This window comes from Procambarus clarkii, chromosome 27, assembly GCF_040958095.1.
Source record: "Procambarus clarkii isolate CNS0578487 chromosome 27, FALCON_Pclarkii_2.0, whole genome shotgun sequence".
In the NCBI taxonomy this organism is placed as follows: Eukaryota; Metazoa; Arthropoda; class Malacostraca; order Decapoda; family Cambaridae; genus Procambarus; species Procambarus clarkii.
Window position 1 is genome coordinate 10370659 of NC_091176.1, and position 144179 is coordinate 10514837.

At 42.1% G+C, this 144179-nt stretch overlaps 3 protein-coding genes across 8 annotated transcripts in view; 2 read left to right on the forward strand and 1 right to left on the reverse strand.

Moving 5' to 3' along the window:
- chn (zinc finger transcriptional factor charlatan) overlaps window positions 1-11747 on the forward strand; it is a 21222-nt gene extending 9475 nt beyond the window's left edge. The window contains exons 1-3 of one of the 2 annotated variants that reach the window (XM_069332323.1): window positions 3144-3515; window positions 5877-7512; window positions 7739-11747. In XM_069332323.1, the coding sequence (XP_069188424.1) occupies window positions 5894-7512; window positions 7739-8690 (2571 nt within the window). In that variant the 5' untranslated portion in view covers window positions 3144-3515; window positions 5877-5893 and the 3' untranslated portion in view covers window positions 8691-11747. Of the gene's footprint in view, window positions 1-3143; window positions 3516-5876; window positions 7513-7738 lie in introns of those variants that run through there. The other variant, XM_045749290.2, reaches the window with a different exon arrangement.
- A 10791-nt stretch (window positions 11748-22538) lies between these two features.
- fab1 (fab1 kinase) lies at window positions 22539-107055 on the reverse strand. 5 transcript variants are annotated; one of them, XM_045749287.2, is made up of 36 exons: window positions 106952-107055; window positions 103989-104173; window positions 102093-102238; window positions 101155-101307; window positions 99603-99792; window positions 97565-97832; window positions 96080-96319; window positions 95312-95535; window positions 92119-92278; window positions 91399-91576; window positions 88941-89047; window positions 85892-86053; window positions 84783-84984; window positions 82810-82914; window positions 77312-78542; window positions 76677-76884; window positions 72315-72561; window positions 71310-71485; window positions 69287-69401; window positions 67195-67341; window positions 66194-66349; window positions 64047-64206; window positions 62591-62732; window positions 60088-60170; window positions 57029-57070; window positions 54135-54260; window positions 46715-46855; window positions 45941-46149; window positions 43307-43488; window positions 40950-41127; window positions 33097-33238; window positions 30637-30768; window positions 29087-29244; window positions 26016-26217; window positions 23240-23410; window positions 22539-22671 (listed from the first exon to the last, which is right to left on the reverse strand). In XM_045749287.2, exons 2-36 carry the CDS (start codon window positions 104104-104106, stop codon window positions 22664-22666), a joined length of 6609 nt encoding a protein of 2202 aa, XP_045605243.2. In that variant the 5' UTR covers window positions 104107-104173; window positions 106952-107055; the 3' UTR covers window positions 22539-22663. The 5 variants fall into 5 exon arrangements, with proteins under 5 accessions (XP_045605243.2, XP_045605240.2, XP_045605242.2 ...); XM_045749284.2 differs by lacking the exon at window positions 22539-22671 and having other exon boundaries at window positions 23066-23410; XM_045749286.2 differs by lacking the exon at window positions 22539-22671 and having other exon boundaries at window positions 23066-23410; window positions 91399-91573; window positions 106952-107040.
- A 9803-nt stretch (window positions 107056-116858) lies between these two features.
- LOC123762650 (uncharacterized) overlaps window positions 116859-144179 on the forward strand; it is a 90336-nt gene continuing 63015 nt past the window's right edge. Inside the window, exon 1 of the mRNA XM_069332326.1 lies at window positions 116859-118345. Within this exon, the coding sequence (XP_069188427.1) occupies window positions 118318-118345 (28 nt within the window). The 5' untranslated portion in view covers window positions 116859-118317. The remainder of the gene's footprint in view (window positions 118346-144179) is intronic.

Here is a 144179-nt window from a genome sequence, read left to right on the forward strand (position 1 = left end):
CTTTCCCTTTCTACAGCCTCCATTTTCGCTATACAGTAGAGGTGACCATTGTACGAAAGTGTATGCAGGTGTACTCTTCAAATAAATGTATCTTTGATGCCTAGGAATGATGTGTGGGTTGGGTATGCGATTCTGGTAAGGATAAATGTTTTGCCATTATGGTTACCAAGATGGCTGCCAGGCCCAGTTCTACTTCAATTTAGTCTAGTTAATTTATTATACACCCTATACCCATCTTATGGGTGACAGTAGAAAAGGTTAGAGATGCAGATAATGGACTCTTGAACTGAACCCTAAAATTAATTTAGCTAAGCAAGTTTGTCTTGATAAGGTACTAACACAGTTTAATGAATTATTATATCAAGAATGTGTTCTAGAACGAATGGTTCTATAGTCTGGAAGTTAAACCACTTACATACGCGGTGAGTTGATGTCATAAATTGATATACTTATCATGCACACCAACCCTCCTTCCCCTCCCACCTTCCGTCACCCACATTTACTACCTACAGTACAGTTCGCAAACTGGATATTTGGTTAAACTTTCTGCTAGATAATTTTGAATAAAATATTTAAACCTTTCTTCAACATTTGTTATAAAGTTCTCTGAATTCATGTATCTTTTCGCACTCCACACAGTAATGGAATTCGTGTGTATAATTGTGTTGACAGTTTACATTTGGTAAACATCAACATTGGATCAACATCAGCAGGTAATGAAAATTCCCAGAGATACTTATAACCGAGTCAAAGTCGAGCAGTAGTAACATCTAGGAGTCTGCTGATTTTATGGGATGTTCCATAGATGTGTGTGGCGCTCCTCTTACATGATAGTATGGGGTATAGATGGAATTGCTAGTGTATATTTTACTTTGCCTGAGACCTACAAGATTTTGTTGAAGTTCTTGGTGTATTATTACTTTCAGATTGCTTATTGACAATAAAAGATAATAGTTAACGCCTTCTCTGAAGGCAGATTCTTAGAGCCGATGAGTTAGCCAGTCATGCATTCGGAGGCCGTCATGATATTCACATAATTATCTTGAGATGATTTCGGGGCTTAGCGTCCCCGCGGCCCGGTCCTTGACCAGGTCTCCTTTTTTGTTACACCCCCCCCCAGGAAGCAGCCCGTAGCAGCTAACTCCCAGGTACCTATTTACTGCAAGGTTAACAGGGGCATCAGGGTGAATGAAACTCAGCCCATTTGTTTCCGCCTCCACCGGGGATCGAACCCGGAACCTCAGGACTACGAATCCTGAGCGCTGTCCACTCGGCTGTCAGGCCCATGAAATGGACTCTGTTACCATCATTAATAATGTTGTATCTGTGTCTAGCTTCAGAACGAGCATGTTACAACAGAGTTGAACGCAATTATGGATAATAATCTTTTGCAATGAATGTGGCAAGTTTGGACACTTGCACACATTTGAGTGCAAGACGGACAGAGGCCCAGTTATGTTTATATGGACTCCCCATTCGAAATATAAGCTATCGCCCAATGTCAGGACAAGTGCACTTCCAGCTGCACCCGTGGGGCGGTGTAGGAAACCATCAGTGTGTGTGTGTGTGGTCTGAGACAGTGCTCTGTGGACTGGGTATCATTATGGCTTGAGTTGAAAGGGAAATTAAAAATTGAAATGGGGTAATTTTCCTACGGTGCAGGAAGGGGCCGTTGTTGTCTCATGGTACAGATTCTAAATCCTGTACATTCAGAGTTCAGTTGCAGTTTTAGTAATCCATTCTGAACAATATTGACTTACAATAAGCAAGGTTTGGAGGGGTTTTGTTCAAGGGTTAGGATTAGCTTGCCTAAACATTTGTATATATATATATATATATACATTAATTTTTATTTATACATATATTTATATCGGAAAATTAATTTCAGTAACATGAGGGAACTGGGCTGGTGGATGAGGGAGGTGAGGGGAGTAGGGTGGTGGATGAGGGAGATGAGTGTGGGCTGGTGGATGAGGAGAGTGTGGGCTGATGGATGAGAGAGATGAGGAGAGTGAGCTGATGGACGAGGGGAGTTGGCTGGTGGATGAGGGAGGCGAGGGGAGTGACCTGGTGGATGAGGGAGGTGAGGGCTGGTGGATGAGGTGAGAGGGAGTGGGTTGGCGAAGGCTGGTGGTGGTGTACTTGAGAGCTACAAGTGTTGTTGGCTTTACAAAAATCTCATTAAATACCAACATTGTGGTATGATCCATTGTTACTTTCCTGTAAATGGAATAATAATACAAAAAGATTGAAGGAATCATTACTGTTTCTCCTCCTAGTTAATGGCTTGATCAGCGTTGAATTTTTGGTGCTTGCAGCGTTGACTTCGATATTGGCACCACAGCCAGGTTAATCAGGAGGACTTTTATGTGTGTTTTATCATGCTCTCTCTTGAATACAATTATTGAGCTTTCGGTGATTTGCCTTTTTAAATTAAAAGGAAGAGCGCTGAAAACTTAGGGCCCATTTGTTTAGTTATACATTAGTGTACTTATTGCAACCATTCTAGTCAGTGGGACTAATATGTACAGTGCCATATCTCCCAGTGATTTGGATGGCTAGGTTGATGACTCGTAGAATAGTGAAAGGGCAGGGCTGACGACTAGTTGATGGGTGGTGTTAAGGGCTGTTGGATATGTTATTTCAAAGTAGTCAAACATCATGGCCGTCACCGGATGCGAGATAGTCTCTTCCTGTGTCCATGTTGAACCTTGGTTAACACCCAAGACCCATAGCACAGACTGCTCCTCACACTCCATAGCTTTAGCACCCATTTCGAGTAACATTCTCCCCTCATCCCCAAAATATTAATTAACCATAACTTCCCAAAGCACTAGCTCCTTCCCTTCACGTTCTACTAATTCTTCCAAGTTGAACCGGAACAGCTACCTGATATGAGAGGGAGTTGATCCCAATTGAAATTATTATAATAGTTACAAAGAAAGAAGTATCGAGTTGATGAAATATCAGCCGTGATACCTGACAATCTTACCAGGAGTTCTACTAAAGCTGCTAAAGTATTGTACTAGCCACTTTCAGTCATCTCCAATGCATCACTAGAAATGGGTGGAATAATATAGCTGGGAGAAAGTACGTGTACATTTCCCTTCTTTTTTATTAATATAAGAACCACCAAATTTCAGACCAATGTCCTTAACAAGCATACCATGCAAAGTGCCAAAGAGAATAATTAGACAGAAATTAAGAGAAATGCTGTCTAACAAACCTACTGGAATTCTACGATGGAATGACACAGATCAGACAAGAAAGGAAAGGATGGGCAAAATGAATATAACTTGACTGTCGGAAAGCAGTTTTGTCTTATGAATCCATATGTCCAGTGGTGGTGCTGATCATGATTGATGCTGCTGGTGCCTGATGTAGTTAGTGGTGGTACTACTGATCAAAAATGATTTTGGGAATGTGTAATGTTACATCATGATGTACTGTACAAGGATTCATCAGAGTTAAAGGCAGCTCAAATTTATGACTTGCATCACTCCAGAAATTTTAAGGTAATTTAGTTTTGCTTATAAATCCTAAAATTACTGTACCAAGATTTAATATCTCTGGCTATTGTTGCTTAATAAAATTATGAATCATTATTATACATAAAAATTAAAAGAATTTTAGACCATGTGGTTCTATAGTGTTAATTAATATATATTTTTCAAAATGATTTTTGTCAGGGACAGAAAGCATGTGCATATTTAGGCTTGTAATGATTCCCCTTCCCCCCTGCTTTGGCCTGGGTTCGTATCCTGGCCGGGGAGGATTGACCGGGTCCCAATCCTTAACTGTAGCCTCTGTTCACCCAGCAGTGAATGGGTACCTGGTTAAATGAACAAATCCAGTGTAGTGTAGTATAGTGTAGTGTAAGGGTACCTGGTTGTTAAATGATTTGGTGGGTTATATTCCGGGGAAAATTAGAATCTAGGATCTGCCCGAAACGCTATGCGTGCTAGTGGCTGTACAAGAATGTAAGAACTGTTGTATATATAAAAAAAATAAACTTGGTGAAAAGGAAACACCCCCCCCCCCAATCATTTCTGTCCTGCCCCTGGAATCAAACCTAGGATCTCTGATGACAAGCTAAGAATGAAACCAACTGTATTAAGAGACCTTTAAAAATATAAAGTTTAAGACCATTTTTTTTTCTTCATTGACCCATTTACTTAGTTTTTGTTGAATCATAGCATTAAAATGTTAATTTTATATTTATCAAAATTTCAAGGACTGATATCAGTATCAAAATTTAATTTAAATTGTGTATTAGAATTCCTGTAATTTTTTTTAACAACTTGGCTTAGTGGTGATACAAGGCATAAAGAATTTTACCCCTTTTAAGGATCATTAAGCTTTAACCCCAGCACTGCGCACTTTTTAAAATGACATTCCTGCTGTGCGCCGAAAATAAATAGTTCCAAAATTATTACTTTTTCTTTTGATATTGTTAAGTAGCACACGAAGCACAAAAATCCAAGTAAAACATCCTACCTCTTGTAGCTTAGCTGTCGTGGCCGGGAGAAGTTGCATTGTTTTGGTAAAAATGAGGAGAGTTGCTGCATAGGAATTACTTTGTTGATTTATTTTCAATGTGTCTCACTTTTAAACAGTATTTTAGTTTTTTTGCTCTAACAAGTTGTATCTTTGTCAAAGATGGTGTTCACTATGTATAACTTTTAAGATGTACATATATACAGATGTATGTACAACTATATGCACTCCATATATTTATACATACTAATATTATATATGTGTACAGTATATATGTTTTATAATTGGACTTGGCACACATTTTGCCTGAATATATATATATATATATATATATATATATATATATATATATATATATATATATATATATATATATATATATATATATATATATATATAATATCTACCCGAAACGCTTTGCGTAATAGTGGTTTTAGGCATTGTATGTACTAGCTCTATCTATAAAGCCAACAAACTTTGTAAAATCTCTTTATGTATGTACCTTACCTAAATAAAAATTATTATTATTATTATATATATATATGTCGTACCTAATAGCCAGAACGCACTTCTCGGCCTACTATGCAAGGCCCGATTTGCCTAATAAGCCAAGTTTTCCCGAATTAATATATTTTCTAAATTTTTTGGTTATGAAATGATAAAGCTACCCATTTCATTATGTATGAGGTCATTTTTTTTTTTATTGGAGTTAAAATTAACATAGATATATGACCGAACCTAACAAACCCTACCTAACCTAACCTATCTTTATAGGTTAGGTTCGGTTAGGTAGCCGAAAAAGTTAGGTTAGGTAGGTTAGGTAGTCGAAAAACAATTAATTCATGAAAACTTGGCTTATTAGGCAAATCGGGCCTTGCATAATAGGCTGAGAAGTGCGTTCTGGCTACTAGGTACGACATATATATATAATATCTATATATATAATGGTAATCAATCACTTGCTGTCATTAAAATTTGTGGCTCATAGTATGGCTGCCCTGCACGTTCCTAAGGCCATGGCTTTAGGAACATTACATAAACCTTAGCAACATATGCCTCGTTACTTAGGCCATGGAGGGGGAAAGTGAGGGACAGGATTTTTTTTTCAAGATGGGGGATGGTTACTGGAAGCCTGAGGATGTAAATGTGAGCCCCTTGTATGCATGAGAATTTCGAATCTGTTGATATACTAATATCATGTGTCAGCTGACACACTACTACACTCCAGAACTGTTCCAGCCAGCATTATTAAGAAGTTAATGTACAGAACAATTCACTTATGGATATTTCATATGCCATCCATTTCCTATACTGTGTTAAATATTAAAGTTTGGTGTTGCTCCTAACAATATTAGTGCTGATTAGAGATTTTCTTGCAGACAATGAAGCAGTAAAGATGCGGACAAACGACGTGATGAACCAGGCGGCTGCAGCAGCTACTGCAGGTATAGGTACAAGCCTTCTGGCTCTTGGGGGTGCCATCTCTGCTGCTAATGCTAAAGGATCACCTTTGGCAGGAGTCTCGCCTGCCTTAGCTTTTGACCTTACGGCATATACGCAATTACTTCAGCAAATGGCTTCCAAAATTTATCCATATGACCCAGCATCAATGGCAGTCTCTTTAGCAGCCCTTAGTCCAGGTTCCCACCTGCCTCTAGCACTCACAGCACCCCTCTCTCTTACTGCCAGAAAAACTGTATCAAATGCTGATAAGACTACCATGACATCTGCTTGCTCAGTACCTGATAATGATATCAAAATGATCTGGCAGCCAAGTGATAAGCCTGATATAAAAAAAGAAGAAGGTGAAGCTGCCTTAGACCTAACAACTCAAGGTTTAAAGTCTCTCTATTCCTCTTACCGCCGAGCAACACTAGATGATATCAAGCCAAAGGTGGTTGAAGATATCTGGATTGAGAATGATTTGAGACTCTCTTGGACAGATTCTCGAGTAGCTGCATATAATCCCGCTCAGAAACTCTTTATGTGTGTGGACTGCGAGTGTGTGGGTTTTTTGTCACGTGTGGCCGAGCATTGGCTTGGAGCCCATGCCAATCTAAGGGTGTTTGCTTGTCCTCGATGCCCTTACACATCAGCCTGGTCTCGTTGTGTCAAAATGCACTTGACAAGACAACACAATGAACAGTTTGCTGACACTAATATGTGGAAAGAAAATTCAACCTTAATGGAAGTGACACGTCTCATGCAAGAATTACGAAATAAAGTAGAGAATAGGATCGACTCCAGTAATACATTAGCAGATAAACGATTCTATTGTCCTCATTGTCCATATGCCACTGATCGCCGTGATCTATACACACGACATGAAAACATCCACAAGGACGATAAACCTTTCCACTGCTACCTTTGCTTTAAACAATTCAACAGAGCAGACCATGTAAAAAAACATTTTGTCCGAATGCATCCTGAAACAGAATACGATATTTCTAAAATACGAAAGCAACCAAGTAGTGGACGTGGCGGTGGTCATTCTCCACCATCACCACCTGCACCATTACCTCCAGAGATTCCACAACCACCACCACCACCACCACGTGTAATGACACCAGTTGTCTCGCCCCCAGTTGTGATCCCTCCAGTGCCATCTTCACCCACTGCCACTCCTGCAGCGACTGATGCAGACTTGGCTCCCTTAAGTGCCCCGTCCACACCTGGTGAGTGCAGTCCACCATCTCCTGGAGCTATCACAAGCATGGGCATGGGAATGAACATGTCGGGGGTGGAGAGTCCAGAACCCGGACGCAGTCGAAGACGAGGGGAACGAGCATACACTTGTCCTTATTGCCACTGGTCTGGTAGTGATAATTGGTGTCTCAAACGGCATATGAACACCCATATAAAGCCTTTTGCCTGTGTTATGTGCGATTACAAAGCTGCCCGAGCTGAACGCCTGTCAACCCATGTGTGGAAGGTCCATAACAAGAGGATCTGTAACAAGTGCAACTACCTGGCTGAGACACAGGAGCGCCTATTGGAGCACACACGTGAAGAACAGTGAGTATTAAAAGCAGTTTGTTTTCTGATAAAGAAATTTGCTTTGAACTAGACATAGCATTCAAACCTATGAGATAATTAAATTGCCTGCAACATATTTTTTATATAATGTACAGTAGTTTAATAATTAGCATTTTCATACAAGCAATATAAAGTATTAATTCATGCAACCAACAATGTACAAATACTATGTACTGTAACTTATTGGTACAATGGTCTTTCTCAGTCACAACAACCCATATTCAAGACGGTACATCTGTTCATCATGTGGTCTCACCTTTGACACTCGACCAGCTCTGGAGACTCATCAGCATCTCAGTCATCCTCACCTAGCAAGCCCCACAACTACTACTGCTGCTCTTCTTCCAGCTGTTCAGGATGTTGCACATGATTTGTCAATAAGAAGTGAATTAAATTCGAATGCTTCTCAAGTTTCATCCCCTCTTGTATGTCCTGTGGAAGGCTGTGGGCACACAGTGAGCAGTGGTGGAGCTCTTGCAGAGCATGTGCGTGGTGAACATGGAGGTGCAGGTGGGTCTTGTTGTCCGCACTGCGGTTATCAACTAACCCATGATGAACTGTCTAGGGACCACTGGCTAACTCATCACAATGAAGTTTGTGCTGCATGTGTTCATGTTTTTACTGCTGTATATGGACCACAATTATGGAAGAAAGTACATGTCCGCCCTGCCTCACTTGAAAGTCCTTTAGATGCTATTGTAACGGGCCTCAATCGTAAACGCACCGCTACTGATGTTTTACCAAATGTGCCATCAGTGATTACTCCCCTTGCACTTGTAGTAGCATCTTCTCTCCCACAAAGAGATACCCCTTCTCCAGACTCTGACCAGCAGGATACAGACAGTGAACGTTTTAACAAGCGATCAAGGAAGCAGAGTTGTCCAAAAAAAGTTATTACAGTGGCAGAGTCAGGATCAAAGACTGGTTCTATTTCAAATTCAGTGCGCAGGCGCTCACTTAGAAAAAGATATAGAGCAATGCTCAATCGCCCAAGGTTTTTGAGCCACCCTTGCCACAGATGTTCTCATCGTCCAGTCTTTGCTTCTCGTGCTCGCCTACAGTTACATGTAAAGTGGAGTCATGGCCGTCATAGTGCTGGACGTCGATGCCAACTCCACAGGGGCCACTCCTTGCCTGTACCCACCAAAGTCCATTAGTGAACAACTTCCTCATAATCTAAACAACGGGTAACCAACAACGTGTATCTTTTGCAGTTTTGGTAGCATTGCACCCATAATCTGTCTGTATATAATATAGACAGTTTTTAAAGTTGCATACAAAATATCGCTCATTATCTGCTCAGTGGTGCAGAGAAACCGAGTCTGCTGTATTATTATTATTTATGTACTCTGTGTTTGGTTAACAGAATGTAGTACATACTAATCCACTTTGCATGTGTTTTGGAAAGTTACAGCGACTCAATTTATTACGGTAATTCCTATATCCCTTCGATACCTATCCAAGTGGTTGTATTAATCTTACCTCTATCCCTCCATTTACAATTCCATTTTCATGCCCAAAAATGGCATTTCCACCAAGCATGCCCCAGAGTGACTAGTTTGGAACTTGTAAGTACAATTACCTCAACTTTAGTCTTAAATTAATTATAAAACAAAATTTATGAATAAAAAGTAACTGCTGTTGAGGTGTATTTGGGGAAACACTTCAAGCTCACTTTAACTAGTATATAAAATGTGTGAATGGAGTGTGCTTGGCAGATGTCCATGGGTTGATTTAATCAGAGATTTGTTTGAGATTGAATGTACACGAGAAATTTGTAAATTAAAATTTTGTGATTGAGTGAATCTTGAGACCTGGTTGTGAAATAGTAAAGTAACTCTTGCAATGGTTGTGAACAGCTAATGGCTGCCCCAAATTGATTTTTTTTTTTTTTTTTTTAAAGAATTGAGATATTTCCAATGATTGTATGGCATCCCTGGTATCACATAGTTGGAATCTCACCAAAATTAATGCTTGCTTCTATTAATATTATCTGTATAATATACTGTACTTAGATAGTAAGAAAAACTGCAGAGCATTTACATTTCTTATAAGAAATTAGTCTTTTACAGTTATACAAAGCATAATAAACATTTTTACTCTAATTTGTTAATAAAATAAAAAACTACTTGATGAAACATAAGTTGATGCCAGGGCATTGTATGGGAGTGTGACAGGGGTAGGGGGAGGGGGAGGGAGGGGAAAGGGAAAATTATACAGTTCTCATTGTTGGACTTCGAACTCCAAGTCATGTTTACAAGTCCATTTCAAACCAAAGATTTTGTTGATTTATTCTAGAGTTATGACTTTGTTGTATGTCATTGTTATGTTGCAACCTAATGGATTTCTGTGATTATTGTTACAAATGGAATGTCTACTGATTTGACCTTGTCTTGTGGGTCAAGTTCAACTATGGTCTGTCTGAGTGTACTTAACCTGCCTTCTACAATTATTTCTTGGACCATTATTCCAAGAAAAGTGTGCTTTATTTATTTTTTTGTTTTCTTTTTAACAGTTGTAGACTTGGCCTTCTAGTCAGACTGTTGCCAAAGTATAAATATTTACCAATTCAATGAGCTATGGTATGCCCAGCCACAATGTAATGAATACTGACCAAATGTCTGGTGCTAACAAGCATTTTTGTCCATAGTAGTAATTTATTTAATACAACCTTCATCCTTCAATTTACACAGTATCTCCAGTGATTATGAACATTTAGATTTGATTAAGTATTTTTTGAAGTAAATTGTATTTCTCTATGACTTGTTAAGATTTAAAGTGTTTGTCAGAACAGCACGTCGGGTTTCAAGTAACTCGGTGGAAAAAAAAAAATGTGCTCAAACCAACATGTAATGTGCCTAAAGCAGTTTATCAGCCTTGTACATAACATTTTATGACTGTCGAGTAATATTATTCTTTCTAAACACAGCTCAGGACTGTAGTTGTGAATAATTTTTAATTACCTAAGCAATGCCAACTACATGAGAGGATAAAGCTTGAAAACCATTTTCTAAAATGTTCTTCGAGTTGAAAAGTAATGCGTCAGTTAAGGCCAACAATTTAATACCAAGCATCCTCTTCTGTCATGCTGGGAATATTAAGCACATTGCAGTTTTTCATTATGAATACAAAACTCAGTGATGCAGAAATGGTACCTGGAGTCACCTTGTAGCCTATATAGAGAGGTGGACCAAGTTCACGTTGTAATGATGTGAAAGTTATATCAAAATATTTTTAAATTACTGTACTGTAATATGATCTTAAATATTAATGGTTATGCTGTATTCATGTACATTAAATAGCCCTTCTGATGTGGCTATTCATTCTGTAAATTAGATAAAAAATACCCAAGACAAAATAAAAATTTTGTATGCATTTTCTCATGTGAACTTGGTCCATGTAGCAGGGTATTCTGATAACTTATACGACTTAATGCTCACCCTTGTGTGGGATGTAACATCGAAGTTTCAACTGTAATCCTGTACTCAAGTAAGTCATATTCTGTAACCCATTTTGTATTATAAGAAGTCATGATTTCTCCCTTCCATTATTTATAGTTGACATAGAATAAACTAAGTGAATGACAAGTGCCATGTCGGTATGTCATTTTTCTGAGAAAAGTTGCTCCACTTAACATACAATATACACATCTTTTATGGATTTAAATTAGTACAGTATAAAAATATTTTTAATTTGATATATGCTGTTAACCATATTTGTAGAAAGAAAAAGAACATAAAGAGCAAATCTTATTTTTTAATTACGTATTTAAATTTATAAAAGATGTGCATAACGTAGGTCGCTGGACATATAACTTGGATTTTTATTCAGTTTCCATCTTTATTCAAGTGATCCTGAATTCAACAGGGCCACTTCTAGAAAGGAATTGTTGAGAAATCCTTCTGTTCTATGGAATATTATTCCTATTTGTTACAAAATGCTTTATCTGGTATAATGAGAAGTAAAGATCAGTTTTATTTCTCATTTATGAATAATCAAATATATTAAGCAATTGGTATCTTTACAACCAAAATTTTCACATCTGTTGATATCCAAAATTGTGTAGATTTTTTTTTAACCCAAGCGAGATAAAGCTTAATAAATACCTTGTAACCTGCGTCTGTGTTAACATGTTTACACCAACCATTCCCTTAATGCCTTGGATTACCTCTTATTATGTACTTTTTCATACAAATAAAATATATTAAAATTTATTATTCTAATTTATTAAAAAGGATGGATTAACTAGTAAAGAGTACAATGTATTGTATGTTTGTGTTATATAATCTCTTAATAAAATAATTATTATAGCAAAAGGCACTCTAATGCAAAGAAAAACTTTGGTATTGCCTATCACAGTGAAGAGAGTGCCACTACCATCACAGTGGGGGGGGGGGGGCCCCCCTGGCACCAGTCACAGGGGGCCCCCCTCCCCTTGGCACCAGTCACAGAGGGGGCACCACAGTCACAGTGGGGGGGGCCCCCCCCTGGCACCAGTCACAGAGGGGGGGCACCACAGTCACAGTGGGGTCCCCCCCACCCCCTGTTACCACAGTCACAGTGGGGCCCATGTTACATGGTTAATGGAAAATATTTCTTGCGACAGTGTGTGTGTGTGTGTGTGTGTGTGTGTGTGCGCATGAAAATTAAACTAATGAATATATATTGTCAACCATGACAATACTAGCATATCAAAACATGGTGAAGTGTATAGTGCTTGTTTAAGCAGAAACAAATGAGGTCCCAAAATTATATTTATAATAAATTATGAAACTTTTTACACCAAAATATCATCAATAAAGATCATTTGCGGATCAGTATTCATCCAGTATGGATGAACATAAATAGTAAGTTAAAGAACAAAGTAATAATAATAATTTATACAAAGTTATAAAACACAGTATCACCATTTTCTATGATAAAGGAACAAAAGTATTAAGCAAAATATCTTGCACCTCTAAATATTTTACTGAGTAAGAGAAACACTCACAGTGAATGGTAATAAACAGTATTGATATTAGGCAAGTTTTATTAGTTTAAATAATATATGATAAAATATTGCCACATATCACTTACTAAATTCTCTCTGAACTTACTTTTAAATTAAAGCCATGGATTAATATCCTTATCCTCACTGTTAGAATGTCTTACACAGCTAACATGGGATTTTTGTACATGTAATAACCTGCTCTAGAAATAATTAAAATAGTTTATACATACATTTTAAATAATGTCGGTAGTCTGAAAATACAAAATAGCTCATTAATATATTAGTTTTCAAAATCTTGCAAGTTTACATAAATAAAAATTGCATTCAACGAAGAATGTATACGATTCACAAACCTTACAATCGTTGAAATAAGAGACTTGTACAGCTTAACTCTCTTAATAAGACACTTAACACTGACATTTCACACACACAATGAAATTCAAAGCAAAACCATTCATTAAAATCAACATGTATATTACCTAGCAATATAGCTCATAGCAGACAAGTCAACAGCTGGAATACTACAGGAAATAAGATTGTCATCAGTACTGAAATAAAAGTAGTAGGTAATTATCAAAAGAAGGTGCCAGTGAAACTATGTAGCACCATTGAATTAAAAGAAAGGTAGATACACTCATTAATGTTATGATTTTTTAACTATGCAACATATTATCTCCAATTATCTAATATGCTGCTTCTGTAATTTTTAATGCAAGATTATTTCCCGAGAATTGTCTATAAACAATAGGTCAGTGATTCTTAACCTTTCTTGAGCCCTGGATCCCTTTGAAAATCTGGCAAAAACTATTGACCCCCTCCCTAGAAAAACTACACACAAACACAACTTTTCATGTGATGAATTTACTGTACTGTTTTCTCTTGAAAACTGACGCCTCAGTTTTTTTGACTTTCGTGGATCCCCTGAAGCCCATCTATGGACCCTTTGGGGGTCTATGGACACCAGGTTAAGAACCCCCTGATTTAGGTTATTAAACAACTCATTAGTATTTTCAAATGAAAAATGACGAGTAAAACTTTGCCTTTGCTCACATGTTCAATTTCAGGCTCATGTTCACACTAAGAAAAGATGCTGCCATACATGTATTACAGCGCCTGGTAATGTCACATGAATACACACAGAAATCACAATAGCATGATATATCAAATGAACAAATCCACAAGGGCTATGATGAGGGTAGTGTGGTGTAGTGTCACATGCAATTACTGTAGTTTGGATACGTGAAGAGCTTTCAGAGATGCTAGTTATTATAAAATATGGCAATGAGAAAAATGGAGATAAACGTAGAAAAATAATTTGCAGTGTGGCTAAAATAATCTAGCAGTGAGAAAAGCATTAAAAAGGAGGTACAGAAATTTTTGTTTAAAATTTTCCATCACTTAAAAGATGCCAAGACTTCTCTACTTCATGCACCCTTACCCTATGGAACTCAGCTCAGAATCTAAAGCTGTTTAAATTTTTAACGTCATTTCATCATCAACTCTACAATACAAACATCAACACCAATGTGGATTCCTGGTCTCATTAAACAAAATGAAACGGGAGAAAGTTCAGAAGTATGACATTAAACTAGATACATAACTTGGAGGACTGAGTTTTAGTTAAAGACTAAGTGACTTTAACCTTTTGCCACTGGAAGAGAAGAGAGAAGACATATTCATCACATATAAAAATTTCCAGAGGAATATAGAAGGTAAACATGGACAGACTATTCAGATTGGGTATTATGCAAACAAGAGGCTACAGGTGAAATCTAAGATCCCAAATGAGCCAATAAACAACAAGAATAATTTTTTTCAATGTAAGCATAGTGAACAAATAGAATGCATTAAGAAGTGGCGTGGTAAAGGCAAACTCGACACAATTTCAAAAGTAGATCTGAGAGGTGACAAAAGACTGGACCATTAGTCAACCGGAATATAGGTTAGAGGCAGAACCCAAGAGTCATAGCTCATCCTTGCAAGTACAATTAGGTGTTCTGCATGATCACTTTCTTTCCCCCAAAAATCATAGGTCTATTAATAATTTCATTAAGTCTTTTGTTATTTCCAGTGTTAACTAGTTATTATTCATAATATTAAGAAAAAGTATTGTTATAGTTATGAGAGTAATGGCTTGACAGTTTGTGATTAATTGTACAGTAAGGAGGTGAAGAATGCAATACTGGGTATAATGCAGAATATATAAAAATTTGGGTTAAATATTCTTATTTCCAGACGTTTTCAGTGACTTGCCTCTCACCATATACTTTGCAGTTCCCATTGCCATAGGTATGAAGCCTGCTAGACTTATCAAGGTCCCAAAAGACAAATGACTGACCTTTCCCAGGATAAACCCCCACAGTACCTATTTACTATGAGGTGAACAGAGGCATCAGGTGAAAGGAAATGTGCCCAAAAGCCTCTGTTCTGCCGTGGGAATCAAGCCTAGGGAACTTTTACGTGAGAAGAATACACATACACACGAAAGAAAAAATCATTAAAATATACACACAAATTATTAATTTGCAGCAACAGATGTCCTAACAGGAAAACAAAATACACACAAACACACACACACACACACACGTACACAACGTGCAACGACATGCCACTAAGTGGCTCCCAGAACTGAAGAACAAGAGCTACGAGGAGAGGTTAGAGGCATTAAATATGCAAAAACTAGAAGATAGAAGAAAAAGAGGCGATATGGTCACTACGTTCAAAATAGTAACAGAAATCTATAAAATTGATAGGAAAGAATTCCTGAGACCCGGAACTTCAAGAACATGAGGTCATAGATTTAAACTAACGAAACAAAGCTGCCAGAGAAATATACGAAAATTCACTTTTGTAAATAGAGTGGTAGACAGTTGGAACAAGCTAAGTGAGGTGGTGGTGGAGGCCAAAACCGTCAGTAATTTCAAAGCGTTACATGACAAAGAGTGCTGGGGAGACGGGACACCACAAGCGTAGCTCTCATCCTGTAATTACACTTAGGTAATTACTAAAGATGGATGGGTGGATGAATATAGTGTAACCTCAACTTCGCAAACTATATGGGACCAACCCATATTCCTTGGAGTGAGATTCAACGCAACCGTAGATGCCTTTAGGAGGCTCTTGAGTTTTTTTTCTGTAAGGCCAAGAAAAATATATTGCTATGCCTGTTTCTCCAATTTTTAATTTATCTATGAAAATTATTATTAAATGTGATTTGAGCCATAAGTGTGATACCATTCATTCCCTATGGGTAGCTTTATAGGCTAATTTCATCAAGCAAAGCAAAATGTTAATTCCAAAACCATTTTTTCAAAGATAACAGGGGTCCAATGTTAGGTGAATAAAAACCACAAACTCAAAATGTAAATGAACCATAGAATTTAGTTATAATTATGTTCAATGGGTTTTCCAAGATTCCAACTTTTTTTTTCTAATGTTGCATCCATCTATGAAAATCATTTAAAATGTGATTGGAGCCTTATTGAGAGTTATCATTCCCACCCTAATATTTACCATATTCTATGTTATAATTTCACAAATGAAATTTTAATTTCAACCTATCATATGATGGAAAACTTTCCCAAAGGTCTGTAACTCTGGGTCCCTACCGCCTAAGCAAATCTGACATTCTCTGCTTCACTGAACACTTGTTTGGTGAAGCAGGTTGGTAAATCCAACCTGAAATGTGTGTTGCAACTGGACATTCGCAGAAATGAGGCTCGCTAAATCGAGGTGACACTATATATATATATATATAAATATAGGTGTTAATACTGTATTTACAGATGTTTTATCTACATGGATCACTCATATCCACATGCTTTACAGTGTATTTCTCTTTTCACATACAGTATTGTGATTAGACATTCCCACATACACATTGTATGAATAGCTACATACAAAGGTCAACCCTCAGGTTCCAGTGAACTTCAGCACCTCACCAGCAGCAATTTTTTCCACTTTTATTACTATACCTCTTGTTAGAATGGACATCATCATCCCATTAGAGTAAATAAAAACACATATATACATATGCTGTATATGCAAGAAAAACCACAGAGCAATGGAAACATAATCTTAATACCGGTGTTCCACAAAGAGCCTCTTCAGAGATTAAGGCACAGGAGGCTAGCATCAAAAATGCAAAAACACGCACCATGTATTTATGCAAAATCAACAAACTTCTAAATAAGACACACAAATTCACTTCTCAGGACATGCAAAGATGACCCCCCACAATGAGACATAGGAACCACAAGACTATTTATCATTCAATGGTTTTGCATAAATACATGGATCATGTTTTCACATTTGTTGGCGTTTCAGATTGTATTTTAATTATAGTACCTTATACAAAGTAGTTGTTTTTAATTTTTAGTATTATTGGATATAGTACCACACTATGCGATTTCTCATGACTGCTACCCACTGTGCCTTATTCTCTGATGAGGCTCCTTGCAGAGTAAAAGTACTTGTACTAAGATTGTCCTTCCACCTCATTGTAATTTTTTCTTGTATATTAAATATATGCATGTATGCATGCCTTTCGAGTTGCATCCTTTGTCAGAGATAATTGGGCACTGAATGGTAGTTATGAGAGGAAGACAGTTTCAAGAAGGTGGAAGATGATCATGAAGATGATTCAACAAGGGAGAGAGAGAGATGGCAGTTGGCACAAAAAGAGGATTTATTGACAGCAAGTGCGGTATGAAATGTAGACAAATATGCAAACTGAAATTGGAATTAGGGAACAAGCAACATATGGCAAGAAATATAGAGCAAAATTATTACTAAGAAAATGTCTGGACAAAATGTGAATATTAGGTACAGTATAAGAAACATTTTCTTATTACTGTAGTAATTTACTCTATTTCTTACTATATGCTTCTTGTTCCCTAATTCCCATTTATGTTTACATGTTTATCCATGTTTCATACTGCACTTACTATCATCAAACCCCTTTGTTCTGTGCCAACTACAATCTCTCTCCTGCAGGCGATGAGTCACAATAACGTGGCTAAAGTATGTTGACCAGACCACACACTAGAAGGCGAAGGGACGATGACGTTTCAGTCTGTCCTGGACCATTCTCAAGTCGATTGAGAATGGTCCAGGACGGACCGAAATGTCGTCGTCCCTTCACCTTCTAGTGTGTGGTCTGGTCAACCTCTCTCCTGGCTGACTCATCTTTATGATCGTCTTCTGCCTTCTTGAGACTGTCTTCCTATCTTGTAACTGTTATTTAGTGCCCATTAGTCTCGGATAAAGTGATGTGGTGAGGCTGAAAGCATGCTTAAATAAAACCTTTCCATTCAATATGGTCTATCATTAGATTTTATTTATTAACTATATAATATATATTTATATACATACACACACACACATACATATACATACATACACACATCACATATACAAAAAATTCCTACCAGCAATGTACAGTATATATATTCACAAAACTCAGTTATGCATTTGCTCTTGGGCCAAATCCCTGAGGATATGGTATAAATGGCAGTGCATATGTGTGTATGTGAGTGTAAGAGTAAACAGGAATATACAGGACATAGAGACTGTTAGCAACATATCACATACACACTTATATGAACATGTTTGCTGATGATGCTAAGATAATAGGAAGGATAATAAACTTTTATGATTGTCATGCCCTTCAAGAAGACCTGGACAAAATAAGTACATGGAGCGCCACTTGGCAAATGGAATTTAATGTTAATAAATGCCATGTTATGAAATGTGGAATAGGAGAACATAGACCCCACACAACCTATATATTATGTGAGAAATCTTTAAAGAATTCTGATAAAGAAAGAGATCTAGGAATGGTTCTAGATAGAAAACTATCACCTGAGGACCACATAAAGAATATTGTGCAAGGAGCCTATGCCACGCTTTCTAACTTCAGAATTGCTTTTAAATACACGGATGGCGATATACTAAAGAAATTGTTCACGACTTTTGTTAGGCCAAAGCTAGAATATGCAGCAGTTGTGTGGTGCCCATATCTTAAGAAGCACATCAACAAACTGGAAAAGGTGCAAAGACATGCTACTAAGTGGCTCCCAGAACTGAAGGGCTGAGGAGAGGTTAGAGGCATTAAATATGCCAAAACTAGAAGACAGAAGAAAAAGGTGATGTGATCACTACATACAAAATAGTAACAGGAATTAATAAAATTGATAGGGAAGATTTCCTGAGACCTGGAACTTTAAGAACAAGAGGTCATAGATATAAACTAGCTAAACACAGATGCCGAAGAAATATAAGAAAATTCACTTTCGCAAACAGAGTGGTAGACGGTTGGAACAAGTTAGGGGAGAAGGTGGTGGAGGCCAAGACCGTCAGTAGTTTCAAAGCGTTATATGACAAAGAGTGCTGGGAAGATGGGACACCACGAGCGTAGCTCTCATCCTGTAACTACACTTAGGTAATTACACATTAAGACAAGATATACAGATTTGATGTACTTATAGCACTTGTTTTCCATAGAATATGCTTCTTCATTCACGATGATGCAAATGGTGCATGGCAACCCGTGTGCCAGGCTGCCATATACAGTGGCACCTCGACTTACGATTGCCCCTACTTATGATAATTTCGAGTTACGATGTAAATTTCATCGAAAAATGCAACTCGACATCATATGGTGTCGTCAACTTACGATATTTGTTGGTACACGTTCGGGTCGACCGAGCGCGCGGTTCCCGGTCACGCGGCCGACCTGCCTCAGTTTACTACAGTTGCCCGCTTAGTGACGATCGCGCCTATAAGAAATTTCGCTTTTGTGGTGATTTTTTGCATTTTGAATATTAAAGTAATTATTATATATCACGCCATGAGTCCCAGGAAAGTCAGTGTTAAGGCTCAACATATGAGATCCATGTCAGGATGACCATAGAGCAGAAACAAGAGATCATTCGTAAATATGAAGATGGTGTGCGGGTTGTTGGACTGGCTAGGAAGTACAACAAATCTCAGTCAATGATATCCACCATACTGGCTAAGAAAAAGGACATTATGGGTGCTAAAGTGTTGCATCATTACAGACAAATGTTAAAACGAAGGGAAAAACAAATGTCTCTTGACAAATTTGTAGTGAGACAAACAAGCACTGAACCACAACCAGGTCCTAGTTGTATTCAGGCAAAATGTAGGAGAGAGAATATCCCAGAAAAAACATCACTGCCTGATGTGATAATGGAAGGGGACTCCCCTTCCAAACAGTAACAACTCTCCTCCTCCCCTCTCATCCCTCATCACCATCTTCCATATGCCATCAAGAGCCCTCCATAAAGGTAAGATAAACTTAGGTACTGTATTGTAGTTAGAAAAAACATTGTATTCAGTATAAAATGTATTTTTATGTTAATATTTTGGAGGGTGGGGAACGGATTAATTCAAATCCCTTTATTTCTTATGGGAAAAATCACTTCGACTTACGATCCGTCTCTGGGAACGGATTAGCATTTTAAGTCGAGGCCCCATTGTATCATATAGAATGTGTGGAGCTTGTTCAAAGCCATCACATATTATGAAGAGCTATAACGTTATATATAAAGAATATCACGAGCGGTACCTCTGACCTAGCATCACTTCACACCGTGCAGTGACACGTGTCAGAGTTGCAACCCAATGGTTTCACCATCACACTGGATACATCTCATGTTAAGGAGTGCAAGTGCTGGAGGTTGCAGCAGTTGACATACCATTCCAGGATATATTATAGTCAGCATCAACACCCGACTCCCCATGCAATCTCAACACCTAACAATTGAAGTTCATGATTTAATCTATGAATCTTATAACATAGTTTAAGTTATAAATCATTTAGTAGACTTTAATTTAGACTAAACAAAATTGTTCACACTTATGTTAAATTTCAATTTACCACATGTAACATATATTTTTATTATATATATATATATTTACATAAATTTTTATTAAAAAATTCCAGCCAAGTTATTTCTTCCTTTTCCTACAGTACATATAAAAACTTGTGTAGTACTTTACAGACCATCATCGTATCTGTATTTGGGTATGATTATTTTGTTTTTTTGCATCAAGAGATTAATCTATCATCTTAAAATCTAAATTTGCAATACAATTAATAATATATGAATGACCAAAAGTTGTATAATCCTCAAACTTCTAACCACATACTTGGTGCAGAAATAATGAACAAATAATAACATGTACATAATAAGGGGGTACAGCTAATAATGTTAACACAGGCACAATTTGACACATGGAAATTATTAATTTTCTCTCAAATTGCCCTTCTCAGTTCTCCCTATTTTCCTTCACATTCTTCCATTGCATGTGCTACTTTCTCTCTCTCCCTTGCCATGCACTAACATTAACTAAAACTCACACACACACACACACACACACAACCTACACATTATGTGAAAAGGCTTAACAAATTCAGATAAATAAGATTTAAGGGTTGTTCTACATAGAAAACTGTCACCCGAGGACCACATAAAGAACATTGTGTGAGGAGCCTATCTTGAGGTTATCTTGAGATGATTTCGGGGCTTTTAGTGTCCCCGCGGCCCGGTCCTCGACCAGGCCTCCACCCCCAGGAAGCAGCCCGTGACAGCTGACTAACACCCAGGTACCTATTTTACTGCTAGGTAACAGGAGCATAGGGTGAAAGAAACTCTGCCCATTGTTTCTTGCCGGCGCCTGGAATCGAACCCAGGACCACAGGATCACAAGGCCAGCGTGCTGTCCGCTCGGCCGACCGGCCGCCTATGCTATGCTTTCCAATTTCAGAATTCCTTTAAAATACTTGGATGGTGAGATACTAAGGAAATTGTTTGTGACCTTTGTGAGATCAAAATTGGAATATGCAGCAGTTTATGGTACCCATACCTTAAGAAGTATATCATTAAACTGGAAAAGGTGTAATGACATGAAACTAAATGGCTTCTGGAACTGAAAGACAAGAGCTATGAGGAGAGGTTAGAATCATTAAATATACCAAAGTTAAAAGAAAGAAAAAGATTTAATATGATCACTACATACAAAATAGTAACAAATTGACACAACTGATATGGAAGAATTCTTGAGACATGGGATTTCAAGAGCAAGAGGTCATAGATTTAAGCTCACTAAACAAAGCTGCAGAAGAAATATAAGAAAATTCACTTTCGCAAACAAAGTGGTAGATGGTTGGAACAAGTTAAGTGAGAATGTTGAGGAGGCCAAATCCATCAGTAGTTTCAAAGTGTTATATGACAAAGAGTACTGAGACACACTAAAACACCAGATTGGTTTTCAAGATGCCAAATCCTGCCTCACAAACTTGATAAAGTTCTATGAATAGGTGACCGAGATCAGACAAGATAGAGAAGGATAGGCAGATTGTATAATTTTGAGGTATGAGAAAGCCTTCAATACAGTACCCCACAGAAGACTAGTGCACAAAATAGAGAAACAGGCAAGTGTGGCAGGGAAGGTACTCCAGTGGATAAAGGAGTACCTCTACAACAAAGACAGAGTCACAGTGGGAGGAGAGACATCAGTGGCGAGATGTAACCAGTGGTGTAACACGAGGGTCAGTACTGGGGCCAATCCTAATCCTCATCAATGTAAATGACCTACCAAAGGGCATACATTCTTTTCTCTAAATGTTCGCTGATGATGATAAAAAATTATGAGTAGGATAAATATGATGGAAAACTGCAAGAATCTACAGGATGAGTTGAACACAATGAAAGTATGATCCCTCTACTAGAGTTCAACTCAACCAGGTGCAAAGTAATAAAGCTGGGTAAGGGAAAAGATGAGGCCAGACACAAAGTATCACATAGAAGAGGAAATCCTCCTGGAATCAGACTGAGATGTCTCGAGAGTTGATATTATGACAAACCCATCACCAGAAGTCCACACTGAAAGAATAACTTCAGCTATATATGGAATGTTGGCTAATAAGAACTGCCTCTAGGAATCTGAATAAAGATGTGCAGGGTTCTGAATAGCATTTATGACAGACCAACTGTGTAATGGAGCCCTAATCTTGTTAAAACACATGCAGCTGGAGAAAGTGTAGATGTTTGCCACCAGACTAGTCCCAGGGTTGAGAGGCATGAGTTACAAGGAATCAAAAGGAGTTGAACCTCACATCACTGTAAGAGAGAAGAAACATAGGAGACATGATTACCACATACAAAATACAAAGACATTATTTAGCGTGGGTAGTACAAAAGACACGGATGGAAATTATATACCCAAATGAGCCATAGAAACATTCGAAAAATTATTTTCAATGTCAGAATAGTGAACAAGTGGAATGCATTAAGAAGTGGCAGAAGTCAGCTCCATACACAACTTTAAATGTAGATGTGACTAAGCCCAATAGGCTCTGGAACCTACACACCAGTCAATTAAAGAATTAACAGATAAAACCAAAAAATCCATGGCTCATACCCTGCAAATACAACTAGACGAGTACATTTGGGCGAATTCTCACACTCTCAGTCACTAACACACTCACTCTACTACTCACTAACACATGTCACACACTTATTCACATTTGTGTGCATTTAGGTACACATATGCACAAAGTCACAAAAACTTGTCAATAATTATTGAACTGCAAACATTTTACCGAGAGCAATATTGTATAGAAATTTAACGAGATGGAAATGTTGCACTAAGGCTCAATACACTAAGGATCAATACCCAGTCCCAGACCTGTCCACCTATCTGGAGTGAGAAGGAAATAGCGATCCATGGCGTGGCAAAAGCGTGTGCGGTACACTTCTGGTGAAACTACTGTAGGCAGTCGTCCTGCTCCTCCTCCGAGCACACTTCCTTTGATTATTGTCTCCAATTTTTTGTCCCAGGTGAAGGTTCGAATGTAATCTGCACAAAAACATACACAAAACTTAATATGTATAGACATAATACACTCAAAATATATTAGCCCACCTAGGTAATATTACTGAAAATACACAAACAGTAATATTTTTATGTCCAGTTGCCTTTCAGAAGATGGAATGAGTTGATCATACATGACAACAAATAATAAAGACATTTTCTATATACAATTCTGAGAGGAAATATGAAATGAAGATTTGCCACTTAATTACTTTAATTAACATTTACTTTGCTTATCAAACTGATGAATCTGTTATATTCCCATCAACATTCACTCTTACTATCTTCAATTATCTGTATATGCTATGGACATATTCCTGACATATCTAAGACTTCCAGAACTTAACAATTCCAGCTTTTGACATGGTGCCTTTTCAGTGTGAACTACTTCCCCTAATATTTTCATAATGAATTTTAAATTGGTATATACTGTACCTGTACATATTTTGAAATACACACTTCATATTTCCTGAAGTCCTTTGCATTCTAGGTCTATGAATGTTGGAATAATTTATACAATGCTTTAACCCTTAATTAAACTGTGCAACACATCAATAGCTGGGGTGAGTAACTGTCGCAGAATTGTGCACCACAGATATTGATGTGTTGACATACCATGCAAGATTTAAAAGTCCTGTGGCCACACTGGGTTCACATCAGCTTCCTCGGGGCTCTTGTAAACAGATGCCATTTTCTTTTAAATCGTGGGCAACATTCCTAGGTGTGAGCGCCTCAATACTGAGTGAGCCACCAAGGCTGGTACATGCAGCATGAGCTAACAGCACTGCTGTTCAGCTTGTGACTACAGCATCGCCTAAAAATGTCAAAATAATATATGTAACTGGTAATATTTCGCACAGATAGTATTACATTAGACCCCTGTGATAAAAAAAGACCAGGATTCTGATAATAGCAGGATTGTTGTGACAACTAGAGCTGTGTGTAGTATGGTGGGAGGAATAATGCTGAGGGAGGTAGCAACTGCTGACTGACTGTGGACACCTGTTATTGTCTGCACTCACCGTATCAGCTTAGTAGTTTGCTATGATGAACATAAATGTAGATACTTATATATGTGTATATAGTGAAATAACAGCAAAAGGATTATGTTGGGAGGAGCAATTTAGGTGACAGAGGTGTCTGCTGGCTGGTGTGTCTCGTGTCATGCAATTTTGCTGTGGCCACTACGTTGTTTAGACACCATACAAGCTTAGTTGTACAGTTATGGTTAACATGTAGATATATATATATATATACTGTGTATATAGTGTAAAAACAGCACAAACAGTATAGAGGGAGTAGGAATGTTGGCGAGGGAGGGAGGGAGCATCAGCTGACTGTGTGGCGACCTCAATTATTGTCTTGATTAACCATACCAGCTTAGTTGTATAGAGAGAACATAGAAACTGAACTGGAGGGGGACCTAAACATCCTTTCTAATGCATTGTGTGTGCTTTCCTCCGAGGCTAATGGTGCCCCTCTTCCAGCCATGTACAGTTGGTTCACACATTTTATTATATAAATATATCACACTATCACTATTGTATCACTATTGAATAATGTATCACTATTGAATAATATTACTGCAAAACAACAAAGAAAAAATCAATCAATAGACACTGAAATAATTAGGTAATATCATCTTTGTGGTAACTCCCGCCTGACAGTTCGGGCAGAGCAGACCTACTCCGACGCTTGCTCTGTCAACGCCTCTTTTTTGCCAGACTTTCCCGCCCTATTGTGGCCAAAATATGCACCTGTGATTTTTTGCCTAATAAGCCAAGTTTTCATGAATTAATGTTTTTTTGTCTACCTAACCTACCTAACCTAACCTAGCTTTTTTTGGCTACCTAACCTAACCTTACCTATAAAGATAGGTTAGATTAGGTTAGGTAGGGTTGGTTAGGTTCGGTCATATATCTACGTTAATTTTAACTCCAATAAAAAAAAATTGACCTCATACATAATGAAATGGGAAGCTTTATCATTTCATAAGAAAAAAATTATATAAAATATATTAATTCAGGAAAACTTGGCTTATTAGGCAAATCGGGCCTTGCATAGTAGGCTGAGAAGTGCGTTCTGGCTACTAGGTACGACATATATATACATATATATATATACATATATACATATATATATATATACATATATATATATATATATATACATATATATATATATATATATATATATATATATATATATATATATATATATATATATATATATATATATAAATAAAAATAAGGGAGCCGGTCGGCCGAGTGAACAGCACGCTGGACTTGTGATCCTGTGGTCCCGGGTTCGATCCCGGGCGCCGGCGAGAAACAATGGGCAGAGTTTCTTTCACCCTATGCCCCTGTTACCTAGCAGTAAAATAGGTACCTGGGTGTTAGTCAGCTGTCACGGGCTTCTTCCTGGGGGTGGAGGCCTGGTCGAGGACCGGGCCGCGGGGACACTAAAACCCCGAAATCATCTCAAGATAACCTCAAGAAGATGTGTCATTTATACAGCCTCTGCCAGCCATGTGAAATCAGCAAAGAACAAATGAATAATAAACAAATTTAAAAGTATATTTGTTACAAACCTATTATTCCAATAATGAGCTCATTAGCTGTACTGTCAATGCCAACAAGAAGGGAGTAGTCCATGATGAGTTGCTGTGAGAGAAATGCCGTGTCTGCAGCAATGGCTCGATTTAGCACTGTCTTGCTGTGAGGTCTTACATACAGTGGGGAAGAACATGCCATCCTCAGCAAATTTTCATCGAGCAGCACCAATTCAGATTCCTAAAATATAAGAGATGTTGAAATATTGTTTCTTTAGCAAACAATATCACATACAGCTTTTAAATATCAGCAAACGGGAAACATTTAGGAGTGAATTTATGGCTGTAAGTGCTTGAATTAAACAAAGTGTGAAGGATGTAAAAAATTAAGGGTGGCTTCTTAAGACGTCCCTGAAGAATTTGAAAAACTGTAGTGTCACAAGAGAGTACAAATTCAGGAATAAAACCAATTTAAAAAAATAAAAACAAAGCTAGCGTTAAATGTAATGAAATACCTCTTTCTGGGGGAGGAGGGGGGTAGAGGGGTGGGGTTGCCTTAGCGGTTACCTGTAGCTAACTGCACTGAGAACTTCATACTTACTCAGTGAAGTAACTTACTGTGTTAAACATCACATTAGTCCTTGTAAGTTCTTAAAGGCCTACCAGAGACCAAAGTCCAAAACCTGGCCCCACTTACAGAGACACAGGGAGCAGAAGATACATGATTACCCTCACCAAAGAAACAAACTTCCAGAAAGGAGTTTCTGGTGGGTGTAATAATCTTGTAACCAGTTATCAGTTCAGCCTAGCTCTGCATGTTTTGCCAGAAACTGCAACTGTATGCAATGAATCTATTAAATTTTCTTCGAATGTATTATGTATTACAATTTTTTTTGTAAGTGCAATGATTAACTGGGCTGACAATATTGTCATTTGTATCTCATAATTGTAGATCATAGATATGCACACATATATTTGTATCACTAATATGTGAACAATATTATATTCTTTGAATAATAAAATTACACATGTATATCAATCAACATATTCATGTACTGTTTGGAACTACTAAGCAGACCTGGTGGAAGTGACCATCTCAAAACCATGCTCCAAGGTCAGCCTAGCACCATACACCTTGCACAATGTTGTAAGAGTACGTGTTGTACATATTATATTTTCTTCGTATTTAAATCGATATTGCTTTGTTTTCCCAATTGCAATGATGAATTGGGGGGTGTCAATGTTATTTGTATTACAGCACTTGCAGAACATGGGCCCCACACAGATGTGTGTGTCACTAATATGTGCATAATATTATATTCTTTGAGCAATAAAACATACAGTTCTTGCTCATATTACACTATATATACACATCATATATACCTATCTACATTTTTACTCTCCTGAATTTACCCGAGGGTCACTAACACTAGTGGTGTCGACAAGGACAGGAAGCCAATAGCTTATCAAAGGTCCTCCCATGTGCCTTGATAATTTTTTCCAACTGGATTTTAAGTTAGGAATTTTGGCAATTACAGCTTTGGCAGGTAGGCAGTTCCATGGGTTTATAACCCTGTGGGTGAAAAGGCATCTCCTATTATCAGTCCTGCATTGTGGCTTTTTGACCTTGAAACTGGTGCTCCTTGTTTGTGTTACACCAGACCTTTTAAAGAAATTTTCTGGATCAACATCCCCCAAAAGTAAAATTGTTCAGCATTTTAAAGGTTTCAATGAGATCCACAGTGTCATGCTTCGTTTACAGTGTTGTTAGCCCTGAGGCCCTTAACCATTCCTGGTACGATAGTTGACTTAGTTCTAGAATGTTTTTGTCGCCCGGTGATGAACTTTCTCCAAAGCAGCTATGTCCTCCTTTATGCACCATAACAAACTACTAAGCTGTTCTGGTGGGTGTGGAATAAAATCCAAGCACAGTATAATAACACAGGCTATCAGCAGACAATCCAAACAGATAACAGCACCTGATGCAGCAAAATGCATCCAATGTAATAGGCACATCACTAACATTAACCACAACAATGCTATTATCATCAGATTCCTGTTGCTAAATCATCAATGTGAATCATTTTCCAAAAGTTTATTTTGTAAAGGAACATTGGGTCACCTTTCATAATGAGTAGATGCACAAAACCACAGCTGTATGCTGTAAATGTCTGCCTCCTGCTGTGAACATCATAACCAGCTTTGTGTTCACTGATATCTGAACCTTATAGATAGTCTTTATCACAGTCAGGATCTTCAATGACTATCAATGCAAAATAATCGCAGTTACAGTATTTACTTATTATTGATGAAATAAATAATGCTATGGGTACAAGCTGCACAGTGGTGCTGTGACCTGCAGCAGCATGCAATACCCGTGGTCGCCCTCTCAATAATGAAGCCTTCCCCTCACCGTTTACCCACACGTGATGAATACGAATTCATGAGGATTACCTCCAGATTTGGGATACTAGAATTCAGATTACCAAACTCTTACAGTATTCATTCTTACTTTGGCTGAAAGGAATGACATGAAGAAACAGACTAAGATGTGTGCATAGACATCTCGGACACAGACACAGATGCTCTTGGACGCAGGTTCGAATCCTCGTCACGGCCCTTGTGAATTTGTTCATGTGTGCATAGAGTTCAGGCAGGTGTAATTACCCATTACAAAATACAATACCTATCAAATTAATACAAAGGAATTAAACAATAGGGAAGTACAGTAAACAGAAATTATTAATGATATAGAAAACAACTAGGCAAGGTGTGGAGACCAGTTTACGGAGTAGTTTAGGAGCAATACCCGGTTGATGATTTGGCCATGCAGAGAGAATAATGATTGTTCCAACTTGGGACAGGTGTGAAGCAGCAAGAGTTAAGGCTGTATGAAGGCAACCAACATCTTTACAGCGGAAAATGGATTAGTATAGGATGGGAAGATCACATGGGAAGGTCTTATTTATACAAGAAAGCACAGAAGATCTTCTGTTTTGGACATTCACCTTGGGGACCAAGGGTCTGTATAGATTGATAGACAGATACGAATAGCATTACCATAAAATATATCATACACAGCACAGAAAAACTTTCAAAAAAAGTCTTACCTCTTTCCCAGAAGTATTCACAAGTCTGTTTCTGATTGATCCTTTAAGGTCAAATTTGTGAGTGATGTTGCGCTGATAGAACAAATTCTCCATCACTAACACATCCATACGCTGGGCCTTATTAGTGGTTGTGTTCTTGTAACCAATTCGATAAACACCTATTGAAAATAATATTTCAATGCCTGAGATAATGAACATCCTTTAAAAGTGCAAAATATTGCCTTTAAATATTTAATACTGTATTATTTTATGAAAAAATATGGAGCTTTATTTTACAACAATGTACAGTAGTACTACAATAACTTTACTTAAATGACTTGCAACTTTTTTAAGATAGGTTATACAACAAATGGTTATAATTTAATTTTGAGTTGTTGTATTTTTTGTATAATGCAACTCAGAGAATTAGTATATTTATTGGAGTACAATGTAGTGTTGTTGAGGGGAATTCCTATGAAAGTGAACATGTGAAGAAGCTTGTGAAATCACACAAACTTGCAGCCACTAAAAGAAACTGTAGTCCTATCCATACAAACAAAAAAAATACTGTACCAAGTGTTGCATTTCTTGGAACAAATGGTGAGGGGGGAGGGGGGGGGGAGGGAGAGTTGTGGGAGGCATCTCTAAATAATCTAGGGCTCAAAGAGAGGACATCACCTCACCTTTAGATGCAGCCAAGTCTTTTAGCAGACCACTTAATCAGTGGCTAGCCCTAGTTCAGACTAAATGTTAAGCAACCCCATTCCTGTAAATCTCTTGCTTTTAGGACTTTCGATTCTAAGGAGAGAATGATCCAATGGATGGGCCAAGTCACCAATTAAAACATCCTCAGTTTTGTTATCACATCAGCATTACATGTCTCATCATCTTTGCAGTGCTTTCTTGGGCAAGTCCCCCTTTCACTTTGTGTTAAATTCCATAGTTTTATGCACCACTGGGAGCTGACTGAGATAGCAACTGAAGGGGTCATGCTCAGAAATACTGCAGTGAGTGGAATGAAGCACTCCTTTCTGAGCAATTAATTTGCTGTTCCCACCCTTTAATTCACATCTTCCCCCCGAGTGCATTTGGATGGACTAGCCCTGAAGGTGGGGGGTCTTTCACCTCCTGGTGGCATCCAGTGCAGTAAGTAGTTTGCCTATGAGAATTTTGCTAGTTATATAACTTCAGAACTATAAGTAGCTATCCTTGCAGTACCAATGCTGATTATTAGGTAGTGTGGAATGGACTGAGCTGTTGATATGAATATTGCATCAGTATATTGATACAATATACTGATACAATAGTCTTAGCAATGTGTCTCTTGGGTGTCTTAGCAATCAGTCTCTTGGTGGTGAATTGGAGGTACAGTATGCTCAAAATGCTTTCAGTGCTCCTAAGATATGTGACAAGACCATTTAAATTCTTTGTCATGGTGGTGTTCCAAGTTGACTAGAGACTGGGCGGACCTATGGTCCTCGCTAAGGTAGCAACCAATGGACCACTGAGAAAGGACTTTCATTCTATTTAATGCTCTATTCATATTTTGTATTTTGTGCATGATAACTTACCTACAATCCTTGTTAAGATGGTTGGCTGCTGTTCCTTCTCACAATTCACAATATACTGTACATATGCAGGCCCAAAGTCAAGAAATGAGCTCATCTCAAAGCGTGACATTTCTTTCAAAATAAAACGATCATCTGAAAAAATAAAAACATGGCTAGTATTGTATACTAATTTTCATAACCTAAATTATTTCCTTGCTATTTGTTTATAAGCCTCCTCCTAATCTGACTCTTGCTATTTTTGTATCAGATAAACAAAGTCCTTTGTACAGAGCAATTTTCACAGCATATTCTTACAAAACATTTTTAAGAAACATCTCTGGAAATTGCATAAAAACAAATGTGAATATGTTACAGAATTCCATAAGCCGGCTAATTAATTATAAACATATGATTACACATCGTCTGGGACAAGAAGTCTGTACTTAGGCCAACTACTGACCTTTTCCAGGATGCAACTCACTACAATGCTGCAACTCCTGGTTACCTATTTACTGCTAAGTGAACAGGAACATTAAGTGAAAGGAAATGTTCCTAACCATTTCTGACCTGCCTGGAGATTTAACCAAAGACCCTTGGTTGTAATAAATTTCAAAAGGCAATTTCTGGCCAGATTCACAGCTGCCTTCTTGAGCTTAAGTACTGGAACCACTAAGCCTTCTGGATGTACTAGGCCTCTGAGACTAAGATCTACTGGGAAGCAGGACTAGACTCTAGTTCTCTCAACAAGACACAGGGAGAATAGGGAATCAGAGAACAATGCCAAAAATTTAGGAAAACTAACCAGAAAGGCTAGGCAAACCAAAACAAACTGATGATTAAAAGAAAAAAGAGGCGAAAGAAAAAAAGACCAATGCAAATGATAGTTTTCAACGAGTGAACAACCCTTGTTCCAACTTGCTTGGCCACCTCTGGTTGGCAGCCTAAGCTACCTGGGGTCCTAATGCACTAACCACCTCACTCACAGGACTACTGGTAACGAGCAAACCTTTGTAACAAGCAAACTTCTGGACACCTGCTCCACCTAGGGGCTGCTGGTTCATGTTCAGTTATGCAATTTTACCAATAGTGTTATGATATTGTTGTCTAGCATTCCTATTCAGTGGTCCAGATTGTTACAATGCCTGGTACACATATTGCCTGGGGTCACAGGAAAGTTGATGGATTTTGAACATGTTCCGGCTGGTCCTTCAGGCAAAGAGACGGTGTCCGGCCCTGGCTTGGCCGAGAGGAACAGGGAGACTCTTGGTGGGTTTCCAGTGTGCCCTCAGACATGGTGGGGGCTGGATTCTGCTCTGCCAAAGGGCACTGAATGACTTTTTTCAATTTAAGAATGCCATTGTTTTTACTTTGGCTACCCAGTGTTGTGTGGGGTAGGAGCCAGTGCTTCCCTCCCTGAGGGACTCTTGGAGGGCAAGATGACCCCCAATCATCTGACCATCAGTGTTTATTCTCCACAAGGCACATTTGTTTCCATTGACGGGCGATGTTTATTTAACCATACGGCTTTGTGATTTACCCTTCAGAGGTACGCCCAGGCACCTACTGCACCTTTGCCACTACAGCCCCCAAACCAACAAGGACACCTCACTTGCATGGCTGGTACCATGAAGTTGATGCTGGGACTTCTTTGTATTTCAAAGGCAAGTTGTGTTGGTGTTACCTGGAGCAATTATTCCATGCAGGTCTACTGCTTTGTGCTTATTTTATATTTACACGTCAGGTTTATGATTTTGCCACTCACTCTGCATGTTCCTTGACAGTTTCATTACATTCACTGCTTTTTTTTTGTGGCAAAGTTGTCTTTCTCTCTGAGGTGTCATTGTGAGTGAGCTCTGAGGAGCTACTTAAGTGGCCTGATCAGGAATCGAACACTGAATGTAATGAATTGTCCCTTTCTAGTCAGCTCTCAATAGCATCCCATTCCTACCCTATCATTTCTTTCTCCTTGTTAGGTTTTGGGGTTTGGTACTGGCAGCTGCCATATGAGGCAGTTAATGTTTTGGGACATCACAAGGCCTTGCCTGCCATCTTGTGGAAAACTATCCACATTATTTTCCTTCTTTCATTTTTTCTTTCAAACATAGGATAGTTTTGATACACAAATTTTGATCCTGAATCCAGTAGACCTGTATAGATCTCAAGAAGGCAGGTACAATCTGAAGACTTCCTAGCAAGCTAAGCCCCACAGGATAAGAAAATAATTACATACACAAAATTGAACATTAACTTGAGACAGGACTATCTTACATCTAAAATTTACTCATTCCATTATACTAATTACTCCATATCATATTTATACGTTATATTCACAATAATGACATGTCTGTGAGATTTCTATTTCAAATGGCTACAATTTTAACAATTTCCCAAGATATCATGCATTATAATAAAATATTTAAAGATAAAAATTAAGGCAATATTTTATAACTGAAAGACTCCAAAACAAATATTTTGACATACCATGTGATTTGCAGAAGACCGATCCAGATTTACCACCCCGTGCTTCCCAGAGGATACAGCGGGAAAGAGAACGTATATAAAATTCTTCTCCAAAAGGAAATACCATCTTACGGAGTTGTCGAAAGTGCTCGGCAAAGAACATCTTAAAAGAAAAAAAATTACTAATGAATTACTATGTAGCTTAGCTGACTCAGAATACAATACCAGTACAGTGTACTGTACTTTGAAAGACTGCCCAAACCAATAATATACTGCTGTCAACACACCAACGTCTAGTAAATCTAATCCAAAAGCGCTTGTATGGTGGAAGCAATGGGCTAGATGGAGACAGAGGCCCAAAAAGGAATATGAAACACAGAAAAACTTATCTACACATGTTAACTGTTAGGTTAATAGAATCACAGCTGGTAAACAAGATTTCAAAACAAGTCTTAAAAAGATCAACATGACTCTAAAATTCCATTACATTACATTTAACAGTTAGCTTAAAGACCTGCTAGACATGCTATGCATGTTAGTGGCTTTGCAAGAATGAAATGTTCAAACACCAATGTTATGTACTCTCACAACCCAATGTACCTTCTTGTAAATAAATAAAAATTGGCTGCTCCCTCGAGTAAAATTCCATTGTCATTTTGGACAAAGTGGTCTTCAACCTACTTCCTGTATGGGTCAGCCCTTTTCTTGTTCTTAACTGCTCTTTTAACTGTGTGTTTTCTTTCAGCAGAGTCGTTCTCCTCTATGAGGTTACCCCCTTGTGAGTAGGCACTTGAAGAGTTCAAAGGGCCAGCATAGAAATATAGTGTTCAGTGTAATAAACTGCCAATTTTTTGGTGGCCCTCATTAGCTTCTCATCCCACCCTGTTGTTACTTCTTTGTAGGAAAGGGGACCTTTGTAATGGGCTTATCAGTGTACTTTTCAAAACTCCTGCTAACTCAGTAGATACCTATGCACATGCACATTAGTGTATTTTCTTCCTTTCATGGAATTTAACTTCTGGGGTTTGGGTCCCTGTTGGGGTTGGGGGTTTGTTACCCCACTCTGGCTTACAAACTTCCCCTCCTGTTTTTTTTTTGGGGGGGGGAGAGGGGTGGGGGGAGGAAGAATGTGCAAAGATCTTTTCTGCTAGAATCCACTCAATAAAGCATCTAAATTATTGAGACCACTTAAAATATTTAAATCTGCATTCTCTACAGTGCAGGTGGGAGCAATACATAATTATTTACAATTGGAAATTATTCAGAGGGACTCGTTCCAAATCTACACACAGAAATAACACACAAGACCAGGAAGTGTACAATATCCTCGCTGAAAAGCAGAGGCGCAATAGGTATGTTGCGAACGAACTACAGGTATCAATATCAAAGGCCCAAGATTTTCCAACACTCTCTAAACATAAGGGACATAATTGCCTGTGTTCAAAAGAAAACTTAATAAACACCTCCAAGTGATACCTGATCAATGGGGCTGTGATTCAAATGTCGGCTTGGTTACTTTTGTTCGTGTCTGCTCCCCTTTTTCCCTAATTGTCTTTTCAGGGGGTGGCTACATTTTCATACTTTTTGGTGGCAGTTGTGTCATTTGTGGTTTCTTTGCTATGATTTCTGTTGTTGGGGTCTGTTCCTGCTGGGAAATGGTGGGGGGAATGGTCTGTTGCTGTACATGGGTCTGCTGGTGGTTATTTTTGTCGCAGCAGCATTTTTTTTTTTTTTTTATATGTTCATTTCTCCTGCCCTTTGTTTCTCTTAGTTTCACGTTCTTTTGTTGGGTTCTGTATTTCTTCCTTTGGCCCTGGTAGATGCTTGCTTGCTTGCTGCTGCCTTTTTTCCATTTTTTTTCTGGTTCTGTTGAGTCAGCTGCTTCTATTGGTAGAGTTTGGTTCTGGGGGTTCCCTTGTTTGTGGTTCCATTTTTTTCTAGTCCTTTGTTCCTGGGATTGGACATCTTGGTTCTTCCACGAGTTCTTTTGTTTGACCAGCAGCAGGCTTTAATCTGCCCGATATTGTTCAGGTGTTTGCAGCAGTTTCTGTTGGATTTTCAGGGTTTTTCCTGGCTTCTGCTCTTTTCCACCCCTGCTGTGTTCCCCTTTTATTTTTGCTTTCTGTGGTGAGATAGCAACAGAGAGCCACTGTGGAGCCTTCTTAGAAAAACCAGTATGTAATGAAACGCACCTGTCTGGTTGGGCTTCGGTGGCTCCTTGGATGCTCCCTTCACCCTCAGCTGTGTTGGTTTTTTCTTTTGGTTGGCTGTTTAGTAGGTTCGGGGATAGCATCTCTGCTGAAGATTTTTTTTTTTCTTTTTTTTTTTTCTTTTTTCTTTTTTATTTTTTTTTTTTTTTAGTCAGACAATGAATGGTTCAGGTTTACCCTTGCTCTCAGTGAATTCCAGTTCTGTTCCCTTCTCTGTGTGGGTCTCTCCTGCCCTAAGGTAAATTTTTCTCTTCTTGGATGGCATCCCTTTTTTTCTCAGGTTTCTCCCTTAACCTTCCGACCTTTCTCTTTGTCATGCAAGAAGCCTCTTGGTTTCCCTTTTCCTGGCCCTGTGGTTCTTCCTTTTGATGCAGGCATGATTCTCCTTTTTGGTGGATGCTGTTCTGCATCTGGCCAACTTCGATGACACTCTGGTTTGGGCTTTCAGCCAGTCTGCGTATCTGCAAGCTGTGGGTCTTGGTGGTGGTTCTGATGCTTCTCACCTAGACTGTTTGTGCCTCCTCCCTCCTCCTGGGGCATTTCCTATTTGATGCATGTACTTTGTTAGCTTTGCTTTCTAGACAGATGGATATGATGGGGGATTTACTTCCTCATTCTTGCTATATTATATTTCTCTTTACTTGTTTCCTTGTCTTCTTTCATTTTTGTCCTTCTCTGGACCCTTGTGTGGGTACTCCTCAGTTTCTTTGCATTCTGGAGTCTTATTTGGTGTGTTCGTGGATTTTCTCCATTGCAGAGTGCGAGGGTCTGGTTTTTTCCCCGCTGACCTGGATTACATTTCTGGTCACTTGGGGAGAGGCTCTGGATGATTCCGTCATGGATGCGTGCCTGGCTGGTTTTTGATTGAGGCCTTCAGTCAAGTTCCTTGTCCTGTTTTACAAGGAAACAGGTTCTGGTTCAGCTTGCGTTCCCAGATATTGTCTGATGCTGGGTCCAGCTATGCTGTTTTTGTGGCTAAGAGGCTTTTGCGTATGTGTTTTTGTTGTCTTGTCCTTCTTTCCTTGTGATCAGTTCATCCTGTGGTGGTGTCTGTTGTAGATGTTGTATTTGCAGTACCCGTGGTGTAGTGGTTAAATACGCTCGCCTGGCGTTTCGTGAGCGCTTTGTCCTAGGTTTGTATCCTGGCCGGGAAGGATTTACTGGGCACAAATCCTTAACTGTAGCCTCTGTTTAACTCAACAATAAAATAGGTACTTGGTTGTTAAAACGATCTTTCGCAGGGTCGTATTCCTGGGAACATAGGATTAAGGACTTGCCCAAAACGCTATGCATACTAGTGGCTGTACAAGAATGTAAGAACTCTTGTATATATAAATAAATAAATAAATAATTATGCATGCTGTTTTGTGTAGTTTGCTGTACTCCTGCACATTCTTGAGTTCTTGGGACCTTGGATGGTGCTCATCAGCTGTATGGGGAATTGGGGGTCTTGGCCTTTTTGGTTTTCTTCTGGGTTGTGTTTTAGCTTAGGGTTTTCCTGATCTTCTGTTTTGACCTTTCAGCCCTGTGGGGTCTGTTGCAGGGCTCCATTGACTCTTTGCTGGCTACCCGCCAAACACACACTGAAACTACGATGTTGGTACAACGTTCGAACAAGGTTTAATACTTCCTAACCAGTTATAACAACCAATATAGCAAGTTGTAACAACGTTCTAATACGTCATAAACACGTTAAGCCAAGATATAACAACTTTATTACAAGTTGTAACAAGCGGAAAATAGAGATAGTTTCGGTTTGTGTTTCCAGGGTATTGGCCTTCCACTGAACTCATTCTTTTCCCTTTCACTTTGGAGTGGGGTGTTTGTACACTACGTTCTTTGGGCTTCTCCAAGTGGTTGCTTGGTTTCTCTGTCAGGTGCTCAGTGGTTTCATTAGGCTGCTGATTACTCCATTATATTGTGATCAATATAACAAGGCTAGTGTATATATGCTATGATTAACCCTTTAACTGCGCAACGCGCCTGCAGGCCCTGGCTTCAGGTGCGCAACACGCCTCCGGGTATTTGTATTTTTCACGTTCCATTCAAAACTCCCGCGGCTACATGGGGTTCACATCAGCTTCCTCAGGGCTCTTGTAAACAGACGCCATCTTTAAAAAAAATCGTGGTCCACATTCCCGGGTGTGGGAGCCTCAGTAGTGAGTGAGCAACCAAGGCTGGCGCTTGCAGCATGAGCGCACAGCACTGCTGTTCAGCGTGTGACCACAGCATCGCCTAATAATGTCATAATATATATACAGTATATAACTTGTATTATTTAGCCATGATAGTATTATAGAAGAGCCTGAGTGTGATAATGACTGGGTACAATGTTCAAATATCAGTGATTCAATGCTGTTTACAATGTTCACAGTGCTAGCCACAGCACCACAGCATTATTTCGTCCATCTAGGATTCTTCAAACGACTTTTTAGGTTCCTTTTCAAAATAAACTTGTGGTCAATTATTCATTTACAGGAATTAGTGATCAGGATTAGATTATAATTAGCGTTGAGCGTAGTATTGTGGAAGGAGGAATTGTGGTGAGGGAGGAAGAGAATTGAGGTACCCTCACTGTGTGGCAGCCACTCTTGTTTTGCTCACCATACTAGCTTCGTGGTTCGCTATGGGGAACACACATGTACATGGGTATATACAGTGTGTGTATGTATATAGTGTAATAACAGCAACAGGAGTATGTTGAGAGGAGCTAAGAACATAAGAACAAAGGTAACTGCAGAAGGCCTATTGGCCCATACGAGGCAGCTGCTATTGGCCCATACGAGGCAGCTGCTATTGGCCCATACTATGCAGCTGCTATTGGCCCATACGAGGCAGCTGCTATTGGCCCATACGAGGCAGCTGCTATTGGCCCATACGAGGCAGCTGCTATTGACCCATTCGAGGCAGCTCCTATTGGCCCATACGAGGCAGCTGCTATTGGCCCATAGGAGGCAGCTGCTACGCGATGTTCTGAATGTGTTGATGGTAAATGTATATAGTGTATGACAGTGTATAGTGTGTACATATGTTGTAAATATACATAAATGAACATGAAACATTGGTGTGAATAACTGTATGATGGGAGGGGCAAAGTTGGCAAATACAATGTTGGAGAAGTGAGGGAGGGAGGGCTGACTGGGTGTGACAGCTCTCACTCGCAGTGTTCTGAATGTGTTGATGGTGAATGTATATAGTGTGTGACAGTGTATAGTCTGTAAATAGATTGTATATATACATAAATTAGCATGATACATGGTAAATATGTGCAACATGTGTGTGCACAAGTGTCATGCACGTAACACAGTGTCCTTGGACAGTACGGATGTTTTACTGCCATAATATAGTGTATGTGTTCATTATATATATTATATGTTCATTATAGGATTAGCGCATAAAAACAAATAAAATGTATTTGGAACTGTGCGCAAAAAAATGAACAAATATATATTCACGGCAACTCGCACGCACCGCCCCAGGCGCCCCACTGGCCCCGGGAGCTTACTGCACAGGCGCACAGGGAATGATGACGTCACACGCCACCTTATGGACCCCATAGCAGCCAAAGTAAGTACAATTTCGAAATTCTGTTGCTATACCCATATACAGGGAGGGGTTTTTGACACTTTCAGAACTAAAAAGAATTTTTTCCCAAGAATTTATTTCTTGCGCACTGGGGGGTGTCATATTTATAGGCCGCGCAGTTAACCCTTACACTGCTCAGGGGTCCTTGGGACATTTACACCCCTGTGCGCAAGAAAAAAAAAATTCAAAAAAATTTTTTCGTCTTCTAAACATGTTAATTTGTGTCCCCTGAGCACGGAAAAAAAAAAAAAAATCGTAGGTGACATATTTTGGGCGCAATTGACCGAGGAAGTCTGGCAAAAAGTGGGCGTTGACAGAGCGTTCGTCAGACCCGGTCAGCGTCACCCGCGTTGACAGATGGGAGTTGCCACAAAGATATTATTACCTAATTGTTTCACTGTCTCCGATTGATTTTTAATTAGTTTTTTTGCAGTAATATTATTCAATAGTGTGTATTGTAATATATTTATATAATAAAAGTGGTTAATAATCGCTATACTCAAAAGTATGATGTGTATATTAGTGATTCAATTATTATGTTTATAAAACTATAAACAAATAGTTTTGCTGCTATTACACTCTATACACAGGTTATATATAAGTATTGGCATGTTTTGGTCACCATAACGAACCACTAAGTTGGTATTGAGAGTCGAAAAGCAACGAAGAGTTGCCGCCACACACCAGCCAGCCACTCGCTGCCACTCCCTCAACACATGCACTAAACTTTCTCCCCCAACAATACCAGTTGTGGTGTTATTACACTATATACAGACGTTATATATAAGTATGTGTATATTTTGTTCACCACAACTGTACAGCTAAGCTGATATAGTTAGCTCAGGCACTAAGAGTCGTCGCTATACACAGATGGCGGCTGGCGGCTCCCTCACTCATTCAAGGTCACACGCACTAAACTTTCTCCCCCAACAATACCTTTTGCAGTGTTATTACCCTATATACACATATTATATATAAATATCTACATGTTTTATGCACCGTAACTGTACACCTAAGCTTGTAGTGCGCCCAAAGAGCATAGTGGCCACCCTCTAAACAGCTAGACAAATCGTGCAGACGACGTCACCTCCGTCACCCATATGGCTCCTCCCAGCATAATCCTTTTGCTGTTATTACACTAATACACACATTATATATAAGTATCTACATTTGTGTTCACCATAGAGAACCACTGACCTGGTATGGTGAATGCAAACAATAACAGGTGGCCACACAGTCAGTAAACGATGCTGTCTCCCTCCGTCTCTCAGCATCACTCCTCCCACAGCGCTAATTATTACAACAATCCTGCTATTATCACAACCCTGGTTATTTATATCGCAGTCATTGGTCATCTGTAATATTGTCATCGCTAAATAATAACAATTATATATTTATTTTGACATTTTTCGGCGATGCTATGGTCACAAGCTGAACATCAATGCTGTTCGCTCATGCTGCGTGCGCCGGCCTTGGTTGCTCCAACAGTACTGTGCCTCTCACACCTGAGAATATTGCCCACGATTTTTTTTTTAAATGGCATCTGTTTACAAGAGCCCTGAGGAAGCTACTGTGAACCCCGTGTAGCCGCGGGCCATTTGAATCAGGCCTGGCACCCTATGGCGTATATATACGCCATGCGCACCATGGGACATGTTACTCAGGGCGTATATATACGCCATGCGCAGTTTAAGGGTTAAAGGGTTAAAAGGTATACTGAATTCAGTTCCATTTCCCCATGAATGTTAAGCATTAGTTCCACTATCCTTTTGGTGAAAAAATATGTATGAAAATGGAGATGAAGACTGAATTAACTGGGCAATATAGATTGGAACAAGGAGAAAATAAAATGAATATATAAGTAATACTGATAACAAAAAAAACTTTCCAGATAGAAACATAATAGGGCAGGGCCCAAGAGAATAAGAAGTAGCTATTGAAGTATCGAAACACCAAGTAGAGTCATAACACATGGCGAGCTGTTATTCAGGACACAAGCTGCCTAGCACCAGGAAGATAAACCAATTATATAAAGTAATAATCAAAGAGCTAAATATGTGAAATAAGATAAATGCTGACCTTACAGTAAAACTTTGCATGCTGGTCATTCCACTGCAGTTCTATGTGTAAGTCCTTGGCCAACTTATTTTTCTCTGAATCGGTAGCAGCAGCAGTAGAGATGCAGAACTCGGAATCTTCAACACTGGAGATTTCGGTTATCCCATCTACTTGAGGCAGCAACTCTTTTTCTCCTGACCTGACAATTGTGAAACATTACATTAATATTACAGTACTTTGTTAACCCAGGAAAGTTACTTATAGATTCTATTAAATAAGGAAGGAAAAGATATCTATAAGATAGAATTTCTGTCTGTCTCTCCAAAGTTGGAGGCCAGACATTTGGGGCCAGCCTCACCCAAATTTGCAGGGGGAATGGTCTGGGTTATGGGATGGGCAAAGGCTGGTAGGAGCAGGCCTAAGTTAAATGCTTTTAAAAATACTAGCATTATAAACACTTCCATATGATTTTCATGGAGTCAAGTGTGAAACATATGGTGTGATTACCCTAAAGTTTGGAAGGGTGGGGAAGGTGGGAGGAAGGGACAAAGGGGAGGAGGAGGAGGGAAGGGACAAAGGGGATATGGAGGAGGTAAGGGACAAAGGGAGAAGGAGAAGGAAAGGGACAGAGGTAAAGGAGGAGGTAAGAGACAAAGGAAGGGAAGGAAAAGGTAAGGGATGAAAGGTAGGGCAGTGTACACTAATGAAGAGTGTGGAGAAGCATGAAGGGTAGGGGGAGGATGAGGGGAGGGATGAAGGGGGTGGGGTGAGGGGATGGACCATGGGTGGGTGAGGACAAGGGAAGGGATGAACAGGGGACCAAGGAGATGGGGATGAGGGGGAGATGGGGTGAAGAGGGGAAAGAGGATGGCGGGAAGAGGCCTGGGTACAACATAGAAAAATTGAGAACTAATCTAAATAAATGTTTTGAAGAGACTGAAGTCAAAACATGTGAGGTAGGATGTTAGTGAACTTTAAAGGATACAAAAAATATAATGATCTAAGAAGCAGTAATAGCAAGCGAAGACAAAATATATGCCTAAAGAGTAACAATAAAAGCTTTGAAATGCTTTATATGTAACTGAACAAGAGGTATCTTCAGGTTGACATATCCTAGGAAACTAAAACAAGCTTCAAGTGCACTGTACTGTACATGAAAATTGTATTTTTGGGCACTTAATTGATTTTCCCCCTAAAGTAATACTGTATTCTGCTGTCTAGGGGGGGGGGGAGGGGGCAAACTCGTACACTCAGACTTGGTAACACTCAGGGTATTGGCACCATAGGATACTTTTCAAACATCTCTGCAGGGCCAAACTAATAATAAGGAGCCATGGAGGAGAGCATTTAGCTCAAGTGAGAGTTAAAGCTCAAATCATGCACACATCAAGCCTTGACAATCTCCTTAGAAACATTGAGATTGACATAGAATATAGAATATGCAAACCCTCTACTGGCTAGGTCATTCAGATGCCTACCCCCAGTTTTATTTTATCAGTGACTGCAAGTCAGGGTACGAGTTCTGGTGCCATCCATCATTCTGGCCGGTGTGGTTCCACCTTCTCTCCCCTTGTCTCTGTTGCCATGTCATTCTCAGGTGTGGAAGTTGACAGGGTTTGTACCATTAGCCCTTCCATGATAGGCCCCAGTGGTGGCCTGGCTAGGGGGCATCAAATTGCCTTACAGCAAAGCTTGATCCTGGGATACTTGGGCTTAATGTGTACTTTTTCTAAGGTCTTCAGTGGACTTAGTCCTAACCCCCCCCCCCAAACCTGGCTTCATGGCCGGCTTCTCTGTTGGCCAAGGATCTGGTATTTTCTCAGTTGGCCTGCATTTTTTTACTGTTGCTTCCAGTGATTTCCTAGTATATTGTGCACCCCATACTCACCCTATTTGCAGTTATTTATTATAAACCTCATTCTCATCCTGTGAGCAATAGCACAAAAGGATTACAGAGAGTATAACAGATCTCAACAGATATTTTACGTTAGATTTTACTGTTTATCTGACATCATATAATTAATTATAATGATCGCTAATAACAAACTTCTGGCACTGAAACTTTAGGTTGTAATGAGGTTATCTCCAACAATGCCACTGCTTATTTTACGACCTAGTAGGAACTGATTATAACGTTCTCTGCAGTGTTGTAGAGAATGCTATCTGCCTTACTTTCATAATCCTTGTCCAGAAAACACAGTGGACAACCAAATGTGAATATTTCAGAAAACAACATTTGACTGAATAAATACATGAAAATGTATGGCTAGTAACAAAACTGACATTATTACCCGACTTGCCTTATAGAGATGAATCTAGAGTAAAGGTTTTTTATATTTATTAGTAGTAAAATGTTAATAAGAAATTATTTATTTTACCTAAGTACTATTACTTCTTTTTGCATTTCTTTAAGTCTCTTCTTGAGTGCTGTTAGTTGTTTATCATATTCCTGAGAAGCCAGTGCATGAGCAATAATGGAAGAAGGTTCATCTCCATATACAACTATTGGGATCTTTACTTCTGGCATTAGTAGGTAGTGTTCATTAGCACCAAATGGAGACTGTTGGAAGAAATAATTATATTGATAAGGTCAACACTATTTACAGCATTATACGAACCACAATACTGTATATATATAAATTATACTACATAAATAATTAAAATAATAAAACTCAAAAGTACACACCCTAACACAATTATAGACCTATACTGCTGATAAGCATGGTAATCAAAATACTACAAAAACAATTAAAAATAAATGGTTAGAACACCTGGAGAGAAATTATTTAATAACACAGACAGTATGGTTTTTTGAACAGAAAGATCTTGTGTAACAATCTACTGTACTTAGTTTCTATGAAAAAGCCACAGATTTTACAGTAAATAGATTGTGTTGACTGCACTTATCTGGACCTAAAAAAGTAGCGGAGTTCTTATTGGCCAACTTAGGACCACGAGCCAGAACCTGGCCTCCCCTCAGAAAGGTCAAGGGAACAGTAGCACTGAAATTTTGTTATGCAAGGTTATTCATGTTTGCCATCATCATGGGAAGGCACCCAGAAAGTCAGTGAAATAAATCAGACCACTGCTTGGTTAAAAATCAGACCACTGCTTGGTTAAAAATCAGACCACTGCTTGGTTAAAAATCAGACTACTGCTTGGTTAAAAATCAGACCACTGCTTGGTTAGAAATCAGACCACAGCCTCAAAACAGCCAAAAGAACTCTCCAACAATGTAAACGAGCAATCAAAAATTTGTGAAATTGGCCCCACCTCCCAAGCCTGCTGCTTAACTATCAGTTCCTATACTGATGTATTCATGCCTGATCACCCGTTCAGTTCTCTTGCCTCCAGTCTCCTGTCGTTAGTTAATGATGTCCCACCTGTGGTCTTCCTCCTGGCAACAATATGGTTATCTTGAGATGATTTCGGGGCTTAGCGTCCTCGCGGCCCGGTCCTCGACCAGGCCTCCTTTTTATTACACACCCCTCAAGAAGCTGCCCATAGCAGCTGTCTAACTCCCAGGTACCTATTTACTGCTAGGTAACAGGGGCATCAGGGTGAAAAACATTTTGCCTAATTTGTCTCCGCCTCCACCAGGGATCTAACCTGGAACCTCAGGACTATGAATCCGAAGTGCTGTCCACCCAGCTGTCAAGCGCCTTGGTGCCCATATCTCAAGAAGCACATCAGTAAACTGGAATAGGTGCAGACATGCAACTAAATTGCTTACAGAACCGAAAAACAAGAGCAGAGAGGTCAGAGGTGTTAAATACACCAACGTGAGAAGACAGAATAAAATGAGGTGATATGATCACTATGTACAAAACAGTAACAGAATTGTTACTGGCAACTAACAAAAAAACTGACAATTTTTGAAAACTGTAACTTAGAACAAGAGGACATAGGTTCAAACTAAGAAAACAAAGCTGCCAAAAAAACACTAGAAATTTCACTTTTACAGAGTGGTAGACGTGTAGATCAAGTTAAGTGAGAAGGTGGCAGACACCAAAACTGTCACTAGTTTCAAAGCTTCATATGACAGAGTACCGGTAAGACCAAACACTACAAGTGTAGCTTTCATCCTGTAGATAAACTTGGGTAATTACACTTAGGTAATTGCACCCTCGCTCTCATCTTATGAAATGTAGGAGGGTAAATTTGACAGTGTCGAATTTGTACCACTTCAGTCTTGTTCCGAAATTAATATGGATAGGAAAACAGTTTTTTATGTAAAGAAAATGGGAGTTCCAACTACAGTATATGCATTTAGGCAGTAGGCCTACACCTAGACAACAATATAAAATGAATAATCAAATACAAAACACACACTATCTAAAACTGAAGGCCCACAATAAAACACCTGGCATCATGTCCCTCATGCTGAACCATTACACAAGAGAGTATTACTTATCTACCTGCCCGTAACTTTCACTCAGGCTCATTATTACTCGATATAAATACAATGAATTATACTTGACCCTCGAAGTGCAGCTATCATCAAAATGGTCACCCAAAATATGGAAAATAAAGTGAAATATTTCTTGTTTTTTTCTTATGGTCATACAGGTACACCTGTATTCAAACGTATGGAAAATACAAACAATAAATCATTCCTTCTGGTATTTGTCAGCATTAAATTATGATGAGAGCCAAATAAAATAAGTTTTTGTTTACTTTTTATATGAAATAGATTTAAAAGTAAAAAATTTGTATGCAAAAGTAAAAAATAAATGTATACAGTGAAGATCTTCATGTAGGCCTAGGTAAGTGCTATGATTATAACATGACGAGAGCACAAGAGCTGAAGTCCGACTCCAAATTATCTTCTGCTCTATCATGCCTGCTAGGAAATCCCATTGAGCTATGTAGATAAAATTTGAATTCAAACACTGATACAAAATGAAAATTGACATTTGATGATGACTTCACTGCACTAGACAATCAATAAATGATGATGCCTGCAGTTGGAGAGTTAAAAGCAAATTTTTTTTTATATAAAAATACAGTACCTCAACCATTAAGTTGGCAGAGGCAGTCCAAAAAGTTGAAATTATATTTTTAACTGTTGTGGCAGCAAGTCTTCTCTCTGCAGTGCGGTCTCCAGTATCTCGAGGTAAGCCAGTCTGACCTCCGTCAGACAATGATCTTTCATGACCTCGGCCGGGTGATCCAGATGTAGATGAATATCCACCAATCAGCCCTTCACACGAATCTGATGCTGTGGACAGAGAGAGAGAGAGAATGAATACAAGAGATTTATTTGTAAGCTCTCATTTCCAAAATATATTCACTGAAAACCTAAAAATTACTAAAAATATCTGAAATTTAAATAACACACTGAATACTTTCAAACTTTCCAGCCTTTAATCTGATCAAACAGTAGCTGTTTCTAAGTGACAAAGACAAAGTTTATTAAATTATTTTATTAGAGAATATTAATTATTTGTTGCCCTATGATTTGGGTTTAAAAGCAAAAGCTAAGTTTTGTTTACACATTTAAAATTCAGTTTTTCTAGTGATTGATATGACTAACCTATAAACTATAATGTACATTTTTTTACAAGTAATCAGTTCAACATAAATCATATCCAATTACCATTATTGTGTTAGTATTTAAGTCCAGAGCCTAGTGTTGCAACCCAAAGGTCATTCAGGCAAACAATAACCAATTTAATAAATACAATGTTTGGAGAGTGCTAAAATGCAGCATTATTTATACGATACATTATACCAATAAATTTGAATTTGTAGTCTTAGAACACAGTGGTAATATGGATGATAACCTTGTCTGCGGTGCAGCACTGAAGAAGCGTCTGTCACCTGATGAGGGAGAATAGCTTGCAATCCTCCACTGACGTCACTTTCATTCTCCCAGCTATTAAGTATTTCACTAGATGCTGAAGACAATGATAGGACACTGTTGCCTGTGAATTATAAATGCTTATACTTGCTGAATGTATCTTTAAAGACACACACACACAGCACAATGACAGTCATCAAATACTACTTTTTGTGAAATGCAAGTTCATTTGCACTAAATTACACAGATAAATGTCAACAGTAGATCAGACAGGTTGGGTCATTCATCAAAGTACGTACTACTTGCAAGGTAATCCCTAATACACATTTTCCTTTTTAACACTGAATTTCTGGTCACCATTATATTGACCCATTCATTGCATATTTAGCCTCAATTCCAAGCTTAGATAATCTTTAACAACTGGTACTACATACTACTAGTATTTATTTAAAACATGTTTTTTCTCTTTTCCTAATATAAGTTAAAGCTATCCAGAATCCTTTAGTATACTGTGTGTAGGTAATTATCTAAGTGTAGTTACAGGATGAGAGCTGTGCTCGTGGTGTTTCAGTATTCTGTCCTATAACACTTTTAAACTGCTGATGGTTTTAGCCTACACTACCACCACTTCATATAATGTTACATCCATCCACCAAAAGTGCTCACAAAAGTGAACTTTCTAATGTCTTATTGTCAGCTTTGTTTCCTTAGTTGGAACCTATGTTCTCTTGTTCTTGAAGTCTACAGAACTTACTGGGGATCTTGATCGCAGAACCTACCGCTATCTGCAGTGAGAAAATCCACAGGAGCCGTGATGAGGATTTGTACCTTTGCACTTGGCATTTCCAGACGCAAATTCTAAACAACTAGGCCACGACATGGTAAAAGAATTGCAACCTGGGGTACTACTGCACCCTCAAGGATTCCTGGGGCTTGCAACAAAGCCAAACCAGAGTTTCACACAAATTTCCCCTTAAAAAGCACTTGTCCAGTCCTTTATTAACCTCCACTATTTGAGCTGTGTATGAAGTTCCTCTTAGTTTCTTAGGAACTCTGATGTTTCTTCTCCTTGCCTAACTCCATGTTTGCCTTATCCTGTAGTGTTACTTTGAGTTGTTCACCATATGAGTATTTTCCTGTTAATTTCTTCAAATTCACCTTCACTTTCCATATCACATTTTCTTTTACCAGTTCCTTGATTTGTGCCTCCTGTCTCATCATCTTATCAGTCAAGCTAGTAATTTCCTTACCTTGCTGGAAAATACTGCCTTTTAAATGACAAAACTCATTTTTGAGACATTATTTTTCTTATACACTGAAATCACATTAACATGATATACCCAACGAACAAATCCACAAGGGCTGTGATGAGGGTTCGAACCTATGCACGGAATGTTCCCTGATGCGTCTTAGTCGACTATACCACGACATGGTAGATCCTGTGCGTAGGTTCGAACCCTCATCACGGTCCTTGTGGATTTGTTCATTAATTTTTTTGTTCTAATTTAATTACTTTTTCTTCATAATGCTTCAAGTCCTTAATAATCACTAACCTGCCAAGAAAATCACCTATCATTATATCTTGTGCCAAGAATCCTATGAAACATTCACCTGTTGGTGTGTTGTCCTTCCCTGTGAGGGCAGCCATCTTTGTTGTTGACATGCTTCTGTTTTGTAATATCAACTGTAACTATTCAAATTTTTCACTCACTTTTGCTCATTTCTTATATTTCATTTACTTTTCAAATACCGTACACTTTCACGTGTCACAGGACACCAGTCACGGTCCTCAACCTGTTCTACATTACTGTACTTAGGCAACTGGATTTTCCTAGAGCCTGGTGCAGTGGCTCCTGCCTTCTGGTGTAATTACCCAAGTGTAATTACACTTAGGTAATATGTGTGTGTGAGAGACAAAATGAATAAAGAAGTGGCGAGTACAGTGCTGTACCAGTATTGTATGAGTATAATTGTGATTCACCTAAAAGGCACTGTTGCTGCTCCTCTTCCAGCAGAACCAAGGCAGAATACAGGTAGCCAGCCAGACACATCAGCAAGTAGGCATGCAAGCAGGTTAGAAGTTAGGCATGCAAACAAGTTTACATGCAAGCAGGTAAGAAGGCAGAGCAATCCCTTGGCAATAAATGGGACAATGGCTATCACACGTTTTCAACCTATTCAATTTCAACCCCCCCACCCTATCTCCAACTGTCAATTGCGAGTGTGTATCAGCTGCCACAGCATGATATAACATCACTCAACTTCCGTCTCTTCTTTGACCTCGGTTCCAAAATTGTATTTTGTGACTTTCTGAGACTATCATTTTCATACCAAAAGTGTTGCCAAACCCAATAAATTTTGTTGTCAATTTACAATGAATAAATAAATCAATAAAATATATACAAATAATGAGGACCACCATTTATAATTAAGAGGCACTAGTAAGCACAGCCCATCCCATCTCACAAACTCACTTCCTTCTTTCCATTTCCAGACTCTACCATCCCACCCTTCTCCTCTCCTCCCATCTACCCAAACCTGATTGGAGAAAAAAAATTACACATACCAATCCTTCTAGCATCTCATAAGTAAAACTATTTCTCATATTAGTAAGCAGGTAGTTATAAAATGTGTAAATTATAATAATGTAGCACAATGTACTTGCCACATGAAAAACCAAAGTTCTTGAAGGGGCTTGTCATTAATATTGCATTTCTTGGAGAAAATGTTAGGTATGCCAACATGGGGCATTAGTGGCATCATCATCTTGTGAATCTTGTGGCTCTGATACTAACACCACTTGTGGTTGATGCTGGAGAGATTGTAGCCCCAGATGTAGGCTCTTATGAATGGAGTCAAGAAATACTGTACTTGTATTCTAGCGAAGCTTGCCTCTATTTTTAAAGGTACAGCTCATTGTAACATGAAATCTACTCATGAATCCAATGATTCACTGCAGCATAAAAAATTTTGGGTAGTATCTTTCTGAGAATATATGGCAAATCCGACTTTGATACGTTTCCTAGCTTTGCTAAGTTTCACAGTTGGGTTAGGTGTCCATTCATTAAAAGCATCAATCATTTTCACTGAAATTTGTTCAATCTTAAGATGACACAAATCCTCATTTGATAGGTCTTCATCACATGACTACAACATTTCCACACATCACCTTCACCCATTTAATTATATCCTGATTCACTGGCAAGTCTGGTGCAATAATGTTATCAATGGCACATTTATGATGCTAAATAAACTTTGGAATTCTCATATTGTTTACATATCCTAATTGGTTTTGTATATAATTTACTGCATCATTTGATGTAAGAAGCAACCACTACCAATAGGTAGTGGCACTGTCATACAAATTAGTTAGGTATAAGATTGTTTATTTTTATGTCCGAGTGGCGGCTGGCAATTGTGTGCAGTTCTCTGTCTTTTATGTAGACTGTGATAAACTTATGTTTTGGTATTCTGGATCAAGTGGTTTGTTAAATGTTGTTTATCCACAATGTGTAATTTCCAGTGTAAGGTAGAGATAACCATGGACTAGAACCAAGTAAGAACACTCTTCAAGTGTACCACATTAAAGTATAAATAAGTGGAGTTTTAGAGTTTACTTTTTTGTTGATTAAGGCCAAGTTTTGTGGGACTATTAATCATTGGTAATGCCCTTGTTCAATAGTGCTTACAGCCATGCCCCAGATGCATTTTGTACCTCTAAGCTTAAGTCCACAGAAATAAACCCCTGTGTGATTTAAGAAGCTATTATTTTAAAAGGTGTTTTTACCCTATACAGTGTACTAATAACTTATGGTATGAGGTAAGAGCTCTGTACAAGACATGTCCTGAAAACCTGGCATAACATTGTATTGCAGTCCTCTGAAGAGGGCTTACTTATTCCTATAGAGATTGTTATATTTACCCCCCATTTTTAGTAGGGACGAGTAGAAACAAGCTCGTGCCCTTACATTTATTCCTAATGGGTTCTGATCCTCTCTGATCCTACCTCTAAAGTTGAGGCATTTCAGGCAGCTGCTGCATAATGAGCTAGGTTTTCTCAGTTTCAACATTCTTGGCTGCAACTAGAAGAAAGCACCAATAGGAAAACTGCCATAGAAAAAAAATTCTCGGACTGAAGGGAGACACTGGAAAATTGAAAAGAAAAAAACCAAGGACATCATCCAAGGACCAAAAGTGTTCAGGCAGTGCATAAGCAGGCTGGAGGTAAAACAGTGCATGAAACCGCTTCCAAAACAGCACCGAGGAAATACAGTACTGATGCCGAACACAATCAGCATTGGTTCTACCAGAACTGCACGATAAAAAGCGACAGTATTCGGCATGAGATGCCAGTCAAAAAACGCTCAAGGACAAAAGGACCATATGAGTGGAAACAGAAGGGGAATGACGAAGAGAGAGGAAGTGACAAGAAGAGGAGAAATGGAAAAAAGGTGCCAAGAAAACTCAATACCAGTAACAAAATGAATGCAGGTAGGACACCAATTCATCCACCCACTTCCCATAGAGAAAATAATAAAGACACATTAGAAGATCAGACACAAATAGCCAGGGAGAAAGTTGAACCTGCAAGGTACATCACTGGGCCAATCCTTTGAAAGAGGTGGAGCCATAGAACAATGCCCAGTAACAGAAACCGAGCAGTGCCTGAAATAAATTATTGGCTTATTGATTGATTATTGGCTCCTTATTGGCTGAGCCAGCCAATAAGGAGCCAGAAGTAGCACCTATACCTAGTAGGACTCAAACCTGGCCAAAAACTGGATAAACAGGTGGACCAGGAGAAAGAGATAGAGAAACCCCCCACAGTAACCAGTCCACCCGAAAGGCATCCACAATGAAGGCCAAACGATTGGGGAATGGAGCTACATAAAAAGGCACCGATTCCAAGCTGGCAAAGAGATCCACGTTAGGGCACCTGAACTTCTCGCAGTCACTGGAAGGAGGTTGCATCAATGGTCCAACAGATTCACAGAGGAGAAAAATGTGTGAACAAACAGAACAGTTAACAAACAAGTTAAAAAGCAAAATTAAAGTGTGTTTGTGAAAAATCAAGTTTTCAAAGAACCAGACATAATATAAATTTAAGAAAATAACGGTACATAGAGGTGTCTTGAGATGAAGTGAAAAAATGCTCAAGGAACTAAGTAGAAACAAAGTAGTTGCCCAGATGGAGCATTACCTTAGGTTCTGGGGGGAAGGCATATCTTAGTTGAGCACTCCACTTCAATTGATTTTTCAGGCATCTTTGTGTACAAGAGTCTAGGCAGATATAAGGAAAAGGCAAACATGGTTCCAATTTACAAAAATGGTAACAGAGCAGACCCTTTTAATTATAGACCTGTATCACTGATAGTCAAAACACTAGAAAAAATAACAAACATATGAGTAAAACACTTGGAGAAAAATGATATAATAACAGACAGATGGTATGGTTATAGAACAGCAAGATTCTATGTAACAAATCTAATTAGATTCTATGATAGAGCCACAGACATTTTACAGGAGACAGATAGTTGGGTTGACTATTTATCTGGACCTAAAAAAAACAGCATTGAATGTAATGAAACCCCTTTTTCTAGGCAAGCCCCAGAGGCTCCCTGGAGCTATCGGACTGATATTAGCTATATTAGTCTGGGGCTTCAGTCACATGGAGTTCTACCTACCAGGAACCACGAGCCAGAACCTGATTCCCTCAGAGCAGTGCAAGGAGTAATGGCCTACATAAACTCCACTCTTCGAGAGTATATTCATGTCTGCCATCGACCGGAGTTAGACACCCAGAAAGGTAGGCACCCCAAATCAGTCCCCCAACTGGCAGAAAATTACAAACCAAGACAGAACAGAGCCCAAGAACTTTCCTCCAAAAAACAAGTTAACAAACAAATAGTTATCAAATCGACGCACTGGTCCCCCCCCTTCAGTCCTTCGGCGGGAGGGGGGGATGTCTTGGATTGCAATTTTCTACCAAATGGGGTCTGTTTTGGGGTGCTTACCTATCTGGGTGCCTAACCCCAGTCGATGGCAGACACGAATATACTCTCAAAGTTGACCAGACCACACACTAGAAGGTGAAGGGACGACGACGTTTCGGTCCGTCCTGGACCATTCTCAAGTCGATAAGAAAGTCTCAAAACTCCACTCGAAGAATGGAGTTTTCGTAGGTATTTTCTGCGCCGCTCTGAGGGAACTAAGTTCTGAGAAAGAAATAGGTGTGCCCCAGGGTAGAAAAAACTGTCACCTGATGACTACATAAAGAACAGTGTGAAAGAAGCCTATGCTATGTTTTCCATCTTCAGAATTGCTTTTAAATACATGGATGGCAAAATATTAAATAAACTGTTCAAGTCCTTTGAGAGACCAAAAGTAGGATATGCATGGTTGTATGATGCCCATATCTAAAGAAGTATATCAGTAAACTGGAAAAGGTGCAAAGACATGCAACTAAATGGCTTCCGAAACTGAAAAAACATTACGAATAGAGGCTAAAGGTATTAAATATACCAAAGCTAGAAGACAGAAGAAATGAAGTAACATGATTGCTACATGAAAAATAGTAACAGGAATCGATAAATTGACAAAGAAGAATTCTTGAAAACTGCATCTTTAAGAACAAGAGGTCACAGACTTAAGCAATGGAAACTAAGCTGCTGAAAAAACACGAGAAAGTTCTCATTTGCAAACAGAGTGGAAGACAATTGGAACAAGCGAGAAAGTGGGTGATGCAAAAACCATCATTATGCAGTTTCAAGGTGTCATATGACAGTACTGGGAAGATGGGACACAATGAGTGTAACTCTCATCCTTTAACTACACTTAGATAATTACACACACACACTACACACACTGTATAGTACAGACACAGACAAACAGAGAGAAGGGGATATGCTCACTCTGTACTCAACTCAAGATGTAATAAATCAGCCTGTCCTCTCGAATAGTACATCGCATTTTGGCACATAAACACCCCTCGACAGCTAAAATATGATGTACTATAAATCATAGTGACTTGCAAAATTGATGGGGCTGTTTTGTTTTCTATTCGTGGGTCCATCAGTTAGGTTAGGTTCGGGCACTTTAGTACAGTACTTCATTTTTGTGACATTAGGACAACAAGAGGACAGGCTAAATAAACATTATGATGTTAAACTTTAGTTTTTAATTTTTCTTAAGCGACTTTCTGCACACACATTATATTTTTTATTTTTGTTTAGAGGATGATGTAGAGAAGAGTTTTATGGTTTTAATTAAAAATGGGGGAATGAAAATCACATTAGGTTAATCTAGTTAAGCACACTTGTAACATTCCAAGTTTACAGGCTGTGTATAGTAAAAGTGTTAAGGATAAAACTGTAAGTGGTAGCAGCTTTTGAATACAGTGATACCTGAATGTGGTGGTGATTTGGTGGTGGTAGTGAGGGCATCCAAGGCCCGTAGGGTGCGATCCCTCTCCTCCGTTAGGCACACAGCAGAAGGCGTCTCACACACAATTCCTACTGCCTTTTGAAAATCTAGGAAAAATCCAATGGCTTGTAATACCCTCTCTCTATTTCAGTACTTTTTCTTTTTTAACTAAAAAAAAATGCATGTACTGAAAAACACTTTATAGAAAGTATTATTTACAAGGATGAGCTTTGTTCTGTATCCTAAAATTTAAGAAATTATTAAAAACTTGCAGTCAATGACTGTGCTGTCCAAATACAAAGTAAAATTAAATAATTTAATATTAACAAAGGTTTGATCAAGTCTATAGACTAGTCACATATTATACACAATCAAGGTGCTTGTACTGTATTCTGTACAGTACTTGAACAATATTGATATGACCATAACAATATTAAGTCTTATCACTGTATAGTACTAAGGCACAAAAGATATATTTATGCTAGACATACTCATTACAATGTCTTGGGAGTGCAGGGAACAAAGCTCCTTTGTACAATAATGCATTTATAAGACGCCAACTACTTACAAAATAACAAACCACACACATTTAAAAAATGTACCTACCTTTAGAACACATTCAAAACTTTTACAGCTACATTTACCATTAAAGACACACGCATGCAAGAATTTGAAACCAAAATTCATCACAAGCAATGCAAATGTGATCATTTAACAATTACATTTACCATTAGATATACACATGCAGCAACAAAAATACAAGAAAAGATGGTGTGCAAGAAAATTTGAAAGCATATATCTTGAAACATAAAATCCTAGTCATATCTCTGCTATATCTATCTGTATGTTTGGAAAAATCTAAAATGCTTACATTTGAATGCATAAAAATGCATGGAATCTTAAATTTCATTCCCTCAATTTAATTGAAACCATAATCCTATGATATATATTTAATACATCATGAAGCAACAGTGGTCTACTAATCTTAAAAGTACAAAATCTTTAAAACTCAACATTGAGTGTAATGAAATGCCTCTTACTGGAGGAGTCCCATTGGCTCCCTGAAGCTACCTTGCCGAGATTGCTCCACATTACAAAGGCACATCAGTTATAGAAGTTCTGTTTGACCTATCAGGGACCAGAGCCAGAATGTGCCCCCCACCCTCACCAAGGCACAGGGAGTGTGTGTGATAATTTGCTACCCCACTGGAAAAATCCACCAGAAAGTCAGCAAAACCTTATAGACAACTGAAGGTTTCACAGAAAATGAAGCTTTGTCATCGTCAGAAAACTCTGCAAACAATTCACACAGAACAAAGGATTCACGCAAAGTAGCTCGAGTATCAAACTACTTGTACTTTGCGAGAGTAGCTTGATACTTAAGCAAAGTAATAAGAGTGATACTGTACTCAGTCAGTATCAATCACCACCCCTATGTGGTCCAGCCCCAGCCCACAGCTGGCTTCCCTGACCAACCAGTTCGATAAACCAATGAACATGGAAGGAGAAAGTGTATCAGGGAGCAACCAGGACTCCTCCAGGAAAAAGGAGTTTCTTTACAAATGCTGGGTTTCTAGGGGAGCCCTCATGTGGCTCCCCGAAGCTAACCACAGAGAATAAATATGGGGCATACCAGGGAAGGAGAGATGGCAGGCACTAGGATGAAGAGGAGAACCCAGGCTGGGGGAGACAGCCCAAAGCAATACACAACCGACTAGGGATGACATCTTATCTTTACATTAACAACTATAATTCCATCTTCTAGTATACACCCATCCATGTTTAAAAAGTCCGAAACCATTACTCTCACACAAGATGCAGCTCCAATGTAAACATGAATATCATCCTCATAATAGGGGAAAGTGTCAGCTATAAGACAGAAATTGGGTAACAGAGGCATAATCCTAATGCATTTTGGTTAGTTACCCAAGTTTGGCAAGGGTGGGACACCAACACAGGTACTCCAAAGCCACATCTCATTACTGTACCAGAGTTCAAGTTTTTTTTAAGTTTATTTTATTTTAATGGGATAGGAAAGAAGAGTGAGATCAATGGGATAGTAAGGAAGAGTGAGATTAATGTGATAGGAATGAAGAGCAAGACCAATAATATAGGAAGGAGGAGAGACCAGTGGGATAGGAAGGAGGAGAGACCAGTGGGATAGGAAGGAGGAGAGACCAGTGGGATAGGGAGGAGTGAGACCAATGAGATGGGATTGGATACAACAGAATGTGACACAAAAGAAAATGAAAGACAGGTGTCAAGAACGAATGATTGAATGACATGTTGGTAACACAAGATGATGAAAGTATATGAGAGAATGGGTGAAGAAAATGGGTATAATAATAATAACATATAAAACAAGTACTCAAGAAAGTAGAGGACCTTGTGTATTCACCTAGTTGTGTTTGCAGGGGTTGAGCTCTGGCTCTTTCGGCCCGCCTCTCAACTGTAAATAATTTTTTTTCTCCACACAGATCCCCCCCCCCAAAGCAGCCCGTTATAGCTGTCTAACTCCCAGGTACCTATTTACTGGTGGGTAACAGGGGCATCAGGGTGAAAGACACTCTGCCCATTTGTTTCCGCCGGTGCCAGGAATCGAACCCTGGTCCACAGGATTATGTATCCAGCGTGCTGTCCACTCAGCTACCAGGTGCCCGTGTGTGTCCAGGGCAGTTTGTACACGAGCCATCCAAAAATCTATACCCCATACTGGGTATGACCATTGATTGCAGATGATCAGCAACTACTAGAAGATAAACAAAATCTGAAACCTGTTTATTGTAAAAGCTATTTCTATTAATACAGAACAAGTGAAAACCACTTTAAATGATAGTGAAGTTTTCAAACTTGATATGGCATTAAAAATACTCACTCTCTCTTGTTTCTCCTGGAAGCCTTCTTGTATCCTGTGCTTCTGTAGAAATAACAATATTGTAAGAATGTAGCAAAGAAAATGCAAACCATTCAGTGTAAAAAAAAAAAAAAAAGTAATGAAATATCTCTTTCTGGTTGAGCCCTGGTAGCTACTGGAAGCTATCTTACTGAGATTGCTCCATGCAATTGGGTCATATCAGATGCAGTTGTTGTTTTGCTATCGGGATTCAGAGCCAAAACCTAGCCCTCTCACAGAAGTGCAGAAAGCAAGTGACAATTTGCCATCACACAATGAAAGCATCCATACAAATGGCAATTGAGAAGTGCTAGAAAGTCTAGACATGTAGAGCAGAGGAGAAGTTAAAAAAAGCGAAGTACACCATCAGGCCGACCTGCTAGAAGAGGCGGAGATGCAGAAAAATGCCCAGGTTTGGACACCAGGCTAGATGCACCAGAAACCAAGGCTTGGCCGGCCACCAAGAAGCCAGATGGATCACCCTCCTTAGTGATGGACAATGAACACCCTCAAATTCTCAAAAAGCAAGACTAGGCTCACGAAGGCCACTCCACGAGGACTACAAATGAGACCGAAATGGGATTCCCAGGGGCCCAATGGAAACCAAACGGGTCCGCAGACACTGGGAAGCTCACCAAAGAAAATAGAAACCACCACCAGTCCAACTACCTGTTCTGTAAAATGGTGCTTGCAACATGTCATGTAAACAAGTGCAGAAACCCCCACTGCTCCTGAACACAACCAAAGAACATCTCTAACTGAGACCCAACAGAGGAAACAAGACCTGCAAACAGCCCAAGGTGAGGGCCCCCACCCCAGTGAATCAGCTTCAAAGATACGAACCCCGAACACACCACAGAAGGTAACTCTGGCTGTGCAAAGGTAGCACTAACAAGCACACAGGGCAGAAGACCCTGAGCATATGCAGCCAGAAACATACAAAGAGCTAAGCTCATACAACAACTCTGTATCAAAAGACACTTGTGAAGTGGCACTAAACTTGGAAATGCTACAATAAACCAATTGACCCCCATAAGACATGTCCAAGGATGGCCAGTACTTAGCTGGAGCTTTAGGGCTCGGTCATCAAAAAAAAAAAAAAAAAGGTACTAATGAGTCTCGAGCTCATCTCTGTGATGTGTGAATCCCTTGTTCCATGTGACTTGGTGGTGGTGGTTTAGTTTTTTGAGGCTTCATTTTCTGTGAACCCTCCACAGTTGCCTGTAAAGCTGAGCTGACATCTTGGAGGTTTCCACTGGTGAGGTGGAAGACTATCACCTGCTTTCTGTGACTCTGTGAAGGGACCGGGTTCTTGCACTGGCCTCTAATAGGCCTAACAGAATTAACCACAGCTGATGTGATCTTTTAGCATGAAGCAATCTCAGAAAGATAGTTTCAGGGAGCCACAAAAGATGAGAAATAACAATAATAAATGAAAATGTATAATTTTGCATGGCACTCCACGTCATATGTCAACACATCCAGGAATGCAGCCTGGTGTTCCAGTTCCGGACGACTGAAATTGATGACATTACAAACCCCCTTCTCCATCTTATTACTCCTAAGCCATCCGAAGTGGAATTTTTTCAGCACTTTCCCATGATCAATGTGTGTAATATTTTATGATGCCAGAATAATAATAAATAATTTAATAACCAAATTTATGCACACCAGGAAATGTACTCTAAATTTGGTGCACAGTTAGAGAGTTAATAAAGAGATTAAAAGTCAAACTGTTGAGGATTCCCTCTCACATTGAACTTCAAGGACATGATAATATTAATGCCCTTGCTAAACTTGCAGCAAATAGACAATGTTGAATTTGGGTTATCAAATAGATCTATAAAAAGTGTCATTAGACAAGAACTCTTAGACAAAGTTTAAGAAAGTAGAAAAGTGCAAACAGATCCAGATTAGCAGATCCATTGTTTATCACAATGAAATATGTCAAACAAAACACATGTACAGGATTCTTCTGGTGTGTGGTTTAGTCATCACATAGTATGGGGCAAGTAACAAAATCAGAAGGCTGACAGACATTGCCACAGCTTGAATACAATTTTCCCAACAAGTGTGTGACAGTTTGGCTTGTATGTTGATCTAGACAATATAGAGTGTTAATTGTGTGAATTAAGATAGGGATACACTAGAGCATTAATATTTTAGATTGTGACAAAATTGAGCCATTTAGAGGTAACTCAGAACCCAAATTGCATGAAACGGCAAATTATCTTATTACAAATGATAAAATGTCTGACATGGTTGCAAAGAATCCATGTTTTGCTTATAGCAGGTGAATAACATGCTTGATTAACGTACGAGCTGTGTAGTGAGTAGACTAAAAAACAAACAGCAACTCTTCTGTTATACTGTAAATTGGAAATTATTTTAAGCATTAACAAAAGGCCTCGCCAATATATTGTAAATTCATGGATGTTGCAGTACAAAGAAATTCTTACTAGTTGTCATTGTAATTATAATTTGTGAAGATTAGGTGAAATTGTAAATGTAAAAATACCTGCCGAGGTCGGATCAAGACCTTTTGTACCCCTCTGTATGTGTATGTATATATATGTGTGTGTATGTATATTAAATATACAGTATATATATATATATATTATTATTATTTTTTTTTTTTTTTTTTTTTTTTTTTTTTTTTTTTTTTTTTTTTTTTTTTTTTTTTTTTTTTACACAGGTGGATACAGGAGCAGATGACTGCTGACTCCTGTTGACAGGCTGAGAGCTTTCCCTTACCATAGCTCATGTAAGCCTTACCCACTTGTTTCCCCTGGAATACAACCCTCCAATCATTTAACAGCCAGGTTCCCAATCACAGCTGGGTGAACAGAAGCATATACTGTATTTAAGGATTGGCATCTAGTCAATCCTCCCTGGCTTGGATACAAACCCAAGCCAAATCGCTCATGACGTATGAGGTCGAGGGGTGATCCAACTGCACCAGAGGTCTACAGTTGTGGGAGTTCTTCCTAATATTAAAACCCTAACAACAAAACTGACAGTGAAAGGCAAATTTCACTTACCATGTGGCTGAGGGATGGGTGATGACTGGCCACTGACTGCAGGTCCTTCATCAATCACATCTTCAACAGCATCATTTGAGGTACTAAAATGTAATAAAATATATAAAATAATGTTCGTCAAAGTAGTAATGATTTTTTTTAATTCTTTGACTTCTTCACACTGTGGAAAAAAATGATTTCCTTCTTTATTTCTTGTACAGGCATACCTCAGAATAAGAGTTTAATCCGTTCCTGGAGATGCCTCGCCTTCCGAAAACTCGCATTCCGAAGTTAATTTCCCCATAAGAAATAAAGGGAAATTAATTAATCCGTTCCTGACTACCCCAAAAACCCCACATCAAACTAAATTTTTATACCTAATTTACCTAATTCATCTAAATAAACCTACAAAACTGTGTTCCAGTTATTACTTACCTTGCTGTCAAGTGCTGTAGGCGTATGGAAGATGGTGAGGAGGGGGGAGGAGGAGAGGAGTTACTGTTTGGAAGGGGAGTCCCCTTCCATAATCACATCACATAACCCCATGCCTTGTAACACTATGGATACCACTTCTCTTTCTAAATTTTTCAAACCAGCCCCTGCTTGCCTTAAACTCTTTCTTATCTGCATCACTCGTTGTAGGGGTATTCTTTAGAAGGTCTTCGTGCAACACCCTGGCTTTCTCACAAATAATGGCCTCCGAAACACTATCACCCCTCAACTCCTTGTCGTGTATCCAAATTAATAACAACTTTTCCACTTCTTCAAGTATTTGTGGTCTTTGTGCCGTTAATGTTCTTACTCCTTTTGCCACTTTAGCACCCATAATCTTATTTTTCTTCTTAAGTATAGTGCATATTGTTGATGTGGCTTTGTTGTACTGCCTACAAAGTTCAACAACACGTGTACCGTTCTCATGCTTCCGAATGATCTCTTGTTTCTCCTCTATTGTCATCCTCACATGAGCTTTCTGGCCTTTATCCTTACCACTGGCTTTCTTGGGACCCATGGTGAGATATATAATAACAAATTGTATAGACAAATCACCAAAAATCCAACAAAACACTGAAAATCCGCGAGAAGAATTGATGTGGGGGTAGTCACTGAGCGCGAGACAATAATAAACTGAGGGGCGGCGGGGCGGAGGGGCGACGATCGCCGAACCACCACGCGCTAGGTCGGCTGTACGCGTATCAACAAACTCGCGTCCAAACTCGCCTCCCGAAGTAACCATCGCCTTCCGAGACAAATTTTTGGAGTAAATACACCTCGCCTTCCGAAAACCTCGCATACAGGGACAATCGCATTCCGAGGTACCACTGTAGTTTTAAATTAAGTTCATTTAGACATAACAAAATATGATAGCTTCATTATCTGTTATTACAATACAAATCTACCAAATAATTTTTTTTTTTTTAAGAAAAGAAAACATTACAGCAATCTCTATTCTTAGCTCATAAACCCTTGCTAAGACTTTGTCCAATTAATGCCACCGAACATCAGTGTGAAACAATAAGTGTGAATAATCAAGTACAGTGGAACCTCGAGTGATGAGCAGCTCTATCTACGAGCATTTCAAGTAACGAGTGAGCCACGCTCCGAAAATTTGTCTCGATTGATGAGCAAACTACATGGTGCTTCCTAGCGCTCCCGCTGGTTCTCGGACGCCTCCGAAGAGTAGTGTTGTTGTTGTTGTTTCACAAGACGAGTGTTTCCCATGACGAGCTCGGTGCCAGAACGGATTAAATTCGTTAATCGGGGCACCACTGTAATGCCATTTCCTGCTACTGTACATTAAATATTTTTCTCACAATCCCAATATTTCTTCCAGTAATATTTGCAGTGTCCTAACTTTTAATTGTTTTGCAATAAGACATGTTTGATCTGTATTTTCCAAATACACAATCACGAGTCCAATCTAAACATTACACCATGCACACAGACATTCAAGTCGAAAGGAAAGCTAGGTCGGTTATCATAATTTTATTTGGTGATGTGAATGTTGAAAACATTGCTTGGAGATAGGTCAAAGGCTTTGTCACCTTTTTACATTTAGTTGGTGGTTTACCACAGTATCTAGCTGGACTTGTGATCCTGTGGTCCTGGGTTCGATCCCAGGCACAGGCGAGAAACAATGGGCAGAATTTCTTTCACCTTATGCCCCTGTTACCTAGCAGTAAAATAGGTACCTGGGTGTTAGTCAGCTGTCACAGGCTGCTTCCTGGGGGTGGAGGCCTGGTCGAGGACTGGGCCGCGGGGACACTAAAGCCCCGAAATCATCTCAAGATAACCTCAAGAAGATCTATAAATCCCATGTGCTTCTCCCATCCATGCAGTGGGTAAGATTTTTTTGAAAAGGTGTTTATCTCTAATGGGGAGGGAGAAGTCATTGGACCCCCTGGCAAATTCAGTGTTCCCAGTAAGCCAGCGCCATAAATTCGAGGGGAGCTACTAAGGGGGCCATCTTAGAATAACAATGTAACAATAACACAATGTAACAATAACATATCTCATCACAACTTACTATTTAGAAGGTTCTTGACCAGGTAGTTCACTGAAGGAGGCTGACAAACTGAGGGAATCAGTCGAGAGACCAGTCAAGGCAGCAGAAGATGCTACGGAAGCAGTATCGCCACCCTGCTTATGAGACTGTGCACTGAACATTTCTGAAATAATATTTATTCCTTAGAGGGGTTTTTCACGAGAACATTCCTACACGGCTACAATTACTATCTGCAATTTCCTCCTATGCTCATATCACTGTGATTGATCCTTATTGGTTTCCAGTACTTGTTTTTTCATGTGCTTCATGGTGAGAACTTTTAAATAGTTGTGTCATTTAAGGGTTAAGAAAAAAGAATTATGAAATAAGAAATATAATACTCAAACTCTTTAGTTAATCCATTCTTGAGTTTTGTGTTGCTACTACAAACCGAGTAAGATAGAAAGACATATCTCCATCATTTTGCAGATATTGTGATTAGTTTCACAGCACACATTATGTTATCCATTCTCATACTGTACTGGTGATTTCCCTTTGCACTCTTCCTCACACTTCATTTATAGTCCTTTCAATGTAGGTGAATCTGACTCTTTGCAATTTTTATTTGTTGTGTCTAATCTTAGTTCGATCTCCATTTAGGAAACTTGAAATTTAGCAAATATAATTCAATATATTAGTTTCCACCTATTTTGTACTTCAAAACCAACTCAAACTGATCACCAATTCCAATTTGAAAAACTCGTAGCTTGAACTTCAATCCTTCATCAATATCCTGGGAATCACAATCACACTTGATCTGTCCTGAAAACCTCACAGCTCAGCGATTGCCTGAAGTTTGGCATTCTCTTCAGACTAAAAAAATATTTAACTTTATAGTTATATCAGCTCTACAAGACTCTCCTCAACCAATATTCTTTATTATATTAAGCAGAAAGCTGTTCATCTCATCAGTTCACCAGGCTTTACATACAAGCTCGAGTCATTTAGTGAAGTACAAGTAGGGTTTAACTTCGACATTGAGAATGATAAGCTGAAACTGTGGTTGTCTTTGCTGGAGTGCATGCCACGAGTGTGTGTTGTATAATAATAGTGCATGCAATTTAAATTGTTACTAAATGAAAACCACATTATGACAGAAAATCTGCATAAATGTGCATTATATATGGGATGACTGAATTTTCATGGGCATTTCAACTCGGAAGGGCTGATCTCTGATACCCATGGGCTCCTAATCCCAATTTCTCATCCTGTTTTGGCCAAACCAATCACCAGGAAACTGGCATATGCACAATATCCTAATTGTTCATGTGACATATGCTACAGAGATCTCTCAACCTGACTATCCCATAAATACTCACACCAGAACATTTCTCAAGTTTCTTGAAAGCATTCTTTATATTTTATTCAAAAATAAAAAAAAGATAAAATACTATAAGGGGTGCCTTACATAGGGAGTACTAAATATTTATTTACTCACCACCTGTGGAAGAGGTGGCATGAGCTGATGCAGCCGAGGAGGTTGATATAGAAGTACTTGTAGATTGTCGAGGCAAACCACTTCCTCCACTGTTGGTTGCCATTACTTTTGCTTTCTCTAATTTCTCCTCTCTTTTACGAAGCTGTACAAGATCTTGAACCTGACGAAAGCAAAATAATAATGCTTCAGGCATACTGTAGACCAAAAGCTCCTTTCAGAGCAGGTTACTTTGTTTCTTTTGTAAGCAATGACTAAAGAACAGCCAAACCTTTTATGGGAAAGAAATACAGTAATAACATTATTTCCACAAATAACTCCCATTCTACACACCAAAAAAATTAAAACCTACCATAAATATTTATATCAGAGAGGCTATATTTAGATCACTGTACGTATTCTCTTAATTACAAAAAATAAATATCCAGCACTGAAAGTGTTGAAATAGCCTGACTGGTAGGTCCCCCTCGGTGACTCCCTTAGGTACCCAGCCTAGTAGCTCCAAGCTTAATGAGCCTCACTAGATCATTGTGAATCATGAGTTTCTATTGAAGACCAGAAGCAGAATCTGGCTAGCTCAATAGAGGCTAGGAACTCCGGGGATAATAGATCACCCAGGCCAAGAAGAAAATGCCACAAGAAAGGTAGGACACCTCAAAATGAGCAATTGCATAGGAAATAATTGTAACTCTGACAACTACATATTATTACACTCATTAGCTAGCTCTAGCTGCAAGCTAGCTACACTTCCTCACTGCCAGATGGCAGCCCTGGCAAGCCCGAGCTCCAGCCAGCCAGGCACATCAGACATGAGCCACCCAATGCCAATGCTTGAAACTCTAGATGAGGGAGGGGCAAGAACCCATAGAGGGGACTCACCAGAAAGAGATATTTCAATATACATTCAATTCTGAATTTCTAGGAAGGCATCCCTTAGTAGCTCCCTGAGTTATCTAATCATGGTCAACCAAGAAAACAGCACTAATCAGGGGAGAGGGAAGGAATACAGTATCCAGTAACCCAATTGAGGAAATCAGCACTGTGTCACACTACCCTAGTACCATTCAACTCCAGTACGGAATAGTAACATGTAACAAATAACATGCCGCTAGTACAAAATTAGACCACCAAACCTATGAGCCTGACTCTTCACAACACAAGACATACTAGCAAAAAACCAGCGCTGAATGGAATGAAATGCCACTTTTTAGTTGGGCCTCGGTGGTTCTCTGAAGCTAGTCGTATTGAGAAAGCTCTAGACTTATGAGTCACATCAGTCCTAGAAGTTCATAATAGCTTACCAGAGAAAAGAGCCAGAACCTGCCCCCCCCCCCCTCACAGAGGCACAGGGAGCAGAGAATTGCTACAATTGCCCTCGTCAAGGAAACATCCAAAAAGTAAGCAAAGCAAAACAGACAACTGTAAGGTTCATAGAGAAAAGAAATGAAGCAGCAAATGACTCTGCAAACGATCCACCCAGTGGTCAGTTCGAACTCTCCTACTTCCAGCTGGCCACTGTTAGGTGGCAGCACCACCCAGAGTTGCCAGCTCCCCATATCAACACTCCTCAGTCTGGAGCAATAAACCAATGCACTTCGTAGTGAGGAGGAACCAGGGATAATCTGAGGCCCAATCAGAAAGAGGCCTTTCATTATATTCATTGCTGGTTTTCATTTGGAGCTGAATAGTGGCTCCCTGAAGGTAACCACATAATGAAAAAACTGGGGTTTACCAGTAAGGAGCAGAGTAATGCTCACACTCTTCAATAAGAGAGCCCAGGACTGGTTGGAAATGGCTAATATGTATACATATAGTTATCAAAGTTGCCAATGTTTTCCAAGCAGTTGCTTGTTTTGGGGGATCCTACCTTTCTGATAACTTTTTCCCTTTGACCTGGAGGTTGATTTAGCATTCCTAGACTTGCTGGTCCAGACGTGTTTTGGTTTAAGTGGGCCAAATTCTGCTTCTGGTGTGCTACAGGTTCTCATGACTCCCAACGGCCTGGTAAGATACGTTAGGCTTGGCGTTACCAAGCCGGGTAGCTCACAAAGCCCCCTCCTAGAATTTTTTTTTCAAGTACAGTAATTTTACCTTTAGTGCAAAAATGTAATCATGATGAAAACTAAAACAATAAACAAATTTATTCTAACCTTAACATTCCAGTCACTGACAACTTGAGCAATAAGCCTTTTGATCAGAATAACTTGATCTGTTATTGCTAGCATTGTTGTGGCAACTTCATGAGTTGTGTTGGGTGTGGGAGGATGAAGTCGACGAGCCTCTAATGTCGGTGAAGTTAGCTGCAGCTGGAAATAGATGTCAAATAAACTATTATGTAATATTGAATTTACATACATACATGTCTTGTTATTACTCCATTTCCTATTCTTAAGGTGTAAGAAAGCATTAGCCTGGTAAAAAAATATAAAATGAGATATGGCAAAAGAAGGTTATAGCTAATAAAAAGCATTAAAAATACCCTTTGTCCATTAATTATTTCATTCACAACACAATATAGTGTCATGGATAAACAAGCACTACTACAGTAAAGCAGTCATCCACATAAACCCATTCCTCCATAAGAAATATTGCCAGAACAAAGTGGAATTTTTCAACAGAAAAGTAGACAGTTTTCTGCAAGAAGTGCTGGACCAACCAGGCTGTAATGGATATGTGGGCCTGTGAGCCCATTGGCTGCTCCAGACAACAGCCTGTTGGACCAAGCTCTTAAATCAAGAGTAGAGTAGAAGAACTCCCAGAACTGCATCCATGCATAATCCAGATATATAAGGAAATATGCTTATTATTATTTGCTATAATTCAAGAAAATTTGCTGATAAATAGCTCAAAATAGGAAATTGTTCAGGAAACTGCATTTATGCAAATCTGTTTCAGGCCCAGAGTTGTATGAAATAGATTTTTACATATTACTGAGCAAGTGACAGAGGAAACTGATCAATTTGGACAAAAAACAGGATACCACCCTTGGAACACAAAAGCATTCTTAGTACTCTTATATATGCACATACTTAACTAAAATATTAAATTCCTAACTTAGTAGGCAAGGATTAAATACAGTTTAATCACACACATTAAATCAATATGTCAAGTGATATTTCATTTCTTTCAAAACATTATTAATGAATGGCACCTGAATGCTTTCAATCTTCTCTCTGAATGTAAAGCGTTGTTTATTCTGATGCTCGGTGATTTCCAAAATTAGAGGCTCCCATCGACTTCCACATTCTGAAGACAGTGTTGTAACACGTTCAAAAATTGTAGAGAAGACAGAGTAGCCCTGTAGGTAAAAAATTTCTCTCTTTTAATAGCAGTTTTTATACAAAAAAAAATTGGGTTGGTCACTAACATATATGCCATAGCATAAATAACCAGCATAGAATGTAATGAAACGCCATTTTCTGGGCGAGTCCCGGAGGCTCCCCGGAGCTATCCAGGCTGATAGGGATAGTCCTAACTTTTGGTATCAGTTGACGTGGGTGGAGTTCTAGGCCTACCGGGGACCATGGCCAGAACCTGGCCCCCTCAGAGAGGCATAAGGCGCAATAGCCTATAGAAATGCACACGTGATTTTGGAGCATTCTATATCTGCCACCAACCGGGACAGGCACCTAGAAAGGTAAGCGCCTCAAAACAAACCACTATTCTGGTAAAACTAACGAAAATAACGAAACAAATGAACAGAACTCATCCAAGGGAAAACGAGCAAACAAGCATGACGTCACACGAGCTGCGCTGCATGTCTGCGCAGCTCCCCCCTTCCCGGGAGGGGAAAGGGTGAGCCCCGGACCCTCACACCGGCGATCCATACCTTCAGTTCCGAGGCTGGATATCAAGATACACGAAAACCGCAGACCGGAGGGAGGGAAGGTTGCCGGGGAGCCTCCAGGACTCGCCCAGAAAATGGCATTTCATTGCATTCAATGCTGGTTTTCAGGGTGGAGCCCCTACAGCTCCCCGGAACTACTTCACCAAAGACTAAGGAAAAAGGGTGACTTACCCGGGAGGCAGTCGGTGCTCCATACGTCAACTCGAAGTCATAACAGGCTGCAGCCACCGACCCAAAGCGACGCAGGCCCAACTAGGCCCAGGAATGTTCATGAGGTAGCGTGCAGCCAGGACCCTATTCGACCACCAAAAACCCCATGCCCGAATGTCAGCCCAGGACATGTTTCCCAAAACGGCAGCAAGAGCAGCGAACTTACGAACATCATGGGCACAGGGATAGACCACAGGCTGGCTAGACTTAATAACTCTGCGGACAACCTGAGAGACCCGCACTCGCGAACAGGGAAGAAGGAAAACCAGATCAACCCATAGCAAGTCCCCCGGACACAGAAGCCATGGTGCGCAAATAACGGCGGAAGGCCGCAACCGGACACAAAACATGATGCACCCTCGGCCTGACCAACCAAGCATTAACAACCCAAGTACCCCTCCAAAAAGCAGCAGTCTCATTCTTCGCCAGAAAAGAAGGACACTGCTGCAGACGAACAAACCTATCTCCACGACCAAAAGAGCAGAAACCCTGCGCCGGAGGAGAGCATGAAGCTCCCCAACCCGACCTCCAGAGACCAATGCGAACAGGGAAAAAAAAAAAAAAAAGAGAGCCTTCAAAAAGCAATCCTGAACCGAAGGGGGCCACAACAAATCGATGATAAGAGAGATAGGAGAGCACTCTGTCCAAAGATCAGGACGGCTCAGGCGGTGCATGAGCAGGCTCGAGGTGAAACAAAGCATGAGACAGCTTGCGAAACGACACAGAAGTAACATCTATACCGAAAGCAAGCTGAAGCGGTTCTGCCAGCGTCTTTATACTGCCACCGAGACAAAGCCCGCAGGTTTGACACTATCAACGAAGCCAGCTTCCTTTTATTTCTGAGAGATATATATCAATATACAGTACAGTAATTGAATAATAAATGCTGTATTTACCGATGCTTATACATGGGACATTCATTAAAGTGTGCACCTCATATTTTCATGGTATAGGTTTGAGTCAAGTATTCTCTAAATATATTTTATTAAATTTTTAACAGTAGTAAAATAAATACTTTATCTAAAATAGTGACCATTGTGTAACTTTCTAAAATACAATATTCTGAACAGGGTAATGATATCATTAGTATTACTCTATAAGTAGTAATGCATGGACAAGCACACATTCTTAAGTTTGACATATCTTCATTATTTTACTTCATACAACTGGTACATTATTTTCTTACCTGTATAGCAACACCTTTGATGAGCTCCACAACAGATGATTGAGTAATGGGAGGGATGCACAGATTCATCTCGGATGGTGGCAGAGCAATTTCTCGTAATGTAATGCCAATGTATCTGCAAAAAGAGAGGAAACTATTTCCCCACAACAACATAATAGAGCACCCCTGTGAATGGACAACCACTGTCTGTGTTGCACCTCGGTAGCTCCCAGGGGTCTTACAGAATTGACTCCACAGGACCTCCACAAAACTTTGGGCTCCCAGTCCTGGGAGCCCTAACATATATCTGTCCCCTCTCAAAGAGACAGGGGAAAGCACATGGGGATCAAAGATCAACCCACTACCAAATAGAATCACTCAGAAATAATAAATACATATACCCAAGAGACAGCAAACGTGAAATCCTATACTGTAGTGTTGCATTTCAATGAGGGTAAACTGAACTAAGCAGGTGACTACATTGTGTATTCATGAACTTAGCACTTTCGCCCGGGCATGACGCAGCATTGCGTCATCCGTTTACTGTCGGTAATGCCGGGGATGACGCAGCATTGCGTCATCCACTTTAAATAATCGTCAAAAATCAGGTTTTTATCCGATTTTGTTGGGACTGGTTTTAAAATGCGCGCCGATGTCTTCCCATTTCCTTTGTTGAGCCTCGTGGCCCTCAGGCGGCTTGGCACACACCGTGGGCCCATTGTTTTCACTCCACTGTTGTGACCAATGTCGCCTCCCCTCGCATCTCAAACGTGTGAACATTTCGGCTATTTTCCGTGGCTATATTTCTTACTGCGGCTTTAGAAACTATCTACGCTTACTCCACGATGGATAGTGATCATGAACAAGGCCCTTCCAGGAAGAAAATTGCGAAAGAAAGGCTTGAAAAGGGCGGGAATTGGGAGTGTAGCTGGAAGGCGTCTGAGCGCTCACTTGCGGCTAACGCGTGGCCCGTCTTCAACTCGTCGGCGGTTGGAGCGTGACCAAGTTTTTTATTTTATATGCAAATGTTCCTCTAGAGAATTCTATTGTGAACCCATTGAGACCAAAATGAAAGACCTAGGACGAAAATTGAGGTGACCAGAGTGAAAATAGTGAAAACATTTTATCGCGTTTGCGCGCTCCTGGGTAACTCGTTCGCACTTTCTCTGTTTGCTGGGGGTAATTAGCCGGGCTTTTGGAGTTTATATGCATTTAGTGCTGTAGAGAATTCTATTGCGAACACAATGATACCAAATTTAATCTCGTAGGACGAGAATTAAGGTGACAAAGTTGAAGAGAGTATACACTTTTCAGAATTTACGTGCGCTCCCGTGACACTCTGGGTCCCATATCGCACAGTTGAGGGGTGGCGCGCGGGGTACGCCAAAGTGTTAGTGTAGTAGTTGATTTCCAAGTTATTGAATTTGGCAATAATGGACATTAAAGATGGTTGATTTTATAGATGTTCTAGGGAAAAACAAATTATGGCTACAGCAAGCTAACTTAAGAGTCCCAGAAAATAGCTAAGCTATCTTTATTAATTACTTTAACCAGTGCCCATGAATAATTGTGGCACTTTCTTATACCGTTGACTATTATCTAAGACAATGTAAACAACAGAATCAAAGCAAGCCTGTCGAGATTATTCCTGATTACCTGAGGCTGAGTGAAGGTAAACAGGAATAATGAAATTTGGTCCATATGGATGTATACAGATAGAACATTGTGTTCTACCTGTATAGAGTGGTTTGAACTCTCTACAACTAGTTTCAAGTGCAACCCTATGCTATGAACTTAGTATGGGTGATAAACTTCAAAGGGAGAGAGAAAACGAGACTAGAAGGGGATTATAGTATAAGATGGTGGCAGAAAGAGAAGGATCTGGGATGAAAGAAGGATAATACCAGTCTGAAAGCAATAGGCATGCATAAACAGAATAACATCAGCAACTTCAGCAATGCTTAATTCTCTTTCCTAATCGAGAGAAACAAGTGATGGACAAGTAATTAATGTAAACTAATCAAAGCAATGTTCCCAAACTTACTTAAAAACTGCTACTTGATTTTTAAATCCAAAATACTGAAAGTGATCATGGTGAAGAGAATGAGGGCAGCCAGGTATTCCACGCCTTGTAAAACTGCCACCATAGAATCGCAGCTCCAGATATTTGGCAAAGGACAGTGACCATGTTTCTAATGACATGGGCACCACAGGAGTAACCTGAAGAGAAAAGATTTTATATCTGAAAACATTCCAAAATATTGTAATAGGTACAATCATATGCAGACATTTTCATAGAAAAACTAGCACTGAATGTAATAAAATATCATTTGTTTTTTTCCTAACACCCTTTTCTAGTTTATGTGCTTCTTGAGATATGGCCACCACACACCTGTTGCATATTCCAATTTTGATCCCACAAATTGCATTAACAGTTTCTTTAATATTTCTCCATCCATGTATTTAAATGCGATTCTGACTTTTGCACGAATAATGTAGGTTTCTCTCACAATGCTCTTTATATTCATCGTCAGGTGATGGCATACTATCCAGTACAAAGATGTGCTACTAAATGGCCCCTAGGCCATTTAGGCTATGAACATGAGGCTATGAACATGAGCTGTGAGGAAAAGCTGGAGGTATTAAACAATATGATCACTACATACAAAATATTAACAGGAATTTACAAAATAGACAAGGAGGAATTTTATTGATGCCTGCAACTTCAAGAACAAGAAGTCAAACTGAAGCTAAGAAAACAAAGGTTTACAAAATAAGAAATTTTCATTTGTAAACAGACCTGTAGATGGTTGAAACAAGTGGGAAAGGCAGTGGATGCAAAAACCACCAGTAGTTTCAAAGTGTTAAATAACAAAGATTGCTGGGAGGATGGGACACCGAGAGCAGCTCTCATCCAGTAACTATACTGTACTCAAGTAATTAAACTTAGATAATAGCATTTACATGCACAGTGTATATGTTCCACTTGTTTGAAGTTGTGGGAAAGTTATGTTTGTGTTATGTAACATTACAAACCACCTTTTCTTACCTGACGACATATTTTGCACCAGCTCCACATTAGTATTGATCCTGAGTTGGAGTCATCTAGGACGGTATCAAGACGTCTCAGCAGAACATCCACACAACCAGTGTCATGAACAAACTTTCGAATATGATCAATCACTGCTACAGAACACTGACTAGATGGGCACTGATATGTGGGGCAAAAACAATAGCGTTCCAGGAAGGCCCCAAGAGGAATATCATTCCTTCCATAAAAATCCATCGTCAAAACCCTGAAAATATAGGAATATTTTCAGTATTTTATGTACTTTACGCACCATTTATTACCAATCATGAAAATAAATTACACCATTGAATGTAATGAAACACCTCTTTCTGGTGGGTCACTTGGTGGCTCCCTGAAGCTTGCTGCCATGGAGCTGTCAACCTATTATGGCCCAACAAGCGCTTGCCCAACAGGGCTTTTGTCTGGTAGAGCCCTGGTGGCTACCTTGAAGTTACCTTAAAGTGCTTAAGGGGCTTAGTGTCCCTGCGGCTCGGTCATCGACCAGGCCTCCTCGTTGCTGGAATGGTCAACCAGGCTGTTTGACGCGGCTGCTCACAGTCTGACATATGAATCACAGCCTGGCTGATCAGGTATCCTTTGGAGGTGCTTATCCAGTTCTCTCTTGAACACTGTGAGGGGTTGGCCAGTTATGCCCCTTATGCGTAGTGGAAGCGTGTTGAACAGTCTCGGGCCTCTGATGTTGATAGAGTTCTCTCTCAGAGTACCTGTTGCACCTCTGCTTTTCAACAGGGGTATTCTGCACATCCTGCCATGCCTCCTGGTCTCATGTGATGATATTTTTGTGTGCAGGTTTGGGACCAGCTCCTCTAATATTTTCCACGTATAAATTATTATGTATCTCTCCCGCCTGCGCTCAAAAGAATACAGATTTAGGCTCTTTAGTCGGTCCCAGTAGTTTAGATGTTTTACCGAGTGGATTCTAGCTGGTAAAGGATACAGGTCAGCAATTTCTCCAGCTTTGACAGGGGCTATCATTGTGCATATTACGGTATCACCTCCTTCAGTGGAGTATGGAGTGGCAATTTCGGCGTCATCTATGGGTCGGCACCTCAGGTCCCCTGATATTGGACGCTACGTGGACAATGCCATCTATTGGTGGTGGCATGACAGCAACAAATGGCTCTGGTTTCCTGCCCTAGTTATCAAGAAAGGACGGCGTGGATGACCTTTGGTGGGTGGCGTGGCATGATCAGCGCCATCTACGTTGTGCTACAAGCATAATGTCAACTCCCCAGTAGATAAGCGTTACTTCATGGTTTTCCCAGTGTCGTGTCCATCTAATTGAAGACGTTTTATGTCCACAGAGGTAACGTGCAGAGCAGATTGTACTGAGGAAGGTAGTTTACCTTGGGCAGTCCACGAACTCGTAGCCTGGTCTTGCAAGAAGACAAAGTAAGCCGCCGTCGATCTGAGCAGTGTGTTAGCTGCTAATATACGCAGTGTTGGTATAGATCGACGTACCCGGGATTGGCTTGGAAGAGTTGCAGACAACAGTGAGGTGCCTATTATGAAGTGCTGCTAGCAAGCTGCTAGAGGCTTCTGCCAGGGTGTTCATTACCCCTGTATATGGTTGCTTGAGACCCCTGTCAGTGTGTTGCTGAAGTCCTCTGCCAGTGAGTAGCTGGAGAGCGTAAATGGGGTGTAGGCACCTCGTGATACTGTGTCGGTGGACTGGCCCACGAAAAGATGAATTCGCTAGTGTTTGTCAGTACTCTTGGACAAGGTACTGGACGGAGGAAACACTGGAGTTGGTGAACACTGCAAACGCTTGTGTCCTGCGTGAAAGTGGCACTACTGTGTATAAGTGTAGAAATAATCTATTTATATATTTATTTAATTGTGATGGTGAATATACTATTAAAGGGAACTGTGTATTGTTCATCTCCCCTTATTATTTATTGCAATATACAGCCAGTTCTTGAAAGAATACTACCAACTTGGGGTCAGATACTATAAAAGAGGTTACAACATCAAGAACCCGGTTACTGGCCCTAAGTGGCTGGTACAGTGCCGCAGTACTCCACTCTAGAGAGCACTAGCGTCTTGAAAAGTATCATCATCGGTATAGCATCTCTAGTGTGAAAGGGTCTTGTTATCCAACCTGTCATTTTTCTTGCAGTTGTGACGGCTACTTTATTGTGTAGTAGCTCACTGCAGCTATCTCAATCAAATCACTATGCTACAAATCTTACCCATCACATGAGTTCTGTTTGGTCTACTGGAGACCAGAGCCAGAAACTGGCCTCCTCACAGTGGAACAGAGAGCAAAGGATATTCTGCCATTTCACTGAAAAAAGATCCAGTCAGTGAAACCTTCTAGACAACTGCTAGGCTCACCAGACTCAAGGCTTCGGAGCTGCCAAACAGTTCCCTAAATGATTCAATCCCTCAAAATAGTTCAGTCAAAACTAGATAGAACTCTTTAGTACCAAAAGGTGCCAACTTGTGGCCCAGATCTCGGTCCTGTTAGCTTGCCCCTCAGTCCTTTAGCAAAGAAAACACCCCAACAAAAAATGAACCTGGAAGTGAGGGAAGGAGACAGGGAGCCACCGTGTCTCTACTAGAAAGAGGTCTTTATTACATTCAGTGCTGGATTACTGGGGAAGCCCCATAGTGGCTCTCTGTACCTAAATAACTAGACAGAAAAAATGGAGGGTCTTGCAGGAGAGGTGGCAGGGACTAGCTCAACGTAGACACCAACAGCTGGGAAACAAAACCCAGGTGCAACACAGGACCGATGAGGACCAGGAACGTTGGCTAAATACTGTACCTGGCTGCTATAATACTTACACTGCCAAAACCCCCCGAGCCCAAATATCTGCCCAAGACATATTAAAAAAACACCGCCACGAGCCGGTGGCAAACAGGTGGTCACGAACCGCTGCGATCTCGCACAACAAATGATGCACCCTGGGCCAAATCAACCACGCATGAATAACCAAGGGTTCCTCTGGAAGCCCACTGACTTGTTCCTCACCAGAAAAGGAGACAGCTACAAATGAAGAAAACTCCCACTAGGGCCAAAAGAGCAGAATTCCCACCTCTAGAGAAGAGCACGAAGCTCATCAACCCAACAACTGGAGGAAAAAGCCAACAAAAACAACACCTTAAAAATGGTATACCAGTGCAAAGGGGCAGACATGAACTGAGGGGGAGAGAAAAGTGAGGTCCCTGTTCAGATACCAAGATGGCTCAGGGCAAGAAGTAGCACGAGCAGGCAAGAGGTGAAAAAATACCCGAGACAACTTGTGGAATGCATCTGCAGGAGAATCGGAGTTAAATGTAAGTAAAGCATTTAAAGGCCAAATAAAAAGAGGTAACAGTATTAGAGCCGATTAAGAAACAACCACGAAAGAGAAAGCACTACCACAGAAACTGAGGCTGAAGAAAGACAACAGGGACAGAAAGAGATGAAGCGAGTTTTAAGCTACTGCATTTTGGCTGGAAGCTAATGCCTGGAAGACAAACACAGGTGGGGTACCAATAACTCGGCCACCTGTGGCCCATAATAATGTTAACACATCTATCTCAAGACATTCCAGATGTGTAAAGATGCAGAGAAGGTCGAAATAGCAAGGCATGTCACAAGGCAACAATGGGCACAAGACCCTGGAGGACAAACCCAGCGATCGCAATAGAGGTGGAAGGGGCGCCCCCGAAGGAACCAGAACAGACGCCGAAGCCAAACCTGACCCAGCGGGTAAACCAGCATGAAAAAGTTCAGACTCCTGCACAACTGCTTGAGTAACCGCTGAGTGACCCGGGAACCCCACAAAAACAGCTGAAGGCAGGACCGAAGTAGTAGCAACGCCACCGGAGGGAGAGACATGGAAGCAGTTCAAGAGTTCCAAACAAGACTCAGCCAAGTCCGAACCTGGAACAGAACCAGATGGTACTTCTGCCAGTTTACCAGGAACCCAAACCCGGTCAGTGACATAAGGTAAAACTCCCAACCACAGGGGGGTTTTTCCAGGGCCACTGTTCCCTGTACCTTTCCAAAGGGGGACCATGTTCTGACTAATGGTCCCCAATAGGCAGAACTCCATTGACTATTGCCCTGGTCTAAAGATTGGATATTGGCTCGAGAGCTCCAGGCAGCGGACGGGGCTCCCCACAGAAATAGGAACAAAATACGCAGTACAGCCCATTACAGGACAACACTGTATCAAATAATGGTACACCACTTAACTAAAAATCAGAGACCCAACTTCACTGCTTAATTTTTTTTTTTTTTTACAAAAATGCACAATTTAGAATGAAACCTATATAATTTGTACATCTATCATTCTTCAGTTTCCAAATCCAAAAATTATGACTTACCAAGGATTAACACAGAAAGCAGGGGGTGACTCAGATGACTGGGAATAGCTGGAGAAAAGAAGAGATAATCGCTGGTGGTTGAAAGGGTGAAGGGCATCCACTCGGCCATCAGAGGTAAGCATCAGGCCACTCTGTCCATTCCAGAAGTTACTCATATTTTGTTTGTTGTTATTATTGTTGTTGGTGGTAACCATATTGGATGTGGACCCTGAAAAATTAGCACAAAACTAAAGAATTACACTTTATCTATCATATTAAATTTCTACTTTCATAGGATCGAGTGGGATTTACCTTAATCTAATCCAATTGACTCACTATGCTGAGAGATGCTATCATCAGGTAGTAAAACAACTGTTGTCTTAAGTGCATGAATTTATATTTAAACTTCTCTTATTTAACTAAATGACATTGTTTTAAATAACAAAATATTTAAACTCTATGATGATGCTTGAGGAGAGGGCAGATTAGTATGGATACAAGGTACACAAAAATAAAAATAAAATATTTTATCCTAAAGGAGTTATTTAATAAAACTGATTTCTTACTTGATGTAATATAGTCTATACAATCAACTTGAAAAAATGGCTCACCATGTACTTAGTACATACTTTTTTCGATTATAATACTGTACTCACCTGAACCATCAATGGAAAGCCCCTCGACAATAACTTGTCCATGAGATTCTGATTTTTCCTGTGATAAATTACTAAGTATATGCCTCTGGTCCTTTGGCTGTGTGAAAGATCCCTCACACCTGCAGATATTTCTCATCTGCCCGCCCCTTGCCCTGAAGTCTGCTAAAACTCCTCGGAAATTTTTATCACAAGCTTCTTTTGTTAGTTTTAATTTGGTGAATTCATGTGCTAATCTAATTTCAACATTCTGATTTTCATCCTTAAGTTCCTTTGCATCCATTTCTGAAAATCTTGGGCGGCGCATAAAATTGTCTTTTTCTAATTGAACAGAAAAATATAGGCTTTTCTGGAAATATTTTCGTAACAAGCAGTTTCTCCCAGCTTCCGATTCAAGGTACGGAATGCTGTATTTCAAATAAGGAGAACATGAGAATATAGTCTCGTCCAGTGCTTTTCTGAAACTATTAGAGAATGGCAACTCGGTTACTGAGAAGGAGTGATGCAAAGACTCAAGAGGGCCATCTTGTGGAGAAACACCTAAATTAAGATACGAATGTAATGGGTCACTGAAATCACTGATTGTTTGAGACAACTTTGCCTTGTCTGACGTTCCAGCTACTGATACAGGAGTTTCAACTGAGGAGCAGACAGAATCCTTTTCTAAACACTCTTTAAATAACTGATTTATATTATTTTCCAGACACAGTGTTGAGATTGCAGAATCATTACTGGCTTCAAGATCATTCTTACTTTTATCTTCACATTCATCAGAATTCTTCCCTGAGATTTCTTCAGAGCCAACATCCCCAGATTTCACATTCTGATCATGTTCATCCTCAAATACCTGGTCTTCTAGGTCAAAGCTTTCAGATGGAAGCGGAGGTATTAAGATGAACTCGTCAATTAAAAATGATCTTTCCAGTTTCCAGTTATACACTGCATATATCATAAAATACATAATTTTTTTCACACGTTTAAGTTCTGCATTCGAGGCACCCCGCAGAATCACAGTACATCCCAAGTGAGTGGCACAACCATCAAAGAACATTAAAGTTTTTAGCTTGTTTTTTCCATAAACAGAATAACATCTCACATAAAAATTGTGACACATTCCTAATGTAGGTCTTGTCAATTGAGCATCAATTGAAGATACTAATTCTGCTTGAGTACATCTTGCTACTCGCTCCATTACGGATGGCTTGACATTCATGACTAGCGTTATACCATGAGCCTGCAGAATAATAGAAATATTACAGTAATATACTAGACTATAATCAATAATGTGAAAAGGAATATATTTATAACAATATATCATAAAAGCATTACAAAATTATAAAATATGCAATTAAAAATTTTGAAATAAGTTACAAAATTGCAAGGTAAGAATAACATTATTTCTTGCAAAAAAGAGTGTAGTGTGTAATTTAACATCTTCCCGAGATTCCTTCATACTAAAAGGGCACATCAGTTGCGGAAGTTCTGTTTGGTCTACCGGGAACCAGAGCCAGAACCTGGCCCCCCCTCACCAAAGGGGCAAGTGACAATCTGCCACCCTCTGTGACAAGATAAGTTAGGTGGTAGAGACAAAAACTGTCAGCAGTTTCAAAGCATTATATGACAAATAGTGCTGGGAAGACGGGATACCACAAGCGTAGCTCTCATCCTGCAACTACGTTGAGGTTACCAACACAAGGCAGCCTTGTGGTTACCTTGCATTGATTTTGGGGATCAATGTCCCTGCGGCCAGTCTCTGACCAGGCCTCCTGATTGATGGTCTGATCAACCAGGCTGAGACACTTACACTTAGATAATTACGCTTAGATAATTACAGACTCCAGTAAGTCAGTGCAGTTTTACAGACAACTGGAGGGTCACAGAAAATGAAGCCTTGAAACTGCTAACAACTCTGCAAAGATTCACTCAAACTAACTCGAAACTCATTAGTACTGCTGGATGGGATTCTGGGAGTTCTTTTACTCTCCAACCCTGGCCTGGGACCAGGATTGACTTGTGAGAGCTTGGCCCAACAGGCTCTTGCTTGGAGTAGGCCCACATATCCACCACAGCCCAGTTGCTCTAGCACTTCTTGAAGAAAACTATCTAGTTTTCTCTTAAAGATGTTCACATTTGTTACTGAAATATTTCTTATACTTGCTGGGAGGATGTTGAACAACTGTGGACCTCTGATGTTTATCAGTGTTCAATCAATGTTCTCTGTGCCTATGGCACCCCCGCTCTTCTGATTACCACCACCAGGCAAATAATTAGGAGACAGTGTTTGCATAAGATCGTGATCAAAAAACAACTATGAAAGGCAGGAATGGACAGACTGGACAGAGACTGAGGAAAGACAATGAAGAGAAGTACAATAGTGGCAAAATGAGTGCCAATAGCAAAACTTCATGCTATTACTACGTAGCAAGACACAGCTGGAATGCCAACAACTTGCAATGTGCTTGCCATATAAATGGCAATACTGTAGACATACAGTACATAAAAAAATACCAGATGTATAGAGTAGAGAAGTTCAAAGCAGTGAGGTGGTTTGAACTGAATCTACCTGCTGGAAGAGGTGGAACCACAGAAAAAAATGCCTGGGTTCAGACACTGGACCAACAATAACAGAAACCATGACATGCAGGTGAAGCCAAGCCTATACTAAGGAAAGGAACAAAAAAACAAAGCAAATGGCCCCCCAACAGAACAACAAAATCCAAGGATGGCCAGCACTGAGCTTAAAGCACAGGGGCTCACCTGCAATCTTTGCCAAACCACTTGGGCTGGATGGTAGACTGATGGTCTTGCTTCACGCAGGTCAGCATTCAATCCCTGACCGTCCAAGTGGTTGGGCACTATTACTTCTAACCCTTACCCCGCCCCATCCCATCTCTAATCCTTATCTTGATCCCTTCCAAGTGCTATACAGTCGTAATACCTTGGCACTTTCACCTGATAGTTCTCCTTCTTTTGCCTGAAATCTGACAGACTGTTAACATTACAAGCTGTACTGGTAAGTACAGCATCACCAACAGAACTAATGTGCTGAGGTGATTCAGGGTTGGGGACCAGGCAGCTTGGAAATGGTAATAGGTACCAACGAATTTCTAGCTAGAGTGAATCCCCTGTTCCGTATCTGAACCCTTTGCAGAGTTATTTGGTGCTTTTGAGGCTTCATTTTTTGTGAAACCTCCAGTTGTCTGTATAGGTTCACAAACTTTCTGGAGGCTTCTTCTGGTGGGGTGGTAGATTGTCATCCACTCCCCGCACCTCTGTGAGAGAACACCGGGTTCTGGCTCTGGTCCCTGGTAGGCCAAACACAACTTCCACAACTGATGTGACCCTTTAGTATGTGGAAATCTCAGCAAGATAACTTCAGGAATCCACCAGGAGCCTCCCTCCGGAAAGATTTGACTGAAACCACAGACGCCTGCCCTAAGCAACAGGGACAGAACCCAACAGGAAACACCATGGCAGAGAGGCAACCAAGACACAGCAGTTGTCAGAAAAAAAAGGCCGCTATTACACAAAATCCCAATGTCAATTTTTTTTTGTTTTATTTTGCATTTTCCCCATTTTTTCTCATTTTCATTTGTGACAGGGGTCTTGGTTGCCTGATGAAGTTTTATCAGTTGGTTCCATTGTGGGGTCATGCCAGCCTTTTCTGATGTGACTTTTGATCATACTCCTCCTCTTCTTCTTTTTGCTTTCTGGGCATGGTGTAGTGGTGGCTCTGTTGGTACAAGACTTACTTCTACCACACAGTCCCTTGTCCACACAGCACTTCAGTCAGGTTCCCTTACTTCTTTCATGTATTGTTTCATGTTGTGCAAGGGTTTGCAAAATTATCAACTGCAATTGCTTATATTTCTTGGGCTGCATTCTGGGCATGGGGGTTCTGGCATTCTAACATGGTCATAATTTAGGCCATGTGCCAGGTCTGTGTAGCTTTGAGTCAGTTTCCTGTCCATGATTCGTTCTCATGGGGGTTTTAGACTTCTGTTCATCTCCACACCAGGTGTTTTTCCCTTTCTTTTTTGTTCTCTGTGGCTAGATAATAACAGGGAGCCACTGACAAAGCCCTCCCAGAAAACCAGCATTGAATGTAATGAAATGCCGCTCTCTGGTGGGTCCTTCAGTGGCTTCCAAGGCCCTCCTTCATTTCCACTTTTTAGGTGCCAGATTTTGTGACCTTTTGTCAGATTGGTATATTTGTCATGCAGATGTTGCACAGCTGGAGCAGGTCATCCAGGTTGAGATGCATTAATATATATTAGCAAGTTTGAGCAGATAAAGAGGATTTGCATTCTATGGGCCAGTTGGCTTTAGTTCTTATGTTCTCATTGATACAGTACATATGTATTCAACATAAATACTATAGTGAATAAATTAAAAAGTGAAGAAATTATCACAGAAACACTCAAGGTCAATACTAGTCATCTACCACATGCTGCCATGTCAGCAAACTCAGGTCTGGTGTTGACAGATCCGACTGGTTGCACCACTTGACCAACTTCTACAGCTCACCAAAGCAGTAGAGATGTAATTATTTATTTTATTTAAATTTTTCCTTTTATTATGCATCCAAGTTAATCATTCTATAGAAGTAAAAAATATTTTTGGGATTTTTTTTTGTGAATGGGTAGACATACTTGTACAGTATATCCATACCCCACACTTTATGGGTGTGATTCAAACTGGGTGCAGCTGTTCAGGATGCTAGTAACAGTCACTAAAGGACTCACAGAGAAGAGGCATTACATTATATCAGTGCTCGTATTTTCAAATTTTTGTTTTAGTTTTACATTTTATTAACACAGTACTAGTACTGCATTTGGACTTCGCATTAACATTCCTTTGGGCACAGACGATCATCAGTAACACATGGTGCAATAATTATTAGATTTACTTTTGGTTGTTCTGTGTATATTTTCTTTTATATTTCCTTTGATAATATCCTTTGTAAAATATGTCATACCATGCACAGAATGATCAATAACACTGACCACATTAATGCTGAAAATAACCTTTCAAATAACTTTTCAATGTGATTACTGTATTTGTGGCATGTCATACCATATTTAATTTGTTATATTTTGAGAATTTTTCTACTCCTGTAGCCTTCCCTGGTGAGTACCTAATTTGTGAAACTATATGATAGTTTACAATTAAACTAGATGGCTTCTCGAACACCCATGATTGGATGGCCAGACTCGGTGGAAAATTGGGCAAACAATCCTCACTGAAACAAACTTTGTTCCAATGAACAATCTACACTAAACACAAACTGTTTGGACCATCCAGGAATTCATCAGAGCACAGTTTGTTACAGTTAGGACCCACTGTATATATTCCATCTTAGTCACTCCTAGGAGCCTACATATTCTTCCAAGCATTCTTAACAAATGTAATTCCTGGAAAACAAATAGGCACAACAATTAAGCCCCATAAATTGACAAGTGCCTACTGCATTTTCATTTATAAACATGAGATCATCATACCTGTAGGAATTCTCGTGCCAGGAACGCAACACTCTTCTCAACCAAGATAATATCTGGTTTGTAGGAAACAATCTTTGCTACAACATTCTTGAGATAGTCTGCTTCCTGTCAATAAAGAAAATATCATTATTTTAAATCTATAAAGTGAATCAAATGCATTGTATATTAATCATTAAAATCATTTCCAAAAGTTTCTGCAAAAGATAAAAGCCTCCAACAGAACAATAAAACTATGAGTACAGTAATGATAAATTAATTTACATTGTTATGATGGACATTAATAATTATATATTGCCATATATCTCATAAGCAAGCTAGTATCAACAAAACTTGTAAACAGTATGTTCTATTCTATACTATATATATTTTGCCTTGTTCCTCATGCATTTCTGTATTTCTACCAGCAATGCTTGCTGGGAGAATACTGAAGACCCAAGGATCTCGATGTTCATGCAGTTTTCTCTGATTGTGCCTATAGCACCAATACTTGTCACTGGCTCTATTCTGTTTTTACTATCGTATCATTTGCTGCAATATGTTATTTTACTTTGCTAATTTGGGACCTGGCCTTCCAGTAATTTGTGTGTGTATATTATGTAATACCTCTCTAGTCTCCTTTCCAAAGAGTACATTTTGAGTGGTTTGAGATGGTCCCAATAATTTAGGTGCTTTATAGTGTCTATAAGAGGTACACATGTTCTCTGTATTCTCTCCATTTCAATAATCTTTCATGCTCTGAAAAGCAGAGTATTCAGCAGCCCTCAAGGCGGGGACAGCACAAGTGATTTGAACAGTATGAGCATTGTGATGGGGATCCCTAGATTGGTGTTGTGGAGTGTGATAATTCATGTGGTATTGAAGAGTGTGTAGTATGTGTATTGATGACGACTTGGAGTCATCTTGTACCTTTCTCCAACCTCCTTCTGTACTCTAGCAATGATCCTCTCTGCCTGTTCCTATCTTTTAAACGTTTTATTCTGGTCTTTGCAATCAACACAATGGAAGTTACTATAATGACACGAAGCCAACTGAAGAAAAAATAACACGGAACCCCTTGCACTAAGAGGTTTTGATGAAGACAAGGACAAGGCTAAAAGTGAGATGGTTACCATACCGACCAGATATTCACTACTGCTGCCACCTAGTGGCAGCCAGGCCACCTGGCTGCTTGTGTTCATTTGGTTATTTTATAATATTTCAGTGAATTTTGGAGAATTTCAAATCCTGAAGAATCATTTGGAGGGAGTTTTAAGTGATATGAAAGGTGTCGGTGTGTTATAGCAAGCAATAGCCTTGGAACAGACTGAAGAATGTTCTGCAATGCTGAACATGTTACTCATGAAAAAATCCTGCTGCTTTTATTTGCTGCTTTTTATTTTATTGCCCTATACGAGGATACAAACAAGTGCTGGTGCTGCTTCATATAGGCCATTTGCCCTATATGTGGCCTTCTGCAGTCCCCTTGGTTCTTATACTCTTATTGATACATACTCTATATGCACATACTGTACATAAATAGATTCATTAATTTTCACAAACATTTATTTACACATACATTGATTCATACATATATTCTATAAAACATACAAAAATTACATGTACATAAATCTAATTATTCAGCACAAATACGCGACTGAATTAACCGAAATGGAAGAGACTATCGTGGAAACATCCAAGGTCAACACTGAAGTCGTCTGCCATACACCAGTGTCAGCAAGACACGAGATCTGGTGTCAACACATCTGGCTTGTTGCACCACCCACCAACCTTCTACACCTCGTCTAACCAGTAAATATGTAGAAAATTACGTTATTTACATTTTCCTTAGATTTTGCAATCAAATTAATCATTCTATTAGGAAATTTAATTTTGTTTACTCTTTGTACACTTTAAGGTTTAACTGGTAAAATTAAAAGTACCATTTCATAGGCAAAATCATGACTTACATAACTTGTGCACTGTACTATATTTACCTGCAGCAAAAGATTGTCAAGGGCTAGAAGCTTATTGTCATTTCCTCGTTGATAGTCTATAGTAGAAGCAACCAATAGAATTTGTGGGTCTATAAGTCGTATAGCCATGGATTTGTCTGCAACGTTTTTAGTACACACAGCTCCATTTAGTATTTCACATTCACTCCGACTGCCCCCTGGAACTTTTTTAAACTGCACATATCTGAAAAATAAACATTCTTCTATAAAACTGCTTTATTTAAAAATCCTGTTACAGAATAAAGTATGTAATTACAGTATTATTTAACAATAACAACAACTACAATCTTGTATGTAGATTACAAGTTTAATCATGAATTTTGACAAAAGAAAGATCACAATTAGAAAGCTATGACAGTTCATGCTACCTAGAAGGCCTGGCCAGAAACTTGGCCGTGGGGACCTTGCACCCCTAGAATCAATGCAATGTAACCTAATCCATATATGAATGGTCTGAGTTGTAGGCTGATCCACACAAATTTAGAGTATGTTCAACACATGATCCACATGTAATTCGAGTTATCCTGCTAGAACTAGCTCATGGGGTCTGCTTCAACACTGGTATTTGCATGCACTGCCCTCTCATTCAATTTATTACATCCATCTGCCTCTTTCTTTAAAAAAAAAAATCAGCGTTGTATGTCATGAAATGCCATTTTCTAGGCGAGACCCAGGTCGCAGGTTGCAGCCAGTTGTCTCGACTTTGAGTTCAGGAGCACGTGGTGGTGGCCTACCGGGTAAGTCCCTCTTTTACTTTATCTTTGGTTAGGTGGCTCCAGGAAGCCGAAGAGGGGCTCTGCAGAAAACCAGCGTCGAACGTAATGAAATGCCCTTTTCTGGGTGAGACCAGGAGGCTCCCCAGCATCCTTCCCCTCCCTCCGGTCACACCACATTATAATAAAATATATAACAAAACACTACTGTGTATGAGTACTTAAATTTTGAAGTCAAATGAGGCAATCTTAGTTTATCATCTGGATTAAAATATGAGGCAAAACTATATTTAGTATTTGTGTCTGTAGAATCGAGCTATTAGCTCTTGAACCCTTTACAATGGTACCACTAAAAATCTGACAATGTACTGTACTCACTGCCGTATATCCATATCATCACTGTCATTTTTGACATCTGGACGGATAATATCTGTGACAGTGTGTACAATGGGCAGGATTACTTCTGCCCAAGATGATGATAAGCCACCTGAATCAAGAAGTTGACACAGAAGGGCAGTTTCATGAGATCCCCACATAGCACTGAAATTAGAAAAAAATACATTAGCAAGTGATTTGGTTGGTAATCTAGCAGATACACTAGTAAGTTACTAAGAGAAATGGGTGAACTAACCAATATGTTCATAGGAGAATGACGTAAATATTTCCAAGGACTGATTTCTGTAATTAGGATAACACTGTTTTAAGTTTTCCTTTTTAGCCTCATGATGCTGGGGCCTTCTGGGGTGTTATCTTTCAGCCTTGAGGGGGTGGCTTTTGATTCTCTTCATTCTTTTGATGTTGATAAGGACTAGTCTTTCACATGCAGCTTCATTCGGTCTTTGCGAGTAGGTGGGATGCATGGTGGTTCAGTTCCTCCATGTTCTCTATAGGTTCCTGTTCTGTCTTCCTTCCCCAAATGGGTCTCACTAGCTTTATGGTCCAATTTTTCATCTTGGCATAATCTTGTTTCCTCTCTTGAACTTGGGTTTTTCCTTGGCCTTGTGAGAAGCTTCTAAATGGAGTTTCCTAGCACTGAGCCGCCTTGTGTGCAAGCCAAGGGTTTTGGGTGGTAGCTCTGCTCCTCTTCACCCTTTTCTGCTTCCTCTTAGGTTTTTTTCTTTGGTGCACATGCTTGACTGCCTCATTCTTTAGGCAGATGGATATGTGGGGAGTTTATTTCTTGGTTCTCCTTGTAGTATCTTTACTAAGCTTGGTACTTTGTTAGCTTCCTTCATGTGCCTTTCAAGGCTCTTTTTGGGAGTTCTCTCTCATTCCCTTGTTTTCCTTCATCTGTTGACAAGGTCTTAGTTTCCTTATGGGTTTTTTCTTGATTAGTTCCATCACGAAGTTGAGTTAGCTGGTTTCTTTACTGATGTGCATTTTGGACATGCTCCTTCTTTGCTTTAGATTTCCAGGCATGGTGTGGCAGTGGCTTTGTCAGTACAAGTCTTACTTCTTCTGCACAGCCAAATGTCTGTACAGCATTCTGTTCAGGTTCCCATTCTTCTCTCATGTGATTCTCCTCTATTTGGATTCCCAGGTCTGTTTGAATTCTCGGTCCCTCCATGCTGCTTTTCATAGTGGTGGAGCCTTTGATAATATGCTTCTATTCTTTCTTGCCATTCCTGTTCTTCCATTGACTGGTTTATGCATTGCAAGGCAGTGGGATGCTGTAGACTAGAGAGGTTTTTCTGGCTCTTCGGTTCATACCATGCTGGTTTGTGGGGATCTTTTACTTTGAGTTCCTCAGGCTTTCACTGGGTGGATAGTTAGTTGGGTGGTGAGCATTTTGGTTAGTTGGGACACACTGAAGGTTAGCACACTGAAGGTCGGTTAGCACACAGGTTAGGTTAGCACACTGAAGGTCGACCTTCACAGCTGCATTAACCAGGCTGTATTGGTCAACTTATATAATTGCTGGTGAGTGTCCCCAGTGTCTGGGTGGGGACACTCACTGGGTACTTGGTCAGTCTTCAGGCCCTGGCAATCCCCTGAGGGCTTCAGTGAGGCCTATGGATATCCCCTTCAAATCCACTTTTGCCTTGTGGGAGTTTGAGAGCTGCACATCATCTGTGCCACAGAGCAACAACCATTCTTTCTGCCTCTGAAAAGCTGCTTGTTGGGTCAGTTACACCTATGACCCTGAGTCCTGTTGGGTTTGTTCTCCCAAGGGATACAGCCTAGGAAAATAGGCAGTCGAGAAGAGCATAAACAAAGCATCATATAACAAGTATAAGAACCCCCTGTGTTACTTCTCTAGGAAAAAACCCAACTGCTCCCAACCCCAGACTCCCACAGAAGAATCAAAGAGCACTACACAGTGTGAGGGTTCCCTCCACCTCTCAAAGACGGTTACCTGAATCTGCCAGGATTGAGGACACTATCAGGGCAGGGGCAACTCCAGAAAGCACCTAAAGAAGTCAAATTCTAGATGTATGTAGCTTAAGGTGTACGGTTTAGCAGAGTCCATACAAAAAGTGAGGTACAGAAACACATACATGTGAAGTAGATAAAAAAAGAAGGAATGAGTATGCAAGCAGGACAGCCATCATTTATCTGAAAAACTGGGACTTGAAGAGTGCTAGTGGATACAAGGAGTGGGAGTGGTGGTGATGCACAGTCACATCAGGCTAAATGACTGACGCGTTGTCTAGGCAGAGCCAATAGCTGAGGGGTACTGCCAACTGGTGGTAGGTAGCTGTTACTAGAGGGTGAACTGCCTAATGATCATTTGGATCTGTCTCAGGGTTTTACTTTCTATATTTTGCTCATCTTGCTGTTGCCTGTTTTGTTTCCCTCTACCTTTCTGGTGATCTTTCTTGGACTGAGTCTAGTATCCTCAAGCTCCCTGCAACTCTATAGAAGGAGCTAGGTTCTGGCTTCTGGTCCCCCTGCTAAGCTCAACAGCTCAAGGGCCTGGTGTGATTCAAACTGGGTGACAACATCCAGGTTTCTAGCAACAAGGAGCCACCATAGGAGCCCTACCAGAAAATTACTTACTTGCGTACCACTAAAACCATGCAAATCGGGAACTATCTGTACAGCCAAGATTAATAACCAATGCTTTGTGTTCAAGGTGACAATGAGCTCACAAAATGTTATACAGTACATTTTTACATCGCCCAGCTATTTATGGTCACATGTAACTGAGCAAATAATTTCTTTATATCACTGTAGAAAGAAAAATTACTTAAAAGTTTATTTAATAAATGATGAAAATTAAATGTTATTTCTGTGTGGAACCATCAATTATGTTTTTGTGTGACCCATCAATTATGTTTTTATGTGACAGTCAGCAATTTGGTATAGAGGGGTGGATGTCTTGAACTCTGTCCACTTGTGATGCACATTGATTCATTCTGCATTGTCATGATGCAGAAATAATGACTTGGTGAAATGATTTAAGGTTTTTAAAACTGCAACATACTCTAGTCTCTGATGAACAGCCATTTCTTCATTATCCAAACTGTGATTTCCTTCTTCTTGCCAGCCCGATCTTGCCTGAGACTGTTTTCCATCATGACCTCGCAGAGCCTAGAATGCAAGAAATACAAAGCAATTCAACAAGTTATGTCTGTGGACCTAACTAAAGCTCTCCTAACCCTCAAATAGCAGCTATCTAATAACTGACATCTCATGTACAAGAGAAAATAACAGCATTGAATGTAATGAAATGTCTTTTTGATGGATCCTTTGTGGTTCCCTGTTGACAACCCACACTGGTTAGAGCCACATCAGGCCTTTAGGAATCTGAACAGTTTTTCAGAATCTTGTACTGTATATCATTCATGTCAGACCAATTCAGGAATGTGCAGCATCAGCATGGAATTTTTATCACCTTAAAAATAAGACAAAGCTGGAAAAAGTTCAGAGGTATTCCACCAGACTATTTCCAGAGTCGAGTAGTATGAGCTACGAGAAAAGACTACAGGTGTTAAACCTCACATCATTGGGAGATAGAAGAAACACGTGAGATCTGATTACTATATACAAAATACTCCTGAGATTAGGCAGGGCAGACAGGGACAAACTATTTAGCAAGGGTAATACACAAACAAGAGACACAGATGGAAACTAGTACCCAAATGAGCCACTGGGACATTAGAACGAATATGTTCAGTATCAAAACAGTGAACAATTGGAATGCACAGGATGTGATGTGGTGGAGGCAGACTCTAAACACAATTTTAAATGTAGATATGACAAGAGTCCAATAGGCTCTGGAACCTATACACTAGTTAACTGAGGGTTGAGAGGTGGAACCCAAGAGCTGTGAATCATCCCCCCACAAATACAACTAGGGAAGTCATTAAAATCATATGGCAATCAAAATCCAAAACATGACCCCTCTCATAAAGGTGCATAGAGCAGGGTATCCTTTATCACCCCCCCCCCCCCCACAAAGAAAACAGCCACATGAAGGGTACAGCAAAACAAAACAGGCAATACCTGTAGTATGTCAAATCTGAACAACTCTGCAAACAAGCATCCAGTATTAGGTCATTCATCCACTGGTAGCAGTTGCTCATCACCAAGTGGCAGCACTGGGAGCTTGAGGATCAGCTAGTGCAACTATTCAGTCATGAGGCAAAAGCAACAAATTGATTGGAGACGAAGAAGAAATATGTGAACATATGCAAAGGCTTCAAAACCACAAAAAGTAACATGGACAGACCGAGCTCCAGGCAGAACTGGGAACATAAGCAGAACAGAACCATCTGCAAGGATAGGGGACCCGACCAAAAGCCCCAAACAAGAACCAGTTTGCAACAGAGCTAATTGGAATCCTCTCCCTCCATAAGTGGGCAGGAGCCTGATTCAGATCAGCCAGATAGAACCAGACCCCCAGCCTGTATGTGAAGGAAAATAAGAAAGACAAGGGAGACCCATAACACAATGAACAATGAGTCCAGAAAGCAATAAAATGTAGCAGTACTCAAAAAAAGGCCCAGAGAGGGACGAGATAGGAAGCAGACATAAGGCCACGTCAGAAGAAAAAGTCACCGGGAGAACAAGGAAAAAGACTCCACACCATGTCCATCCATCAAGAAAGTGAGGGTAGACAAGCATATGCAGCAAATGAGAAATACCACAGGAAAATGCTCAAACTGTGAAGAGTAGAAGTATCACCAAGACCCCCCCCCGCTTGCAGATATGTAGACCAGCTGGAACCCCAAGCCAGTCAGTTGTCAAAGCAGGCCCAGACATGGAACCATAACCATCGACACAGAGAATCACACTCCACATCATGAAAAGTCCAAGAATCCAGAACAAGCTGAAGAAAGGATCCAAAATGGCAATTGAGAATGCCCATATGAAAACAAACCAGGCCATGAAACAAAAAAACAGGACATGCCAAGGGGCAGCCACAGAGTCAAAAATTAAACAAAAAGGCAGACTGCAAAGCCAAGAACCCAGAGGCCAAAGGAGAAAGTAAAGAAAAACCAACAGGACACCAAACCGAGAAGATGAAATGAACTGCAAAGCCAAAAACCCACGTGGGGAAGGAAACACAACAGGAACCCACGATAGAGGGGAATCCTCACTGCCCTGCATCTAATCACCATGCAAAGACTGAATGGAAACATGGAGGAAAGGCCAGCCTAGAACTAACAGCACCAAAAAGGAAAAGGAAAGGGGGGAGGGGTTGAAGACCACCCTTTCTCCTTTAACTGGCATCTGTGTCTAATAAACTGTCCATTGCCAAAGGCTTTGTAAATTACCTTCCCTATGACACTGATAAGAATTGGTCATTACTTTGCAACAAGTATAAAAAGTCATTTTAATACAACTAAGTTTGATTTCCTACTGAAGCTTTGATTGTAATACACAATGAATATAAAAAGTACACAAAACTAAAAGTAACAAATTTAAAAATGTATCACCTGTAACACTTCCTCAGCCATGACTGCAGTGGTTGCCACCAGAGCCTCCCTGGACAGTGACAGCTGAGCACTGGCACTGAGTGCAGCAGAAACTGTTGTGGAATATGGTGCCTCTTCTAAGGGACTAACTCTAGAACTCTTGCTGTCAACCACATCACTACCCATGCTGCTTCGTCTACTGAATAGTAGAGTTTACTTCATATTAGTAGTGCACCATTATTAGTCAACAATACAAATCTGTTAAGGAACAACATAACTGATCTTGCAATTTCAGTATGGTAGGAAATATGACTATGCTTAATAAACTGTTAAGTTAAAAATAAAATATAGTACTGTACTGTATAAATACAAAAATGAGCCAATTTTATGAAACTCCTTTTTCTGAGCTAGACCACTATTACTTCCTTAGGCAATAATTGGCTCTCCCAAGGACATGCTTGTCTCAGTTTTAGTGTTAACTTCATGTGCACATAAATAATAATCGAATAATCATATGGCTAATACTCTTTCAAATGGCAATAAAAATAAACATTTAAATAATTGACAATACAGAGTTCATTGCCCTTAAAATCTATTAATGTGCAATTTGATCCACCTAGTACAGTATTGATTCACAAATCAAAATGTTCAAAGAATAATCAAATCAAATAATAATTCTTCTTCAAATCCCTTAACATTTATCTGATTAAATAATGTACGTATTTTTCTATTGTATCTCACCTGGATATATTTAGAGGCTTTCTCATAGAGACAACATTGTCCTGAAGATTCAGATCCAAACAGTAGTTCGAGGTGGACGAGGTAATGGAATTTGGTGTTTCCACACTATGGTCAGGTTCTTCATAGATCATATTACTACTAGTCGTTCCCCTTGTGGTCACTGTAACCATTTAACTACTTTTAATGTTATTAAATTAAAGAGGAAATTGACTATGAGGAATAAAGAAGAGCATTGGTACAAGCATTTCACTTTTAGTAAAGCATTGCAGCAAAGCAATGCACAATCCAAGAACTTGAGCCAAAATAAATTGTCAGTTCTGTACCAAGCAATGTTTCAGCAATAAGGAACCCTTAACCTCTCCTCATCTTCCTTCTTACCATCCTGAACATTTTCCTCCACCTACTTCTTCTCCATTTAAATATTCTTAGGTGTGAAAGATGGAATGAAGTTTAAGTGTCACAATATCTCCAGCCTTTTCTATAAAAAGAAAATCCATTCTGTCCTGAATGGGGCCTCTCCACACCAAGTTGGAAACTGTGCACTGATTTCCATAATGCTTTTGATAATGAAGATGATGATGAACACTTACATGTAGATTAGGTGGCATTTTTCAAGCAATAAAACCAGCATTGAATGTAATGAAATGCCATTTTCTGGGCGAGTCACAGAGACTACCCAGAGCTTACCGGGTTGATATGCATGTATTAGACAGTGGCAACAGTCCTTTGAACAGAGTTCTAATGCCTACTGGGAACCATGAGCCAGAACCTGGCTTCCCCCTCAGAGAGTCACGAGGAGCAATGGCTTAGAGAAACCTCCTTGTGGTTGGAAGCATTCTATGTCTGCCATCGACCAGGTTAGGCAATCAGAAAGGTAGGCGTCCCAAAACAGACCCTAACTGGTGAAACATTGCTATCAAAACCCGAACTGTTAAGTAGAACTCCCCAACCTGAAAACAAGCAAACAAGCATGACATCACACCCACCGCAGTACCGCCTGTCTGCGCAGCTAACCCCTTTCTGGGAGGGAGAAGCAGGGACCAGACCCCAGACCCCCGTCCCGGCTATCCAACCAAAGTTCTGAGGCCGAATGTCAAAAATGTAAAACTGCCAACCGAAGGGAGGGAGGGATGGTGGGGAGCCTCCAGGACTGAACCAGAAAATGGAGTTTCATTATATTCAACGCTGATTTTATGTGAAGAGCCCCTCTGGCTCCCCGGAGCTACCTAACCACTAAAGAGTAAAGGAGAGACTTACCCAGGAGGCAGCTGCCACTAGCAGCTCAACTCTCAGGATCCAACTCAACTCGAAGGATCCAAAACTTGCTGCTTTGGGTTCATTTCAATTGAAAAATTAATTTGTAGTTTTTAAAAATTCCAACAAGGCCCTTTTTGGCCACAGTGCATATGAGCGAAAAGTGACAATTTGTAAGAGGACGGGCTGGAGCAAGAGTAACAGTGCAAGGCGTGTGTCCTGTGGTAATGAGCTTTGTATCTATTTATGCAGAAACATGTATTGTATCATTTGCTATAAAATATATCTGGAAAATTTGACTATAGCCCAAAAAGAGGCAATGAATCCTGCTCATGCAGGAGGAGGGGATTTACATCTTCTTTTATCGTATGTGCCAAGAGCAGCATTAAGAAACTGTTTGTCCTGTCTGTGACTCCTCATGCCCTTCATTTTTAGAGGACTGGGTTTGACATTTTTAACCCTATTTGTGATCTCATGTGCCTAGTACTTCTACCTAAAGATATGTTCGTTGCTTAAGCGAAAACATTTACCTCATATCTCTCTAGCCAAGCCGTGATGAAATCCCCCAACCTCCTTAAGTCTTACTCTGCTGCTTGTGGCTTTTCTGGCCTTCTGTTGTGCTTTTCTACTCTAGCTGTTACCCATGTTGCCTCGCTCTTCTTGCTGGGATCATGATCTTTTCCACTCTTGTTGTGAGGTCACATCTTACATTACATGCTACTGCAGGTCCCATCCATTATTGGCATCAAGGCTGAGCAATATCCTCTCATTTATTTTAGGAGTACTTCAAGGTACTGGTTATGGATACATGTGACAAGTTTGTATCTTTTTTTCCCCATCAGCTTCTGATGTGGCCAGTGTACAGAGCTCTGATAAGCCCACTTATTATTCAGATTCCAGGTCCCTGCCTCTTAAAAAGGCAGCTAAACTACCTGGGCTCATGGCTCTACAAATGCCAGTACGGGTTGAGTCTGAGACAGTCTCTTCAGAGTTAGTCCCTGCAAAGGAGTGCACAGAAATGCAAGTACCCCATTCTGACTACTTTTCCCTCCTTTGATTTTGTGGCAGACATCTTTGGATCTTTCTGTGGAAAACAGGGTGCCCTCATTTGATAGTGCACCTTCTCCTGAGAGGAATTCTGACCTCCCTGGCCATTCTTCGCTTTGGTCAATAGTGGGGACCAGGGTTTGGGCGAGAGCAAAGATGCCTTGGTTGCAGTTTGATCTCTCCTGGAGTTTGATACAAAGGGCAGATTGCATTTTTCTTTGGGTGGGGATATGCTCTCTCCACCCACCCAGTTTGAGCTAAACCTCTTGATGTCCCCCTAAATTTTTTAAATCTTGTTACGCAAATTATCATAATTCATTTCTATACTTATACAAAGGGCCACTTAAGAGACCAATGTTCACTGCAAACAAATATTGTATTATGGATGATCTGAATCAATTCTACTGTCTTACTCTCATGCTATCAATAACCTGGCTGTAACAGTTTTCCTGATCATAAATGGCACTCTAGAAACCTACTGACACTACATGCTAGGCCAGCATAGGGGGAAATAGGTATCTAAAATATGCCACCCATTAGGCCAGCATGAGGGGGTAGGAACAAAAACCAGAAATATAGCATTCATTAGAATGGCATTTGGTTAAAACAGGTATTTAAAATGTTTTATATTGGATCAGCATTGCAGGACAACACATATCTAAATCACAATAATATTGGAAATTCACAACAAACTTTGCTTTGATTATTTACGAATTTGGTCGCTCGTATGTTAACATGACAAACATTGATTGTAAATGCTGTACCTGTACTTCAGAACTTAATAGACATCATTTAATTCATTACCTGTAAACTGGAAGAAAATTAAGTATTTTAACCAAGCACAATGTGCAGAGTAGTATTATAATAAAAAGTAATCATATATAACACCAACCAGAATCTTCAGCCATATTAGAAATCTGCTTCACCCAAAGTGGTTCTTGCCCACCATCTTGGGTACGACTCAAACCCTCTTGCACGCCTGGTTCTGAATTTCCACAGTTTGGACGCATTGGACGATACAATACATAGTCATCGACAAACACCTGCTCTGGCTGTGATATGCACACCAGATAACCTGCTTCTAAAAGAGCTTGACCAATGGCTACTGCTGAGGCTCTGGAAACAAATCAGTGTTTTGTCACAACAGCTCTTGAATCTTAATTGTTATTTTATCAAATAATAGAATGCTACTGTAATGATAAATATAAATTAACTTTCGAAACACATACTAAGTAGGACAGAAAAAAATTTAAGTTTCCTTTAATTTCAAAACTCATAATATTAGAAGATTAATATAATACTGTATATACATGTGAATAACTGGTAGACCTGCTGAAAACTGATAGAGACTCATGCCCATTTCATCAAGACATTAAGTTATGTATAACATATAATTTAAGCAATTGAAAAAGATCTTAAAATGGTACTATAATGTACTGTACTAAGAAATTATTCAAAAGATTATATTATTTATTGATAAATGTATTGTTAAAATGCAGTACAGTATTTGTATTAACAAACCAGATTTTTTCATTTTCCTTATTTGAAGCAAATCTTCATGTATTATCTGGAATGAAGTGATATACAATGCCAAATGCAAAAACAAATCTCAGAGTGCACTTAGTACTGTTGAAATCTAAGCTAATTCTGACAAACTTACCTACTAGATGCTTTGTCATTAACAAGGAGCCACTGTACAAGATCCCTTCCTATGAAACAGTTGTGGAATGATTTAAGACGATGTCGATGAGAACCCAATGGAAGACATCCAGTCCCTCCGGCCATGTGTGACCACAGAGAGTGAAGCTGCTGTGAATCTCTCAACAACAATTGCCGTTCTGCAGTCATCTGGTCACTGTCCCGGTGAACTCCAAATGCTTGGAAATCTCCACTTGAATATCTGGGATTAAAAAAAAATTGGCAACATTTTTCTGAGAATCCTGTACTGTACTATACTCATGAGTCAAAATTTCATTTTCTCTGGAGGCAAAATGACAATTTAAGAAAAAAACTAGCTCAGTGTTGAATATAATAAAATGCTGGGGAAAGGGAGAGGAACCAAGTTGAATCCCAACATGAGTGAAGACAGCTTCCACCAATGTCCCCCTTGTTCTACCTCTCTTTAATTTAACTATGTTTCCTTTGTCCACTTCATCTATTTCCCCTCAAAATTTTGTTAGTTATCATATCCCCTGTTTCTTCTCCCTGATAAGCTTGTGAGAGCGAGTTCTCTCAACCTGTCATCATAGCTCAAGCCTCTCAATTCTGGTAGTAATCTAGCTGCAAACCTCTAAACTTTCTCAAGTTTCTGTTTATATTTCACAAGGTGTAGGTTCATGATCATCTCACATAAGCAATGTGTATTGTCTTTATTAATTTATTTATTTATTTATATATAAAAAGAGTTCTTACATTCTTGTACAGCCACTAGTACGCGTAGCGTGTCGGGCAAGTCCTTAATCCTATGGTCCCCGGAATACGACCCCCACGAAGAATCGTTTAACAACCAGGTACCCATTTTACCGATGGGTTAAACAGAGGCTACAGTTAAGGATTTGCGCACAGTAAATCCTCCCCGACCAGGATACGAACCCAGGACAAAGCGCTCGCAGAACGCCAGGCGAGCGTTTTACCATTACGCCACGGAGACCACGGAGTCTTGATAGCCTCCAGGTTTAGATTCTTAAATGACATCTTTTTATTTCCACCAGAAAAATTCCATTGAAAGTGTTTAATGTATGCAACGTTCCAATCCATAATGAAGCTTTAATATTTTCATTCCAATATACTGTACTGTATACAGATTTACCCTTTCCTTGTACAGGATAGGATAAGCCTTCCTTGTATATATGATCCTCTAGACCAAGAGAGAGCAGAGTAAGGGGAAGTACAGGGAAAATTTTAGATTTCTTAAAGTATACATTAAACCATGGGCTCAAAGATAAAAAAAGGGCAAAGAGAAGAGAACAGGTATACCAAAGTATTTATGATCCCCCTGAACCAATATAGAGTAAAGTACAGTTGGGATAGTAGAGTTTAGAGGATAGAACCACAAGTACAAATGATCTTTTAGACACTGATGACTTAGAGGATAATTTTTCAAATTCACATTCCATTAATGATAACAATTGGCATAGCTTCGTACCTAGTTCTGGTGGCATATTTCTCTTCTTGGAAACCAAGTGAGGCCCGCCTGCGGAGTGTTCCCCTAGGTGTTGCTAAAGGAGTATTTGATCCTGAAAAGCTGTAAAATGAGGCATCCTGATAATTTGTGCCCAAAGACTGACCAGGTGTGGGTGGCAGTAACTCCTCCTGTAATGCCCGCAGATCTGCCAATACATCAACAGCCAAGTTGCTTGACTGGAGATATGACAAGACTACTTTGCAACAATATGTGCAAACTCGCAGTTCACCTTGCAAAAAGGAAGAGATTAATAAGATTACTTTCATATCATGTTCCAAATTTGCTTGAAAGTCATATTAGAAGAATGAAAAATCTAACAATAAATGTAATGAAATGCCCATTTCTGGTGTGCCACTCAGTAGTTCTTCAGGCTATAGCACTAGGACTGCCAAGACTCAGATAATTACACAAGGTCTCTGAAATTTACTTGAGCTTACCCAGGAAAAGAATTGGGATTTCTCTATGAGGTGTGGGGAAAGCTTGAAGATGAGAGATCAACCCAATATCATGTAAAACCCCAACTTAAAGTTGGGATTTTACATAATCAAAACAAGCAAGTTCTTTAAAGGAAATTAGAAACCTTGAGGAAAACAAGGCAGACCATCTTTGCTGTGAGGCAAACAACCGGACCATAATGCAACCGACTTCAGATGGCAGCCCAGGTCATCTAGAGTTTCCACCAGTCAGCCACCTCATTCACAAGTTGTCCAAACTGTACCCAACTCTTCTTCCCCTCCTTCCCTCCAAATCCCATGCGTAAGAAGGGAACAGAGCAATTACAGGGAGCTATTGAGTAGTCTAACAAAAAAGGTAATTTAATTAAATTCAATGCCTGATTTCCGAGAGCCCTCTGAGTAGCTCACTGACCTAACTCACAGCAGCACTTTAGCAGACTTTCCTGAAAAAGATTTACAAAATATTGTTAAGGAAAATATAGGCCTTACCAGTGACAAAACATCAGCACACAAGCATGACGAGGCTGTGGGATATTCAAGTAGTAAGAAGCCAACACCAAGTTGAATTTACCATAGACATACTGTATTGGCAAAGAAAGTCAACAGAGCAGTAAACTGTAGATATCATGAGAGTGTGGATAAACTACCAGCTGGCTCAGATGAACAGCCTTTCAGATGGCCTAGGAATGTTAGGCTGGGTTGACAAACAAGGTATCAATCAGCAGTACACGAGTAGTGCACAATGCTGCACCATGATCACAGGACAGAGCATATGCTGAAATACACCCACAGCCAGACAAACCAAGCATCAATGACTAGAGGACTCTTTCAAAAAGCAGACATCTTATCCTTAACCAAAAACAAAAGAAAAGTTTGTAGAGGCATTAAACGAAGGAAAAGTTTGCAGAGACATAAAATGAAGACCAGGCCTGAAGGAACAGAAACCACCCAGATTCAAGAGCCAGGCGGAAAGTTTCCTTAAGAAAGGAATTCTCTGCCAAAAGAGAAACCCAAAAGCAACACAAAAGATGGGAGGGGGATGAGGAATATCTACCCTCTACACATCAACAGGCCTTGCAGAGGAAAACAAGTCAATGAGGCAATGGCCATTTGTTTTGTTTTCCCTTGGGGTGCCCCCTTCTCAAAAAGTAGTTGCTTGTTTTGTTGAACTTATGCTTTCTGGTGGGAGTTCCCACCACCCCCTCCTCTGCCCCCAATTTTGTGGTGGTTGATCTTTATTCTTAAGAGTGAGTCAGATTCTAGTCTTGGCTCCTGATAGATAACAGTTGAGTCTCGGAGACCTAGTGTGTTGAGCAAAGGCTAGGTGCAGCCAGCAATCAGCATGGGGGAGCAATTGCGTGGTACCTCCCAGAGAATAAGGCAATACCAACTTTAACACTGGGATGTTTATAATGCCGAATGTGTGTTTCATTCAGAAGGGAACACATTATTGATACAGAGATGCATGAAAATATAATTAAGAGTAAAAGATCAACTTCAACTGTTTACATTTAACTAACACAATACAGTACATGATTACTTACCAGTGTATCCAATGATCTTTCCTGGAATCATACTATTACAACATCTTGAACAAAAGATCTGACCACAAACTCTGCAGTGGTGTCTTCGACGGAATGTGGTAAACTTTTCTTCGCATTCGTAACATTCTCGACTTACACTATCCGGTAGCCAATACTGCTTGAAGTCAGAATCTTTGTACTGTTGAGGCGTCTGTAGGGTGAAAAAGGCACATACTGTAATTTGATGCATAATCTATTAAAAATCAAACACTGAACATAATGAAACCTTTTCAGGGAAGTCTTAGTAACTAGTGCATGATCAAGAAATACAGCAACATAAAGAGACAATCAATAGTGCCACAATGAGGAGAGATCTACTTAAGGATGACCTAATGTCTTGCGAACTCCACCAAAATAAGACAGAAATGGAGGAAGCCATCAGTGAGAATGATAGACACCCACTGAAAGTGGCTCCTACACACACAAATGCTTGCCTACCCTACACTTGTCCCTTCCATAGCCACTTCAGGTTACATTTCCACACCCATTCCATAAAAATTTTACATTGACTGAATGAGGGGAAAGTTGTGCCACAAACTCAATAACAACTGCCTGTTTACCTAGTGATAAAATCAAGCATGATAAAATCAACAGAGCTTGATAAATTCAATAGTAGCCATAATTTGCTTTTACTGGATGATATTGGATGACGTTTCAGTAAATAAAGATTCAAATATTGGTCTCAAAGCAGCTTTTTACATCCAGTGGGATACTAAACCAGAGGTCCTTATACTGGTTGGATATGTACTAAAAAAAATTGAAAAATAAAGATTGAGGACAAATTTCAGACCCAGAGAGTCCTCCATAGAACCAGAAACAGTTGGCACACCAACCAGAGGAATATAGTAATAACACACTAACTCCCTTGTCCAACAAATCAAGTATGACAGTTTGGAGGATACATAATATAAACAGGTGGAAAGGACCCCAGACCACCTGGCAAGGAAGATAAGACCAAGCCCAACAGGCCCAGGTGTCCTGGTCCCAAGCATGCCACCCGTCCAATAAACAGCCCTCTACCACATCGTCACTGGAGCTTACCACAAAAGGGCTGTCAGGAGAAAACCTGCTGGCTGGGGTAGTCAGATTAATGGGTATTAGGTATTTGAGAGAATTACTTGACATTTATTTCCAAAGAAGTTTCTAATGACAATTGAATGTTTTGATATTTCCTTTAGTCTGCGGGCAATTTAATTTGGTAGTGGGATGGTCTCTGATCTCAATGAGCTGCCCTGTCACTTAGCAGTAAAAAAAAGAAAACTGTTGGAAAACATGTTTGTCCTTGGTATGCCAAGAGTGTCAGTGGAAGCCTGTGATCACAGTGCTCTGTGAGTGTGCCGGTGAAGTAAACTGAGGGGAGCTATTGACAAGCAACCCAAAAAGGGGCAGTTCATTAAATTCTGTGCTTTATTTTTACTCCATTTGGAGCATAAATAATTTAACTGAATGAAGACCAGTGGATTTTACCTTTATTAACAATCAAAATGTAAGTACTGTACATTTTTATACTCACAGACCCTCGATTATCTATGATGTTCCTTATCCTGGTGAGAACATTTGGCAGTGTTCGATCATGTCCTGATGATGGTCCAACCTTACTAATGACTGAAGCAGCAGATGATGTAACTGATGTCTCTGAGCTCACACTTGCTGTATCATTCATCCCCTAGAATAGAAACAAATTGAATACAATTTAAACATTTAAAGAGAAGTGCATTTATTTTTTTATTTTTTAAGTTCATAGGGTAAAGAAAAAACTGGCATTGAATGTAGCGCTTCTTCCTCTTCCTGGTTGGGCCACCAAGGCTCCCTGTAGTTAGTCAACAGAGATGGCTCCACTCATATGATTCACATCAGTCCCAGCAATCCTTAACAGCCTACCAGAGACCCAAGCCAGAACCTAGACCCTCCTCAAAGAGGCACAGGGAGCAGGGGATTCTTTACGATCACCCTCGCCAAATGAGGGTGATCCTCATTTGGATCCTTCATGGTGATCCTCACCAAATGTAATCCAAGTCTCTCAACCCATGAAATTTCAGCATTCACCAGCGCACTTTGAAACTTGGTATGAAGTATATACCCTTGTATCTCCAAATCCATGTAATCCAACACAGTACTGTACCACATAAATTGCGTGCTGCCTGTATGTGTCGAAATATTGGAGGTTTCAAATAAAGCTAAAACAAAAATTCATAAAGACAGGACCATATGAGCACAGCTAACTTTTATGCTAATTAGGTAATAACAGACATTACACTATTATGACCATCTGTACCAACAAAGGCACAATTACCATATAAAAAATTAATATTTTCAATATTACTGAACACAATATTATAATTAGATTTTACACCATTCCTATATATGAAGCCTGTGATAATCACAATACATCAGAAGGCTATACAAATAACTTCGTTGAAACTGTAGACAATTAGAAAAACTACTAATCACCTTATCAAGCCAACCTTGTCCTCCATCTAAAGAATCTGATCGTAACACAGGTTGGTGGTCGGATTCTCTGTTGCTCCCAACTTGGTTAGGGTGATCTTGCTTCGGTTGATCTGATGAATTGCTCAATTTTGATGTACCTGTTGCTCCTGTAATTGGCAGAGGAAAAATTGGGATTTCATGCAATCTAAAAAAAACTAAAGAGCTTACTAAGGTTATAGATATACAGTAGTACTCTAATTGAAAATATAGTAACATTACTAATGTGCATGAAAATAATAAATATTTTGTATTAATTAAATGCTTCAGTATTAGTGTCAGTTTCAAACAATCACTTAATCTTCAAGTTTATGAAAAAGATATGTTTAAAAAAAAATAAACCCTTAAAATAAAAAAATAAAAAATACTACATAATTGTGCTAGTACAGAATGAAGTGCCTATCTATAAAATTCCTAATCTTGTAGTCAGAGGTGCAATGTGTTAGTGAAGTCTAAAGCGTAAACTGTATTCATATTTCAGTTTCTGAACAGAGTCTTGCAGTTTCCAGCCAAGCCAACGGCTCTAAGATTGACCTTAAATTAAAAACTATAATCCTGAATACGGTTGTTAAATAAATAAGTTAAAAATATATAGATAGGTCATGATACCCAACAGTGTACAGCTGTAGGAGCAGTTATAGATATTAAAACTGTCACAAAAGGATCAACTTAAGTAAAAGCCATCTTGTATGGGGTCAAAAGGCCTTCTGCAAATTCACTTATTCTTATGTTTTTCTCAATGGCATGGTTAGAAAACTTTGCTTTGCTTGCCAATTTCATAACTTAAATTTATGAATGGAAAAATGCTATACAAATTTTTCACAACATTCATGAGACTAAAATCAGAATATGAAACTGCTGTGTGTTGTAAATACATGTATCTCAAAAACTTATCAATAATTTACTTAAGGTGCAAAGACATGCTACATAAATGGCTCTCAACCCTAAAACATAAAAGCTATGAGAAGACTTGAGACTGCTCAAGTTTCAAGTCATGTCTCAAGACCAGGTTTCAATCTTAACCCCAGGCCTGCTTTCCTGTACCCAGGAGCAGCCCACACCAGGCACAACACCTCACAAACTTCAAGCACACAACTCATCATTGACGATGAAAAAACATTAGAATCTAATAAAATTAAGCATTGCAAGTCAACTTGCTAATTTGACAATATAAAATGCAAAGTATGACTTAATTAATCCCACACCTCTATAACCTCACTGCACTTTCATCTAGCCTTCTTTTCCTTTCATAAGCAGCTAGCTCTATGTTTCTCCAAGTCTGATAAGGCCTCTCAAGGCAAAATCTCACCTTCATGTAGTTTACAATTTACAATAGAAACTGTTGTTGCATACATCATTTACTTCAAATCAATTAAATCCCCTAATACAGAACCATTTAGCACAAAACCTTTCCCAATTATGGCAGGTTTGAACAAAACTAATATACCATTGTAAGCTAATATACAATTAGCTCCCAATATACCATTGTAAGCAAATATACTATTAGCTTACACTATATCATTGTAAGCTAATATACCATTAGCTTACAATAAAGATATTGTGATTAGCCTCAACTTTTGATGGAACACACTCTAATTTGTAATAATTTAAATTTGCATTTTGTTTTAAGCCAAGGCACCCATGAGATTAGAAAGCACTGTTTTCTATTACTATCACCGAAAACATAGCAACATTAAAAATTAATAGAAAAATGTTACCCTAATAAAGAAAGTTTAAACCCATTAACACATTTAAAACATTTATGCAAGCTGTCTTGATTCAGAAATGAAAGCAGAATCATGATTAATTTTGAATACCCCCATACTCTTTCTCTTCTAAATGCAGTAATGTTGAGCCTACCTCGAACTGCTCTCTGAAAGAGCTTCGAAAATGAAAATCCATAACCCTGAGGCTTTTCATCAGGAGTTAGAGGCCCAAACTCAGTCAAACTTGTTGGGGAGCCACTTGAACGACTCATCTTCTAAATCATATTTGTTCTGGACTTTTTACTTTTTCATAAACTTCTATAAAACCATCGCACATTTCTGGAAAAAAAAAATTAAGTTTGTGTGTATAGGCACAATGCAGAATACTGAACTGCTATGATGCTGGTTCATTCATAAGGATTTACTATAAATGCTTCGGGTGATATCAAAACTACTATATGTTTGATCTCTACTATGCAAGTCCTACAGTCACACATCATAGAAATTAATAAAATAACTAATAAACAGTACTGTACTTCTAAAACTACAAGACCTGCCAAACTAAAGAGGAATACACCTTCCCATCCCCCATCACACTGAAGCTGTGTACGCACTGACAACATACCCATTAATGGGTTGGTTCAGTGTCTTGATAGTTGTACATATTGTGATGAGGCAACCTGCAGAATTTTTACAGGGTTCATTGCCAGGTTTCATAACAAATGAAGGGGAGATTTTATATGTAACAATCATGCAAAATTTGTTTGAGTTAGAATATAATAAAAAAAATTCAGTCTTAAGTAAATAATCTGCTCAGTTCCAAAGTTGATCCATGAATATACCTGATGACCAATGCTAGTAGATGTGGTGGGGACTGTTTGTTTTATGGAAAGATCTAACATTCTTTATGATGGATTTTTTTTAATCAGTTTTTTAACTAACACTGTCTTGGAATTTCTGACTTCTGAGAGTAAAAGATTCCTTAAGTTTATTATATGATGGGTGAAAAGTTTACCTTTTGTAGTAGTAGTCTGGATTACCATTTTCTAACATATTCAGTACAGTGCTGTATTTTTAAAACTTAAAATAAGACAAATCCTATTTTGTATTCCTGAAGAGTTAGCCATATGGTCCTCAGCATTTCCTAGTACAGCATGAAATTTGACAGGTCTGGAATGATTTTGTTTTGCTCATTTTCCAAAGCAATAATGCCTTTTGTCTCTGTGCTTGAGTACAATTGAGCAGATGGTGGCACAGAAGGCATTTATACAACTGGATAGTCACTAATTTTCTGGAGGTCTATAGTGGGTTTGATTATTCTTAGTTTTTTTTACTGCAGCAACTTGCTGAGCAGATTTCTATGACTGGAGGATTATTACTCTTAGGTCCTTTTTATTTATTATTTAGTGCAAGGTCATCCTGTTAATATGGTAGCTGTTATCTGTAGTTTTAAGTTCCACGTGCAAGGACTTGCATTTTTTCAATATCGAAGAGTATTTGCATTCTTTGACCATTTGTGATATTAGTTGAGATGTTTGAGAAGCTACAATTTAATTTTGCCTTCTGCTTTTCCACAGATCTTTTCACAGTATTATTTGCATATTTGATGTGGTTTGTGATATTATCAATATTGAGAAACTCAGTTGGAGGCATGCAAAGGATTGTCCTGCACCATGGGTACTCCCAAGCACATGCCTTAAGCCAATGAGCCACAATACACTATAAGTAATGTAACATGGGATTCAACTAAATCCACAAGGGGGTTTTGGCGCATTTGAGCCAATACCAAATCAAGTTCTTACACATTACTCGCATACACTCTAGTGTGGTTTCTGTATAGGAGTTCTTCCACCATCACTTTCTTCAAATGCACAAAGAAATCACATTAACATAATGTATCAATGAGAAAATCAGTTGGTTTCACAGTATCTTAATCTAGACAAGGTGTCTTTGAACTTGTCGCTACTTGCCATCTGTTACACAGAAAACATTAATTTTATTTTTGACTGCATTAATATTGGACAATTAGACATTTACACTATAGTTTCTATAGGTTAAACATTAATAATTTATGGCAAACATACCTATAAGAACTTCTATCATGGGATACAAGATTGACAACATTATTAGCTCAACCTTCATACTATAAAAACAGCTGCTAATATACTGTCAAGGTGGAGCTAATAATGTTACCAGCTATGTATGTGCATATTGGCAGTCCTATTTAAATATTTATGCCCAACATACCCATGTTTTAACCTATTATTGGAACACATTGGTGGGTATTTTTGACCAGTGTTGATGGGATATTTCTCAAAGACTTATCTAAATAGTGCAGAGCCTCATGCAATTGTATACAAATAGAACAATGTTTTATGGGCCTGAAGGCCTAAGCAAATAGTGAAGCGTATTTTGTATCAAGATAGCGGCACCCAAGTTGATTATATCCAGACAACAGTGTCCCACTTGACTGTATCCAGATAGTGGAGCTCCACTTGCTTGTATCCAGATAGCAGTGTCCCATTTGCTTGTAGCGAGAGAGAATTACCTGAATTTACCCGAGGGCTACTAACACTCTAGTAGTCTTGACAAGGACAGGAACCCTGCGGCTTGTTAAAGATCCCCCCCCCCACTCCACCCCATTTCTCCTTACTTTTCCTAGCTGGATTTCAAAATTCAACAGAGTTTTGACATTTACATTTCTGCGGGTAGGCGGTCCCATTGGCCTCTATAAAAATAGTGCATTATCCAATGGTTTTATTTACAAAAAAAAAAGCATTCGTGAGTCTGTACATCTAAAAAGAGTACAGTATCCTAAGGGCTTCTACTTAAATATTTAAATAATACAGCATCCTATGGACCTGTATACAAATATCAGTGCCACAGATTATTGTATGACATTAACTTCGTGTGTTCATTACTTGATTTGTCAAGTCTCATGATACAAACTGTATAATGACCATATATATACAGAACTGTCAAACCTAGTAAAGCGGGATTCATTTTACCGAAATATTACGCATCTTATTCATATCGGCTTTGGTCAAAAGGTTTAAACTATTCAATATTGACCGTGTAGTTAATAATACAAACGTCTCAGTTGTCTCAGTAACTTACAAAAAGAGTTACAGTTGTCTCAGTAACCTACACAAGGCTGGAGGAGGCGGGTCAGCTGACGCTTGTAAACACTGCTGCTCCTCCACCACTCTTGCCATATAAACAAGTGCTCGCTACATTAACTCAATTCAATATTTAATTATATAACTGAAGCATTCGACTAAATTTTGCCTATATAAATTAGGAATATGCTTTATTTCAACCAAAATTCGAGGAATTATGTATTTTTTTCCCCTAGTGTTGTTTTTCATGCCACAGAAAATCGTGGATATTAAGCTCTTTAACACCTGTGTTCGGGTTACGTAATAAGCAACACCTGAGCTAAAATCACCTTATAAGATCTTTTTTTTTAAGCCCAATTAGCAAAATAAAAACCACGAATATTACACAACTTATAAATAATACGATTGACTCACAAAGCAATATCAAGTTTCAGGATTCTCTAGTAAAAACAATGGGATTCCTCAGAATCTGTGCAACATACAGGCTCAAAATGTAGCAAACTGATTGTGGGAGAGCAGATACAGACTACAGGGCAGACACAGCAACAGCAGAGGAGGTCACTGGTGTGAATAAATGAATTTGGGGGTTCATTCCCTGAACACACACATTACGTGGCTCTGTAACCCTTTCCAATACTGCCTACGGGATGGGTATAGGGTGCATAAATAAATGAACTAAACTGATGTGAATAATGTGGTCAGCGCTGCAGCTGAAACCCAAGCCCTTATAACTGGGGAACTTGAACCACGAGATAATAGAGTAGATGAATCTAATATCAAGGAAGAGAAGAATTTCTTGACCAGCTATAGGACACCTCACACAGCATGTGGATGATGATATACAACTCTTTTTATTTATTTATTTATTTATTTATTTATTTATTTATATATATACAAGAAGGTACATTGGGTTTGTGAGAATACATTGGATAGTACAGTATTTACATTCTTGTAAAGCCACTAGTACGCGCAGCGTTTCAGGCAGGTCCTTAATCTAGCAGATAATTTTAAGTAGGTAATTTCAATCAGAATTTATAAATGATAAAGATACATTACAAGAGAAAAATGAGATGAGAAAGATAAGTAAGTATATTAAAGCACATTGTTATATTAAAGCTCTGATTGATTACATTGACAGCTTGATTAGTAATTTAAACAAGATTAATAGACACCATACAGCAGATTGACAGCACATATAAGACAGCAATGATCACAATGGTAAAGATGTTCAGAATGGGTACATAAAGATTGGGAGACTGGGTAGCAATAGATACAGATAAACAAGATTAATAAACACCATACAGTAGATTGGCAGCACATATAAGAAGACAGCAATGATCACAATGGTAAAGATGTTCAGAATGGGTACATAAAGATTGGGAGACTGGGTATAAGAAAACAGCAATGATCACAATGGTAAAGATGTTCAAATTGGGAACATAAAGGTTGGGAGATTGGGTAGCAATTGATACAGTGCAATTTTAAGGCAAAAAGTGAAAAACTATGAAGATGAAATTAGGTACTTTTTAGTATTGATTTTGAATGATGTAAAAGTTGGACAGCTTTTCAATTCAATAGGGAGTGAGTTCCATAAACTGGGTCCCTTTATTTGCATAGAGTGTTTACACAGATTAAGTTTAACTCTGCTCTTGATATATTGGATTTGCACCCAAAATTGACCATGTAATGTATCAATTATACAATGTATGTATGAGATGTAATCTTTATAACTTGAGCTTGTAAAAGCATCTTAATCACCTTCAGTGGTTAAGTGCTTAATAACACACTAGTTTCTCTATCAACTATCTTACCCTCTCAGAGTAAGTAGGAGAGCCATAAATGCATGTATGTGTGCATGTGTATGCATGTGTATTTATGTATATATGTATATATATGTGTATATATATATGTATATATGTACATGTATGTATACATGTACATATATTTGTATTCACCTAGTTGTGCTTGCGGGGGTTGAGCCCTGCTCTTTCGGCAGCCTCTCAACTGTCAATCAATCAACTGTTACTAACTACTAACTAATTTTATTTTTTTCCTCCGCACTGTATGTTTTTTCCTCCTCCTGTGTGTATGTATATGTATGTATGTATATAAAGTATATGTGGAAGCTGATCAGAATTACATTTCACCTTTATAAATGCACATTAATGACACTATGTAAAAGACACATCGACCAATTTATGTAGGGCAGACGTAACTCTGTGTATCTATGTATTTATGTCTGTAGATTAGATTATCATTTTAAAAGCAGTACAATCACCTTCTGTGGCTGATTGTTCAATAAATCCCTGAACTATATGTTTAACAAATCTCTCACCCTGTCCATGGAGGACAGAAGAAAATGTATATATATTCTGGTTAGCATTGTAAATGTCTGGCCACGTCTGTGGTAGAAAATAATAATAATAAAAAAAACAGCATGTGCCCGAGTCCAAGCCACATGTAGCAGCTTAATTAATTTAGGTGTACAAACATTTCTTCACAAAGGCTCTGTAATACTCACTATCCCTTGCTAACTAAACAATTGACAATCAAAGGGGTTAACAATCCTTAGCTTAATAAAGGGATACTCAAATAAATCAATAAAAACCTGATTATGAGTAATGGTGTTAGTGATGGTGTTGGTGATAGTGATGCCATTACTGATGGTGTTATTGTGCTGCTGCAGATGGTGGCGATATTGAAGCTGTTGATGGTGTGTTAGTAATGATAAATACGTGATATAGTGATGTTGGTGGCGTTAGTGATGAAAATGGTGCTAGCAATGGTATAGTGATGGTGCTGATGATGATGGTGGTGGTGGTAGTGATAATGCTGTTGATGGTCATAGTGACCATCAACAGCATTATCACATCACAATGAAGATGGTGGTGTCAGTGATGTTGATGATAGTGATGCTGTTGATGATAATGATGATGGTGGAGGGTATTGGTGATGCTGGTGCTGGTGGTTTTGGTGATGCTGATGGTGTTAGTGGTGATGGTAGTGCTTGTGGTGATGGTGGTGTTAGTGATGATGATGGTGAAATTTGTATGGTGTGGCTGGTGATGTTGATTATGCATATTTTTTTGGGGGGGGGCTGAGATATTCCTGCTCAGGCCCTATAGCCTCTGGTTGGCCCACTAAGTGTTACTTGTTTCTTGTTTCTGTTTGTTTTACTTAGGCGGAGTATGAGTATTTATTATGTTTACTTCAGTAAGATTATGGCGCGACCCATGTGTTTAACAACTTCTTCTGCTCTGCTGAATCTTAGTTGAAATCTTATTGGGTGTGTAACTGTGCACTGTGTTAGACAATGTACCAGTGGTCTGTCGGGCATTTCTCCACTGTGGTGACGATGATGATGATTATGCTGCTGATGGTGATGCTGGTGAGGGTTTTTGATGTGATGGTGAGGGCTAGTAACCGCCCTCACCATGCAAACAGGGTAGGTCGGGTCCTCCTGACGCAGGTTCCGGGACGCGGTGGCGCCGTTATCATGCTGGGGGCGTCAGTGTCGCCCCAATCAACATGCCCGCGCTGTCCGAGACCACACGCATTATTTAATGCTATGAAGTAACTATTATTTCCAGATTGATTCTACACTAGCCATCCTCGCTACAGAGTGATGATAAATGGTGAATGTATCGGCCGGACGTCAGCGGTGGAAAAACTGGCTCCTGTCACCACGCCCACGTCGACCCACTTCCAGCTATGAGATAGTTTCCTGTTGTTGTTCTTGTTTAAGATTCGTTACTCGGAACAAAATGTTCCAAGTAGCACGGGCTATGGTGAGCCCGTAGTGGACTTACCTGGCACAGGAGCGGGGCTGTAACTTGATAGTTTCCTCTAACAGTCTTATGATATACGTGGGCAGAGTTGCTATTATGTTGTAGACTTACATTACCTCAATTCAAGCTTTCATTCGTCATATATTTGGTTCACGCTATAGAGAATATACTAAAACACAAATTTCGAAATAAATAATAGGGTACTGCAACCTTAATATCACTCATCAATATTATAAATGAGAATGTCTGTATCTCTGTCTAAGGTTCGAGGCTAGACTGTTGGGGGAATAGCCTCATCAAATTTTGCAGGGGGAGTGGTCTGGGGTATAGGATGGACATAGGTCGAACCCGACTAGCACAAGTTACATTCTTTAAGAAATATTTATCGAGACCTTCATGCGATTTTCGTGGAGTCAAGTGTGTAACACTTGGCGTGCCTTCCATAGAGCTTCCAGTGCATTGCAATACATTTTCTGTGACCCATACAGTTGCTTCAGTGCTTCCTAATATAGTTTCTGAGACCCATACAGTTGCTTCAGTGCTTCCTAATATAGTTTCTGAGACCCATACAGTTGCTTCAGTGCTTCCTGATATAGTTTCTGAGACCCATACAGTTGCTTCAGTGCTTCCTAATATAGTTTCTGAGACCCATACAGTTGTTTCAGTGCTTCCTAATATAGTTTCTGAGACCCATACAGTTGTTTCAGTGCTTCCTAATATAGTTTCTGAGACCCATACAGTTGCTTCAGTGCTTCCTGATATAGTTTCTGAGACCCATACAGTTGCTTCAGTGCTTCCTAATATAGTTTCTGAGACCCATACAGTTGTTTCAGTGCTTCCGAATATAGTTTCTGAGACCCATACAGTTGTTTCAGTGCTTCCTAATATAGTTTCTGAAAAAATGGAAAAATGGGGTGAAAGAGGAGGTGAAAGAGGAGGAGGAAGAGGGGGAGGATAAGATGGGTAAGGACTAAGTGAGGGACCAAGGGGGTGGGGGAAGAGAAGGGGGGAATTCATTCGCGTTATTGACGGAGAGAGTGAGTAGGGAAGATGGTTATGGCGATGAAGGTAATGTATACAGTGAAGATAGTGTGTAGTGAAAATTTAAGATGAGCGGAGAGGGGGACAGAGGGAAGGTGAGGGGTGCGGGAGAGATGAAATGACGGGAAGAAAAGGACGAAAGGAAGAAAGGGTAAAATGGAAAGGGAGGGAGGGAAGACCGGGAAGGAGCGAGAGAGTGGTGGAAGAGATGTGTGAGCTAGATTCGTTCTGACCATTCCTTCAATGTCTGCTTGGAGAAGAATCGGTGTCTTACTCTCAAAAAAAGAGCTCGGTAAAGATGGCCGCTTGCCGTAATATATTTAACCTACGTACCTTGAGGAAGCACCTCAAGGTACGTAAGATTCATTATGATATTTTTTCTGGCACATGTTTTGCCAGTATTAGCCGCACCGATCTTAACTTTTCAGCTGTACGTTGTACACAGCTGTGTGCCTGGGGCCAGATTCACGAATCTGTTACGCAAGCACTTACGAACCTGTACATCTTTTCTCAATCTTTGGCGGCTTTGTTTACAATTATTAAACAGTTAATGAGCTCCGAAGCACTAGGAGGCTGTTTATAACAATAACAACAGTTGATTGGCAAGTTTCCATGCTTGTAAACTGTTTAATAAATGTAACCAAAGCCGTCAAAGATTGAGGAAAGATGTTCACGTCCGTAAGTACTTGCGTAACTGCTTCGTGAATCTGACCCCTGGTCCCTCCAGCCACAACTCTAATGACTTGTATAAACCACTTAAGACTTAGTCATGAAGACTTTATCTTAAAGTCTTAAGACTTTAAGACCATGTTGCACCGGGGGAACAGTGGGCCATGTTGCACAGAGGACCAGGGGGGGGGGGGTGGAAAAGAAAAACTCTTAATCATGTTAACCAGCGCTGTAGACATGATAGCAGCAGGACAATGCCTGCAGCACAATGCTACCACTGAAGCAAGCATTCCACACCTGCTTGATTCCATACTTCCTAGTCGATACACTGTCGAAATGTCACTGGAATGAAGATCCGCCTCACCAGCATGTATTATTCCACGGGGCCTCCCTCTCTGTGACGCGCTCTCCGCCTCCCCTCCCTACTACAAATGACCTCAAACTGCTGAAGGAAACTCCTCTCAAAGAACGTATACTTTCCTTTTTCTTTTTACTGGTCGTGGCTTTTCTCGATGAGGAATGTGTTTCAGGTCTGACAACGGGTATATATTGTATGGTAAATATATTCCCCGAACTTATATATATATATATATATATATATATATATATATATTATATATATATATATATATATATATTATATATATATATATATATATATATATATATATATATATATATATGCGAACAAGCCTGAATGGTCCCCAGGACTATATGCGAATGAAAACTCACACCCCAGAAGTGACTCGAACCCATACTCCCAGAAGCAACGCAACTGGTAACTACAGGGCGCCTTAATCCACTTGACCATCACGGCCGTCAAAAGGAAGTGATAGCCGAGGCTATTTGAGCCACTTCCCCGACGGCAACTCGGATGGTAATCTTGGGCATAGCATTTCACCAAATCACCTCATTCTTTGGGGCACACGTGAGGAACACAAATGCGAACAAGCCTGAATGGTCCCCAGGACTATATGCGAATGAAAACTCACACCCCAGAAGTGACTCGAACCCATACTCCCAGAAGCAACGCAACTGGTAACTACAGGGCGCCTTAATCCACTTGACCATCACGAGTCACCACCACTCGAGTCACTTCTGGGGTGTGAGTTTTCATTCGCATATAGTCCTGGGGACCATTCAGGCTTGTTCGCATTTGTGTTCCTCACGTGTGCCCCAAAGAATGAGGTGATTTGGTGAAATGCTATGCCCAAGATTACCATCCGAGTTGCCGTCGGGGAAGTGGCTCAAATAGCCTCGGCTATCACTTCCTTTTGACGGCCGTGATGGTCAAGTGGATTAAGGCGCCCTGTAGTTACCAGTTGCGTTGCTTCTGGGAGTATGGGTTCGAGTCACTTCTGGGGTGTGAGTTTTCATTCGCATATAGTCCTGGGGACCATTCAGGCTTGTTCGCATTTGTGTTCCTCACGTGTGCCCCAAAGAATGAGGTGATTTGGTGAAATGCTATGCCCAAGATTACCATCCGAGTTGCCGTCGGGGAAGTGGCTCAAATAGCCTCGGCTATCACTTCCTTTTGACGGCCGTGATGGTCAAGTGGATTAAGGCGCCCTGTAGTTACCAGTTGCGTTGCTTCTGGGAGTATGGGTTCGAGTCACTTCTGGGGTGTGAGTTTTCATTCATATATATATATATATATATATAGTGTCTTGTAGCACAGTGGTCTGCGTACGCGGATCACAACAAATGGTGCCCAAGGAATGTGTAAGTACTTCGTTCATAATGATGTACTGCCAGGAATCTTAGCTAAATATACAAAATGTGCTTACTGTAGGTGCAGGCTGCACATGACTGTAAAGCTGCCGCCCAGTGGGTGAGTGTATTATATATTATATGACATCACAGAGTGGTGTCTGGGGCTGGAGGTTTGTGTTGAGTAATTAGGGGTTGGAGATAATGAAGGGTGGTAGCTTCCCAGGCACAGATACCATAGGCCAGATATAGATACACGAGTGGATAACACAAGAGTTACTATGACAGGGCGAGGTGCTTAGTATCTGCCTTTAGAGAGAATGGTTTTAAGGAACTTTTTAGTTATATATTGTATATGGTATCGTTAATTAAACTTGTTATCAATGTGAACACTGAAGAACTTCCCAACCTACTCCGTGCATAATTTGGGTATTGTTAATATTTAGGTTAATTTGACTGTTGGATATTAAAATAAATTTAACAAATATGAGCGTCCTTGCATGAAGTCACCTGTAAATCTTGTAATTAATCCGCAGTTTCAGTTTTATAGGCTTAGCAGACATGAGCCCGTAGGGGTGCAACACAGCAATATAGTTTAATACTGCTATAGACAATATAAAATATAAATATATCTTGTCCATTATATTTTCCACACTACAATATACAATCATAATAAAGAAATGTATATGTTTATCTCTCAGAATGTTCGGTAATATGTTTATTGACCAGACCACACACTAGAAGGTGAAGGGACGACGACGTTTCGGTCCGTCCTGGACCATTCTCAAGTCGATTGAACAGCCTGAATATGTTTATTGTTTGTGATGTGTGTCTATACATGTATGAACACGTTGTACTGAACGGCGTGAGAATAGCTTGAGCTACCTCATCCCTTTGTGTGTATTTTATCTCAATAAACTTATTTCTATTTCAATTTTAATAATACAATCGTCTCATCATGGACAAGCAGCACCACACTGCAGCTGTCCTCCACAACACCGCTTCATAAGGCCGAGTGTTCAGTGTTCCTTGTGGTGAATTGTCTCATGCATTATATATCAATACACTGACTCCCCTCTTCATAAACTATCATAGGAACATAAGAATAAGGTAACTGCAGAAGGCCTATTGGTCCATACGAGGCAGCTCCTATTTATAATCATCCATCATCATCATCATCCAGTCTTGTTCAAAATCATTATATCCTATGAATTGGTCCCGCCAAACTCACCACCTCTGGCGGCCTGTAGCACGTCCCAGCCATCCTCTTCCCATCCTGCTAGAGGATATACTATCCTTACTATTCTACAGTCAGATATTCAACGCTGCCAAACCATCTCAGAATGTTCTCTTCAATCTTCTGGGTTACTGACTTCATACTCTACATCTCTCCATAAACGTCGAGTCCTTCATTGCCGGACCAGGTGTGAGTGGTGTGGTAGTGAAGGACCATTGCACCGGGTACTGCACCACTCTCGTCAACGTGTCTCCAGCCATGGCTCGCTGAAACATTGTGAAACATAAAAAGGTAAAATGACGAATTGTTGTAGAGTTCACCATGGTGAAGAGTTAAGTACACGTAAACAAATATATTTACATATCTAAATATTGTACAGTGTGGCCTAGCTCCAGGAGGTATGGCGGACAAGTTGCCTTGGTATACAAGTTTACTTCATATACTATGCTCCCCCCCCTTATACCAATCTTGTGAGTGGCAGGGGAAATGTTATAGGGGCACATATAATGGGCTAGGGAACTTTTTTTTCTGCAGGGATATTCTTGCGCGGGCCCTAAGCCTCTGGCTGGCCCCACTATCTTATCTTGAGGTTATCTTGAGATGATTTCGGGGCTTTTTAGTGTCCCCGCGGCCCGGTCCTCGACCAGGCCTCCACTCCCAGGAAGCAGCCCGTGACAGCTGACTAACACCCAGGTACCTATTTTACTGCTAGGTAACAGGGGCATAGGGTGAAAGAAACTCTGCCCATTGTTTCTCGCCGGTGCCCGGGATCGAACCCGGGACCACAGGATCACAAGTCCAGCGTGCTGTCCGGCTCGGCCGACCGGCTCTCACTAAGTGTTACTTGTTTCTCGTTTCTGTCTTATTAAGGCGGAGTATGAGCGTTTGTGACTCGTACGGTTCAGGAACTGAACCCTAGTTTATTTAGATAAGCAAGTTACAGCCTACAGGAAATAATTACATAGATTGTTAAGCAAGTTCTCTTATTGTATTCCAAGCTACAGCCTCGGCAGGCGTTAAGAAGCATCCCAGTTAAGGAGAAATTATCAGCTGTGCCATGATTTGTAATTATGTATTATATATTACAGGAAAATGTTAGATTACCACCCAAGGAATATATTAGTTCTGACGGAACTAAACTGCCCGTGGAAGACACTATATTAGTCCTTAGCACTAGTTTCATGTGCATATTTTAGTTGCTATCATCGTGGGGCTCCTCGAGCCACTCCCTCTCTCTCCACACTCCTTTTCTTACACTAAAGAAAACTGAAAGTCTTTAATATCTAACAACACAAAACTTTTCAGCACCTGAGTAACCACAGCGTGACTTTACATATGATCTAAATCAAACTTATTTTTTCTGGGTTACATTCGAAGATAGGATAGCTGAATACGTCAACAGAAAACGGAATGTGGCAACCTGATGCGCGCCTCATATAAAGGAGAGGGCGCATGTGAGCTCACAGTAGGTGGACCTCTGTGATCACTTAGTACACTCTGCTCTAGTGTATTCTCTCGCTCGCCACTCACACCATCCATACGGACGGGTGTAGATCGGTGGACAGCCACGCGCAAGTGGCCAGTTAGTGGTAGTTACGGTGAAGTGTTCAGTTGGTGGTAGTTACGGTGAAGTGTTCAATTGATGGAACTTACAAATGTTTAGTTGATACTAGTTACTGTGAAGCAGTGCTCTACAATTCGAGGAGTTCTGCCTCTGGCAACTGATAACAAAATACTAGTTATATGATCTGTGAGTGAGTGAGGCCTTCCCGTAGAGCAGTACAACCGCCCCACGCCTGACGGGATGTAAACATTGCCTACCTCAGGTGGTTGTTGTTGTTGCTGTTATAGATTCAGCTACTCGGAACACAAGTTCCAAGTAGCACGGGCTATGGTGAGCCCGCCTGACAGGCTCACACCCTCCAGCCCAAGTAGAGCACTGACAAAACAGCCAGATGGTGATATAAGGTCATTAGAATAGATTAATATAACTGGTGAAAGTGCAAGTTTTGGAATAACTCTACATCACTCTAGCTTGTAAGAACAAACATTGGAGAAGATAAAGCTCTTCTTGAATCTCACCCAGTCATCCACTGGAAGATCCAAACAAGCAGAGTGGCGTGTGTGAGGACTAGTTCCGGGAGCGGCACGCACGCACGCACGCACTCGCACGCAGGCATACTCTTGCACGCGCTCACGCACTCGCAAACACACATACACACACCGAAAAAAAGGTACACTCGCGGCACCAAAGAAGCTCCACCACAGAGTAAAGAGTGACGCAGATATTGACGGCAGCTACAGGTGTCTGGGCGCCGGTGTGACGCACTGAGGGCAGCTACAGGTGTCTGGGTGCCGGTGTGACGCACCGAGGGCAGCTACAGGTGTCTGGGTGCCGGTGTGACGCACCGAGGGCAGCTACAGGTGTCTGGGCGCCGGTGTGACGCACCGAGGGCAGCTACAGGTGTCTGGGTGCCGGTGTGACGCACCGAGGGCAGCTACAGGTGTCTGGGTGCCGGTGTGACGCACTGAGGGCAGCTACAGGTGTCTGGGTGTCGGTGTGACGCACTGAGGGCAGCTACAGGTGTCTGGGTGCCGGTGTGACGCACTGAGGGCAGCTACAGGTGTCTGGGTGCCGGTGTGACGCACTGAGGGCAGCTACAGGTGTCTGTGGACGCGGGTGTTGGATGGTACAGCACAATGGCTACATAACTACGAGGACTTAACGAGGCAAGCTACAGTGACAGAAGAGACCCGGGAGAGATGAGAGGGTGAAGAGGGTGACAGAAGCTGTGGGTTCTCCCCAGTGAGAGTCCTGAGAGAGGCAGAGGAGGCGTGGGTTCGTCCCAGTGCGGGGCCGGAGGGCAGAAGGTGCCGTGGACGCGCTGGGGAAAGTGGATCTGGCTCGTTCTTTTCACCATGACGCTGCTCCTGCCGTTCATGCCAGGTGAGTCTTGGGGCATCGCCTGGTGGGCGTGTGGGCGGGCGGGCGTAGGTCCAACACGCTCGTCCACGCGCGCCTGCACGCCCACGGCTTCTTAGATGAATTTTAATTCGTGCTTTATATACCTGTATTTATATATTGGATTATATTATTGTTTTATATTAATCATTAATCGTCCTTGGCGGCGGATGTGAGCTGGCAAATATGTACTAGAAGTATTATGGGGACGTGAACTGGCTACCATGGGTACTGGTATGGGTCTGAGTCACCCTGGGGGGCTACCATGGGTACTGGTATGGGTCTGAGTCACCCTGGGAGGCTACCATGGATACTGGTATGGGTCTGGAATCACCCTGGAAGGCTACCATGGATACTGGTATGGGTCTGAGTCACCCTGGGAGGCTACCATGGATACTGGTATGGGTCTGGAATCACCCTGGAAGGCTACCATGGGCACTGGTATGGGTCTGAGTCACCCTGGGAGGCTACCATGGATACTGGTATGGGTCTGGAATCACCCTGGAAGGCTACCATGGATACTGGTATGGGTCTGGAATCACCCTGGAAGGCTACCATGGGTACTGGTATGGGTCTGGAGTCACCCTGGAAGGCTACCATGGGTACTGGTATGGGTCTGAGTCACCCTGGGAGGCTACCATGGATACTGGTATGGGTCTGGAATCACCCTGGAAGGCTACCATGGGTACTGGTATGGGTCTGGAGTCACCCTGGAAGGCTACCATGGGTACTGGTATGGGCCTGAGTCACCCTGGAAGGCTACCATGGGTACTGGTATGGGTCTGAGTCACCCTGGGGGGCTACCATGGGTACTGGTATGGGTCTGAGTCACCCCTGGAGGACTACCATGGGTACTGGTATGGGTCTGAGTCACCCTGGAAGGCTACCATGGGTACTGGTATGGGTCTGGAATCACCCTGGAAGGCTACCATGGGTACTGGTATGGGTCTGGAATCACCCTGGAAGGCTACCATGGGTACTGGTATGGGTCTGAGTCACCCTGGAAGGCTACCATGGGTACTGGTATGGGTCTGAGTCACCCCTGGAGGACTACCATGGGTACTGGTATGGGTCTGAGTCACCCCTGGAGGACTACCATGGGTACTGGTATGGGTCTGAGTCACCCTGGAAGGCTACCATGGGTACTGGTATGGGTCTGAGTCACCCCTGGAGGACTACCATGGGTACTGGTATGGGTCTGAGTCACCCTGGAAGGCTACCATGGGTACTGGTATGGCTCTGAGTCACCCCTGGAAGGCTACCATGGGTACTGGTATGGGTCTGAGTCACCCCTGGAAGGCTACCATGGGTACTGGTATGGCTCTGAGTCACCCCTGGAAGGCTACCATGGGTACTGGTATGGGTCTGAGTCACCCCTGGAAGGCTACCATGGGTACTGGTATGGGTCTGAGTCACCCCTGGAAGGCTACCATGGGTACTGGTATGGGTCTGAGTCACCCCTGGAAGGCTACCATGGGTACTGGTATGGCTCTGAGTCACCCCTGGAAGGCTACCATGGGTACTGGTATGGGTCTGAGTCACCCCTGGAAGGCTACCATGGGTACTGGTATGGCTCTGAGTCACCCCTGGAAGGCTACCATGGGTACTGGTATGGCTCTGAGTCACCCCTGGAAGGCTACCATGGGTACTGGTATGGGTCTGAGTCACCCTGGGAGGCTACCATGGGTACTGGTATGGGTCTGAGTCACCCTGGAGGACTACCATGGGTACTGGTATGGGTCTGAGTCACCCTGGAGGACTACCATGGGTACTGGTATGGACCGGCCACGTTCGACAATTCCTGCTCCTCGTCTGTGTTCACATCTAAACTTGACAAGTACTGCTGGCGTATCAGAATTCTGTGGCCACGTTTTGATTCCTTGGCCAACTTACACCTTCCCTTTGGCCTGCTGTTTATTATCTACTTTGCCCCGCGGCCTTCTACCCTCCACTTACAATTCCAACCTCGCCCGAGCCTGCCTCTTGTCTGGGAATATGCAACATATTCAGTCTCTCATTCTCCTCTATTCCCGGGTGGATGACAGGTGCGTCACTATTCTTTGACCTATTCACTATTCATTCTGATATCTTGCAGGCTGTTAGGGACGATGATGGCCAGTTCAATAGCTTTTACTCATCTCATTTCTTTAAGGATCAATGTTTAACTAGATTTGTCTAATTAATGATAATTATTGTTTTTAATGATTGTACACACTGGCCTGAGGTTTGTTGAGACAGCGGCCGGATCTTCCCTCAGTATACATGGTAATATCTGGCCGGATCTTCCCTCAGTATACATGGTCATATCTGGCCGGATCTTCCCTCAGTATACATGGTAATATCTGGCCGGATCTTCCCTCAGTATACATGGTCATATCTGGCCGGATCTTCCCTCAGTATACATGGTAATATCAGGCCGGATCTTCCCTCAGTATACATGGTAATATCAGGCCGGATCTTCCCTCAGTATACATGGTAATATCAGGCCGGATCTTCCCTCAGTATACATGGTCATATCTGGCCGGATCTTCCCTCAGTATACATGGTCATATCTGGCCGGATCTTCCCTCAGTATACATGGTAATATCAGGCCGGATCTTCCCTCAGTATACATGGTAATATCAGGCCGGATCTTCCCTCAGTATACATGGTCATATCTGGCCGGATCTTCCCTCAGTATACATGGTAATATCTGGCCTGACCTTCCCTCAGACTAGACTTCCCGCGTCATCTTGTACAACAGTCTTTCAAGGGGGAACACTGTCAAATGCCTTTTGACAGTCTAGAACAACTACATTCTACCCAGCCTTTCTTTCCCTGTCTCATTTGAGTAACGCCGTCATCTTACTCACTCCAGTGTGTCAGGCATTATTTTCCAGTTGTAAATCCATGGTGATTTCGCGGCTGGCGCGGGCTCTGACACCATGGTGGTGGGAGAGGCCGGTGTTGACCTCGTCCCAGACAAGGTTAGTATGTGGTCATGGTCGGTGGTGGAGCGCTTTCCTGCCCCCACGCCTCTCTCTCAGCTGTCCCCCTACTCCACCCCTACCCCCGCCTCTCTTCCCTAACCTCCTATCCTACAATTATTTTTTTTTGTCCGGCACCTCAAAGTACATCAAGTAACATTTATTACATATTCCTTCACCACACCTCGCTCCGTTACTCCCCCCCCCCCACACACATCCATCTACCACCCCTCCCAGTATAGGTTAAGTAATAATTGTAAATAAGAAGCAATAAGATGCTTATCTTAACATACTAAGAAGGTTAGGTGAGGTCGGTGTTTTCTATGAAGCTCTTCAAGGTAAACTAATATATTCACAATCAATTAGTATGTCACATATGCACTTATTAAATAAGCCACTATTGACGGAAAGCAAGTGCAACACCACGCTCTCCTATCCTCCTATTCACTATCCTCTGCCATCCTTCCCTCCTCTAAGCTCCTCAATCCCATCCCTTCCTTTCCCCTCGCTACCACCTCCCCTCTTCCCGCATACTGTTCCTTTATTTTCCCCTCACTGATTGACGAAGATTAAGCCACCCAATAGGTGGCACGGGCATGAATAGCCCGTAATTCCTTGACTGCTTCCTCACCTGCTAGAGTGTTGAGCTACCCCGCCTCCACCCACCCCTCCACCACGCCCCGCTAGCACTCCGCCCGTCTTGACCCATTTGCACTTCTGTGTAGCCACAAAAACTGGCGCAGCAACTCAACCCGCATTCTGAAGATTACCTTTATTCTCGGCGGTAATTTAGGCGAGGCTGACGTTCTTTACATTAGTTGATTTGCATAACCGACGAGATAAAGCAATTTGTACACATCGCCGCCAGGACTGTGTCGCTACTGTCGGCGGATAGTACTCCCGAGCTCTTTAACAAGACTCCACATTCCAGAACTCTTTTTTTTTCCTTTAGCAATGTATCCCAACATGTACGTCACGAGGGAGTCAACTGAACCAGAGACCTTTCGGTTGTAAAGTTGACCACTGCGCTTGTTCGTGTACCACCCGTGTAAATAGTCTATTCCTTATGTGAATGCAGGCGATGAGTCACAATAACGTGGCTAAAGTATGTTGACCAGACCACACACTAGAAGGTGAAGGGACGACGACGTTTCTGTCTGTCCTGGACCATTCTAAAGTCGATTGTGATCTTTACAATCGACTTGAGAATGGTCCACGATGGACCGAAACGTCGTCGTCCCTTCACCTTCTAGTGTGTGTGGTCTGGTCAACTTCCTTATGTGAATTTTGTATGTGGTGAACATATATCCCCGTTTTTTTCTGTCTTCCAGAGGCATAAGGTTGAATTACTTACGTCTTTCCTATTATCTCATACCCCTCATCTCGAGGACTAGTCTGAAGACATGCCTTTGAACTATCTCCAGCATAAGCAAATCTACAAGGGACGTAACGTGGGTTCGAACCTACGTCTGAGAGCATCACAGACGCTGCCTTAATCGATTAAGGCAGCGTCTGGGATGCTTTTATTTTTCTACCACAGACGTGGCCACACATTTACAATGCTAACCAGCATATATACATTTTCTTCTGTCCTCCATGGACAGGGTGAGAGATGTGTTAAACATATAGTTCAGGGGTTTATTGAACAATCAAGGATGCTCTCGGACGTAGGTTCGAACCCTCGTCACGGCCCTTGGGGATTTGTTCATTTGATGCATTACGCTATTGTGATTTCTGTGTGTATCTCCAGCATAGGTTCTGTGGCCTCTGTCTTGAACATGTTCACCTGATAACGTAAGTTTTATGTGTGCTTTAGATGACAGGTTTGTTATAAAATTAACGCTTAATTATTGTTGTTTATCAGGTTCCAGGAAGGGTTTCCTCTCTCGTATGCGACCTTAATTGTGTCCTATCTTCTCTAACCACCATCCACCTTCATTATGTTGCACTTAATAAAGTTAAGAACTCTTGGAATGGTTATTAAAGTTAACCATTTCTTGGATCATTCTTTTTTTTGTCAAGTTCATTCAGTAGTTTCTTTGTCTACCATTTAAGATATCCTCACAACTCTGGCATCACCAGGAAGCATTGTGAGGAGTATATCCGCTCTGCTAAGTAATGCAGATCGATTAGGAACAGGAGAGGATTGGCTGTAACAGTAACTTACGGGGAAGTACCAGCCAGCACCTCCGAGGTCTTTCCCCTCCATGTCACCGTTTTCTGTTGCGTAAGAACACTCTTATCCACTGAGGCTATTTCCTTTTCAGTTTTTTTTAACTTTGTGGATTAAATTAATCTCCTGTTGTGTATTGTAACGAAAATACAATTCCCAAAAGTCCAAAAAAATATTAAGTCTGTTCACCTTTCTCTGTCTCGCCTGATTTTGTTCGTCCAGTCAAAGAACAATGAAGTTCGTGAAGTTCCGTTCTTGAATCCCTTGCTGATATTGTACTGTTATAAAGACGGTCCTCTCTAAATGATCTACCTGCCTCTTTCTTGATCAGATTCAGATTCTTTTTTCAGGTAAAGGTACATCCATTAAGTTACATACATAATGATGGATTTAAAGATAGATATAGTACAAACAGTACCTAAAGCCTAGTACGCATAGCGTTTCGGGCAATAATGTTGATATTTTTCATCACCCCTACATAGTATGTGCGCACATTGGCCTGTAGATTGCTCTCTACAGGCCAGAGTAATACTGGACTACTCTCCTGTTTTTGTTTTATTAAATGCCCATTTATAATTAGTAATCTAAATTTTGTGAATGCAGTCCAGGACACAGGAAATGTCGTCTGGTAGCTCCCAGCACTTGGGAAGCCATTTATTTTTATAACTGTTAGCCTTAGAAGGTTATGTGAATTTACTAGAGGGTCACTAACACTAGTGGCCTTGATGAGGACAGGATGCCGGCGACTTGTCAAAAGTCAAACCCGCGGCCCCCCCCCCCCCCCGCATTTGTCATGCTGACTTTCACAAGCTGGATTTTGAAATTCAGCCGTGTTTTGACATTTACGGCTTCGGCGGGTAGGCGGTTTCATGGGTTTATAACCCTGTTGGTGAAATAGCATTTCCAAAGTCACTAATGTTAGAATAAACATTATGCTTTGTCCGCCAAGTTTATTATATTTTTTGTTATTTATTATAAATATATAAATATATTTATATAAATATATATACAAGAGTTGTTACATTCTTGTACAGCCACTAGTACGCGTAGTATTTCGGGCAGGTCCTTAATCCTATGTTCCCTGGAATACGACCCCGACGAAGAATCGTTTAACAACCATGTACCCATTTTACTGTTGAGTTAAACAGAGGCTACAGTTTAGGATTGGCGCCCAGTAAATCCTCCCGGCCAGGATACGAACCCAGGCCAAAGCGCTCGCGGAACGCCAGGCGAGCGTCTTAGCCTCTACACCACAGGGATTAAAGGGACAGGAACTTATAACTAAAGTTATAATAGAGAACTGTGCTAGCAAGAAGTCACCAGAGGTGCCAGAATCTATTGATGTAGTTTTCGTCTGCCAATACAACATAGAATGTAGAGCAAATCAGCTCATTTATTAAGTAATTATCAAAAGAAGGCACCAAACCGGGAAGGCTATGTAGCTCATTTATTAAGTGACTTTATCAATTCCCTCAACAAAGAATAAGTTGAGGGGACGCTGCCTGTTGCATGCGCCCAGTCCGTACCTGTCAGTCACCGCCCCGGGCCCTGCTTGGACTTCAGTTAAGTCAACAGCCTCGCACCTGCTTTCTCCAGCTGCTCTGATAAGCTAAGACAGTAACAGTTTTTTCCCCAGGCGCTGTATCATCTATTGTGAGTGCCGTCCGTGTCACGCTGACCATGATGCGGCCGAGTGCGCGCGCGTGTGAAAGCTTCTGAACCGTAAGAAACACAAGTTCTCCCGTCCAAATACTACTCCTACCAGAGTGGTGCTAACACCTGGCAGGTGCGGCCCACAAAAATGACCAGATACGATACACCTGTTTCCAGTGACTTGCATTATAGAAAGTAGGTAGCACGAGGCTGCTGCTTTGTATTCACAGACAGATCCGAACCTCACCCCCTTCCCCACGGGTCTCAATCGTCCTCCCAGTCGGTTCCCTCTTTCTCTGAACCCTTCGTCTCTGGTTATCTGGAAGGCCTTTTCATTACTGCTGTATTAGACACAATGCCTCTCATCCTTCAGTTATGGAATTTCCTGTGGTGCAGACAGGATTGCTCGCACCTCAGTTCTTGGAAGGATCTTATAAGAGGTGAAACACGGACAGCACCTTCAAGAGCCTCGGAGCTCAAGTCCCTCGCGCCAGGAATTGATGACAACGTGCACCAGGACCATCACAGACCACGAGAACACATGGGAGAGAGCGAGAGAAAGCGAGCGAAAGAGAGCACGAGAAAGAGCGAGCGAGCGAGAGAGAGAGAGAGAGAGAGAGAGAGAGAGAGAGAGAGAGAGAGAGAGAGAGAGAGAGAGAGAGAGAGAGAGAGAGAGAGTGAGGGTAAGTGTTGGAGTAAGGAATGGTGCCGGGGAGTGGGCCGGGAGGTCGCATACCTACACAGTGGTTGACAATGGTGGTGGTGGTTGTAGTGGTGTAAGAGACACGGGGCTGTAGTGGAAGGCATGCCCACCGCCATATTATCAGAGCCCGCGCCATACTAGGCTGTGGCTGTGCCCCCATATGGTGTGTGAGTGGTCTCCTCGACACACAGCCACCTATGTTTATTCTCTTAATCCTGCTCGCAGTAGGATTTAAGATTCCTTAATCTTTTAAGGAACCCTTTTAAGTCCTACTTAAAGTAGCAGAACGTTATAATATGTCTTAAATACTTACTTTTTACTACCACAGTCTTAGATCTACCTCAAGGGGGCCTAAACTACCGCAAATATTTTTCACTCGTGTCTAAGCTAACTCTAAACTATGTAAGTCCTTCCTAAGGTAACGCAATATTTTATCTCTACTTCATGTCATATTTTTGTACTAAGTAAAGTACGGATATATTTACTTTGTCGATACTTAAACACTACATTTCTTCGTCATAAAGTAACACAATTTTCAGTACACACCTGGAGCTACAAGCTGACATGTGTAGGACCAGTACACACCTGGAGCTACAAGCTGACATGTGTAGGACCAGTACACACCCGGAGCTACAAGCTGACATGTGTAGGACCAGTACACACCTGGAGCTACAAGCTGACATGTGTAGGACCAGTACACACCCGGAGCTACGAGCTGACATGTGTAGGACCAGTACACACCCGGAGCTACGAGCTGACATGTATAGGACCAGTACACACCCGGAGCTACGAGCTGACATGTGTAGGACCAGTACACACCCGGAGCTACGAGCTGACATGTATAGGACCAGTACACACCCGGAGCTACGAGCTGACATGTATAGGACCAGTACACACCTGAAAGCTGAACACGAGAAGCAACATTCAGGTGTTAATTATCGTTACAACACAAGATTATTCAACCCTTAGTGCATGTCTACCGTCTTCACAAACCCAGTGTTTCGTGTTCCCTTTAGTCAAAGTTCGTCTCTTTCCCCACACAACAAACTATAACCAAGTTTCTGAAATATAGTTGATGGAACACATCAATTCACCAGCGTTTATACGTGTGAGTAAATGTAATTGGTTTTCAAAATATTGGCATCCGAGTGTGTAAATAGAAACACAAAGGCATACTGTTTACACACACACACACACACACACACACACACACACACACACACACACACACACACACACACACACACACAGTATCCTCTGGTTATCAGGTGTCTGGCTCTGCTGCCTTCTCCTGTATACCGTCTGCCATCTCTTGAGGGAAATGTCCTGCCATCTTTATCCTACACCGCTGCCATGTCCCCAACCCCGTCAGGCGAGGCTGAGTCAGCACCAGCGGGACCAACAGAGACCTGACCCGTCTCTTATGGTCAGGCCGGGAGCCGCAGCCTGACAACGTCTGTGTCACAGTGTCAGCCGAGAGCCACAGCCTCACTTGATGTCTGTGTCATGGTGTCAGACGAAGCATTAAGCTCGACTACACGAACCAAAACAAATATTAAGTCTTCGGCTTCCTGGGAAAACAAAGGTTGTCTTCAGCGAATGTATCACCGCGCAGGGTGGGCGGCTGACCGCACACGACGGGCGGCTCACCGCGCGAGTCAGCGCACAAAGGAAACCTCTTTCATTTCAGATAGGAACTATGTTGACTGAGGACAAGAGGCCGTAGCGTCACCCTCACCACCATGCCTACTTCCGTCTCGCACTACAAGAGTACAAACACTGTGTACCAGAGTGTCAGTCAACCCACAACACCGCTGGGTGGAGCACACGGCCAGAATAATCCTCGTAATTTGGGCTATGACGTTGTTCGGCGTAAAACAACGAAAAGCAAAGAGCGCGCGAACCGCGCCGGCCGGATCATATCCTGATTCCCGAGGCTGCGTCCGTCTTCCCCGCCTCACTCCACTTTCATACATATTTCTTTGTGTTCGCTAGTTGTGAATGTTTAGAATCTCCAGCTAGATGCAGGCCGTTGCTGAAGCGTCTTCTGTATTGATTTAGCAATCCAGGCGAATTGAAGTTTTTTTTTAAACGTTGATAGGACACAGGAAAACACAAAATTTAAAGACCAGTAAAGGAACTGAAGCACAAAAACCTGATATTAGCGGAGTGAGAAAACCGGATAAGGATTACATCATGGTGCCCCGGTCCTCGTAACTTGTTGTGGGATTGTCAGCCAGTAATACATCGTCAGTTCAAGAGCGCTTCCTTACCCGTCCACCGAGTCCGCTCTCTCTCTCTGCATACTCCGCAAGAGTCCAAGACCTCCTCGCTACTCATACCTCGAGTCCACTCCGCAATGATTTGTCGAGAACTAATTCACCTATATATCGAGACACCTCGGAACACATCTTGTTAAAGTATTGCGTTCTCTGCCTCCCTGCACCCTGGCAGCATTCTCTGCCTCCCTGCACCCTGCCTGCGTTCTCAGCCTCCCTGCACCCGGCTGCGTTCTCTGCCTCCCTGCACCCTGGCTGCGTTCTCTGCCTCCCTGCACCCCGGGTGCGTTCTCAGCCTCCTTGCGCCCTGGCTGCGTTCTCTGCCTCCCTGCACTCTGGCAGCGTTCTCAGCCTCCCTGCACTCTGGCAGCGTTCTCTGCCTCCCTGCACTCTGGCAGCGTTCTCTGCCTCCCTGCACTCTGGCAGCGTTCTCAGCCTCCCTGCACTCTGGCAGCGTTCTCTGCCTCCCTGCACCCTGGCAGCGTTCTCTGCCTCCCTGCACCCTGCCTGCGTTCTCAGCCTCCCTGCACCCGGCTGCGTTCTCTGCCTCCCTGCACCCTGGCTGCGTTCTCTGCCTCCCTGCACCCTGGCTACGTTCTCTGCCTCCCTGCACCCTGGCTGCGTTCTCAGCCTCCCAGCACCCTGGCAGCGTTCTCTGCCTCCCTGCACCCTGGCAGCGTTCTCAGCCTCCCTGCACTCTGGCAGCGTTCTCAGCCTCCCTGCACCCTGGCAGCGTTCTCTGCCTCCCTGCACCCTGGCTGCGTTCTCAGCCTCCCTGCACCCGGCTGCGTTCTCTGCCTTCCTGCACCCTGGCTGCGTTCTCTGCCTCCCTGCACCCTGGCTGCGTTCTCAGCCTCCCTGCACCCTGGCAGCGTTCTCTGCCTCCCTGCACCCTGGCAGCGTTCTCTGCCTCCCTGCACCCTGGCAGCGTTCTCTGCCTCCCTGCACCCTGGCAGCGTTCTCTGCCTCCCTGCACCCTGGCAGCGTTCTCTGCCTCCCTGCACCCTGGCAGCGTTCTCTGCCTCCCTGCACCCTGGCAGCGTTCTCTGCCTCCCTGCACCCTGGCAGCGTTCTCTGCCTCCCTGCACCCTGGCAGCGTTCTCTGCCTCCCTGCACCCTGGCAGCGTTCTCTGCCTCCCTGCACCCTGGCAGCGTTCTCTGCCTCCCTGTACCCTGGCAGCGTTCTCTGCCTCCCTGCACCCTGGCAGCGTTCTCAGCCTCCCTGCACTCTGGCAGCGTTCTCTGCCTCCCTGCACCCTGGCAGCGTTCTCTGCCTCCCTGCACCCTGCCTGCGTTCTCAGCCTCCCTGCACCCGGCTGCGTTCTCTGCCTCCCTGCACCCTGGCTGCGTTCTCTGCCTCCCTGCACCCTGGCTACGTTCTCTGCCTCCCTGCACCCTGGCTGCGTTCTCTGCCTCCCTGCACCCTGACAGCGTTCTCTGCCTCCCTGCACCCTGGCAGCGTTCTCAGCCTCCCTGCACCCTGGCAGCGTTCTCTGCCTCCCTGCACCCTGGCAGCGTTCTCAGCCTCCCTGCACCCTGGCAGCGTTCTCTGCCTCCCTGCACCCTGGCAGCGTTCTCAGCCTCCCTGCACCCTGGCAGCGTTCTCAGCCTCCCTGCACCCTGGCAGCGTTCTCAGCCTCCCTGCACCCTGGCAGCGTTCTCAGCCTCCCTGCACTCTGGCAGCGTTCTCAGCCTCCCTGCACCCTGGCAGCGTTCTCAGCCTCCCTGCACCCTGGCAGCGTTCTCAGCCTCCCTGCACCCTGGCAGCGTTCTCAGCCTCCCTGCACCCTGGCAGCGTTCTCAGCCTCCCTGCACCCTGGCAGCGTTCTCAGCCTCCCTGCACCCTGGCAGCGTTCTCTGCCTCCCTGCACCCTGGCAGCGTTCTCTGCCTCCCTGCACCCTGGCAGCGTTCTCAGCCTCCCTGCACCCTGGCAGCGTTCTCTGCCTCCCTGCACCCTGGCAGCGTTCTCTGCCTCCCTGCACCCTGGCAGCGTTCTCTGCCTCCCTGCACCCTGGCAGCGTTCTCTGCCTCCCTGCACCCTGGCAGCGTTCTCTGCCTCCCTGCACCCTGGCAGCGTTCTCTGCCTCCCTGCACCCTGGCAGCGTTCTCTGCCTCCCTGCACCCTGGCAGCGTTCTCTGCCTCCCTGCACCCTGGCAGCGTTCTCTGCCTCCCTGCACCCTGGCAGCGTTCTCTGCCTCCCTGCACCCTGGCAGCGTTCTCTGCCTCCCTGCACCCTGGCAGCGTTCTCTGCCTCCCTGCACCCTGGCAGCGTTCTCTGCCTCCCTGCACCCTGGCAGCGTTCTCTGCCTCCCTGCACCCTGGCAGCGTTCTCTGCCTCCCTGCACCCTGGCAGCGTTCTCTGCCTCCCTGCACCCTGGCAGCGTTCTCTGCCTCCCTGCACCCTGGCAGCGTTCTCTGCCTCCCTGCACCCTGGCAGCGTTCTCAGCCTCCCTGCACCCTGGCAGCGTTCTCTGCCTCCCTGCACCCTGGCAGCGTTCTCAGCCTCCCTGCACCCTGGCAGCGTTCTCAGTGTATCAAATAGAAAAAAAGATTTAGCTTATATAAATTTGTGATGGTCATTCATGCAAGTAATTGACACAAAAAACTGATGTTTGTTTTGCCTTTGACTCGCCATTGTTGCTTTGTGTGGTGAGGGTGGTGGTGTGTGGTGAGGGTGGTGGTGTGTGTGGTGAGGGTGGTGGTGTGTGTGGTGAGGGTGGTGGTGTGTGTGGTGAGGGTGGTGGTGTGTGGTGAGGGTGGTGGTGTGTGGTGAGGGTGGTGGTGTGTGTGGTGAGGGTGGTGGTGTGTGTGGTGAGGGTGGTGGTGTGTGGTGAGGGTGGTGGGTGTGTGGTGAGGGTGGTGGTGTGTGTGGTGAGGGTGGTGGTGTGTGGTGAGGGTGGTGGTGTGTGGTGAGGGTGGTGTGTGTGGTGAGGGTGGTGGTGTGTGGTGAGGGTGGTGGTGTGTGGTGAGGGTGGTGGTGTGTGTGGTGAGGGTGGTGTGTGTGGTGAGGGTGGTGTGTGTGGTGAGGGTGGTGGTTGTGTGTGGTGAGGGTGGTGGTGGTGTGTGGTGAGGGTGGTGGTGGTGTGTGGTGAGGGTGGTGGTGTGTGGTGAGGGTGGTGGTGTGTGTGGTGAGGGTGGTGGTGTGTGTGGTGAGGGTGGTGGTGTGTGGTGAGGGTGGTGGTGTGTGGTGAGGGTGGTGGTGTGTGGTGAGGGTGGTGGTGTGTGGTGAGGGTGGTGGTGTGTGGTGAGGGTGGTGGTGTGTGGTGAGGGTGGTGTGTGGTGAGGGTGGTGGTGTGTGGTGAGGGTGGTGGTGTGTGGTGAGGGTGGTGGTGTGTGGTGAGGGTGGTGGTGTGTGGTGAGGGTGGTGTGTGGTGAGGGTGGTGGTGTGTGGTGAGGGTGGTGTGTGTGGTGAGGGTGGTGGTGTGTGGTGAGGGTGGTGGTGTGTGTGGTGAGGGTGGTGGTGTGTGGTGAGGGTGGTGGTGTGTGGTGAGGGTGGTGGTGTGTGGTGAGGGTGGTGGTGTGTGGTGAGGGTGGTGGTGTGTGGTGAGGGTGGTGGTGTGTGGTGAGGGTGGTGGTGTGTGTGGTGAGGGTGGTGGTGTGTGGTGAGGGTGGTGGTGTGTGGTGAGGGTGGTGGTGTGTGTGGTGAGGGTGGTGGTGTGTGGTGAGGGTGGTGGTGTGTGGTGAGGGTGGTGGTGTGTGGTGAGGGTGGTGGTGTGTGGTGAGGGTGGTGGTGTGTGGTGAGGGTGGTGGTGTGTGGTGAGGGTGGTGTGTGGTGAGGGTGGTGGTGTGTGTGGTGAGGGTGGTGGTGTGTGGTGAGGGTGGTGTGTGTGGTGAGGGTGGTGGTGTGTGTGGTGAGGGTGGTGTGTGTGGTGAGGGTGGTGGTGTGTGTGGTGAGGGTGGTGGTGTGTGGTGAGGGTGGTGTGTGTGGTGAGGGTGGTGGTGTGTGGTGAGGGTGGTGGTGTGTGGTGAGGGTGGTGGTGTGTGGTGAGGGTGGTGGTGTGTGTGGTGAGGGTGGTGGTGTGTGTGGTGAGGGTGGTGGTGTGTGTGGTGAGGGTGGTGGTGTGTGTGGTGAGGGTGGTGGTGTGTGTGGTGAGGGTGGTGGTGTGTGTGGTGAGAGTGGTGGTGTGTGTGGTGAGGGTGGTGGTGTGTGTGGTGAGGGTGGTGGTGTGTGTGGTGAGGGTGGTGGTGTGTGTGGTGAGGGTGGTGTGTGTGGTGAGGGTGGTGGTGTGGTGAGGGTGGTGGTGTGTGTGGTGAGGGTGGTGGTGTGTGGTGAGGGTGGTGTGTGTGGTGAGGGTGGTGGTGTGTGTGGTGAGGGTGGTGTGTGGTGAGGGTGGTGTGTGTGGTGAGGGTGGTGGTGTGTGTGGTGAGGGTGGTGGTGGGTGGGTGGTGAGGGTGGTGTGTGGTGAGGGTGGTGGTGTGTGGTGAGGGTGGTGGTGTGTGTGTGGTGGTGTGTGTGTGGTGAGGGTGGTGGTGTGTGGTGAGGGTGGTGGTGTGTGGTGAGGGTGGTGGTGGGTGGTGAGGGTGGTGGTGTGTGGTGAGGGTGGTGGTGTGTGGTGAGGGTGGTGGTGTGTGTGTGGTGAGGGTGGCGGTGTGTGGTGAGGGTGGTGGTGTGTGGTGAGGGTGGTGGTGTGTGTGTGGTGAGGGTGGTGGTGTGTGTGTGGTGAGGGTGGTGGAGTGTGGTGAGGGTGGTGGTGTGTGGTGAGGGTGGTGTGTGTGGTGAGGGTGGTGGTGTGTGTGTGGTGAGGGTGGTGGTGTGTGGTGAGGGTGGTGGTGTGTGGTGAGGGTGGTGGTGTGTGTGTGGTGAGGGTGGTGGTGTGTGTGTGGTGAGGGTGGTGGTGTGTGGTGAGGGTGGTGGTGGTGTGTGGTGAGGGTGGTGGTGTGTGGTGAGGGTGGTGGTGTGTGTGTGGTGAGGGTGGTGTGTGTGGTGAGGGTGGTGGTGTGTGTGTGGTGAGGGTGGTGTGTGTGGTGAGGGTGGTGGTGTGTGGTGAGGGTGGTGTGTGTGGTGAGGGTGGTGGTGTGTGTGGTGAGGGTGGTGGTGTGTGTGGTGAGGGTGGTGGTGGGTGTGTGGTGAGGGTGGTGGTGGGTGTGTGGTGAGGGTGGTGGAGTGTGTGGTGAGGGTGGTGGTGTGTGGTGAGGGTGGTGTGTGGTGAGGGTGGTGGTGTGTGTGGTGAGGGTGGTGGTGTGTGGTGAGGGTGGTGGTGTGTGGTGAGGGTGGTGGTGTGTGGTGAGGGTGGTGGTGTGTGGTGAGGGTGGTGGTGTGTGGTGAGGGTGGTGGTGTGTGGTGAGGGTGGTGGTGGTGTGTGTGGTGAGGGTGGTGGTGTGTGTGGTGAGGGTGGTGTGTGGTGAGGGTGGTGGTGGGTGTGTGGTGAGGGTGGTGGAGTGTGGTGAGGGTGGTGGTGTGTGTGGTGAGGGTGGTGGTGTGTGTGGTGAGGGTGGTGGTGTGTGTGGTGAGGGTGGTGGTGGGTGTGTGGTGAGGGTGGTGGAGTGTGTGGTGAGGGTGGTGGTGTGTGGTGAGGGTGGTGGTGTGTGTGGTGAGGGTGGTGGTGGGTGTGTGGTGAGGGTGGTGGAGTGTGTGGTGAGGGTGGTGGTGTGTGGTGAGGGTGGTGGTGTGTGTGGTGAGGGTGGTGGGTGTGTGGTGAGGGTGGTGGAGTGTGGTGAGGGTGGTGGTGTGTGTGGTGAGGGTGGTGGTGGGTGTGTGGTGAGGGTGGTGGAGTGTGGTGAGGGTGGTGGTGTGTGTGGTGAGGGTGGTGGAGTGTGGTGAGGGTGGTGGTGTGTGGTGAGGGTGGTGGTGGGTCTGTGGTGAGGGTGGTGGAGTGTGGTGAGGGTGGTGGTGTGTGTGGTGAGGGTGGTGGTGGGTGTGTGGTGAGGGTGGTGTGTGTGTGTGGTGAGGGTGGTGTGTGGTGAGGGTGGTGTGTTGTGAGGGTGGTGGTGTGTGTGGTGAGGGTGGTGTGTGGTGAGGGTGGTGTGTGGTGAGGGTGGTGGTGGTGTGTGTGGTGAGGGTGGTGGTGTGTGTGGTGAGGGTGGTGGTGTGTGGTGAGGGTGGTGTGTGTGTGTGGTGAGGGTGGTGGTGGTGTGTGGTGAGGGTGGTGGTGGTGTGTGGTGAGGGTGGTGGAGTGTGGTGAGGGTGGTGGTGTGTGGTGAGGGTGGTGGTGGTGTGTGGTGAGGGTGGTGGTGGTGTGTGGTGAGGGTGGTGGTGTATGTGGTGAGGGTGGTGGTGGTGTGTGGTGAGGGTGGTGGTGGTGTGTGGTGAGGGTGGTGGTGTATGTGGTGAGGGTGGTGTGTGTGTGTGGTGAGGGTGGTGGTGGTGTGTGTGGTGAGGGTGGTGGTGGTGTGTGTGGTGAGGGTGTGGTGAGGGTGGTGGTGGTGTGTGGTGAGGGTGGTGGTGTGTGTGGTGAGGGTGGTGGTGGTGTGTGTGGTGAGGGTGGTGGTGGTGTGTGTGGTGAGGGTGGTGGTGGTGTGTGTGGTGAGGGTGGTGGTGGTGTGTGTGGTGAGGGTGGTGTGTGTGTGTGGTGAGGGTGGTGGTGGTGTGTGTGGTGAGGGTGGTGGTGTGTGTGGTGAGGGTGGTGGTGGTGTGTGGTGAGGGTGGTGGTGGTGTGTGGTGAGGGTGTTGGTGTGTGGTGAGGGTGGTGGTGTGTGGTGAGGGTGGTGGTGTGTGTGGTGAGGGTGGTGGTGGTGTGTGTGGTGAGGGTGGTGTGTGTGTGTGGTGAGGGTGGTGGTGTGTGTGGTGAGGGTGGTGGTGTGGTGAGGGTGGTGGTGTGTGTGGTGAGGGTGGTGGTGTGTGTGGTGAGGGTGGTGTGTGGTGAGGGTGGTGGTGTGTGTGGTGAGGGTGGTGGTGTGTGGTGAGGGTGGTGGTGTGTGTGGTGGTGGTGTGTGGTGGTGGTGTGTGGTGAGGGTGGTGGTGTGTGGTGAGGGTGGTGGTGTGTGGTGAGGGTGGTGGTGGTGTGTGGTGAGGGTGGTGGTGGTGTGTGGTGAGGGTGGTGGTGTGTGTGGTGAGGGTGGTGGTGTGTGGTGAGGGTGGTGGTGTGTGTGGTGGTGGTAGTGTGGTAGTGGCGCAGCAGCAGCAGTACCACCCACCTGCCACAATACCATAGTCCACAACACCTCTTGCCATGAGCCGCCACATCCTAAAAAAACATAACACAAATACACAAGAAAACACATATCCGTATATGTGCTTTCGCAACCCGGATGTAAGGAAGGTTGGCCAGGCTCTCCCGGACGTCGTGGTGGGGGAGGCGGGAGTGCCCGTCCCCCCCTCTAAACCCCCCTTCTCCTGCCCCTACACACACACACACACACACACACACACACACACACACACACACACACACACACACACACACACACACACACACACACACACACACACGCGCGTGGTTCTTTAAGAATATGACTAGGGGGAGGGAAGGAATCACACTTTAAACACTCATTTTTCCCCTCCATTTAGGGAAGTTACTGAGGAGTGAAGGTTTTCGTGAGCGGTGGAGTGTGTTGGCGTGCCGGGCCCATAGTGGTGTGGGCAGCAGGTGGTGGTGTGGGCAGCAGGTGGTGGTGTGGGCAGCAGGTGGTGTGGGCAGCAGGTGGTGTGGGCAGCAGGTGGTGTGGGCAGCAGGTGGTGGTGGTGTGGGCAGCAGGTGGTGTAGGCAGCAGGTCGTGTTGGTGTGGGCAGCAGGTGGTGGTGGTGGTGTGGGCAGCAGGTGGTGGTGGTGTGGGCAGCAGGTGGTGGTGGTGTGGGCAGCAGGTGGTGGTGGTGTGGGCAGCAGGTGGTGGTGTGGGCAGCAGGTGGTGGTGTGGGCAGCAGGTGGTGTGGGCAGCAGGTGGTGGTGGTGGTGTGGGCAGCAGGTGGTGGTGGTGTGGGCAGCAGGTGGTGGTGGTGTGGGCAGCAGGTCGTGTTGGTGTGGGCAGCAGGTGGTGGTGGTGGTGTGGGCAGCAGGAGGTGGTGGTGTGGGCAGCAGGTGGTGTGGGCAGCAGGTGGTGGTGGTGGTGTGGGCAGCAGGTGGTGGTGGTGTGGGCAGCAGGTGGTGTGGGCAGCAGGTGGTGTAGGCAGCAGGTCGTGTTGGTGTGGGCAGCAGGTCGTGGTGGTGTGGGCAGCAGGTCGTGGTGGTGTGGGCAGCAGGTGGTGTATGCAGCAGGTGGTGGTGATGTGGGCAGCAGCAGTAGGTGATGGTGGTGTGGGCAGCAGCAGGTGGTGGTGGTGGTGTGGGCAGCAGCAGCAGGTGGTGGTGGTGTGGGCAGCAGCAGCAGGTGGTGGTGGTGTGGGCAGCAGCAGCAGGTGGTGGTGGTGTGGGCAGCAGCAGCAGGTGGTGGTGGTGTGGGCAGCAGCAGCAGGTGGTGGTGGTGTGGGCAGCAGCAGCAGGTGGTGGTGGTGTGGGCAGCAGCAGCAGGTGGTGGTGGTGTGGGCAGCAGCAGCAGGTGGTGGTGGTGTGGGCAGCAGCAGCAGGTGGTGGTGGTGTGGGCAGCAGCAGCAGGTGGTAGTGGTGTGGGCAGCAGCAGCAGGTGGTGGTGGTGTGGGCAGCAGCAGCAGGTGGTGGTGGTGTGGGCAGCAGCAGCAGGTGGTGGTGGTGTGGGCAGCAGCAGCAGGTGGTGGTGGTGTGGGCAGCAGCAGCAGGTGGTGGTGGTGTGGGCAGCAGCAGCAGGTGGTGGTGGTGTGGGCAGCAGCAGCAGGTGGTGGTGGTGTGGGCAGCAGCAGGTGGTGGTGGTGTGGGCAGCAGCAGGTGGTGGTGGTGGTGTGGGCAGCAGGCAGCAGGTGGTGGTGTGGGCAGCAGCAGGTGGTGGTGGTGTGGGCAGCAGCAGGTAGTGGTGGTGGTGTGGGCAGCAGGCAGCAGGTGGTGGTGTGGGCAGCAGCAGGTGGTGATGGTGTGGGCAGCAGCAGCAGGTGGTGGTGGTGGTGTGGGCAGCAGCAGCAGTTAGGTGGTGGTGGTGTGGGCAGCAGCAACAGGTGGTGGTGGTGGTGGTGTGGGCAGCAGCAGGTGGTGGTGGTGGTGGTGTGGGCAGCAGCAGGTGGTGGTGGTGGTGGTGGTGGTGGTGTGGGCAGCAGGTGGTGTTGGTGGTGGTGTGAGAAGTAAGGCATCAAAGGGTGATGGACGGAAGGAGTCCTCAGGCACCTGCTGCCTCTCTCCTCTTCCACACCAACATAACTGACATTTTTATACCAAAAAACTTAGTCAAAATTATGCACTCAATCGATACGAAAATTTTCCGCTCTACACTTTGTGCTTTATTAAGTGAAAAAACAATTTTGAATACATTATATATATATTATATATTATAGCCTACCATTTCGAACAATAAAAAAAGGATAATTTTATTCATAAGGAAACAAAAGCCAGGAGACGCATATTGGTCGGTATTTTTTTTTTTTTTTTTTTTTTTTTTGAGATATATACAAGAGTTGTTACATTCTTGTACAGCCACTAGTACGCGTAGCGTTTCGGGCAAGACCTTAATCCTATGGTCCCTGGAATACGATCCCCTGCCGCGAAGAATCGTAAATTTGGCAGAGCTTAGTGAGAAGTCTTTGTGAGGAGTGTCCCGGATCACCTCACGCTCAAGGCAATGACGGGCAAGAAACAAATTCTGCCATTTCTTACCATTATTCCACCCATTGGAAGTCAATGGGTAAACGCGAACTTCTCAAAAATTGAATTCATTACAAACGACAACGAGAGGTCATTTCACAGAGAATTAATTCATTCGATGGTAACACTTGAGCTATGTTTATCTTGCCAAATACATCAAGTTAGGCTTTCTAGAACATTTCATAAAAAACACTTACAAAGGGGTGTATATATATATATATATATATATATATATATATATATATATATATATATATATATATATATATATATATATACACGCAAATACAGGTGTATTTGCGGCGAGGCAGATGCTGACGAATATGGATTGCATGGCCTGCACTGTGGAAAATCTTGCGGTTGACACTCTAGACACGACGAAGTCAATGACGTCATTAAAAGAAGCCTTGCCTCTGCCCAGTGTCCAGCGGAGAGAGAGCCCCGCAATCTATTGAACCGTGACTCTGTTAGCTTTGCCGGCTGACCAGACGGAATCACACTGCGCCTGTGGAAGGATGGCAGACAGTTAGCGTGAGACTATACTTGCGTATCCACCCTGGCAACCACATACATCAACCTCTCTGCCGGCCAAGCAGGAGCCGCGGCGACACACAGAGAAAGATAAAAGTCAACCAAGTACAGGGCAATAGATGACCGGTTCCAATAGGGTCTGAGACCCTAGGCCCATGGGGAGAGTGCAAGAAGGTTTCTTAAGGATCTTGGTTCCAAGCTCATTGACACCACAAGAGACCCTAGAGCGGCAAGTTTTCTCTTTCAGCGCCTCAGTGTCGCGATCCAGAGGGGAAATGCCCGCTGCATCCTCGGTTCCTGCTCGGCGTCGGAGGAGTTCGAGGAAATCTACAGCCTCTAGGAAACAAACTTCCCCTTATTTCCTCTTAATGTTCTCTTTTTGTAAACATTCAGATATGTAACTGTATAACCTTGTATAATAAAGTGTACAGCATAAAAAAGGGGGGTTGTAGGAGAAGTGAATACTCACATGTATTCAGAGCTAAATGGCAAGTTTTTCTCTGAATGCTCTGTGTTCCCTTCATCGAGGTGTTGGGTCTCTACAATTACACCAGTGATGGTACCCCTTATATTATATAATATATATATAATCTTTGGTGGTTGGACTTTGCCAAAACAACGGAAACTCTTGGGCTGCTAGAGCAGGATAAGTCCTAAACCGACAACAATTAAAAAGCATGATTCTTGACAAAGAAGGTGATCAACCACACCCAAACTACACTTGTTCTTCACCGTGGAAGGAGCCTACCTTCAAAATAGTAATAGGTCTTCCGATGAATATAACACAATCCTAAGGTGCATCATAGAAAAGCAAATGTATAGCATTGCAGTAGCAGGAGCCACCCACATCTTCACAGACGGGTCGGTGGACACAGAATATGAGAGTGCTGGCGCTGCTCTTTGCACAGTCATCGAACAGGCATATTGGAGACTGGAAGGACTAGTATCATCAACCCAAACTGAGCTGTTTGCAACAGGCATTCGCATGTGATAGTGCAAAACACTCAAAATGCAATCATACACACAGACTCAAAAGTTGCACTTCAAATATTAGAAAAAAAATTAAGTGGAAAGACAACGTGAAAATAATTACCAGAATTGTGTATCTTGGAGCAGTCGCTAAAGGCAAAAGACCCAACACCACCCTAAACTGGATCCCAGCCCATGTTGGAATCCCATTAAATGAGAAAGTCGATGAAACTGCTAAATTGGCAACTCGTCATCCAGTGATCCACAAAACAATCCAACCCAGCCTAGAGAACATAAAAAACATCACCACCAAAAAACTCTCACACCTCAACACAGCCCATCTACACCAGAGTAGCTGAAGGTTCACCCTCTGCAATATGGTATCTTCAGGCCACCAAGTTAGAAAGGTTAAATATCCCGAAAGGAATTCACAGGGAAATAGCAGTTTGGATATATAGACTACGTCTAGGTTACAGATACAACTGGGAGATTGGTGAACCCAGAGAGTGGGAATGCATCTTCTGCCAAACAATCACAGAAAAGCCACTACTTCACTATCTCCTGGAATGTGAAGTAACCAAGGACCTTAGAAGAGCTTTAAGAGTCCCTGAACCTTGCAGTAACCACCCTGAAGCCATCAACACTGCCACTCTTCTGGTAATGAAAAGTGTCCAGCAGCTGGACACCCTCAAGAGTGTCCAGCAGCTGGAGACCCTCAAGAGTGTCCAGCAGCTGGAGACCCTCAAGAGTGTCCAGCAGCTGGAGACCCTCAAGTGTCCAGCAGCTGGAGACCGTCATAAATACTGTCAAGCAGTGTCCTCCCCCACGATAGCAGCCACATAGTAAGGACTGGTGATATAAATGCCAGCACAGCATGCGCAGTATATCCTTTCACGATCAAAGGTCACATTCACTCCAAAAACTACCACTTACGGGCGGAGAAAGATCTTCCACTTATTCATGCCCGTGCCACCTCTTCGGTGACTTAATCTTCATCAATCAATCGTGTATGCTCAGTACAGCTGTGTCAATTCTACAGAGTGTATTCCTGAAGATGTCACATTGCTGACCAAACGTCGAGCAATAACAATGGAAAGCTTAAGTGATCTAGTGTTTCTTCCCCCTCCAGATGGTAGAAGATATTTGCGTTGAATAGAAAATGTATAAACACTAGATCACTTAATCTTTATAATATATTATATACTAGCTGTACCCGGCCACAGCAACCTTCCCCTGTCCTCCAGTCCTCCCCACCATTTTCCCCTTCCCCGTCCCCTCGTCCTCCCAACCATTCCCCACTCCACCGTCCCCTCGTCCTCCCAACCATTCCCCACTCCACCATCCCTCGTTCTCCCAACCATTCCCCACTCCACCGTCCCCTCGTCCTCCCAACCATTCCCCACTCCACCATCCCTCGTTCTCCCAACCATTCCCCACTCCACCGTCCCCTCGTCTCCCAACCATTCCCCACTCCACCGTCCCCTCGTCCTCCCAACCATTCCCCACTCCACCATCCCTCGTTCTCCCAACCATTCCCCACTCCACCGTCCCCTCGTCCTCCCAACCATTCCCCACTCCACCATCCCTCGTTCTCCCAACCATTCCCCACTCCACCGTCCCCTCGTCTCCCAACCATTCCCCACTCCACCGTCCCCTCGTCTCCCAACCATTCCCCACTCCACCGTCCCCTCGTCCTCCCAACCATTCCCCACTCCACCATCCCTCGTTCTCCCAACCATTCCCCACTCCACCATCCCCTCGTCCTCCAAACCATTACTCTAGCCCTGTCCCCTCGTAGTCCCCACCATTCCCCTCGTCCTCCCTGCCATTCCCCACTCCCTTGTCTGATGCATTCCCAAATGATCTGGTATTCCCTTCAAAAAATGAAAATATCAAATAATCTGATGTTCCCATCACTGAAAAATAAGAACAGTTAAAAACAAAATGAAAAACAATGAAAAAAATAAAAAATAAACTAAACTCATGAAATGAACGGTATGGTAAACAACACAGCTCAATTCCAAGGCAATGTCACACAAAATAATGAAATCAAAATGAAAATAAATCGAAATCTATGAAAATTCAATTTATCAATGCAATCGGAAACATTCAAATGGAATTGTAACATATTTAGTACAGCATGTATTGCTCTTACGAGCAACAGATGGATGCTGTTAAAAAAATGCATATTTTTACCTGTCACAGGTGTTGCATCTATATAGTAGGTATATAAAAACATGCGCGTATTCGAATGGAACGTTGAGTCAAAATTTCAAAGCAATCAGTAAAGAGGTTTCGAAGATTCCAATCACATTAAAAAACACATGAAAAACACAGTTTTCAAAAAAACATGTTTTTCCCGTCACAGACGTGACATCTATATAGTATGTATGTAAAAACCTGCTCGGATGCGAATGGAACGTTGTGTGAAAATTTCAAAGCAATCGGTGAAGAACTTTCGGAGATTAGCGATTTTGAACAAACGAACATTTCCATTTTTATTTATAAAATATATATATATATATATATATATATATATATATATATATATATATATATATATATATATATATACATATATATACATATATATATATATATATATATATATATATATATATATATATATATATATATATATATATATATATATATACACACTGAGGGTTGTATCCTGCTTCTTGGTCTATATGCGCTCAGATTTTTATTTGATTGTTGCTGCCGGAGGCGGCTAGTTTATTGTGCACCCAATACTCATCCTGTGAGCGGTAGCGCAAAAAAGTAATACAGACACAAAGGGTCTTTATCAGATAATTACATTAACAATTAATGTAATTGTTATTGTTTATTAAATTAACTTATTATTACATTAACCTATTATGGCATTAACAATTACATCTATCCTTCACACCTTATATTATAATGTCAGCTCTCCTGAACTAAGATAAACTTACTGGTTGGCCAATAAGCTACAGTGTCGAGCCCTAAGTAACCTTTCAGAGTTTGACAGCCCTTCAACCCAGCACCTTAGGCCAGGCACCTATGTATTTATTTATTTACGATTTGTACCTGAAGAATCCAGCTGTTTGCTTTTCTAACCAATATATTTTTCCTATAAGATGTCTATTACATATATTTCTAATGTACACATATCCCCACGAAGGAGCCCGTAGCAGCTGCCTAACTCTCAGATACCTATTTACTGCTAGGTGAACAGGGGCCTCAGGGTGAAACTCTATACCTACAAACAAGTATTCCCTCCATATCTTCCATTGTCCCCCCTCCTCCTCCTCCCATCCGTTCTCCGCCACAGGCTACGACGTTCCAGCAGCCGGGTCCTCCAGACCTCCAGCGTCTGCGGCGCGGGGTTTCCTGGAACGAAAACAATGGCTAAAAAACATAATGATAGAGAATGAGACGGTCGGCGAGAGAAAAGTGGGCACTTTGCATATACCCGGGTGTTGGGGCATGGGCCCTGTGGGACGCCTTTCTTCCCCCCACCTAGTGTTGCCGCCGCTGCTGCTGCCTCTAGGATCAAAGGGACGCATTTCGCGCACTAGTGTTCCCGCCGCTGGTGCCTCTAGGATCAAGGGGACGCCTTTCGCGCCCTAGTGTTCCCGCCGCTGCTGGATCAAGGGGACGCCTTTCGCGCCTTAGTGTTCCCGCCGCTGCTGGATCAAGGGGACGCCTTTCGCGCCCTAGTGTTGCTGCCGCTGCTGGATCAAGGGGACGCCTTTCGCGCCCTAGTGTTGCTGCCGCTGCTGTATCAAGGGGACGCCTTTCGCGCCCTAGTGTTGCTGCTGCTGCTGGATCAAGGGGGACGCCTTTCGCGCCCTAGTGTTGCTGCCGCTGCTGGATCAAGGGGACGCCTTTCGCGCCCTAGTGTTGCTGCCGCTGCTGGATCAAGGGGACGCCTTTCGCGCCCTAGTGTTGCTGCTGCTGCTGGATCAAGGGGATGCCTTTCGCGCCCTAGTGTTGCTGCCGCTGCTGGATCAAGGGGACGCCTTTCGCGCCCTAGTGTTCCCGCCGCTGCTGCTGCCTCTAGGATAAAAGGGACACTTTTCGCGCCCTAGTGTTCCCGCCGCTGCTGCCTCTAGGATCGAACTCACTCCCCGACAGAGGCTGATGGCCCAGTTCTTCTTTGCCACACTTCCCACTCCGTAACAAAATCGACCTTTGAGATTAACCAGAAATGTACGACCCTACCCCCCCCACCCTAACTTACCTAACTTAGTACGACCTTTTGAGTCCAGTGCATAGAAAATGTGAATATTTGTGAGTAGTTACTTTTTCTTAATAGGTTGTATGTATAACGCTGATTACGATAACATTAACAAAACGCGACCTATATTAACTGAGACGAGGGACTGCTACACCGGTAGCACGATAGCAACAGTATAAACTCCCTCGATAACAGCAGCCATCCCACCGTGTTAACAGCAGCAGCGCCAGTCCCCCTTCCCCCCAGTATAGCAGCAATTACTAGTGCCAACTTACTATGATAACAACTTACCCTCCCCCCCCCCTACCCTTCCCAGCCATGATGGCAGGAATCAAACTCCCATGACAGAAGCATCAGTACCAAGCTCCCAGGTAGGTGAGTACGGCGGGCTCACCATAGCCCGTGTTGCTTGGAACTTTTCTGTTCCGAGTGGCTGAACCTAAAAACAACAGCAGCAGGAGCAAGAAAGTGCTAACCCCCCCTACGATAGCAGGGATGAGGAAGCAGTCACCCGCGTGACTTAAGATTGACAGTACCGGCTTCACATCCTTGTTAATCCGGCCTCTCTACCTTGAGTTTATTTAAGACGTTCAACTGGCATCATTTCTCTTCCCCATTTTCGGAGTTTTTTTTTTTCTCTGAAGGCTGCTGCTGCCCGGAGCTCTGTTACCGTCAGCTTCTTACGAGAACATCAGTAATTCCTGTTATTACCGTCTTGGACTAAAAAATACCTCTAGACGGGT

Coding starts and splice junctions, on each gene's coding strand:
- fab1 (XM_045749284.2), bottom strand. CDS start 104,106: ATGAGTCGTTCAAGTGGCTCCCCAACAAGTTTGACTGAGTTTGGGCCT. Junction 95,536..96,079: donor AATGACAAAGCATCTAGTAG/GTAAGTTTGTCA, acceptor ATTTGTTTCCAG/AGCCTCAGCAGTAGCCATTG. Junction 66,350..67,194: donor AGAAGATTGAAAGCATTCAG/GTGCCATTCATT, acceptor ATCTATTTCCAG/CTGCAGCTAACTTCACCGAC.